This window comes from Dioscorea cayenensis, chromosome 19 (assembly GCF_009730915.1).
Source record: "Dioscorea cayenensis subsp. rotundata cultivar TDr96_F1 chromosome 19, TDr96_F1_v2_PseudoChromosome.rev07_lg8_w22 25.fasta, whole genome shotgun sequence".
NCBI lineage: Eukaryota > Viridiplantae > Streptophyta > Magnoliopsida > Dioscoreales > Dioscoreaceae > Dioscorea > Dioscorea cayenensis.
In genome coordinates, this window is record NC_052489.1 from 20671961 (window position 1) to 20789315 (window position 117355).

Here is a 117355-nt window from a genome sequence, read left to right on the forward strand (position 1 = left end):
AGCCACATTCATATCGTGAGGCCGCCCAACATCCCCATTGGCTGCAGGCTATGGTAGAGGAACTTGGGGCTCTTGAGCGTATGCATACCTGGGATCTCGTTCCTCTTCCTTCCGATGTTACTCCCATCAGTTGTTGGTGGATCTATAGGGTTAAGACCCGCGCTAATGGCACTATTGAGCGCTATAAGGCTCGTCTTGTTGCTCGTGGCTTTATTCAAGAGTATGGCATTGATTATAAACAGACCTTTGCTCCTGTAGCCAAGTTGACTACTGTTCATTTTCTTCTTGATGTTGTTGCAGCACGTCAGTGGCCGCTCTATCAATTAGATGTGACCAATGCTTTCTTACATGGAGATCTTTCTGAGGAGGTTTATATGACTCCTCCTCCTGGTTTCTCTCATCCTCCTCAGCATGTGTGTCATCTTCGTCGAGCTATTTATGGGCTCAAACAGGGCTCCTCGTGCTTGGTTTTGGCGTTTTTCACGATGTGATTCTTGCTCTTGGTTTCCTGAGAGAGCTCTCATGATTACGCTCTCTTCACTCGTCAGACTCCTCGTGGTCTCACTATTCTTCTTTTATATGTTGACGATATGGTTATTTCTGGTGATGATGCTGAGACTATTATTCTAAAACAGTAGTTACACACCGAGTTTCAGATAAAAGATCTTGGTAGCCTTCGTTACTTTCTAGGTCTTGAGATTGCATATTCTCATCGTGGTTATTTGGTATCTCAGTGAAATACATTTTACGTCATTTTTTTCGACGAGTGACATCACCCGATATTCGCACTGCTTCCACTCCCATTGAATTACATCACCGTCTCTCCTCATCTGATGGTGAGCTTTTGACTGATGATAAGTGTCTAAATGTACGTATTTCTATATATGTATTGCTCGCTTCTAGCATGTAGTTTATTATAATTAATGCCCGTTATGCGCTTAATCGTGTATTATTTGCTTTGCGAGGACGCGGAGGCGCCATGGAGGACACGAAGATACAATTTGGGTGAAAAAGAGAAGAAAACCGAGTCTGTGTAATCTGTAGCATATTCCTTGTAGCAAAATCATGAGTCGGAGTACTCGATAGCTGATGGTGTTTTTAGCACCGACATCGTATATATATCATCGTAGTCGAAGATACAATCTTGTTATTTTATTATATAAACATATTTATTACATCACTTATATGTATATATATATATATATATTTTATCATCGCCGCTGCCTATGCCTTGTCACTGCGTTACCTGCCGCTGCCTGTGCCTTGTTGCCATTTTGACATATATATCTCATTATTGCTTTAAAATTCTCCACTGCCTGTGCTTTTATCATCGCACTGTATGTCATTTTGAAATATATCTCATTTTCATCTTCCATATATTTTCTAAAATCTGCCATTTCCTTGATCATTCTTGTCATTGCTTCAAGTAATCTTGTCATTGCTATCTTTTTTATTTGTTGCATACCCCTTTGTGCTCTTTATAATTCGTATTATTGTAGTCAGCATCACTATCCTCCTCATCGTTGCTAAAACTTATGCCAGTTGATACGCTGAAGCTCTAACAAGGATTATTTTGAGTTTTTATACCTCAACACGTCTTTTGTTGATCCCTCCCTGTTGTCCATAAACCTCATCAACAAACTCTGGTAGGATGTTCCCGATGCATATCTCGCTATATGTAACTCCATTAACTTTGATGGTGTCTAAGACTTGTCTCACAGATTGGACATCTCGATGAATTCGGCTTCCGTATTTGAATGTTGTAGTGCTTTTATTGAATGATCGGGGCATTTTTATCTCGGGATCCTTGGATGATGCAAGAAGGTGATTTTGGGCTCCTTCCAAAATCTCCATTGCTTCACAATCCATTAACACCTTAGCTTATTTTAAGAAGCTAAATCATTTATAGGTTTCTAAAAAAAAATTGCATGTATGCCTCTCATTCAACGTGCATGATAAGTTATCATTTATTTATTTTTATTTATTCTTTTGCCTTGAGATAACTCCATGTTTATCATCATCATTCTCGTCCCATGCACAAAGGTGGGTCCCTGCTTGAGTATATACATGTATATCATAAGTCCATAGGATGGATGTTTCTTTTTTTTTGATCATGGGCTTCTAAATGTGTGAGCCTGCATGCATCCATGCAATTTTTAAAAGCTCCATGTGCAATCTTTACTATGCTCATACCATTACATGTTTTTAACAACATCACATTCTTAGTTATATGTGCATGCATGAGTCACGTGTTTTTTTTAATTTATTTTTATTATTTATTTATTTATTTCCATTTCAAACTGAAACCCATATTCATGTTGATGGTAGGCCCTTTTTAAAATAACAAAATGATGAATGCTTTTGTTCTTTTATATATATATATTTTTTCATGATGCTTCTGCGTGCATGTCTGCATGCATTTTTTTTATGCACGTGAACTTGCATACATCATCCATTCATTTGTCTAACTGTGGGCCCATTTTTTTATTATTTTATTATATATATATATATTTTTTTATATGAGACCATAGCATGCCCTCCATTTTTCTTATATTTCTTCCCTTTTTATTTCATGCATGTATACATGCATGCTTCTTATTATTTTTTTTAAATTTTATTTATTTATTTATTTTTTATATTTTTATTATTATTATTACTATTTTTTTGCATGCTTCTCATTCATCATCATTTGTGATTCCAATTCCAGCTAAAAAGCATCTCTCCCCACACCATGGCTAAAGGTAAATTCACCTTGGATTCTTCAAGTAATCTTTTAAGGACTTCCTATGTATTTTTTTACTGATAGTGTTAGCAAATGATATAACGCCAAACCATGTTGTTCTACATATATATATGGACTAACGACTCATGTATTAAGGTTCGAGACATTCATATAAGTATGGTACTCTTTGATTTTTCTTACAAGTATTGTCTCCAATTTGCATCTCATCAAGAATCTCACCAGCTTTGTCAATTTGCCTAATGAAAGCTCACAGATGCATCAACATTTGAAATAAATCCCATCTTTATATCAAAAAGCAAGTAGCTGTTTGCCATGACTCAAGGTCGTGAATTCTGCATTCATGCCTTCTTTTTGAACCATCACCAACTTCATATCAAGCAAGAAAAACTCAGAATAGATTTCTTTATTTGAGCCATGCACTTATAAGAGTACTTGTCTAATTTATAAACATTTGCAAATTAATATCACTCCATCACAGTGCAGCGTCCTACAAAACTTGGTTCCATGGTTACATTCTCTTTCTTCAATGCCCAATTCACCATCCCCTATCTTCTATCTCTCAGCTACACAGTGAGCACCTGGAAACTGGGATCAGGATCGTAGAGACTCTGACGAGGCACAAGGTAATGAGATTCTCTGAACACCACCGCAGCAGCCACAACTGGACAGCGACGCTAGTGCTATTAATACTCAGGCATTCAGTGGATCCATGAACAGATCAAAGCTCACATCGTCAGCACGCGGTCAGAACTTCTCTAGAGCCCAAACAGTCTCATCTGCACCGCAGAGACCAACATACTGCGGAGCTCCAACATCACACCAGAGAGTACCTCCTTTATGCCAAGAAAGCGGAGGTCTTCTCCGACGAGCGCCGGCGAACAGCAATGGCGTCATTGAAGTTGAGAAGCTGCATGATGCATCCTTTGCAGCTTAGCTGAAGCGCTTATCATGAAAAGTAGAAGACTCGGTGAAGATCACCGGTATAGTGCCTTGTCTAGGCTTGTATTACCGAGCCATTGACATCCCTCAGATCGTCCACTTTCTCTTCATAATGATATGTGATCGCCGAGCCAAGCATGTAAACATACACCAGGATGAGACATTGCCCTTCAATATCTCATTTCAATGTTCCACACTTCGAGCAGTCCATAATTGTCATTTGTAGTGTATAACCAACATGAACTCCATTGCTTCATTCACCATGGTAACAGTTGTGAATGAAAGGGAGGAAGAAGATGACCACTTGGAACCTGGACAATCATCACAGCAACAGCAACCGCAGTGATGATAATGACAGTGGGGATCGTGAGCCACCGGTGCCGATGTTGAAAGGATTTGAGAGGGGTTTGGCGGAGAGAGAGACAGCACGAACTCTCGAAAATGGGGTAGAGAGAGAGCTTAAGGGACAAGGAATACATGCATCTGCATGCATGCATGTTTTTTTTTTATATTCTTCTTATGATTTTTTTTTAAAATTCTTTTTTTTCCTCTACTTGTTTTTTTTGGCCGCCACCGCCCATGTCCATCATCTTCTTCTCTGAGGCTTTCAGCTTTTTCCCTCTATGTCCTCTCCTTCTTTTTTCAGTTGGCGGAGATTATGGTGACGGCGACTGACTGGCAGTGATGGCAACAACAGCGGTGAGCAACACCGATGAGCAGCAACAATAGTAACGAGCGGCAACAGTGGCATGCTTGGCGGCATTATCTCAGCCATCAAGCATGCCGCGGCGATGAACGACGGCAACGGGCGACGAGCGGCGGCAGCGAGCGGCAACAGTAGCAGGCAGTCGAGGTATCGTATGCCGGTCATGGTTGGCGGCATTATCTCAGCCACTCAACCATGACGGCGACTCCTTTGGCAGGCAACAGCGGCAACAGATCGGCGGGCAATCTCCTTTTTATATATATATATATTTTTTGCATGAATAAGCAAGAGAGAAATTGAAGAACCTTTTTTTTCTTGACTTTTTTTTTCTCTGATTGTTTTTTTTTTAATCCTCCCTTCCAACAAAAATTTCTTTTTTTTTTGGCCAGTCCTTCTCCTCTTTTTAAAAAGGAAGCCTTCATCTTATCTCTTCAACTCACCCATCCCATCAAATCCCAACGAAGTGATAGAATTTTAAAATTTTTAGTCAAATCAATCGGATCAAATATATTTAAATTTGAAATTTTTTTTTATTATTATTTTTTTATTATTATTATTTTTATATATTTTTTTTATTCTTATCTTTTTTTACTTCTCTTAAATTTTTTTTTTATTTTTTTTAATTAATTTTTATTATTATTATTATTATTATTATTTTAACCCAAAACCCCCTCGTACCTATCTAATCCTAACTCTCCGTGAGATAAAGGTAAGATCGGGTTCTTATCCCCTTTTTTAAAATTTAATTATTATTATTATTATTATTATTATTTTAATATATATATATATTTTTTTAAATAATTTCAAATTTAAAAATTTAAATTTTCGAATTTTTTTTATTTTTTTATTTTTTTCAAATTTAAAAATTTAAATTTTTGAAATTTTTTTATTTTTTATTTTTTTACTTATTATTTTTATATATATATTTTTTTATTTTTATTATTCGCGATTTTTATTTATAATTTTGTTATTATTTTTATTATTATTTTATTATTATTATTTTTTTCATTATTTATTACTTATTATTATTTTTTTCATTATATATTCATTATTTATTTTTATTATTATTTTTTTAAAAAAATTCACTCTACCTCGGGATGCGTACTCAAGTGCTTTCAGATTTGCATTTCTCCCATTGCCTCGAGATCTTCCCTCGAGCTACATGAAACTTAAGATCGTCTTTGGGATGTGTGTTTGGCTATCCTAAGATTTGAGATTGCCTCGAGATCACGTGTTCTCAAAGATAATCTTGTAATAATAATAATTTTTCTTATGCCTTGAGATATGTTCTCAAGGGGCAATTTTTGTAATTTGCATTTTGTGCCTCGAGATATGTTCTCAAGGGCAATTTTTGTATTTACCTTGAATTTGCATCCTAGTCCAAGACAATCAAATAGTCAATTAAGATTAAGATTAGGACATTTAAATTTTAATTCTAAATATATCTCACGATTAGGATATATTAGAATTCAAATTAAATTGAATTTGGTTTTCCATTAGAACATCGAATTTTTATTAGGACATGCGTTATATTATTTATATATAAACAAATGCCCCCTTCCCTACTTATCTCACGAAATTCTTTTTGGTGAGTGTGAGTGAGAGAAGTAGGAATCCCCAATCTTTTTCTTCTTCATGGCTAATATATCTCAACCTTTTTGGGATATGAACCAAAAATTTTTAATGAAGTTCCCCAAGGTCAAACCTTCATGCGCCACACTCCTATGTTTGATTCGAAGCCGAACCCGCAATCATATATGAAGGAGGAGAACAATCGAGTGAGTGAAGCGCTATCCAAATCGCATGGTTATCGCCAATTGTCCACAAACCGTTGGTTTGAAGACGGCCTAACCGATGCTAATTTGCTTGAAACCCCGAAGGAGAAGTGAAAGATTTGAAGACATTCGAAACCCTTGGATCAAGAATCATCAATCACCGCCCGAGATGGAAGGGTAGGGAGCCTATCCAAAATAATTTAATCGATCTTCCATATTATTCAGAGTAGGCCAAATTCATAGTCAATAACTACTCCAACGAGTTATCTGAAGTAGAATTGATGGGCGGGATTGTGGCTTCAGTTGGCCGTTATGATTTTGATATAAACTTTTATAAAGCATTAGTGGAACTATGGTGTCCCGATACTAACACTTTCCACTTCTTGCATGGAGAAGTTGGGATTTCATTATGGGATATCAAGGAATTGGGAGGACTTCCAATTACCGGAGACATCTATGATGAAGTCATACCTCCTAATGACACAATCTGCCGAAGATATGACTTTGAACTTTCTATTTTAAGAAATCTTTTTGACATCTTTCAATGGCTCTCAAGGCAAAGCGTCGACTAAGATGTATTTTTTTGAGGATTGGGTGGAGTTCTTCAGGAAATCAAGACATAGCTCCCGTCATAGATCGGCGTCTAATCCCCCTCCAATGCTTGTTTTCAAGGGCGATTTAGTTGCTTTCATAGCATTGTGGATTTTTTTTTTTATCATGCCGGGTGATCGCAAAGTAATTAGACCAGGAGTTTTTATGATGGCATGCGACATCGCACACGGGAGTAGAGTAGCTTTTGCCCCTGCAGTGCTAACACGCTTATATTTAGGCTTAAATGCCATGGCTAAACACAGAAGAGGACCAGGATACTCCACCACAGTGTTCCCTGCTCATTTCTTGTATGCTTGGGTGGTTATTATTTTTCGGAGCATATATCTCAAAAGGAGGATGAGCGATAATACCCTCAAGTATCCCCAGGGTTCCTGAGAATATCGAAGATGCTGCAATTTATGAATTCCACCGCGACTCCGTTTACCAATCCTATATATGTGAGGAACTTTATCCGACATGAAAGCAACTTCATATCTTGCCCTTTCTCATTCATGCATCATAATGACGAGGTGGTACGAGATTCCAGATACCCGACTGGACCATATGTATTGGATTCATATACCATGGAATATGTGATAAATCTTCGTTGTGGAATTCTTCCAGCTACATGTGCGATGAGATTTTTTGCAGAACCTTATAATCCACATCGATTTGGGGGCCAATTTGGATACGATCAGCATACTCCGGCGTTCATTAATATTCCCAGGAGGGCTCCTTCTCTCGGAATTCTTGCGGGGTACTGGCTCCATCTTTCTCGCCAAAGGACATCTAGCTCATTCTACATCCCGATGCATGATAGAAGGGAGACTTATACTTGTTTATGCACGTAAAATGGTTGAGAAGCTGCTGAAGCTTTTTTCAAACAGAGGCATTCATTGTTAATTCAAGATGACTTCAGAGACAAGAGAAACATTAATAGGGAGCGAGGGCAATCTTCGAAGGGCCACAGATTTATCAACGAAAATATATTCATTGATGACACTGATCTTACTATTGACCCAGTTGTCTCATCAAAGCGACAAAGAACTGAAGGTATGTCAATTTTATTTATTCAATTATTTGTTTATTTATTTCTCCAAAAAAAGAAAAATCAATTGTTCCTTCACCACTTTTCTTTCACAAAGGAAAATTTTTCCAAAAACCCTCAGGAATTTTTTCTTTTCTTTTCACGCCCTTTTCTTTTTTCTTTTGATGTTTTTTTATTTATTATTTTTTCCAATGATTTTTCCTTCTTTTCCTTCAAATCTGATTTTATTTATTTTATTTATTTTATTTATTTTTTTATTATTATTATTTTTTTTAATTCCGAATTTTTTTATTCTTCTTCTTTTTTTTAATTAATTAATTTTTTTATCTTCAAAAATTCGGAATTTTTTTTATTTTTTATTTTTTATATTTTCACTTTTTCACTTTTTCTTCTTCTCTTTTTTTGAAAATTTTTCCTTTCCGAAAAATTTTTTTGACTCAAAAATTAAACTTTGTGTTTTTATTTGACTCAAAGTCAAACTTTGTAATTTCACACTTTTTACTTGACTCAAAAGTCCAAATTTTTGACTCAAAAATCCAACTGTATAATTCCACAAATTTATATTTGACTCAAAGTCTATCTCCAACATAGGCATACAAATTCGTGACACCCCACTAGACAATGTTAAGGCTATTCAAAGTCCTCCAAGAATTGATGATGTTCCCCCATTAGATCTAGAGATGCACATGAGCTCCCATGGTAAGAAATATCTTTCTCCTTCATTTTTTTTTTTCATCTATGCATCTTTAATGAATCTTGATGACGTCTTATATCTAGATCAAATGAACGAACAAGATTTAAGTATCGGCGCCGGAGAAAACATTGGAGTTGGCAACGATGTTGGGATGGAAGACAATATTGGAGTAGAGAAAAATATTGAGATTGAAGAGACTCTTCCGAATCCACTACAAGGTATATTTTCATTTCTCCGTAAATTTTTGCAACAAAAGCCCCTTAGTTATTATTATTTTTTTGTTAGGGGATGCCCGTTGCCTTGGAAAATGAGCTCCCGCAAAACCCGCCAATAATCCAAGAAGGTTATATATATATATATATATATATATTATTTATTTATATAAATTTTTTTTTTCTTTTTCTTTTCATCGCATAACGATTTTTTTATTATTATATATTTATATATATTTTTAATTTAATTTTTATAATTATTATTATTATTATTTTATTTTATTTTATTTTTATTATTTTTTTTTTTAGCGATTCAAGAGGATGAAAGTATTTCATCTCTTGGTCAAACTCCTTTGGCAAGTTTTATAAAAGATGCCCCCTCTTCAATGGAGAGTGATGGCGGGAATACTCATGTTGAGAGTGTACCTTGCGATAGCAAAAACGCTAACATTGAAAACACGCCTCAGAATAGTGGTAACGTCAATGTTGATACCACACCTCTAGGAATGCAGAACAAAGGTATTATTTATTTATTTACTTTCTGGCGAACCTCCATGATATATGTATATATATATATAATTTTCTTCTTCTTTTTTTTCTTTTGGTTTTTTTTAGACGTCCAAGAAATTGCCAAGGACGTTCATACTCCCACCGAAGAATTGGAAAGTGATGGTTCTAATGCCGACGTAGGGATTACCATTTTGCCAGAACAAGCCCAAGGTTTTTTTTTAATCTTTATTATTATTATTATTTATTGAAGGTCAAAATTTATTTGTATATTCTCTTTGTAATTTCAAAGAATATACCAAATGTAGTTTTACGCCTGCGAGATGAGATGATCAACAACATTAAGTCCCTCAACTATTACAACTACCAAGACATTATCAACAAAGTGAAGGAGTCAAAATTACTCTTTCAACCTTTCAACGTTGATTTGAACAATCTAGAACCTTTCATAGAGAAGATCGCTCGATGTGCATCCTATACTAAAAGAAGCCCTCGGAGGATCCTAATGTTCAAGCTTGCATCCGTAGTCAACAAGCCAAGGCATGCGATACCGAAAGAACTTTGGCACTAAGCATCTCAACAATCTCAAGAGCAGTGGACCAATGACATAAGTGTGAACAAGGAGAAGTATCGTAAAACTTGCTCGAAAGAGAACATCAACTTCAGTCGAACTTTGTGTGGTTCAAGACACAATGAAGACTACGAGCAAAAAGATGGCGGATTCAGCGGATTTGCTTGAAGCCTCCCGAGCCTACACAAGCGAGTCTTCAAGTTGCGTTGGATGAGGCCAAGAAGCGACTTCTGTCGAGAATCAAGGAGAGAACTTGGATACTCCTCTTATGGTTATTTTCAATAAATGGCTCGACGAGTTGGAGGAAGCAAAAGAATCATTGTTGAAATTTACTAGCCATTAAAAGAGCCCTTTTCTCTTTTGCTTTCCAAGTTTGTTTTTCTTAGTTTTCTTTTTCTAGTTTGCTTATGCTTTTAGCATTTGATTTTTAAAACATTGATCATGGACATTTGATTTGAACAAGATTTAGCTTTTTTTTTTTCATGCGTCTTTGTTTTTTTTAATAGAATACTTGGAGAATTGAAATCATGATTGATTTTTCTTCTTGTTTTGTTTTGTTTTCTTCTTTCTTTTTTTTTATTCATTTTGAATGAGGGCCTTGTATTTGTCAATATTTTCAGCCACATTTGGAATGATTTCATAAGCTATTCATCCACTTGATAGCACCATAGGCGAACAGGGAATTAGACTGACATGGTCTTTGGACTCAAAATATTTATGATGATCAAATGAGCTTAAAATCCAATCTCTACCGTTCATCTTAGAGATAAGGACCTTACAAATAACTATAAAAATTTTCACTAAAATTGAATATGATTTGATATGGTGATGCCTGACTTGATGATGAGGTATCTGGGCAGGAATTTAGACAGATTCTGCCTCTAAATTGCCAAATTTTTTATGATAGTCATATGAACTTAGAATTTAATCGTCACCATTCATATTGAATATCAGAACACCTTGATCATATAGAAAAAATTTCAAAAGGATTGAAGCTCTTTTGACCGTCTGATCTTGAGGTAGAACTTGAATATGGTGTGATGACAATCATCAATGAATTTCATGTTTGATTCGTGATTTTATTTTGATAATTGATGAATTTGAGGCTCAATCATAACCGTTCAAATTGAGAATTATCAAGGCTGAAGTTTTCATAAAAAATTTCAGACCGATCCGAATTTGTGGCATTGTCTGATGAACACATTGATCAACATTGAACATAGAGAAGTGGTGTCCTGCAACATGGCCCACAGTCCTACTCTCTTCAATAAATCATGTAATCTTCAAATCAAATTTCAACCGTTTAGATTGAAGACTAAACATGTATTTATAATTTGAAAGAAATTTTAAGGCAATCAAAGGTAATTTGGTCACCCGATGAAGACCTTGATTGGAGCAATAATATCAAAGAAGCTTTAATTTTCATGCATAAGGAATTTTTTTGTTTTTTTTTGTTTTGTTTTTGTTTTTGTTTTTTTGTTTTTTGTTTTTAAATCATGAGGACCAATGTATTTGCCTCGGGAAAGCACGCTTAGCGTGCATGACCCGGTCTACATGGAGCCGGGACGTTCCTTCATAGACAAACACATGTCTCTTTATTTTTATTGAGCGAATTTTTAGTACAAAAGTGAGTTTAATACCGAAATGACATAAAAATAAACATTTTGCCTCGAGAAGTACATTTAATTATACATGACTAGTCAACCCTTATGAGGGACCAGACATTCCGTCATAGGCAAAACATTTTTACATTAGACATAATACTTCTTTAAGAAACGACCATTGATGGGTGGCATCGGTCTTTCTCTATTGGCATCGATAAGTTGATATGCGCCTCCTTCGAGAGCGATCTCCACAACATAAGGGCCTTCCCAATTTGCTTTTGAATTTCCCCGGCCTTTTTGTTGGTGATGATGGGTCTTCGAGGACAAGGACCATCTCTCCTTTGGTAAAAAGTCCCGAAAACGAGCCATCTTGTTATATGCTTGAGACATTTGTGCTTTGTAGACTTCGAGATTTTGTTGCACCCCTAATCTTTTTTCATCAAGAGAGTCCAACTCATCCAAGTGGAGCCGAACATTATCTTCATTAGAAATTTCATTTTGCAATGCCATTCTCAGGGAGGGTATATGGATTTCGAGCGGTAAGACCGCTTCAGTTCCAAATACCAAAGAATATGGCGTGCACTGTGTTGGAGTCCTATAGGTAGTACGATATGCCCATAGCATCTCTGGGAGTCTTTCATGCCAATCTCTCTTATTTTTGGACACTGCTTTCTTCAACAGCTTCGAGAGGGTTTTGTTGAATGCTTCTGCCAATCCATTTGCTCTAGCGTTATAGATAGAGGTATATCTCCAATCTATTTTATGATGTTGTGCAAATCTCTCGACCTTGAAGCTTCTGAAAGCGGGGCCGTTATCTGAAATAATTCTTCTTGGAGTCCCAAATCTATATAAGATGTTTTCCCTGAAGAATTTGAGGATATTCTCAGTCTTGATTTCTCTAAGTGGGATTGCTTCTGCCCATCTAGAGAAGTAATCTGTTGTAGCCAATATGAACCGATGTCCTAAAGATGATGGTGGTTCAATAGGACCGATTATATCCATTCCCCATATCTCAAAGGGCCATAAAGAGGCTGTGGGGTGTAAAAGATTTGGATGTTGATGAATAGAATCTCCATGTATCTGACATAGATGACATTTTCTAGCATAATTAATGCAATCTCCGACCATGGTTGGCCAGTAATACCCCAAGCGTTTGATCTTGAGTCGCATCTTGGGTACGTATTGGTGCGCACCACATATCCCAGAATGCACATCATGCATAACTTCTTGGGCTTCTTCATATGAGAGGCACCGCAGGAGTAGTTGATCATAGGGCCTGCGGTATAATATATCATTTATGAGGGTGAGTCTTAGGGCTCTTCGCTTTATCTGAAGACCTTTTGATTTATCCTCAGGGAGTTTATCATATTTCAAATGTTCCATGAACGGTTGTCTCCAATCTTCCTTTGGCATTTCGAGAGTGAAGGCTTCCCAGATTGCCCCCAAAGACTTTCCTCTTCGACTTCGCTCGTGGATCGTACTAATGGGTCTTCTATTTTTTTATGGTTATATGGATTTCTTCATAATTTGATTCGCCGGTTCCTTTGCTACTTTCGGCAAAGAATCGGCTTTCTCCATTTTCCCGATCTTGAAACCCTCCCTCAATTGCACTTGGGGGATTTTCTTCATCAGATTTTTGACCTTCTTATAATATTTAAGAAGTTCAGGTTTGTATATCTTGTAGTCTCCTTCGACTTGCTTGATAATGAGTTGTGAGTCTCCAAATATGTGTATGTCTTGGATTCCCATTTTGATTACCAGTTCCAAACCAGCTATGAGGGCTTCATGTTCTGCCTCATTGTTAGTACATGGTTCTGTGAGGGAGAGAGCATATCTGAGGATCCCCCCTTCCGGTGTAACAAATACGAGTCCTATTCTAGCTTTGATTTGTGGCACTTGGAACATGAGTGCCGGTTTTATAGATGATGCTCCATCAAAGTATAGTCGCCACCTTGCTTCTTCCACCATTAATGTCTCTTCATCAGGGAGTTCAAGATTAAGTGGTGAATCATCAGGGAGAGGATGTGCTGCTAGAAAGTCTGCAAGCGCCTGCCCTTTAATTGCCTTCGTGGAGTATACGTTATATCAAATTCCATCGAATTAATGGCCATTTTTGCTAGTCTTCCCGTAAGCAACGGCCTCGTCATAAGGTATTTGAGTGGGTCTATTTTTTTGATATGAGTATTACTTTATGCGCTAGCAAGTAGTGTCATAACTTCTGATCGCAAAACACCAAAGCTAGGCAATGCTTTTTCAATTGGCGTATATTTACTCTCGCCTCCTACCAACATCCTGCTAAGGTAATATAACGCATTTTCTTTACCTTCTTCATTATTCTGAGCCAACATAGCCCCTAAAGACCCTTCCAATGCGGCCGTATGCAAGATCAGAGGCTTTCCATGAATCGGGGCTGCCAGACTGGTGGATTCAACAGCATCTGTTTAATGTCATCGAAAGCTCACCGACATTCATCATCCCATTTGAAAGGAGCATTTTTTTCTTGACCAATTTAGATAAGGGCTTGCATCTTCCAGTAGAGGTTGGAGATAAATCTCCCGATATATGCTAAACGACCTTGGAAGGAGCGCACTGCTTCAATGTCCGAAGAGGTGGCATTTCCGTGATGGCCTTTTATCTTGGAGGGATCTATCTCTAGTCCCCTGTGCCTCACGATAAAGCCTAGGAATTTTTCCGGAGAGGACTCCAAAAGCACACTTCATGGGATTCATTTTTCAACTTGTATTGTCTCGAGGCGTGTAAAGACCGTCCCTCAAATCATCAAGATGCTTGTCTTTGGAATTTGTTTTTAACCACAAGATCATCTACATAGCATTCGACAACTTTATGAATTAAATCATCAAATATTCGGTCATAGCTCTTTTGATATGTCGCTCCCCGCATTCTTCAATCCGAACGGCATTACCCCTATAGCAATAGATTCCCATGGGTGTTCGTAGCGAGATTCTTTTGATCCTCCTGGATGCATTTTTAATTTGATTATATCCAGAATATCCATCCATAATGGAGAACATCTCATACCCTGAGGTGTTGTCGATCATGAGCTCCATAACTGGGAGGGGAAAATCATCCTTAGGACACGCCTTATTCATGTCCCTCAAGTCTACACATATCCGTATTTGCCCATTTTTTTCTTTTTCACGGGGACTATACTAGCTATCCAATCGTGGTATGTTTCTTCTCCGATAAAAATTTGCTTCAATCGACTTCTTGGTCTCTTCTATCACCTTTTCTTCTAGGTCAAACTTCATCTTTCTTGGTGCCCTGCTTTGATCGGAGTAACATTAGGATCAATGGCCGATCCCGTGACGACCACCTCCATCGCTCTCATCTTCCCGATGACTCGGTGTCACTACCAAAGTGAAGTGGCGCTGGTTCTCTTTTTTGGAGCACAGGAGTAGTTTTGGCTGTCTTGACCAAAGACACTTCTTCTGGGCACGGCAATTTGCCCCCTTTGGTTGACTTGGATGGGTTGAGATAATACCTCGCATCCTCATAGTGTATTTCATGGATGCCAAAGGGTTGGATCTCTCCATCAATTCTAAACTCTTCCCCATCCACCAAATACTTTGCATGACATGCGAGTGTTGAAGGAACCAACTGGTTTTCATGAATCCATGGCCTTCCTAAGAGGGCTTTTATAGGGACTTGATCGGCGTCAATTACATGAAATTTCACATCGCTTGATATTTTTTTCCAAATTTAAGGGGAGAGTGATGGATCCCAATGCCTTTTGGGTCATGTCTGATTGAAGCCCACGGATAATAATCCTCTCCCGAAGATAAGTGGCATACTTCAAGAGCCAATGCTCGAAAGAGTATTGAGGGTCATTAAATTCAAAGAAGACCCTCGGATCAATCAAAACCCGGTTGATCTTTACTCCATCACAAAAATCCCGTCACATATAGTGGTCTGTTGTGTGCCGTAGTCCCAAGTAATAGGTCCTCATTTGTGAAGGGCATTGAAGATGTATGAGATGCATATAGGTCTTCTTTTATGTTGACTTCGGCGAAGTATGCTTGATACTCCTCAGGATTTTGTAGGGCATGTATTAAAGACTCCCGACCTCGGTGACATCATCAATGCATCGTACATACTGTTGAGTGCTGGGACTTTCTTCAAATGTGCCAAAATATTGTAGTTTGGCTTTTTCGAGTGTTTCTTGGGGGAGACATTCTCTTCTTCAATCATCTTCCCTTTATCTCGGTTATTTGAACTGGGAACCTGTCTTGGCTGAAGTGTTTTCCCAGTTCTAAGCTGCATCTGATGTACATGTTGTGGTGCTTCATCTTCCTCATCAGGGAAGTTTAGCTCATCTTCCGAATCATCATGAGCATTTATAGCATAACATTCACCTTTTTTTCTTCAAAGTAATCTTCAGTGAGTGTCAAATTTCCCCGAGAAACCCTGTCCTTGCAACCATTTTTGGAAAGCGTGACATTCTTCTATGGTGTGTCCTGTAGCCGGTGATATTGGCGTGAGCTTGAATGTCTACCAAAGATGCATCAGCGCCGCCTTTTTGGGTTTAGGCAAATCCAATCCATTTTTCTATAGCTTGATCAAAAAGCTCTTTCCTTTTTATCTTTCCCGATAGATCTTTCTTTGATATTTGTTGCTTTAGAAGGGTGGAGAATCCACGACTTCGAAACAAAAATTTTGTCCCTGATGATTCGGAGGATATGTCCCAGATTCATCCCACTCAAAGCATCTTCAATATGTAGCTGCATGTAGCCTATTAGCTGACTCCTCTGTTACCCTTTGAATAAAAGCAGGGATGTCTTCAGCAGGCATGACTTTCTTCAAGACCTTATATTTTGGGGTCTTCGGGGTATAGTATGGTTCTTTAGACTTTACTTGTGGGTAGGGCTCCAAGAGCTTGGCGTTCGCCTTCTTTACTCTTTCCCTGAATGCTATCTTCTTTCTTTGCTTTTTACTGACATAGGGTCGACCGTAACAGTCATATGACTCTTCTGGCTCAGAGAAACTATCATATTCATTACTATCATCATCTTCTGAGTTATATAGAGGTTTCCCTCCCGAAATAACCCTGCAAGTCTCCACTTGCACATCTTCTTCATTTTCAATTTTCTTAGTTAATTCCCTGAGTAACTCCTCGACTTCTTCAGGAAAATAATCTCTGAGGGTAATCAAAACCCTTTCTTTCTGCTCATATTCTTCAAGGGTCTCAATATACTCCCTCAATAATAGATTTCTTGCGCTTTGATTGTTCGCGCTTTTGCTTTCTTTTTCTTGTTCTTTTTCTTTGACTGCTTTGTCCAGGTGACCTTTATGAGGTTCTCTGAGGCGCTTCAAATGATCCCTGGCAATTCACCCAACCTTTTTAACATCTTCATTGATCTTTTTGGATACAAATACTTCCCATAACTCTTCGGGACCGCACAAGGTTTGTCATCTTCGTTGATGTAAATATCACCTTGTTACCAACCACTGTGACTTCCCCTTGAGATGACCCTTCTGGGTTTAGGGTAGTCACGTAACGTATATGTTCAGCTGGTTGATCGGACAGAACATTCTTTGAGAGTGTGATTTTGCCATCTTGGTATTGACGCTCGACCCAGTCCTTGAAAACATAACAATCTTCTATTGTATGTCCCAACACCCTATGATATGGACAATAATTGGGATGATCTGTCTTGCTTTGCTCTTCAGGTCTTTTGCATTCAGGGAGCTGCAGACACTCTCTCACAATATCTTTGAAGATTTTATGTACTTTATCTCTTCTGAAGGAATACTTCTTATTCATCCTATCCTTTAAGGAAGGAAGAGGTTTTGACTCATTGTCAGTAGCACCTAAGCTAGGTACCTTAGATTGCTCCGGCTTATGGGACTCTGCTACGCCTTTCTCCTTCTCAATATTGAAGGTAGTAGCAGTGTACTTGACGGCTTCTGTTTTCTTGGATTTGTCTTTGTCACTCCTTGAAGTGGTTTGGAAATTGGACAACACCTTCGGGTTGGTCCTCTCCAATTTTTTAGCTTGTGAGATTAAGCCTTGGAATGTAGTGATGCTAAATGTACTCAAGAAAGGTGACATCCAACTATCAATGTTCCCCAGCAATAAACCCACTGCCTGCTGCTGGTCGAGTTGTTGTTCACATTTGATGCTCAAGTTCCTCTATCTCATAATGTAATCGACCACTTTTTCATCTTTGTTTTGGCGAGTGGCTACTAGGTCAGTAATTATAATTTTGTCACTTATGCCCCTAAACCGTACTCGAAATGCATCTTTTAACTGCTGCCATGTTTGAATCGACTCGGGTTGCAGATTTGCATACCATTCAAATGCTACTCCTGCAAGACTTGCAGAGAACTGTTTGAGGAGGAGTGATGGCTTCGCACTTGTATCTCCACAAGCCGTGACAAAATGAGCCAAGTGTTGATCATGATTGCTAATCCCAGTAAATTGCTTAAATTTAGGAACATTATATCCCTTAGGGTAGGGCACCAGGTCATGGTAGCTGGGATAGGGCTTGTCTCCATCTGTCCTTGTCTTAATTCCTTTGGCTTGATTTAATTCGACAGACTACCATTCACTGTATCTCTTCCCGAGTCATTACGAGTGATTGTTCTGAACAGAGCATAAGAGGTTCCCCATGTTCTGCTGGCCTGAAGGTTTCCTTTGGATGTGGTGTTGGACTTCTCGACCTCTGCACATTCTCCATAGGAAACCGTGGGGTTACCCTGCTCAATCGGCCTCGGGGCTTCTCTCATTGTCGGGTTGGACTCCTCGATCTTTCTGGTTGTTCAGGTTGATTTTCCATGAGGATTTTAATTTGTTTTTGCATTTGTAACATTGACCCCATCAACATTGCCATGTTGTCATTGAGTCTTTGATATTCAGTATCACGGTGTCCCTTTTGAGGAATAAAGACAGGTTCATCCTCTTCATCTTTATTTAGTTGCTGCACTTCTTTGTGTTTCCTTGGTACATGGAGCGGTGGAAGGCTAGTCCCTATCCCTTGCTCCTCATGTAGTGGCACATGACTGGAACCTTCTTCTCCATTCAGAGAGTCTGCTGCTCTTTTACGGGATCTTGTAACAGGTCCCGGTTGTTCTTATTCGGGTGCAGGATCTCCTCTTGCTTCAGTAACCATACGAAAAGTGTGTACTTCCACATCTGCATCAGACATTTCTTCATCTTTCATTTCCCTCCTCCATTGAAATTTAGACCTGTCAACCTTGGGTTGATTTCTTATAGGAGCTAAGCGATCAAACACTGTCTTCTGCGCTATTGACATCAATTGCTTCTTCTTTTGATAGAATTCTTTTGGTCTTATCTTCTCTGACTGCAATTTCCTTGATGCTGTGTAAGTCTTGTAGAGATTCTGACCAAATGAATTCCTGTGATAGGACTTTGGGGGTCTACCAACTTTGTTTTCACTCAATTGGGAACACAGGTCTACAGTGGTTGCGTTCTTCTTCACCAGGTTAAGAGGTTCAAATGAGTTGTTGAAAGTACTCATCTGATTATTTTTGTGCCCTTGGAACGACACAAAATCCAGCCTTTGTTTTGGAATCTTAACTCTCCTTTTTGTGAGCCTCGAAAACACACTTTTCTTCTTTGGTGTGTCTTCATCAGATGAGTGGAAAATTCCACTTTCCCGCCCCTTTGTTGTAATGGTAAAGGTGGGTTCATCATCATCATCATCATCATCATCATTCATGTGAACTACCCTCTTAGGGTGGGATAGCCTATCAAATACAGATAGTCTTATTGAGTCCTTGACATCAGCATCCTCGTCAGTTGCAGGAATAATCACATTGGGGCGACGACCTTTAGATGGAAGCCGCGGGACTGTCAGGGTCTCCTTCGAAGGTGCGGGTCTCCTTACGAACTGCACCGACTCAGATATGGTGCCAAAGGTCAGCTCAGCTCCTGCAGCTCCAGTGTTGAATGTGCAGTTGGCCAGTTGCACCTCAGTTCCTTCGCCAAGGAAAATTGTGAGTTTTGGACTTCCAGAGGTGGTTGAGTTTTTGAGTGCCATTTGTTCTTCGTTTCCTGCAAAACAAAAAGAAACATGATTAGATTTCTTTCATAGGATGTAGGAACAATGCCTTCACTTGTACTTTTGCCTCAAAGATGGGAGGAGGAATGCTGTCCCACCGGGCGTGCCAGAATTTGTGGGATCGAAAATATGCATCCGGCATCATGAAAAGACACCAGACGATATATCGAAGCACAAATGTCATATTTGTTTTGTGGGTTCTTTCATTCCTAATAGAGGCAAGCCTCTATTAATAATTACCCTAGATTAGAAATCTTAGGAACCTCCGATTAAGGGCAAAAAGTACAAGTAAGAGCAAGAAGATTTGCGAATTATAAATCTTGTTATTTTATTATATAAACATATTTATTACATCACTTATATGTATATATATATATATATTTTATCATCGCCGCTGCCTATGCCTTGTCACTGCGTTACCTGCCGCTGCCTGTGCCTTGTTGCCATTTTGACATATATATCTCATTATTGCTTTAAAATTCTCCACTGCCTGTGCTTTTATCATCGCATTGTATGTCATTTTGAAATATATCTCGTTTTCATCTTCCATATATTTTCTAAAATCTACCATTTCCTTGATCATTCTTGTCATTGCTTCAAGTAATCTTGTCATTGCTATCTTTTTTATTTGTTGCATACCCCTTTGTGCTCTTTATAATTCGTATTATTGTAGTCAGCATCACTATCCTCCTCATCGTTGCTATAACTTATGCCAGTTGATACGCTGAAGCTCTAACAAGGATTATTTTGAGTTTTTATACCTCAACACGTCTTTTGTTGATCCCTCCCTGTTGTCCATAAACCTCATCAACAAACTCTGGTAGGATGTTCCCGATGCATATCTCACTATATGTAACTCCATTAACTTTGATGGTGTCTAAGACTTGTCTCACGAGTTGGACATCTCGATAGCTGGCTTCCGTATTTTCGAATGTTGTAGTGCTTTATTGAATGATCGGGGCATTTTTATCTCAGGATCCTTGGATGATGCAAGAAGGTGATTTTGGGCTCCTTCCAAAATCTCCATTGCTTCACAATCCATTAACACCTTAGCTTATTTAAGAAGCTAAATCATTTACAGGTTTCTAAAAAAAAATTGCATGTATGCCTCTCATTCAACGTGCATGATAAGTTATCATTTATTTATTTTTTTATTTATTCTGCCTTGAGATAACTCCATGTTTATCATCATCATTCTCGTCCCATGCACAAAGGTGGCTCCCGCTTGAGTATATACATGTATATCATAAGTCCATAGGATGGATGTTTCTTTTTTTTTTAAGATCATGGGCTTCTAAATGTGTGAGCCTCCATGCATCCATGCAATTTTTTAAAGCTCCATGTGCAATTTTTTTCTTTACTATGCTCATACCATTACATGTTTTTTTAACAACATCACATTCTTAGTTATATGTGCATGCATGAGTCACGTGTTTTTTTTTAATTTATTTTTATTATTTATTTATTTATTTCCTTTTCAAGCTGAAACCCATATTCATGTTGATGGTGGGCCCGTTTTTTTTTAAAATTTATTTTTTTAACAAAATGATGAATGCTTTTGTTCTTTTATATATATATATATTTTCATGATGCTTCTGCGTGCATGTCTGCATGCATTTTTTTTATGCACGTGAACTTGCATACATCATCCATTCATTTGTTTAACTGTGGGCCCATTTTTATTATTTTATTATTTTTTTTATATATATTTTTTTTTATATGAGACCATAGCATGCCCTCCATTTTCTTATATTTCTTCTTTTTTTTTATTTCATGCATGTATACATGCATGCTTCTTATTATTTTTATTTTATTTTATTTATTTATTTATTTTTTATATTTTATTATTATTATTACTATTTTTGCATGCTTCTCATTCATCATCATTTGTGATTCCAATTCCAGCTAAAAGCATCTCTCCGCACACCATGGCTAAAGGTAAATTCACCTTGGATTCTTCAAGTAATCTTTAAGGACTTCCTATGTATTTTTACTGATAGTGTTAGCAAATGATATAACGCCAAACCATGTTGTTCTACATATATATATATTTTTTTTTGGACTAACGACTCATGTATTAAGGTTCGAGACATTCATATAAGTATGGCACTCTTGATTTTTTTCTTACAAGTATTGTCTCCAATTTGCATATCATCAAGAATCTCATCAGCTTTGTCAATTTGCCTAATGAAAGCTCACAGATGCATCAACATTTGAAATAAATCCCATCTTTATATCAAAAGCAAGTAGCTGTTTGCCATGACTCAAGGTCGTGAATTCTGCATTCATGCCTTCTTTTGAACCATCACCAACTTCATTTTTTTTTATCAAGCAAGAAAACTCAGAATAGATTTCTTTATTTGAGCCATGCACTTATAAGAGTACTTGTCTAATTTATAAACATTTGCAAATTAATATCACTCCATCACAGTGCAGCGTCCTACAAAACTTGGTTCCATGGTTACATTCTCTTTCTTCAATGCCCAATTCACCATCCCCTATCTTCTATCTCTCAGCTACACAGTGAGCACCTGGAAACTGGGATCAGGATCGTAGAGACTCCGACGAGGCACAAGGTAATGAGATTCTCTGAACACCACCGCAGCAGCCACAACTGGACAGCGACGCTGGTGCTATTAATACTCAGGCATTTAGTGGCTCCATGAACAGATCAAAGCTCACATCGTCAGCACGAGGTCAGAACTTCTCTAGAGCCCAAACAGTCTCATCTGCACCGCAGAGACCAACATACTGCGGAGCTCCAACATCACACCAGAGAGTACCTCCTTTATGCCAAGAAGGCGGAGGTCTTCTCCGACGAGCGCCGGCGAACAGCAATGGCGTCATTGAAGTTGAGAAGCTACATGATACATCCTTTGCAGCTTAGCTGAAGCGCTTATCATGAAAAGTAGAAGACTCGGTGAAGATCACTGGTATAGTACCTTGTCTAGGCTTGTATTACCCAGCCATTGACATCCCTCAGATCGCCCACTTTCTCTTCATAATGATATGTGATCGCCGAGCCAAGCATGTAAACATACACTAGGATGAGACATTGCCCTTCAATATCTCATTTCAATGTTCCACACTTCGAGCAGTCCATAATTGTCATTTGTAGTATATAACCAACATGAACTCCATTGCTTCATTCACCATGGTAACAGTTGTGAATGAAAGGGAGGAAGAAGATGACCACTTGGAACCTGGACAATCATCGCAGCAACAGCAACCGCAGTGATGATAATGACAGTGGGGATCGTCAGCCACCGGTGCCGATGTTGAAAGGATTTGAGAGGGGATTCATGGCAGAGGGTTTGGCGGAGAGAGAGACAGCATGAACTCTCGAAAATGGGGTAGAGAGAGAGCTTAAGGGACAAGGAATACATGCATCTGCATGCATGCATGTTTTTTTTTTATATTCTTCTTATGATTTTTTTTTAAAATTCTTTTTTTTCCTCTACTTGTTTTTTTTTGGCCGCCACCACCCATGTCCATCATCTTCTTCTCTGAGGCTTTCAGCTTTTTCCCTCTATGTCCTCTCCTTCTTTTTTCAGTTGGCGGAGATTATGGTGACGGCGACTGACCTGCAGTGGTGGCAACAGCAGCGGTGAGCAACACCGATGAGCAGCAGCAATAGTAACGAGCGGCAACAGTGGCATGCTTGGCGGCATTATCTCAGCCATCAAGCATGCCGCGGCGATGAACGACGGCAACGGCGACGAGCGACGGCAGCGAGCGGCAACAGGTAGCAGGCAGTCGAGGTATCGTATGCCGGTCATGGTTGGCGGCATTATCTCAGCCACTCAACCATGACGGCGACTCCTTTGGCAGGCAGCAGCAGCAACGGACCGGCGGGCTATCTCCTTTTTATATATATATATATATTTTGCATGAATAAGCAAGAGAGAAATTGAAGAACCTTTTTTTCTTGACTTTTTTTTTTCTCTGATTGTTTTTTTTTAATCCTCCCTTCCAACAAAAATTTCTTTTTTTTGCCAGTCCTTCTCCTCTTTTTAAAAAGGAAGCCTTCATCTTATCTCTTCAACTCACCCATCCCGTCAAATCCCAACGAGAATTTTAAAATTTTTCTTATCCTTTTAACTAATCTCAGCAAATCGATCGGATCAAATATATTTAAATTTGAAATTTATTATTATTATTATTATTTTTTTATTATTATTATTTTTATATATTTTTTTTATTCTTATCTTTTTTTACTTCTATTAAATTTTTTTTATTTTTTTTTAATTAATTTTTTTATTATTATTATTTATTTTTTTTTAAACCCAAAACCCCCTCGTACCTATCTAATCCTAACTGTAAGATCGGGTTCTTATCCCCTTTTTTAAAATTTAATTATTATTATTATTATTATTTTTTTAATATATATATATTTTTTTAAATAATTTCAAATTTAAAAAAATTTAAATTTTTCGAATTTTTATTTATTTTTTTCAAATTTAAAAAAATTTAAATTTCGAATTTTTATTTTTTTATTTTTTTACTTATTATTTATATTTTTTTATTTTTTTTATTTTTTTTATTTTATTATTCGCATTTTATTTATAATTTTGTTATTATTTTATTATTATTTTATTATTATTATTTTTCATTATTTATTACTTATTATTATTTTTCATTATATATTCATTATTTATTTTATTATTATTTTTTTTAAAAAAATTCACTCTACCTCGGGATGCGTACTCAAGTGCTTCAGGATTTGCATTTCTCCCATTGCCTCGAGATCTTCCCTCAGGCTACATGAAACTTAAGATCGTCTTGGAATGTGTGTTTGGCTATCCTAAGATTTGAGATTGCCTCGAGATACGTGTTCTCAAGGATAATCTTGTAATAATAATTTTCTTATGCCTTGAGATATGTTCTCAAGGGGCAATTTTGTAATTTGCATTTTGTGCCTCGAGATATGTTCTCAAGGGCAATTTTGTATTTACCTTGGAATTTGCATCCTAGTCCAAGACAATCAAATAATCAATTAAGATTAAGATTAGGACATTTAAATTTTAATTCTAAATATATCTACGATTAGGATATATTAGAATTCAAATTAAATTGGAATTTGGTTTCCATTAGAACATCAAATTTTATTAGGACATGCGTTATATTATTTATATATAAACAAATGCCCCCTTCCTACTTATAAAGAGCATCTTGTGGAAAAGAAAGGGGGACTTTTTGGGAGGATTTCGGGGAGACATTTTTTTGAGGGTTCTTGGCGACCACCACTTGGGAAGAAGGAGAAAAGCGAAGATATTATATTCTTGAGGATATTTTTGGCTTGAAGCTTGGGAAGATCAAGGGTTTGAACTTCAAGGGAAGCTTCATCATCAAGGGAGGAGAAGCATTCGGCACCTTTTTGGGCTAGAAGAAGCGTCATTCGGCCGGCATTCTTCCTCCTCTTCATCATTCGGACTAGGGAGTGCCATTTATGCATTTACTTCTTTCTTTTGTTGTGTTTGAGACATTTATTTGTGTGATGGCACACTAGACCCCCAAGGCCACCGGATGTAGGTGAACCTTGGGGGGTTCATCATGTATTTTGGATGCTTCACTTTTATTTGGAATGCATTGGTGTGATTTGTGGTTTAGCTCATGTTGCTTCATGCCTAGAACTATAATACGGAGAAATCCTTAGTTCTTACTTGAGTTGTACACGTAGACGTGACCTACTCACGTGTACTATATCACTTTTGAGCTAAAAGGGGAGATCCTTGACCAACATGCCGAGAAATTGGATGTTGGTTGCCCCTCCGAACCATGAGGATGAACTTAGGTTAAGTGCATCCTTGTTGCGAGATCTCCATGTTCTTAACACAATCGTAGGAATTTGACTAAGGAGAAATCCTTGTCATCATTTGTATGGGATTAGGGTTTGACTCCCGAGAAATTGGGGTTGAACTATTGTTGAGATCCGTCGGTCTAAATCACCCATGCCATCTATTCTTTTGCATCCATGCATCATGGTGAACCCCTCTTGGGAATCCTCATCCCGAGGCCTATTCTGATCATTATTGCTCTTGCGATTTACTTGCTTATTGTGGGACTGCTACACTTGTATTCTTATTTATATTATTGCACATATTAGAGTAACACCATGTTTCAATTGTAAGGTTAGAAAGTAAGTGTTGGAGGAGTAATAGGAGCTCCTTAGCCCCGTGGAATACTACGACCCCTGTGTCACTCACAGGGTATTACTTGACGATCCCGTACACTTGCGGGTAATCAATCAAGTTTTTGGCGCCGTTACCGGGGACATTAAGGAATTCTAGGAAACTTCTAGCTTATTGCTCTAACCATTTTTCTTTTCTTGCATTTCTTTTTTTTATTATATGTTTTATTTCTTTTGAGCTTAACTTCCTTTATCTTTATTGACTTTGCAAGGTACTGTGCATGACACGAGCAAATCCGTCAAATCTAGTTGCACAAGACAGTGAAATCGAGAGAACCTTGCATCGACGGCTTAGAGAAGTGAGTGAAAGCACTAGTGAAAGAAACATCAAAATCGAGGATAGAGAATCTGTAGTTATGGCCGAAGAAAGACGTACTTTATCCGAGTATGAGAGGCCACAATTTACGGGTGAAGAATTTAGTGTGCAAGCTCCATCCATCGCCACAAATAATTTTGAGATCAAGGCAAGCACCATCGGCATGATCCAGAATTCAGTTCAATTTAATGGTCTTGCAAATGAAGATGCCCATGATCATCTCGCCCGTTTTCTTCAAATTTGTTCTACCTTCAAGATAAACGGGGTGACTGACAACGCGATCCGGCTACGATTATTCCCTTTCAGTTTGAGAGATGGAGCATACCGTTGGCTCACATCCTTACCGCCGGGATCGATCAAAACATGGAAGGATATGGTGGAAAAATTCTTGGGAAGGTATTTTCCTCCTAGCAAAGCGGCGAAGCTAAGGCAAGAAATTTCGGCATTCAAACAAGGAGAGTCGGAGACACTATTTGAAGCTTATGAGAGATTTAAGGACCTTCTTCGAAGATGGCCCCATCATGGCTTTGCTTCTTGGATGCGGATTCAGATCATCTACAACGGGTTGAACTATGCAACTCGTCAACTAATTGATGCCGCAGCGGGCGGATCTCTTAGCAACAAGTACCCCGACGATGCCGAGCAACTACTTGAATCAATGGCAAGCAATGAGTCTCATTGGGCCTCAAGAGGTGCACCACAAAAAGGGGCCAGAATTTATGAAGTCAATGCTAATGATGCTCTTGCCGCAAAGGTTGATGTGTTGTCTCGAAGGCTAGACATGCTCATGGGTAGTAACTCGAAGTCAGAATCGGTGATGAGTTGTAGCACTTATGGTGGAGGGCATGGAGTTGCTCATTGTCCAATTGCTAGTTCCTCCTTCGCCCCAATGGAGAATGTTGATTATATTGGGGGACAAAGGCCACAAGGGAATCCATACAGCTCGACTTATAATCCGGGGTGGAAATATCACCCAAACTTTTCATGGAATCAAGGTCAACAACAAAAAGCCGCACCGCCTCCACAAGGTTCCCAAATGCAACAGCCAGTTTTGGAGAAAAGGTTCACTACTGAAGATGTGCTCGCCAAATTCATGATTAACACTGAATCCAGATTCAACAGTATAACTAGCAGTATGGATACTCAGTTCAGTAAGGTAAATGCTCAGCTTGCTCAACATGCCGGACAGTTTAATGAAATTGGCTCCATTTTGCGGAACCTACAAGCTTCTGTGCAATCTCTTGAGCACCAAGTGGGACAGCTTGCTAAAGCTAAGTCTGAGCGACCTTCAGGCAGTCTTCCTAGCAACACTGAGGAGAATCCAAGAGAGCAATTGAAGGCCATCGCCCTTAGAAGTGGGAAACAAGTTGAGACAAGGGTCGGAGTTGACCCAAGTGTCAAGGAAACTAGGGTAGCCAAGTGGAAGACCCTAACAATCGCGGGAGGTACTAACGAAAATATACAAGAATACAAAATGCATATGGACGACTTATTAAAGCTAGGAGTAATTAGAAGAAGTATTAGTAGACATAGCTGCACTTTTTATTGTCAATAAACATAGTGAGCAAAATTAGAGGAAAAAGGTAATGATAATAGACTACGTAAGATTAAATGATAATACTATAGAAGATGCTTACGATATCCCGTATAAGACTTAATTAATTAACTCCATCGCAAATAAGCACAATATTTAGTAAATTCGATTAGTAAAGTCCGATTTTGCAAGTTAAAAATGTAACTCTTCTAGCATAGAATGGATTGCTTTTACTTGTCCTTTAAGACATTTTGAATGGTTAGTAATGCCATTCGAATTAAAAAATGCACCAAGTATATTTCAAAGAAAAATGGACTATATTTCGGAAAAATACAAAAATTTTTGTATGTATTTATATAGATGATATTTTAGTACATAGTAAAACAAAACAAGAACATATAGGTCACCTAAAACTTGTTCTTAGTGAATTCTCAAAAATGAAATTATCATATGGTAAAAAGCTGCGCTTTTAGAAGTAATATTGAATTTCTTTAGGAGTAGAAATAGAAATGGAAAAATTAAATTACAACCACATATAGCTAAAAAGATATTAACACACCACCTTTAGAAACGTAAAAAGCACTACAACAGTTTCTAAGATTAGTAAATTATGCTGATCCTTTATTACTTAGGGTAAAACTAATAGACCTTTATATAGCTAAAAAGTTCTTTAACAGAGTAAAATGTATTTAATATAGAAGATGATAAACATGATTGATAAGATTAAAGACTTAGTAAAAACACTACCCCGATCTCAGATTACCATTAGACTTCGATTATATGATAGTAGAATCGATGGTCTGGAATTAGACGGGCGTCAGACTACAGAAACAAAACCCCATAAATATAGTCCAAAAAATGAAGAATTAATATGTAGATATAGTAGCGGAAAATATAAAGAAAAAGGCCCAACTCATAGCATAAACCAAGAAGTATTGCCAGTTTGTTACGCACTAGACAGCTTTAGGTTATTTCTTATAAATAAAAAAGAAATTTTAGTTCAAACAGATTGTGAAGCCATAGTAAAGTTTTTTGAAAATAAAAATAGTAAAAGAATTGGTCAGCGGAGATGGCTCGCCTTTAAAGATAGGATTTTAAATGGAAATTATAAAATTATTTTCGAACACATAAAAGGAAAAAACAATGATCTTGCAGATAGATTATCCAGATTAATGTTTCTCGAGCAAATATTGGAAAAACCACCCTAAAAATGTTTCTCTGTAAGTATAAACCCTTTATTTGACCATATGCTTAGTAACAGGTGGAGATTACAAAGCCAGTAAGTTCCTCCGTACCTTTACTAATGTGGAAGTAAAACCACCTTACCAAACCTTAGCTAGTTCATATGCTTAGCTGTAACGGGGATTATAAAACCAATAAGTTCCTCTGAGTTACATGCTAATGTGATAGCTAAGCTTACTTTCCTTATATATAAAAAAAAAAATTTTACTTAAGATTACTAACTAATTTTTTTACTTTCATAGGAAATGGAGTCCTCCCTCAGCAAAAGTACCACTTTCCCACTCTCAAAGCAACATTTTTCCAAAAATCCTTATACAGGTCTCAATAACTATCCTTTAGACTCTCCATTTTCTTTTCATATCCCTCTCCACTTATCATTAGATCCACAAGAGAGAAACTATATTGATAACATTTGGGCAAATAATCGAAATCCTCATTTTCCAAAAATTCTCACTTCCTTTAGTGATTACCTCCACCATAAAAATCTTAAAATGCAGCTTCATGAACCTTCTCTTAAACCCAAATCTTCAGATGCTTTCTTAGAACTCCAACAAACAAATCTTATCCTTTCCGGAGAAATATTAGATCTTAAACAGCAACTAGAGCAGATAACAAAAAAGTATGAACAAGAAAAAACTGAGAAGAACTTATTAAAGGAAGAATGGGAAAAAGAAAAGAAAAATAAAGAGCAAGGTTTTGTGAAATTTCCTCCTCAAATCAGTCTTCTCCAGAATGAAATCATGAAGATAGTATACCAAGACAAACACCAACAATTGGTTCAGATGGTGAAATTCTTAAAAAAAATGGCGACTTCTCCTTTACAAGTTGACGGACTTAGTTTCTACATGCTAAAATTCAGAGGACAGCATCATCCAGGAATTCAGACATGCATATGCCAGGAAGGATTTTCTATAATCCAAGCCACAATTAGTCTTTTTGAATGGGACGGAACTTTCACTGATTTTACTATTGAACAACTCTTTGAACTTGGACTGTTGAAGAAACTAATTATTACTAAAGAAGAACAAATGAAGATCTTACCCCAATTTCCTACAAGACTTAAAAAGATTATATCCTCTATGATGAGCTACTACCCAAGACATTTTGTTGTGTTAGAAATTTTCAGTATTCCTCCTTCATATCAAGGATATCCAGTCTACACTCAACACTATGTCCGAATTGATATGGTCCGCCATGGAAGTCCTACTACTTATCAATGGGATTATCATTCTTTCTCATCTAATCATATTGAGCTCCCTACAGAAGAAAGACTTAAAAGGTGGAGAGCTTATGCTCTTGGAACAGTTGACAAGAAATACAGGACGGATTTTCTTCTTGGAGAACAACACAACTTAAAAATCTTTTCTTCAATAAATTCTCAGTACTGCCGTTCTCCGATGATTGGGACTCTTGTTACTGCCCCAGAACCCACAGATCACTTTAAGACATCAAACGCAAATTGGTTTGAAACCACTTATGGAGATGATAAAATCTTTGTCAGCATGCTAGATGAAAATATATTCAACTATTCAGTAGGAGTATATGAAGCAACACAGACTGTTCCAGCGGCCCTTGAAGATATTAAGCCATATTTGACTCCATATTTCAATAATAGTAGTCCATTTTTTAGGGTCATTTTTTAGGGTCATGAGCTGTTAAGTTCAATAATCTTCCATCATTTATGAGTAATTTTCTATCTATGGTTTCTAACTCTAATCTTCGGCCTCTAGGTCTATTTCTATCTGAGATATCATTTTCAGGATTATAAGTATTATAAGGGATCCTACTAAGTTGTCCACTTGGAGCTGACACAGATGTTCCATAAAGGGGTGTATTACTACTGCTTTTGGTAGGGGTATGATGTGGAAGGGTTATGGGAGGGACTATGGTTGCCTACTCCTGATTCCATAAGATTAAGAAGTGGTTTTACGTCTTTGTCTTGGGCATTTATGCTATTGTAATGAGCAATTAAGTTATGATTTTTATCCTACTCTAATGTATCATAGACATCTAAATGTCCCTTTTCTATCATTTCTATTTCTAGTCTTAATATTTCTTCATCTGTTAGTAAAATTCCTTTTTGGATTATTATAGTTTTATCGGGAATTCTATTCATTATCTTGTTCTTCAGATTGATTATCTTCAATATGGATTGGTTTATAATTACCAAACCGTATACTATAATTATTGTTTAGTTCCTTATAAATTACAGAAGTTTCAAAATTTGTGGTATTTCTTGGTGAGTTTTTAAATAAATTCCATTCTAAGCCATCAAATTTACTAGGATTACTAGTCATAGTTTTATCATTTTAACCCCTTAACTGCTTATAGCACTTATAATTCCATTTATATCTAACTTATATCTAGTAGTACTATTATCTGTTAGTTTTCCTAATAATCCTATATTTATTAAAAAATTGCTATTTTTTACTAGGTCATCATATCCCTTTGCCTGTATTCCAATTTCTATTAAGTTTGTCTTTAATACTTACTGAAAAATCTGGGCTACAATAAAAGAAGCCATAGTTATTACTCATATCTATCTCAATGGATGTTATCAAAGCGTTTCTAGCATCAGATTGTCATCCTTTATCTGCTAAAGTAATTAATACTTTACCAGAGATTTCTTTTCTTATTAATCCTTTAATTTCTATTACAATTAATCCTAAGTGAACTAGTCTTTTTCCGGAGCCTTTTATTTTTCTAGTACTTTCATTGCTTACTAGGGGGATATTTACTTCTTCTGTTGATACAAATTAGAGTTTAAATATCTATCTTTACAAGTATTCCCAATACATCCTAGAAGTAAACCCACAGAATAGTTTAAATTTATACCAACAATTAGAATTATTATATTTTATTCTAAGATAAATTAGAGATCAATATGAAGATGATGGCCCGTACACTAGTACGGAACCATTAACTTATAATTTAAATTGATCCTAGGCTCCCTTCTTAGGGCATTTCATAGGTTTTAGGAACGGTAGATTGTTATATTAGTATCAGAGCTTGGTTTTCTTTATGAACTATCTCATTGATTTTCCCGTAGATAATATTGAAGAATTAGAAATAGCTTTAAAAAGAGTAGATAATATATTAAAACCATTAGAAGTTTATATCTCTAAAAATAAATAAAAAAAGAAAGATATAATAAAAAATATAAAGCTTTATTTTTAATAAAGCTTCGAAGATATTTAAAAAATAAAAGTTATCACATTAGAAAATGGAATACTTATACTAAAATAGAACATGAACAAACAACATAATTTAGCTTTAGTTAGTTAGATAAACTGCATTTGAAATAAAATATTTATTCCAACATTTTAGAACTTATATAGTATATTATTTATTTGTGCAATTCTTCTTAAAAGGAATTGACAGGCAAAATCGTTGGTGCCCAGTTTCAGTATGTGACATGACAATTAGAAATGTTATTGTGGGCTTGCCATTTGATTATTTTTAACCATTTCAAATAAAGTCCAAGAAGAGGTAATACAACAAAATGATTCTTCCATTTGATATTTAGTAGTTCATGCAGTTTACCTGTTCGATATGGTGATATATAAATCCTGTGTAGATTGAACTTGTTTGTACATAGCTGAGAAGAGCAATAGAAAAATTACTCAATGTATGTTTGATTGAACATAGATTTTGCCATTTGATTAATATGTATGTTAGATTTTTTTATGAGTGTTAATATTGCTCAATGTATGCTAGTATTAAATATTAATATGGCACAAATTCAATGCTAGAATTTTCCATTAGTTGACCATTTCAAATGAAATGGCTGGCATAAGGCATCTATTTTTTTTTGTGCAATGATTTTTCTGTGCAATTATTTATCTATACTTATTGCCGTTTTGAAATGAGTTTAAACAAGCTCAAGTCGAGCTCATATTTACGAACTTTGATTCGAGCCGAGTAGAGCTAATAGGATGTTATTAGTGGTAGTTTGTACTTCACGAACCGAGCTCAAGCAGCTCGAGTAATACACAAGCCAAGCTTGAGCAAAGCAAACTAAGGCTCGAACAAGCTTGAGCTAAGCTTTGAGCTTCAAGCTTTACTTACAAGCCGAGCTTGAGCATGTCATGCTTGGCTCAACTTGTAAGTAAAGCTTGAAGCTCAAAGTATACCAACAGAACTTCATCAGTATACTACAATCAATAATATTAAAAATTATTCCCATCAAAATATTATCACCATAGATATGTCCATATTTCTAAGAAATTTATACCAACACAATTATGTTAGTAATAACATTACCATAATAATCAGTAAAACTTTAACTCTAAAGATTTAAAATGACCCCTAAAATACCAATGGAATTCCTTTGGTAATTATACATCAATAGTATTATTAAATTAAACCAACAAAATTCCATCACTATTAACATGGCGGTAATCCTCCGGCGCCAAGAAATTAATATGGTGCGTAATATATCGACAAAAATCTGTCAAATTAGTTGTCAGTAATATGACCATTAATATAAATTTCACCCTACAAAACTCCATCGATATTTTATCGATAATCTATTTGTACTCTATCGGTAAAAAAAAAATATTACCGATGAAAATTAAACCATCAAAAAAACTCCGTTAATATTGAACTATTTTCTTGTAATGATATCAACAATGAGAAAAGAAGACGGTGCATTAAAACTCTTCTCCCCTCATTGTTAATATGGTTCTACAAACACGATTTTTAATATAATGCATTTACAATTTTAATCAAAGACTCAAGGATTGTCTTGTGGCTTTTCTTGAAAGATAAAATTTGGTTTAAATTTTTAAATTTTTCAATAAATCAATAAATATATTGTTGAATCTTTATCAAATGAGTTATAGAATTTTGTATGGCCATTGTTAATTACAATGCAAAGTACAGTGATAAAGGGGAACTTGATGTAGCACTAAAACCACCGCCTTCCCCAACCTCATCAACTATTATGGTACTAACAGACAATGTTGTTGTCTCCTCAATCTAAGATGCTACATAATCCTTCCAATTTCCCTAAACTTTAATCCAGTTAAGATCCCCTTCTGATCTTGCTTTATTATTCTTCAATTCTCTAAAAGATTTTGTTTTTTAGGTAAAAAAGTGTGAAACCCTTAATAGTTTTAGGTTCTCACAGTTCATGGGACAAAAAAAAAAAAAAGTTCTCAATTTTTACTATCTTAGGATATTGATTCATTCTCTATCCAATAAAAAAAAATTGCATATGATTTAGGATATATATTTACTTAACTTTGCAATGTTCCAATCTACAAGTGACTTGCCTAACATTTTCTAATTACTAAATCCCAGTTATAATAGAAAGCTTGTTTTTTACCAGAGTTAATAAAATAGATGCTACAAATAACAGAAACAAGGATGATAATTTTATATTCTAGAAGAGCCCCAACTTAAAGAAAAATGTAAAATTTTTCAGTAGATGTATAAATACCAAAACAATACAATGAAGGGTAACATTCACCTAATCCTTACCATTTTTTTATTTAACCTGTATCAAAACTATTCATTATATCTATCTACTTTCTAATAATATTTATTGCATTATGAGTCACCTGTTAAAATTGAGAACTTTTTTTTTTTTGTCCCATGAACTGTGAGAATGAATCAATTTTTACAGGTTAAATAAAAAAAAAGTTCTCAATTTTTACTGTCTTAGGATATTGATAAATAACACCTAACACAATTTGGCTAAATATGAGTTCTTGCAAGAAAAAGCCACAACATTTTCCATTCATTTCACAGCCTCATAATCACACAAATCCATATGTTCAAAAATAAGATCCAAAACAAAAAAAACTAAAAAAAAAAAAAATGCTAGAGATGGATTGAATGGAAACCTGTGACATGCTTTGGATATATCTGAAATCCTTGCAAAGAAGAGTTCCACTCATTTCACATCTCACACTGACAAATCTACATCTTCAGAATATGATTGAAACCACAAGAACCAAAACATAATTAAGATTTAAAAAAAATAAATAAAATAAACTGACAAAGATTTAAGAAAGGATAGGATTGGAATAAAAAGCCTCAGAGATCTTGGTGGTTCAAATTCATCAAATGGATACTCCATCAAGAGTAGCAAATATTTTTCTCACATCATTGGCTCATACAATAGAAAACCCCAAAACCAAAAATAATCATAAAAAAAATCCAAAAATGCAACCCAAAAAAAAAAGAAAAAAAATCTGAAACTTTAGATGAGTTTCTGGCATGATGTGTCAGAAGTAGCTGGTTGTGTTATCATATTTAAAGAATAAATCATTGGGAATCCGTCTGATTTTTTTCATCATCCAACATCATACCAATCCACAAAAAGCTACCAACTTTCTCAAGAAATCAAACAAAAAAACTTCCTTTTTGAATCAGAACATCAACATTAATCCATACAGATCAACCAAAACAGATATATCTACCTTGTCACCAAGAAATCCTATTCTTTAAAAAGAGGATTCTTAGAGCTAAAGGCAGAACATGCTTCTAGCCTAACGATAGATTCTCCACTGCATCGGAGCATAAAAAGCAGCAAAAAATTGCAAAATTAGGCTATAAAAGACAGATCAAAACCGATAGAAATCAAAGAAAACAAAGAGAGTAGGAAATTGGACCATGAAATTGTTGATTAGGGTTCCAGTCGCAAACCCTAACAGGAAGCAGCCGCCGATCCAAACGCAAGAACTTAACTTATTTTCAGATATTTATAGGCAGAGAATGGTTTCTGTTGTCTCGAGGAGTACTGTAAGATATACTGCTCCGTCTTTTGTGCTAGCAATTTAACCTGTTCTTATTGGTTCGGTTCAATTTCACCAAAACCGAAAATTATTCGGATTTTTTTTATTGGGAAAATTTCAGAAAAAAATTGTGGTTCACAGTTTAAAAAAAAAAGAGATTTTTTTTGTTTTTAAATTATGTGTTTCTCTAGCTAGAAAAAAAAACGTTAATAAGCTGTTAACAATGATAACTCAAAAAGATAAAATTATTATTTTATTTAAAAGCAGTGTTATTTGGTATAAAAACAAATAATTTTTAAATCTATTAATCTCTCAAAGTTCCAATAAACCAAAAAAAAAAAAACTTAAATTTTATAAACTAAACAAAATCATGTTAAAAATTATGTTTTGTATCACATGGCTGTTTTTTTAATAAATTGACTATTTTACTCTTATGAGTTGACATTGTTATGGATTTATTAACGATTTTTTTATTTTTTGCTAGCTGAATAAACCACATAGTTAAAAAAACAAAACAAAACTCTATCTCTATTTTATAAAATTGGAAAACTACCAAGTCTTTTTTATTAATTTTCTCTTTTAATTTTAATGAAATGAAAAAGGGTTTAATTTGTATGATTATTAGAATAAAACCACATCTACTAAAAGGGTTTGTATGTCATTCATGGTCAAGAGACCGAATCCCTTTCCAGTCAAGAGTTAACAGTTACTTCTTGGCATATTTATTAACAAAATTATCACAATAGTTTACCATTGTTTGGTAAGTGTGGTTTTCACAAAATAAATTTAAATATTAAGTTGGAAAGAAATTTCTAATTAGAGTTGAATAAAATTTAACTTAATTAATATTTATAAAAATTAAAATTTTCAATACTAAAAATTAAATTTAGTACATAGTAATAATTTATTATTGATATTAATAAATTTTATAATTTTAATTATTAAATATATTATTTGGATGAGAAAAAATACTATTTCTTTACTGTAGAAGATGTAATTCATTTTTTTTTTATATTTTTGATGAACATACAAATCATTTTAACCAATTTTATGAGAAAAAGTTGACTCCTTAACCTCTCACTTCAGAAGAAAAGAGTTATCATTCATGATGAAAGTGTTAACCATTAGATAGCTCAATGGTATGACACTAAAGTATAAAAGAGAGGTCATGGGTTCAAATCCTTCCCCCGACAGCACTGTTCACCATACTGTTCATGCACTATTTACCCGGGATTTTTATACTATTCTCATATTGTATATATATTGTACATCCGGGTTTCAGTACAGTTAGGTACTGTTTATATTCATATAAAAAGGATGATTGTCGTCTATTATTCATTTTTTTGATGAATGTGAAAGTGCATAATATTTTTTTTTATAATTTTTTATTTAATAAATCTCATATTTTATAGTTAAATCATTTTACTAATTTATTATAATATAATATATTCAATTAAAGAAGTTGGTGCAATAAGATTGAGACATTTATATAGCATTTCCAATGAAGTTCGTATAGATTTAACTATTTGGAAATATTATATTAGTTTTCATAATATAAATTTTCTTGAGTGATAATAATTCTAAAATATACAACTGTCAAATATGTTTAACTAACAAATATATTTCAACCAAAACAACTCCAAACTTCTTCTCCTTCAAAACTTGGTATCATTTACCAATGCAAGAGCTGGATCAGACACAGGTTCTTACATAACCAATGTCACGCCCAAAATCCAGTCTACCGAGCCCGACATGCTGACAAAAGGCCACATATCCACAAGGCCGAGACCAAGTGAAAATGTAAGGCCTCAGAACCTATCTCAAAATAGCATACACATCTAACAAAAATACCAATTTAAAGCAAAACTATAACATCTCCATATAAGATAAAATCAAACTAACAAGGTTCACAAAAAACAACAAAAGTGTAATGCTAGTTTTTAGGTCTACTAGAAGAAAAAAACATTATTAACTAAAAAAAAGCTAGATGGTGCTTTGCTCAACGACCCCCGCTAAATTACCCACTAGTAGACCCTTGCCTCATCTGAAAAATTGTGAAAACACATTTATGAGCTCAAAAGCTCAGTAAGCAACCACTAAAATATTAAGATCACGACAATTCTCAAAAACTCATAATAGTAAGTACAAATACTATAACATAGCACACTGCTTGCTAAATACAGTTCAAAACAAAATAATTCAGCAAAAATACAAGCTTTGTCAAATAATATAGGATATATGTCTCCCAATTCACTATTGCCAAAACAAAATATCAGAAATCAGAGTTACATGTCAACACGGTCAATGTTCAACCCCCAGTGACAGGGTTAGGGGCGTTCATTTTGACGTAAGTGTGGAGAAGTGGGGGGAAGTGGACTGACTTCCCCCACTTTCGGTGTTATTTTGCTCTAAAGTAGGAAAGTAACACTCCCCTACTTCAGCCTGAAATGGATTTTAGTTTAAAACCCACTTCAGGATTTTTGAAGCTGAACTGGTGGAAATGAGCCACATATAAAAGGTTACTTCACCCCATTTCCATACCCCTTTGAAAGTCACGGAAATCCTAAAAAATTTCGCAGCCTTCTCTCGCATCATTCACCCTGAACTGCTCCAATCCCATCGCCTCCTCCCGCCGCCTTGTCCTCTCCCGTTGCCTTCTCCTTCGGCCACCTCCTCCAACTATGCTGCTTCTCTTACATCGGCGGGAACTACCATGCCCTGATTGCTGCCTGATCGAGTTCGTACGTTGCTGGGATGAAGACCTCTTCTATTATCTAGGGGTTTTCAAGTCTTTTGTTCATGGTTTCAATGTGTGTGTGCATTTTTGGATGTTATTTATAGATTTTGCAATTAATTTAGTGCATTTGTGATTTTTTTTTTCTTCATTTTGAATTGAGTAATTGAGTATACAAAGTTCAGGTCACCGTTCTATTCAATGAATCAAGTCTATTTAACAACAACATGATTGATAGGCCAGAATGGGTGAGAATAATCTGTTGATCCATTACATTCAATCCTAGCAGTGGGTCTCTATGTTTTGGAGTATCTTTATTTTTTTCTCTCGTTTTGTTCTTGTTCTCAAAGCTTCCAAGTTTTTTAATGTTGGTACAAAATGTGTCCCATCATCATGTGATGTTGTTTGCTCCTGCATCTCTGGACCATTTCATTCATTCATAGTTGGTTTTTAGCTCAAAAAACAACAATCTTTATCTCTATTCATGTCACAATTCTCAGAAAACATGATTTGTTTTTAAATTTATTGATGCAATGAAAAACCTTGGAGGAAAAAAAAAGATGAATCATAGAATTCCCTTTCATTAATCTTATTTATTCAGATACCTAGTTTAAGCAAATTGAGCTTTATTGGCTATTCATGGTAATGAATACTATTTGATTTCTTTAGTTTCATGTTCATGGTTATCTAATTTCTTTTTAACCAACCATATAACTTGCCAAGATCATCAACAAAGTTGCACAAATTCTTATATTAGTTCCTTGTGATCTAATAAAACATTCAGTGTAGCAATTCAACAAGAAACTCCTACTGATAGGGGAGTAAAAGTTTGCTTTTTGTTGTTGACCTAGAAATTTCCAACTCAAAAAAGAAACATTCAGCTATCCACATGTAACTTACCTCCAATTCAAGACACATTCTATATCTGCATCAATGCTTGAGAATCTCATTATATATCTGGTTGGCATACCTTTAGAATAATACTAGCAGTTTTATAAATATTCTCTATGTTAATTATATATTTATCAGCTGTGTGGTTGTTGTCCCACTTTTTATCTCTTAATAATAATTAGACATGCTCATAATGATAAAAAAAACTATTGAAATTCCTCATATACACTTGCTTTATATGTGTTACTAATTTTTGTATATTCCTTAAATGTGTATCTATATATGTGAAGAATATTACAAAATTTTATGTAATGAATTAATAGTTATGCTTACATGTCCCACTTCAATATAGGTTTATAATGGCTAATGACAGTATATCCAAACTAATCTACATCCACACACCTTTCTTGGTAGCTATGGCGGTCATTTTAGCAATGATGTCAAGGGAACAAAGACGAAATGCTTTACCCTATGAACCTGCTTCGATTAGGGATATTCATCAAAGTGCACATATGACTTGGATATTAGATGGTGGTGTCCACAACTGTGTTGAATACATACGTATGTCTAAGGACACCTTCCTCAAACTTTGCACTATTCTAAGGGAACGTGGTCATTTGAAAGATACCATCCATGTCACCATAGAGGAACAAGTTGCATTGTTCTTGCACATTGTATGACACCATGCAAAGAACAAGGCAATGAAAATTGATTTTGTTAGATTAGGGGCAACGGTGTGTATATATTTTAATGATGTACTTCAAGCAATTTGTAGCATTAGAGATTTAATTGTCAAACAACTGGGCACATCAATACATCCTGATATAGAATTCAACTCAAATTTCTATCCTTTTTTTAAGATACGATGTACTTATTTCCATTTTCATTTGGCTAAAAATTTCACGTAGACAATATAATTGACTTTTAGTTCACAGGATTACATTGGGTTTGTTGATGGGACTCATATAGATGCGAGGGTCAATGCAAATCTAGTTAGCAAATTTTGGGGCCGCATACGCAATACACAGAATGTCCTCATCGCATGTGACTTGAATTTAAAATTTACATATGTTCTTCCAGGTTGGGAAGGTTCGGCGAATGATTATCTCGTATTGAATGATGCATTAGCATGACCACCACCATTTTGGGTTGAATATGCAAATCTAGTTAGCAAGTTTTAGGGCCGCATAAGCAATACACAGAATGTCCTCGTCGCATGTGACTTGAATTTAAAATTTACGTACATTCTTGATGGTTGGGAAGGTTCAGTGAATGATTTTCTCATATTGAATGATGCATTATCATGACCACCACCATATAGGTTGAATATTCCTTTAGGTCCATTAATACAACAAACTTCACAATTTGTTATAATTCTTATATTTCAATAGAAAATATATTTAAATTCTTTTTTATTTAATGCTAGGAAAATACTACCTTGTTGATGCCGGATACACAACAACACAAGGTTTCATATTTTTTTATCGAAAAGTTAGATATCATTTAAGAGAATAAGTAGGCCGAAGACCCCAAAATGCAAAGGAGCTTTTCAATCTCTGTCATTCTCAACTTAGATCAAGAATAGAAGAGCTTTTGGCATTTTCAAGAGTCGGTTTCGGATTTTGGACTCAAGGCCATTTTATCTTTTCACTACTCAAGTGGATCTTGTTCTTGGATGCTATGTGTTACATAATTTCATGAGGAAAATTGATCCAAATGACATAGTGATGCATGAAGATGTAGGTAATGAAGATGAAATACCTACAAATGATAGGCCTAACACGTAAGGTGAACGACGTGAGGCTCAAAGTCGGTGGAGAGAACTACGTGAGAACATCAAAGATGAAATGTGACATGCCTATATTTCATGCGGATGCACTTCACAAGTGCCATTGTAATGTTGCAAATGAGTTTGGTTTTGTATTTGATGTTTAATGTCTTGTACTATTAATTTTGAGCAAAGATCTATCTTATGTAAAATATGTTCTTTATGTATATGCCATATTTTGAAGTTCATATTGCTATTGCTATGAATAGCATGATTTCTGATTTGATGATTTATCTTGTTGATTATGGTTTATGCTGGGCGTGAGTTGGAGTGGTTAAGATATAAAATGATGTGTGAATGGAGAGATATAAAATGAGTTGCATGAATTGTGAGTATAGAAATTTGATATACTTTTTGTTCATTATTATTACTTCATCACTATATATTTGAAGTTCATTATTATAGCAATATGAAGTTCAACTCTTCATCACCAGGCTCGTGTCTTTCATTATTAATGTTACAAATGTTTGTTCATTATTATTACATATGCACTACTGAATGTTTTGCTTTGTTTCATGTTCTAATTTTTTTTTTGTTTTGAATTGCCAATGTATTTTAAAGATGTGTATCTCACGTGCTACTGCCAAAGGAGTACAAAATAATAAGTGTAAAGGAACGCCAAATAAAAGATGGACAAAAAAAAAGGATAATGTCTTGATACCATTGCTTGCAGACATGGCAAGAAGTGGTTTTAAGGTGGATAAATCTTTCAAACGTCAGGCATTCGTAGAAGCAGCAAATGTTGTCAATACCAGATTTCTGCCGCTTGCATGGATGCGGAAAATGTGGAGAATCACATCCGCACTTTGAAGCAGAAATATTAAGATATCATGAAACTTTATGAATCTCAGTGGTGTTGGTTGGAACGATGAGTCAAAAATGTTAGTGCTTGAAGATGAGGCTTATCGGACATTCATGGAGGTATATGACTTTTATTTATTTTTGTTATTTACTTCAATATGTCTCATGGCTTCTGCTTGGCCGGGGGACAATAAGGTGAAGAAAATCTAACACTATAATTTAATGAATGCATAAAAGTTTTATGTGATATTTTCCACAGGGACAACCAAAAGCTAAAGAATATTTAAATAATCATATACCTTTTTTTTATGAGTCTCCGTTAGTTGTTGGAGCTGATCATGCCACTGGTGATCATGCACGGACCATTTACCACCAATTTGGTTGTACGATGTTAGAGGATTGAGAGTGCACCCCCACCTAATACGTTAGTGGATTGTAAATCCATGGATACAGGTAACCTAAGACATGAAGCACCAAGATCATGCACAAGCAAGAGCACTGATAGGGCTAGCTATGGACCAAGAAACAATGGGGACAATGTTGCATCAAAAAACATTGGAGAAAAACTAGGTGAACTGGCTGCATCAATTAATGTTAAGGATATAGTTGATATGCCCTAGACCCAATCTCTTATGTAATAATTTGAATACATTTCAAACAATGCAGTTTGTTTAATATATATGGCTTTATTTTATCATGTTAAGTGTTTAATATGATAATGTCCTTGATTAAATTTAGAGACTTTTCATTATAATGGAGATCATAATAATGAGAGTTAAGTCTTAAACTATTTAATCTAAACAAGGTTCTTGGTCACGGGATCATTAAGAATAGGACATTAGTGATCCGTTTTGATCAATATATGTGTAATAGTCTCTATAAGATAAAGATTAGTTGATCTCATTAACTAAATCACATATATAGATGATGCATATGAAGATATGATCATTGAACTGACTCAATTGAGGATTCCTAATGGTTAATTTTACCATAAACTGTCAATAGGATATTCTCTTGAAGAATGAGATATAATAGTTCTTTTGACCTGAGATCATCATAGTAATTAACAAATTATTTATCATACTTTGATTCTGGACATCTATTGTCCTAGGGCAATAGTTGAAAAGATATTAGGTATGATTAAATACTTGTAGAATTAATTATTGATCAAGATGGAATCTGTTAACTCTTGGTAATGAGTTTGAGCTCTATGTTGTCATTATTTATAATGACTATATTAAGTCCTTGGCCAAGGCAATTGAATGAAGAAGAAAAGAGTTTCTTAAGTCATTCGTTGGTCGGTTATAATTGATATGAAACATAGTTGGTAACCTATTGGGATTTGACAGTCCAACCATATCCTAGGGTTGACCCGGGGCTTTATAGACAGAAGGAAAATATTACATTATTCTTCAACGAGTTCTTGAAAATATTTATATATTTCATGCTATCCGGTCGTTAAGGAGTGTTGTTGGACACCAACCTTAATTAGTAAATTAGTATGACTAATTTGCTACCGGCTTAGCATTGAACCTATGGGGTCACACACTAACGAGTGTTCTAACCTTTGCTAAAGGATTAATTATTTTATTATTTGATAATTAAATAAGATTATTTGATTAATCAAATAAATAAATTAATTAGTCCAAATGGAATATTATTATTTTCTTTACTAGCATAGAGAATATAATTAATATTAAAGGACAAATTGAATGATGATTGCATGTGATGGTTATGATTTTGGGAAAACCAAAAACCACATGAATGCTTGATGGTTATGGTTTTGGGAAAACCAAAAGATGGTTAAAAAATAATAAAAATGAAAAAACCAAAGGTTTGGAGAATATACACAAGGCCTCATACATTGGCTTAAAAAGATAGAGATGAAAAGTTAGGAAGAGATTTTTTTCTATTCAAGTGAGAGTAAAAAAGCTACATTCCATCAAGAGAGTTTTGACTCTCAATCAAGTGAGTTTTGAGAGTCAAAACCTATAATTCAAGTTGTTCGTTGATTCCATTTTGTCAAAGGGTTGATAGCAAAGGTTGGTCTCGGTGTGGATACGCATAGAGTCTTCGCATTATCGAAGAGGTTTTGAGCGAAAAGAAAAAGGGAATCTGCTTCAAAAGGTATGTTTTAGATTCGATCTATTACTAGTTAAATGAATTTTAAATACAAATAGATCCGCCATTGGATTATTTCGCCTTCCGCTGCGTGTTTTAAACACCGAATAATCCTTCAATTAAGGCATCTAGAAAGAAGACGTGGAAAGAAAAACTCTTCGATGCTCTATGGGAAATGGAGAGTTATGATGACAATGATATGGAAATGGTTTTTGAGAAGTTAATCCAAGACAAAAAGCAAGCTGAAAATTTTTACTTGAGAAAGCCATCCCTTCGGAAAAGATGGCTAGATAATTTACTGCTTCTGTGAGAGATGCTTGTCCATGAGGGGGTCATCACATTAGGTATGTGATTTTAATTTGTATCAAAATATTTAATGTTCATTTGTTAGTGTCTTTGGCTTGTCCTTATTGTAATGTTTTTTTTTTCATGAATTAGGTTGTTCTTTGGTTAAATGGTGGACGTCAATCTTTTATGTTAGTGGATGTTTATATTATTAGAGACCATTGCTATTTTCTTATGTCATGATTATGTATTTGCATGAATTTTTATGGATGTTGTTTTGTTGTGTGGATAGTTATAGTGTTATGAACCAAGAGATGTTGTTTGCTTAAATGGATTTGCTTATGTGATTTTTTTCCTCAAGTAATTTAATTATATTGTCATGAAGTAGGATGCATCATTTATTGTCTTTATAAAATCTTTATGTCTAACAATTTAGTTTTCTTGTCATAGAATTTCATGTTGTATTTAAACCACATGGAATTCCTACTACATATTAGGAATTTGACAAATTTAATTTTCTTGTCATACAATGGATTTGCTTAGGTGAATTTGATGCCATATTTGAAAAAAATCAATAATAATGAATTTAATTCACTAATTAATTAAAAGTTAATGTAAAAAATCCATATCATATTTAGGGATTAAAATTTAAATTTGTGGATTAAAAAATAAAAATAAATAATCAAATGACTTTTAAAAAATAATTATGAATTTTTAAAATTATTAAGATAATGAAGTTTTTGTAAAAATATTAAGATAAGTAATTTTTTTTAATTGTTTTTCCACTTTCCTCCCTTTCGTAGAAAGAAACATCTTTTGGAAGTCCATACTGAAGTGACATCACTTCATGCTAAATGAACACAAGAAGTGGAAAAATGAGCACTTCATGTAAGTGACACTTCTTTCAAAATGAACATCAGAAATGACACTTCCTCCCACTTCCCCACTTCCCCTCACTTACGTTAAAGTTAATGCCATTGCATAGTTAATTTGAGACTATAATTATTATGACAAAATACATCATGTCCATAAAACAATAATTAACAAAGTCTAGACTAAGCAAATACTAAATAAATCGCCAAGTAAAAATCCTAGCAATCATATGATCTTATTTTGTATAATATCAAAATAATCAATTATTTACACTTGAACCGATAATTTATAAAAATTATCAAATAATTGAATAATCCAGATAATTCAAAAATATAATTAATTAGAAAGCAATATCATTAATTAGAAAGCAATCAGAGAAATATAATAATCAGAAATCAAATAAAATATCTAATAATTCAAAAAATAAATAATCAGCTAATTTAGAAAAATATCATTAATTCAAAATTTTAAATAATTAAAAGATAATTCTGAAAATAATAATAATTAAAGAAACACTAATTGACTAATCAATAGTAATCTAATTATCCAAAATAATTAAATTCACAACTTTAGTTAGTGTCAAAAGACGTATATACATCGTATAATTTTTATGTGGAAGTACCTAATACTCGTTAAATTTCCAAAATCCAAATCAGAGCCCAACCCAACTCTCCACAAAAGATCCTATAGACATAAAATCAATTCAATAATCCTAATATATATTACAAGTCACAAGCTCAAACATATCTGGCCGAAATGACAAATAAGTTGGAGACAGAACTTTCTCATTACCAAACTTGTGGCTCCACATAAAAAGATAACTAAGAATAATGAAAAAGAAAGCCATACAGACTTCCAACCTGACACTAATTAACATGCTAAACCTACTCATACCACGAGTAATATAAATTATAAGTGGGTAAGAAAACTCTCCACTTCCACAACATTGAAAGTTAACTTATAAACAGATCATAGATTCATAACACAAAAAGCTTATCCCAAACATCTACGCACGAGTTTTGAGGACTATTAGAAACACTTTTCTTTAAAAATAATTTGTCAATAATAGCATCTCTAATCTAAAGCAACCAAACTTCACAACAAAACAACAACTAAAGTTGCTATGTTTAACATCTAATCATGATCAGCGGGCCAATAAGGGTTCCAGATTCCCTTGATGCAAGATTTCAACAAGAAGATTACATACTTTACTAACTTATGATCATAAACATCCATGATCACCTAATTTCAAGAACTTTTCCTGGTGTCAGCAGGTTTGCATATAGTTCTGAATTTTTCTATATTTTTAGTTTTGTAACCCACACAAATATATGCACTCAAATAAAAATCACCTCATAAAGTGAAAGTAAACCAGATATTCTTAGAACTCAGATAATCCTTATAATCTTACATTTATGTAGATCTAAGAAAGCAAGAAATCCCCTACCATCAAGAGCCTAACCAACCATGCATTAAACACAACATATGCCTATCAAGGCCATAGATCAACGACTGCCTAGACTAACATGAAACAAATCCCTAAACACATTCCTACAAGATAATTAGAAGCCACCTATCTTCTTCCCTTTGCAGCTAAGCTTATGATCACAATGACCTTGAACCTCGCCGCCAAGCCCCACTCACCACAAAAATTTGGGTAAAGAACTCTTGAATCCCTGGATCTCTTAATGCTACAATAAAAAATTCTAACTGGACACGTTGGCGCACAATAAAAAATTCACTACACACACGAAACAATTGGAAAGGGCAGTTACTTAAGGGATAAGTAAAGATCTCATCCAAATTTAAATTAAATAAAAAATCAAACTAACTTAAATAAATTGCCTAATTAAAAAAAAGGTGGGGCCCACAACCAAAATTCAAGTCTAGCAAGAGATGGCAATTTCTATGGGTTTGATGGGTACTTGCTCTATCCAAATCGTAATAGAACTTGGCTAGAAAACACTTTTAAGACCTTTGAATGATTTGAAAATTCAAAATTAAAACATGAGCAAATTTGAAATAGGCATGGAATTTGACCCCAAAAGTATCCAAAACCAGAGAACAAAAGTATTCAAAACCAGAACCCATATTATATATCAGCCTACGTCCTCTAAAACCATTCATAAATCTTGTATCTACTAACCTTGGTGCTGAATTGTTGGATTTCAAAATTTACTGTGTAGATAAATAATGTTACTGTGCTTATAAATAGTAGCACAATAAAAAATAAGATATCGATGATTTTTAATTTAAATCATGGATCGTGATTGTAATAATAACTTCAATCAATCTCTATCGATCCCAACCCAATTTCTATTAACACTATAAATTATAAAAACAACAAAAGCACCCGCTCTACTCATTTCTTAACCTAGTAAAAAGTTTTGTAGATCGCTTTACGATGACTGCAGTGACAAAACATATTTATCCCTATGTCTTTTTTATCTCTTCCTTTTATCAATCGCAGTACGTTCTATGTTAGTAATTGACGTATACTCATAATATATATATATATATAACTTAATTAATTACTATTACTATTTAAAAGTCTTTTGCTATATTATCTTATAAAGCTTAATTTGGATTTCAAAATTTACTGTGTAGATAAATAATGTTACTGTGCTTATAAATAGTAGCACAATAAAAATAAGATATACAGTATTTTAATTTAAATCATCAGATCGTGATTGTAACAATAACTCAATCAATCTCATCAGTCCAACCCAATTTCTATTAACACCATAAATTATAAAAAACAACAAAACACCCGCCTACTCATTTCTTAACCTAGTAAAAGTTTTGGCACTGTTCACAGCACTGTTGACAAACATATTTATCCCTATGTCTTTTTTATCTCTTCCTTTTTATCAACTGCAGACGTTCTATGTTAGTAATTGACGTATACTCATAATATATATATATAACTTAATTAATTACTATTACTATTTAAAAGTCTTTTGCTATATTATCTTATAAAGCTTAATTTTATATATTTTCAAAATTAAAACCTTATAAAGCTTTTTTTTTTTTCCATATTCAACTCAAACATAAAAAAAGCATTATCTTCTCTTCTCTTCTTTTCTAGAGGGGGAAGGGGTTTTAAGTTTTGAAGTTTTGAATATTTGAGGTATTTTTAGTTTATAATTTTTTTATCATGTTATAGAAATCAGCTTATCATTTTGTAAGATTTGTTTGGATATCCTACTTTGTACTAATTGGTTGATAAAATTTATTAGCTTCTAAATGTGATTTTGTAACTTGTAAATGACTTGCTTTTGTAATCATGCCCAATTTTAAATGTATATGTTTATTTCAAATTTGAATTATATAAATAGATTTTATGTTGTAATTTTTAATATTATATGAAAATTTTTATTTAGTTATTTTATTAAAATATTGAATATCAATATATTGAAATTCTCTAAGGTTATAATTTGTTAAGGTTATGAGTATAATTATTTGAAATAAATCAGTATTAATTTTATAGAACCATATAATTATTTTTTCTAATTTAAATATTAAACAATGCAGTTTTGTGATGGACGGGTTTGGAAATTTAGGTAAAAAGTATGAACTGTTTTGGTCTGATTTAGGTTTAAAAATTTTAAATAAGTTTGAGCTTAGATTTTTTTTTTTATTATTATTATTTATTTTTTTTTTGACAAAGGCGAAAAGCACCAAATCAAAGAACATATAGATGTAGAGGTACATCAGTTATAGTGAGAGCTTAGGAATTGTATTTTCCATTGTTATAGCACCATTGTCATTCATAAGTCTACCATCTTTTTCACTTGCAACCATAGTCATTCATTGGGTAACAAAGGTTGCGTTCATGCTTTTATTTTTATTATCATAGTCTTAATCCCATGAACATCTTGTTGAGCTAGATTTTTCTCTCTCACACATGCATTTCATCACCAGGGAATGTATTTTTCTTTTATTTTACATTTTAATTTTAGCTTCTTCAATTTTACTTATCTCCTAGCTAATTTTATAGCTTTTAGATATCTTCACTTCAATGGATGTATTTTGGACAATTGATTGGATTTCCCTTTATATGTATCTTTAGGATTTCACTAATTCATAATTATCTTAATGTCAACAATTTCTTTTATTGAAAATCCAAACAACCACAGTGTTTTATTGCTCATCTCTTATTTTTTCTCTCCTTTACTTGGGTCAATACTAATGTATGTTTATTGTTGAGACATGCTAGGTGAGGGCGTTCTACACCTGAGTTAACTAGATGCTAGAAATTTTTACATGGAGGAAGTGACATCTGTCTTAGAGTAGTATTTATTAGGCGTGGACCCAAGCTTAGAAGTTCTAACTCATATAAATTGTTTTAGTTAAATTGAATTGCATGCTATAATCTGTTGGGGTGTGACCCCATGAATAAGTGGGCATGTGTCCACAATTAATAAAAAAAAAAACATAATGGAAAATATGTTAACATTTGAAGTTACCTGTGCAAGAGAGAGAAACTATCATAAGAAAAGAGCAAAATTGAGAATAAGTAAAAATAAAAATAAAAGGAGCTAAGGCAAGATGATGTCATATGGATCTCACTCAAACTTTGGATATAGGATCCTACAAAAAACTATCTTTATATATCCGGTTTGATCCTTCATTTAATCTCTTTTTGATGTTTTTGTTATCCACCTCCTATATTGATGATCCATGTGTTGTTTGAGAGTCTTTCTTGTGATTGTCAATGCAATTGTGGTGTATACCTCTAATTGAATATAGAGATGACCTTATTATCTCTTGACATAGTGGAAAATGATTTTAAGTGGCTTTAGGGTCTCATGATCTTTTACTCCTAGATTAAAGGGGTTTTCCATGCTAAATCATGTGTCTCACTTGTAATTGTTTGATCCTTGATATTTATTGCATCTGATTCAGCTTTTGTACTCAAAGAGGGAAATAATTGAGATCTTGGAATTCTCATAATTTAGCACAACTGCTACAGTAATCAAGCACAAGCGGTGCAGATTACAAGTTCTTGACCAATCCTAAGAGTTACACAGGAAAGATGCGCGCCTGTGTACAAGTTGGGTTCCTATAATTATAAATAGAAGTTTTCAAGGGTTTTAGGACATCCGATTTTAGGCCGAGTTTTTGGGAAAAAAAAAAGCAAAGAATGATTGGTTGGGGTTTGAAGGAGCTTCCACGGTATCAAGGAGGAGGTTGAAGGAGTCACCGGAGTGATGATCTATTGGCGACGATAACGGCTCACATCAACTCCAACATCATGGCATTGAGAGGGGGTTTTCTTCATACGTCTAGGGTTTTGGAGATTGATTTACTTTTTGTATTGATGAACCTAAGCCCCATGGAAGGCTAACTTCCTTGGGTGCCCAGATTGATGTAGCTTGGGAATACTTTTAATTTGTTATTTCTTTTTAATATAGATTACCTTCGGCTTTCGGAGTATCAAGAGAGACTTTACCATTATGATTTCATATAGGAATCGGAGATCTATGGGAGGAGATCACACATAAATGAATAGGTATCAATGATGCTCGCTAGTGATAGTTATGATGCCATATACCTTTCAATTAGATACTTGGTAGTTTATCTCCAATTCTTAACATGGAAATCATATAACTCATTGCAATTGTGCAAAGATAGGGGTAGAAGAGATCCACCTCTACCATAGCATAGGATTAGCCACTAAGGAGTCTTGAGAGAGCACTTAGTATATTTTCAATTTCCTTCGATCCGTTAAGCTTAGGGGTTTATCTTTATTGAATTGCAGTACTTTATCCTCTAATTTCCCAAGTAAAGTCAATCCGGGTATTATTTCATCCATTGCTTCTAGTTCACATTCCCTTTTATTTGGTTCTTTATTTCTTTTATTGTTTTTGTCTTTGGAAATCAACTACACCTTTGATTAGTAGTTAGCTAACGAAGATAGAGATAGTACCAGTAAGATTTAGTCCTTGTGGATTCGATCTTGCTCTTTTGCATATATTACTTCGATTGACACATACACTTGTGTGTGCACTCACGATTAGTCGATCAATCATAAACACTTTTTTAGAAAAAAAAAAACAACATAAAAAAATCGAGTGAAAGTCACTTAAATAGAATTGTGGGCTTATTATCCTCAATACATATATAGTAATCCTCAACACACTTTTGTCCTCACTTTAGATGAACTAAGGTTCGAACCCGTCCTTTTGGTATGATACACTCTATGTAAGGAACTCGGTGCTAATAGACTCAAAGGTTATTAGTATTTGTTTTTCTTTTATAAAAGAAGGAAAATACACACACGTATGTATGTATATATATATATATATATATATATTCAAAGATTAGGATTGCACAAGTATTGAGCTCCTCCCCACGCAGCCCCAGGCCTCACATTTACAGGCTTCAAAGTTGCAGAGGGGCCAATGCACACATAAGAATACTTCCCATACATCTCATGTTCTGATCCTGGACTGTAAACATATAGTTCATCAAACCCAGTCCTCTGCATGATAACTGAGTTCCTCCTTCCCTGTTTCATCACACAAATTCATCAAATTTCAACTTTAAAATACTCTTAAATCTGCAGAAAATTTAAAATTTTATTGAATCACCCTGTCCATTACTGAGAATTGCCTTGGAGCAGTTGTGTAAATCCTGCTGAAGTCCCCTGCCATTGATGCACAGTCATCATCTTCTTCATTCTCAGTATCTGGGAAAACATTTTCCTCATTTTGTGGTGGAGGAATGATGCTGAAATTTGAGATTAATGGTTGTTTGCAGAAATAACTTGACCCTTGTAATCCAACAGCAAAAGTTGCTTCTGGTGAGCTCACTGTGAGATGGCTCATGAGAGAACCTATCATTTGGATAGATGATGAACTTGAGTTTGTGATTGTGAGCTCTGAGCCAAGAAGAGCTTCTTCGAGAGTCACAAGGTATATGAAATCTACCATTTCTTTTGAATCACTAGATTTCAGCTCCACCTGCAGTTAATTTTGCAGATATATCAATTCAATTGTTAGTCAGGGATTGTGCTTTTTTACTGCTGAATTAAGAAATGGAATTAATTTGCTGCAGAATTCTCAGAATAAAAAAGAAAATATACTGAAGTGTACATAGGAAAACACCTGAATGTACTTATCAGAGCTGCCTCTGACATCGTGAAGAGACCAAATGCTTGGAGACCACCGAAATCCTGCATCACCGGCACAATTAAAGTTCATAGACACTCCTCCTTGGATAACAATTTCACCAGCATCCTTCTGAGACACCTTTGTGTGCAGCACTTCAACAGTGCCACCATGCCACATTAATGGTTTGTAGGATGTGATGAGACCACTTGGTAGCATCAAACTGGCCTTGCTTCCATTCTCCAATTCCATCTTGATGACACAACTGTTGTTAATGCTCTCAAAGCTGACTCCATGGCCACTGAATTCCTTCTCATAGTAATCCACGTCAAAAGATACTGTATTGGCTGTGCTTGAGGCTATCGATGATCGATTACTCATACTAATTTTGTTTCTGCAACTTTGAGATTTGTAGACAAGATGTGTCTGTGAAACATTGAGATTCTTTGATTGAGTTGAAAGTGGGGGAAGTGTGAAGTTTGAGAGGAAATGACCAGTGCTGGCCATGGACAAGGCCTAATCTGAAAACACACACTTGAATGGGTTATGAATGAATTGAAGTTTGTGGTTGAATTAAACATTCCCTTATCTTTTTAGATAAGAAGACATGGCCAAAATATCTTGAATGATCTTTTTCCATAAAGGTTTTTGCTGTAATTTTTTTATACTGAAGTAAATATTCAACTCCATTGGAATTGGTTGCAGATATTTGAAAGACATATAAATTTGAATTGTATGAACGAGAGAAGAATTGGAAATAAGAAAAGAAACCAATTTCATATATTTGTAAGGCATATACATATTGATTTCTGAAAATTAACTTCATAAATTATCGTGCTCAATAACTTGAGCTCCTCTCCATTCCTCACCAGGATCCAAGTCCACAGGAACAAGCATTGAAGCCGCCCCAGTGCAAATGAAGTAATCCTTGCCGTATTTTTCTGACAAAGCACCAGGACTGCAAATATAGAAATCTTCATATCCAATCCTAATCACTCTAAATCCAAGTCCACTTCTCTGTGAATTTGATCACAAGCTTTAATCAGTAACTAAATTCTTTGATGATAAACACAAATTAAATTTCAAGCAAATACCTGATCAATTGTCTCAAACTTTGAAGGTGGAGTGTTGTAAACTCTCTTCAGTCTTTCCATTGGAGGTGCAGCGTAGACTCTACTGTGTTTTTCTCCCAAAACAGTGTACAAATTATCTTCAACAAGCCAAGATCCTTCTTTATTTCCATTATCATTGTTGGTATTAAACAATGACCAATTTGGAGGTTCTTTTCTCATAGCTTCGGCTGGAGATAAGATACCAAATACCGATGAAAGTGGAGGATGGCTGCAATAGGAGCAGCCTCGAAGACCTTGAATTGCTGCACCTCGTCGGCTTTTGAACCTGAGATGGCTTAACATTGCACTTTTTAGCTTTACAGTATTAGTTCCCTGGTTTTTCACAATCACTGCTGTTGCCATGCAAAGAAGAGACAGGGTGATGACATATCTTATGTCAAGTGATCCATTTGCATTGCTGCTGCTTAATTCAACCTGAAAATAGATTTAAAACTGAAGACTAATAACAAAATCAAAGAAAACTTGACTTGTAACATTAAAACTGAATATTGGGACAGAATTGGCATCCGAATGCAGAGTATATAGAGAAACAATTAAAGCTGATCAAGATTGAAAACTAAATGATAGAGAAGTAATACCAAATTAGAACCAAAGATTGAAAGAAAGGATACCTGAACTGCATCAACTGAATCAGAATCTGAATCTTTGACAGTCCACTGAGAAGGTTGCCAAGGAGAGCCATCTTTGGAAACATCATGGAGGACCACACTGAGACCACCTTTGAGAGGACAACCAGAATCCAAACCAGTGGGAATGGTGTAAAGCAACTCCTCGAAGCCATCTTCTTTCCAGTAAACCTTTGGCTTGTATGACGTGATAAGGCCATCTGGTATTCTGAGAGAAATAAAGCTGCCATTCCTCACGGTCAGCTCAACTGTAGGCACACCGCCAATGTCCCTAAACTTTACGCCTTTCCTGCCAAACTTCTCTTCAAGGGACTGAGGAGAAGCTTGAGTTGTAGTGCTGGTGGTGGTGGTGGTGGTTGTGGTGGGAGATGATGATGATGATGATGATGATGATGATGATGATGAAGCAGAAGCTCTGATGAGGTGGTGAGGACTGGGTCTAGGGAGATGGAGAGAGAGGAGAGAAGCCATGGAGGAGAAGACTTCTTGTCCTTGTTCCACAGCATATGAGAGGTTGTTCATTATCCATCTCTCTTTGTTTCAGGCATTGATAATGTTTTGTTGGCTTCTTTTGATCCTCTTTTCCTCTTCTTCCATTTGAGACAAAGATATATACTTTGTCTGTTTCACCATTCACAGCTTTTACTACAGGAGGGGGGAAAACCAAGTGATTGCCACCTGAATTAGCTGCCATACTAATGTTTTTTTCTTCCATGCATATATCTCCTCCAACATTTACTATCATGTCAACAGTAAGTTATGGATACAATACAAGGTTAACTTTCACAGACAATCTAGTGTTAATTTTTTTTTTAAATCACTCAATTTTTATCGAATAGCATTTTTTTTAAGTAAATCACTCAATTTTGGTAAAATATCATTTTAATCACTAAATTTTGATTTGTTTTCAAATGCTCACTAAAGTTACTAATCATTTCAATGCCAGGTCACCGATGGATTAGTAATTTCATTTACTGACGTGGAGGCAAAAAAAAAAACCTAGTCAGTGTACCATCAAAATAGTCTTCATGTCAGCTAATGAAGATGCTAATCTATTGGGTGACTTGCTGCTGAAATGATTAGTAATTTTAGTGGGCATTTTAAAACAAATCAAAATTTAGTGATTAAAATAATATTTGACCAAAGTTCAGTTATTTACCAAAAAAAAAATTATAATTTAATGCTTATTCGCAGAGTTTTATAAAAAAATGACACTCTAAGTCACAATTTATAAGAAAAGATAGCAAAAATAGAATTTGAATATGAAATTTTTTTTTTTTTGAGTTTTGCCAAAATGGATAAACTTTATTTATTAAAAATGTTGCTGCTGTGTAAAATAAATTTATCACTTTTTAATATATATATATATATATATATAATTTTGGGGTTGTAATGCATGTTATAATTAATCTTGCGTTTTTAATGAACATGAATATGACTTTTTTTAATACCTAGGTTTTTCTTTTAATTTTAATTTCACTTTGGTTTAATATTTACCGTAGCTTCATGCTGGTCTATTACTTCATATTATATTATAGTCATGTAGATACATGTTGTTGCACAGGTATTGTAACTTTGAGAAGAGTTCCTTATTTTCTCAAAAAACATTCACTCTTATCCTTTAACCAAAAGAAACTTGGGGAAGTTCCTTAGCTTCGGGCCTTTCACGAGGTTTTTTTTTAATTATTAAATTTGGAGAGGAATTAGAGAAGGTTTGAGGGAGAATGTTTGACGAGATTGATTAGATTGAAGAAGGAAGATTAGCAAGTGGCCGTATTTTGCTGTATTTTTTCATATTTTGGTTTAATTTGTATTAAATGCAGTTGAAGTTGCTTTTGGATTCTTTAAACTTAGCGTTTGAATTTAGTTTGTGTAAACTAGTAAAAACTCTTCACCTCCTCAACAGTTGTAGTTGGAAGTTACTATAGCTAAGGAAGCCATATATATATATATATATATATGATAAGGGTTAACACAAGCATATGTGCCAATCAAATAGTAAAGTGTGCATTGGGGCATGTATCAATCCACAAGAAAGATTGAGAGCACTAGTACTAGTCCTAATTCCAAAAACTAACTTAATCAAAACTTGTGATGTGTGCAAACAAAATACGAAGAAAGATAATGAAAAGCATGAATATGAAAAGTGAATCCATTGAGACTCAATAAGATGGAATGCTTGGGAGTAGAGTCCCTTTAGGGTTTTATAAGTCCAGAACAAAAGTTGTATAAGTATAGTAATCCTATTTGAACCGACATAAATCTTAGAATATACTAAACCCCTCTTGCAAGTGTGAATAGTAATTAGTTCAGTACAGTGCTGATACAGACACCCCACAACCGCATTGCACTCTATGAAGTCTCAATGTGAATTTAATAAGAATTCATAAGTAGACAATTCTTCTTGCAAAGCAATTGTCCCAAATCCCATACATAATAGAAAATGCGACTTCTCCTAAAATTTATTCCCTATGATTGCAAAGAGCATGAAATTACTTGTTAAATCACTTAGAAGGTTGAGGGAGGAGAACTCTCGACTCCAAAGTACCCTATACATAATAGAAAATGCGACTTCTCCTAAAATTTATTCCCTATGATTGTAAAGAGCATGGAATTACTTGTTAAATCACTTAGAAGGTTGAGGGAGGAGAACTCTCGACCCCAAAGTACCCTATTATTAGGTTTACTTACAATATCCTCCAATCTTGGTTAGTCTACGCTAGGTGAGTATTTCTACTCATCACAAAACACATTATACAATAAAACTAAGGTTTTCGCCTTGATAGCATTCAAGACATTAAAAACACTTAATTGAATTCAAATAGAAATGGATTTCAATTAAAAAACAATTAAAGCATAAAGATCTACAACCAATGTCAAAATAGAATAAACCCTAAAGAAATTCATGCAATAGGGCAATTAAAAAAGAATACTTTCATATGAATAAAAGATTGTTATCAGATTGAGTTTCAGAATGACTTGTAAATAAGTGACAAGCCTTTTATATAAAACGAAGAAACAGAGACCCAAATGGATTATTTATTATGCATTATTTATGTGTTTTGACAACCTATCAATGTGCTAAACAAACTTATGTGATTTATTAACTAAACATCAAAAGCAAATAAGATACCCAAATGTGCAAAAATGTGTACGAGAAATAACTGCAAAAATGTGCAAACACACATGTTAGCTATCAGCTAATATCTTTAGGAGATTAAGTTAACATGATTCATGTTAGCTATCAGCCAATATCTTTAGAGAATATCTACACTTTTTGATGGCCCTAAAAAGCAAAGCATAAATGTCAAGATACATTTTTGACGGGTTATCTGAAGATTAAAATGAAAACCTATCCCTAATGCTCTCACTGAAGCTTATAAATCCGATGTTGAACTTGCAATGCCAATTATCAACCAGAACAAGGTATTGGCACATATTAACTAAATAAACTCGATGTATACAACGCTAACTCCTAAAAAATAAGCATCATCATCGTCAAAAGAACATCCAAAACCCTAGAATTTCAGCAAACACCGGATCACAGCAACTAATAACATCAATTGTTAAGGAAAAAAGTGTTAAAAAAAAAAACCAGAAGGACTGTTCTCCAGAACCAAAGGGCACCACATATGCAAGCATCAAAGGAAATAGGGATATCAAACTAGGGTACCTCGGCAGAGTGGTCGATGGGCACAGAGTTGCCGATGATGGGGATTCTACCAGCGCCGGTGCAATACCACCAGATCTTGTAGATCGACTCAAGGAGGAAGCAAGGGGCGATGAAGAGGGAGAGGAGAGGAGACGAAATGATCGGTTGAGCTGGGTTGTGTAGCCGAGACAGATACGATTGCTCTCGATGTGGACTTTGTCGAGGGCTAGGAAGCAGTGGAGGCCATAACGGCGGATGAAATAGGAGAGGATGAGGTAGGAGAGGGTGGAGGTGGCGGTGAGAGGTGAGAGAGAGCTTGACGATGGTGTCGAAGGAGTGACGGGTTAGGGAGTAGGAGAGGAGGAAGTGGGAGATCGCGGGGATGACGATGGAGAGGATAAAAAATAGAACCCAGGATGTTAGGGTTCCCTAGATGCCGAAGCCCCCACCGCTACCAGAGTTTTGGTAGAGGTAGAGGAAGCAAAGGTAGAGACGAAAGCTACAGAGGTCGTCGTAGGTGGATTGAGAGTGGGATTGGGATCGGCCTGGCTTTCTTCCCGGCAGAAGCGGTGCCGATTGAAGATGGTCCGCCATTGTTAGGGTTTCTAGGGTTTGGAGTGGGAGAGCGGTTTGATGGGCGGTGGGAATAAAATATAAATTTTATTCATATTTATATTTAAATAAAATATGAATTTTTTAAATCCGTTTCTAGTTCCTTTCTATTTGAAACGAACTAAAAACGGATATTTTTATAATATTTTACAATATTAAAATAAAATATAAATTTTTAAATCTGTTTCTAGTCCGTTTCTATTGGGACTAGAAACAGATATTTTATAATATTTAATAATATTTAAATAAAATATGAATTTTGAAATCGTTTCTAGTCCCTTTTGATTTGAAACATATTAGAAACGGATATTTTATTATATTTAATAATATTTAAATAAAATATGAATTTTTAAATCTGTTTCAAATCCCTTTGTATTGGAAACGAACTAGGAATGGATATTTTATAGCATTTAATAATATTTAAATAAAATATGAACTTTTAAATTCGTTTCTAGTCCGTTTCTAATAGAAAGGGACTAGAAACGGATATTTTATAATATTTAATAATATTTAAATAAAATATGAATTTTTAAATCTGTTTCAAATCCCTTTGTATTGGAAACGAACTAGGAATGGATATTTTATAGCATTTAATAATATTTAAATAAAATATGAACTTTTAAATCCGTTTCTAGTCCGTTTCTAATAGAAAGGGACTAGAAAGGATATTTTATAATATTTAAATAAAATATGAATTTTTAAATACGTTTCAAACCCCTTTGTATTTGAAACGAACTAGAAAAGGATATTTTATAATATTAAAATAAAATATAAATTTTTAAATCCGTTTCTAGTCCGTTTATAATAGAAAGGGACTAGAAACGGATATTTTATAATATTTAATAATATTTAAATAAAATATAAACTTTGAAATCCGTTTCTAATCCCTTTGTATTTGAAACAGACTAAAAACGGATATTTTATAATATTTAATAATATTTAAATAAAATATGAATCTTTAAATCCATTTCTAGTCCGTTTGTAATAGAAAAGGACTAGAAACGGATATTTTATTATATTTAATAATATTTAAATAAAATATAAATTTTTGAATCCGTTTCTAGTCTCTTTCTATTAGCAACGGATTAGAAACGGATAATTAGTAATATTTTAATAAATTATATTTTGAAATTGTTGTTTCTAATATGTTGTTATTAGTAACACATTAAAAACAACTTTGTGTTACGTTTTTAAATTAGAAAGGGAGATTTATTCCGTTTCTAATCAATTGTAATTAAAAACGGAAGAAATTCCGTTTCTAATGTTGTGTTTCCAAATATGCATATTCTTGTAGTGAAAGTACCCCGGCTCCGATAGAACTTGGAAAGCCTTATTGGATGCTAAAGTTATTGTAATTACTTAAGGAAGCACAATAATTTGGTTGCTATGGTTTCGATGGTTCGAGTATTGCAGTGTGGTTAAAGACTAGTTGAATAGAGATGTGGCGACATTTGAAGATATAGGACTTAAAGATTAATGTACATATATGTGTGGTGCTATGGTTTCTAATTTAATGTACATATGTAAAAAGTTTCACGAGAAAAGAAAAAGAAATGGTAACAAATTGTTAAGTCTTTCAAAATTCAATATTTGGTTACATATGATTTTTTCCCAAGAGTATGCTTTGCTGTTAAACATTACTAATCTATGTTTTCTTGATTTAGGAGCTTAGAAGTGGAAAGAAAATGGGATGTTTTGAGTTTTTCAAAACGACCCATACTAGAAAAGATGGATCATATTTGAATAAAGAGACAGAAGACATTATGGAATTAAGTCTTTACCATTATTCTTCTTTTTATTACTTTCTTCACAGATGGCATTTGTTAAAAACCTTTTACCTAGATTATTTTTTTTTTCTCGTGAAACTTTTTAATATATTATCTTCTTGGTGGTAGAACTTGAAGTCCCATGCATTTGCTCAAGTCAGTTGCATTAACACGTGGGTCTTCAAGTTCTTCTACCAAGACTCAGGCCTTCAAGTTCCCCCACAAAGACTCATTTTGCTTATCGAGTAACAAAGTAGCTATATTTAATGTCATCTCATCTTTAAGTCCCATACCATTAAATGTTGCCATAATTTTTTTTAGGGTGAACAACCTAAATAGTCCCTTACCTTTTCATGTGTTTCTGTTTCGGTCATCCAGTTTTAAAAAATTACGATTTGGTCCCCTACTTTTAGTTTTTTTATTACAATTTGGTCACTCGAGCATACACCATTAACAGCGATCACATGTGGCATATTACGTGACACACCTTTTCTTTGAGCTGGCATATGCCACGTGTGATCACTATTAACGGCGTATATTTGGGTGATCAAATTGTAACAAAAATTAAAAGTAGGGGACCAAATTGTAATTTTTAAAAACTGGGTGACCGAAATAGAAACACACGAAAAGATACGGGACCAATTAGGTTGTTTACCTTTTTTTTTTAAAAAAAAACCATATTGACACCACTTGAATCGTTGAAATTATAGAAACCAAGTTATCATGTTTCCTTAATTAACTTTAACAACTTCAATGTCTGGGAAGACTGCCCAAGTTTTGCTAGAGCTGGGGGTACTTTAGATGAAGATGGTAATGGATCTGAAATATATACTGGTTGCGTATGAGGTTACACCCAAAACATGCTCTAATAGCTTATAAAAGCTCAATACTTCTTATATATCAGTTGTCTTCCTTGAGAATCCCAATAGGTTCTAAAAGCTTGAATTCTTTTGATGAAGGCTATACAACTGCTGCAGAAGTAGTAGGTATATGTTCAAATTAGACAGATACGACCAAAGGGTTTTGCTAAGGCAACACATGGAAGGTTGAACTTATTTGTCCAAGAATACTCAACCTAAATGGTTCACTACCTTTTAGTGTGGTTCTATTTTGGTTAGTCAGCTTTAGAAAGTTATGTTTTGGTCTTTTACTTTTAATTTTTATTACAATCTGGTCATTCAAACATACACTATTAACAATAATCATATCTGGTAAATATGCTACATGTGATCACATAGTATGCCACATGTGATCACCGTTAACGGTTTATGCTCAGGTGATCAATTTGCTAAAAAAATCTAAATGTAGAGGATCAAATTGTAATTTTTTGAAACTGAGTGACCAAAATAAAAACGCATAAAAAATAAAAAAGTTATTTAGATTGCTTGATATAAATTTAATAATAATGCTGCATAGTGAATGTTTTAAATTCCTATGGTTGATGGTAATATAAAATCTATGGGAATTAAATTTATCCAAAATTTTGGACAAATTTTAATGAAATTGAAAAACTAAAATATGTGTACCCTAGCTATAAATCTTGGTTGAGAATCCTACATATAATATTTACTTTGTATCACCTTAATTTTAAAATAATTTTATTTTCACTTGAAAAGATGTATCAAGTTTCTTGATATTTTCTATCTAATTTAAAAATAAAATATTAAATTTAGTTGCAAAAGTTAAATAATCCTATTCAAGCACAAAGAACCTGAAAAAATTGATCTAAAGCAGACTCAAGTTAAATTTTTTTTATGCTTTAAATTTTATTTCAATACAAAAATTAACTTGCAAGATTATAACAAATTATGGCATTATACTCAAATATACTATTTCAACATATATTTTAAATGCATAATTAAATTATAAAGTCTTCTATTTTATTTTGTCGTTTGTGTGAGGGAGAAAGCATGAAGTTTTATTATACTAATTTATTGATCTAATTCTAATTCGAAAACTTCTTAAAATAATAATAATAATTTTTATAAATTTAAGTATTCAATGCCACATTTTTATCATATTCATAAAATTACTACTGGAAATATTTTCCCGAATTTATTTTTAATTACCTGCAAAACATTTATTTAAATGCATTGAGCAATTTTAATATTTATCATAATTGGAAGTTCAATCACACAGAACACTTATTACATGAACAAAAAATTATAAAAAAAAAATCATGTAGTCTGGTATTTATTATTTTATATCATTTTTTTTATATTCTTTCCTCGGTTGATTATCACTTACCAATATGAGCTATCATTTCTGAAAACACTTCAACAAGGTAAACTGATGGATAAATTGATAAAATATTTGATTAAAATAAATTAATACATTTGGAATTAAATCAAAATAAATAATTTTTTTTATGAATGTGGAAAAACGACATTAGAGCTTGCACATACGCAGAGTTAATGTATCAAGTTCTTTGTGATCCAAAAATAAGAAAATTTTTTTAAATTAAAATAAATAAAATATAAAATATAAAATATAAAATATAAAATAATTTATGTTATTTTCACTCTATTACATCCAACAGCCGGCACAACACTGCTTCCACTACAAGCAAAGCAAAGTAGTAAACCCCATCGGGTGGGAGCAGGCTCAAATCATTATCATCAACTCAACACGAATCTCCATCCTCTTTCAACGGCTGAGATTGCGAGAGTATCATCAGCGCACGTGTTTGTTATGGTGTTCTGGCGGTACAACGTAAACCATCTCGCTCCCTCAAATAATCTCTGAGAAAAAGAATAAAGAAAACAGATCGTGAGAGCGAAAGAAAGAGAAGGACGAGGTTGAGAGAGGGAGAGTGAAGCCCTAGTTTTTGGATCTTGGTTTGGTGGGAAGAGATCGAAGGATGGAGGAGGAGGAGGCGAGGAGTGAGAGCAGTAACTACACGTCGGAGGATGAGGGCACAGGGGATTATCGGCGAGGTGGGTATCACGCCGTTCGTGTTGGGGATTCGTTTAAGCAGGGGACGTATGTTGTCCAGTCCAAGCTTGGATGGGGTCACTTCTCCACCGTTTGGCTCGCTTGGGACACTGTTCATTCGGTTAGATCCTCTTTGAAATCTCAGGTTTTACTGGAAATCTTGAGGGAGTGGCGCTATATTTGATTTTATTTAGGTTTTGATTGATGAATTGAGTTTGACTTGTGATTTTGTTCGAGAAATTTGAGAGAAGTTTGGGGAATTTGATTTTGTTGTTGGGTGAGTGAAATCCTTAAACCCCTCTTTCTCTGTCGGTTTGTGTTTGCTATTTTTTTTTACCAGAAATTTAAAACCTGTCGAACTTCTTTAGTTATTTTTGCCGTGAAGGTTTGCGAAATGTGATCAAGATCCAGTCTTGCATATAAATTTGAGACAAAAAATGTTGGGAAATTTGGGTTTTGTTTGGATGATTGAATAGTGTTTTTATACGTTTGTGTTGCGCATAAATGTGTAAAATGCTGTCTTATATGATCTCTTTTCCTGGAAAAAAAAAATTGCTGGAGTCTTACTTGTGGTATTTTGATATAGAGATATGTAGCATTGAAAGTACAGAAGAGCGCGCAGCACTACACCGAAGCTGCAATGGATGAGATAACAATTTTGAAACAGATAGCTGAGAAGGACCCTGATGATACCCGCTGTGTTGTGAAGTTGCTGGATCACTTTAAGCACTCTGGGCCTAATGGGCACCATGTTTGTATGGTATTTGAGTACTTGGGTGATAATCTTCTCACACTTATCAAGTACACAGACTACAAAGGAATCCCTATCCCTATGGTGAAGGAAATATGCCGCCATATTCTTATTGGTCTTGATTATCTGCATCGTGACCTCTCTATCATCCACACTGACCTAAAACCTGAGAACATCCTGCTCTGTACCACAATTGATCCTTCCAAGGATCCACGGTCCTCCAGTACTCCACCCATCATCCCCACCATCATATCTGATGATCCACCACCCAAGATTCCAGCATTAACAAATGGGGACTTGACACGTAACCAGAAGAAAAAGATTAAGCGGAAGGCCAAGCGAGCTGCAGCTGCAACGGCGGAGAGCTCACAAGCTACAACAGCCGCAGATGCTGATGGGGTTGAAGATAATGGGGATTCAAATACAGGAAATGATGAAGGTGGTGTTAGTGGAGCAGCACATGATGGCACAGGACAAGTGCAGCGACGGGGCAGCAAGGCAACAAGGAGGAAGCTGGCATTAGCTGCTGATCTGCGGTGCAAGTTGGTGGACTTCGGAAATGCATGCTGGACATACAAGCAGTTCACTAGTGATATCCAAACAAGGCAATACCGGTGCCCAGAGGTGCTTCTGGGTTCCAAATATTCCACGCCTGCTGACCTGTGGTCTTTTGCTTGTATCTGCTTCGAGCTTGCCACTGGAGATGTTCTCTTTGATCCACATAGCGGGGACAACTTCGACCGTGATGAGGTAACACTCTAAATTTGTCGCTTGTAGACTTGTACATTCCATTTTCAGATAAGGGTTATCAGCGTGGATATGTGCTCTGAAGCTAATATCCACAAATAGGTATGGTGTACCGAGTAGTAATAATTACCTCAGTCACCTGCGCATTTTTAAGTTCAACCAAACATCGAGAAAGAAATTTATCAAGCCGTTTATGATAACCGCTATAGGAATAAGTAAGCTTTGTTACTCTGCAATAGTTAGCATGAGGTAATAATTGTTGTTGGTGTTACTATTAATAAATGTTGACGAGTTGACTGAAGTTTGCTTCCCATTTCTTTCTGTTAGCAGTAAATCATCTTGCTATAATTTATGTAAAGGTGTTCGTGATCCTGACTTGGGTGCAACTGCAATATAAGCTCACAGTGAAAACTTTATCTAGTCATACTTGAAACTGTTATTTGTTGACTAGTTTATACTATTACTATCAAATTGTAGCTACTTATCCTTTACCTAATTGTTACCCACAATTTCTTTTATGGTTATTTATTTGTGAGCCATCCTTGAAAGGTTGAAAAATGAGAAAATTAATCTTGAAGAAATGTGAAAGACATTAGGTTGAACATTTAATGTAGATGAAGAATTAGATTGTAAAGCAAGGGTATATGGGTGTGAGTTAACTTTTTCACCTACTTGTTTATTAGCTCTCAACAAGCATAGATATTTTTCCCTTGTTGTTAAGTCTCCTGCATAGCGTTTTATGTCATATGCTGGCAAGATCCAAGCAAGAGGATGTTGTCATGGCTAGCTCTTATTAAACAGGCCATAGGTCATTGGTCTGTCCTTGATAAGAAATAATAATAGTAAAGGATAAATTTGAGGGAAAACTATGTGTCAGTTACTTTTGTATTTATTTTCTTTCTTCTTTTGTATGGGTTACTCATTATCCGTTCATCTTATTTCTACATTCTACTCTAGCTCCATCTTTTGTATTCATTACAACACATTCTCCCTAATTTGTGACTTGTATTATAATTTTTTTTTTTAAATCTTATTTTCCCATGGCAGAATCTGTTTTGCTTTATTTGGAATAGAGGGTCAGTTGAATTAAAGTACATACTCGCCTTTTGGGCATCTACCACCTTGTCATGCTAATCATAGTTATAATATAGCCTTTCTCTTCCTTCAAGTTTATGGTGATTGGCATCCATTCATGTTGCATCTGTGTTAAGAGTCTGGTCTTTTGGAGTTGCTATGAGTTTGGAACAATTTTCCTACTATATCATGCCATAGGAACGTGAATTTTTGAAATAACATCGTTAGGACTCTAATAGTTTAGTGATGGAGTAAACTGGCTTCATAAATAATTATATTTGCAGCATTTTCTTTTGTTTTGAGCTATGCAAAGCTAGGATTATATTTCCCTATCCAGAGTATCTTCTAAGTTTTAAGTTTACTTCCTCTTTTACACGTATAGTTTTATCTATAGAACAAATATTGTAGTTTGCATACACCTGTATGTCTCTATGTGACTTGCACCTCATGGGAATTAGTTTTTTCCCCATTTCTTTGTTTTGTAAGATTTTTATTTGATTGCCAATAGTTTAACCACCTCGCCCTTGTCCAGCTGGACCCCTCCTCCAAATATTATCGTATATATCCTGTTCTGTTCTTCCAATTTTTGATCATGGATTTGATTGTTTGTCCAGATCCTGTTGTGAAATTTTATAGGTTTTTCTTCATCTTAAACTACTGCAAGTTAGAATTCCTTCCAAACTAGTGTCTACTGGTTTCTTTAGCATTTGAAGTTAAACCATGTAACCAGCATCACTAGAACCAGGATATGAGTATGACTGTATGAGTGTGAATATCCAAATATCCTAGAATATTTGTTATTTGGGTGAAAATGGAATATATGGACGCTACATATGTTTATGTATGCTAGAATCGTGAAAACTCAGAATATAAAAATAGCTAAGGATTAAAAATTAGAAAAAAAAGGAATAATTATGATTATAAGTTAAGAAGAAGATTAAAATTTATGGACTGTCCTCACATGCATCCTCATATGATCATATTTTTTATATGGCTTTTTCACAAGTTAGAAAGGCTTTGGTTTTGGCTTCTTTATGGTGGCCAAGGACTCCTGTCTAGGATCTCAAATATAATCTGAAAATCTTAAATTTCTTTGACTTATTCTATTTTTTCTTTTGTTTACTGTGCTCTTCCTTCTTTATTCCTCATCTTTTTAAAGTTTCATTACTCTTTTTTTAGTTTTTAAAACTTCATGATAAAGCTTCATGAATTGTGATTTTTTGAAAATTTCTGATTTAACTATAAGTTATATTCTAATATGATTTATATCCTTTTTTCTAAAAAATATTTTTTAGTAGTTTCATTTCTATATCAAGAAGATTTACTATATTTAATAGCTTTTTAATTTGAAAAATGTGATAAATGCTTTCTTGATAATTGAACAATATATAATTTATTTGAAACTACCTGGTTGTCATATTATTTCCAATTCATCAACAGGGAAAAGTTTCACTGAAACTTGAGACTTGGATACACAACACATATATCCATGTCTACAAAGAATTACAATGGGTGCAATCGCGCCAATGAATTTATGACAATATTTATCTAATGCTTATTATTTAAATAATTTTAATATTTGCCTCCATAACAAGATTAAAAAAAAACAATAGCTATTGATTGAGTCATCAAATAAACAAATTAAACTCAAATAATCAATAAGGAGTTACTCTTATCAATATTTTTAGTTTTAGAGAATACATAAGAAAATCTAAAATAATATCGTGCCATCTTATATTCTTTGTTATCTTGGCTTGTCACATCACCATTATGTTTAATGATTCTTACCTCTTGAATGTTAGATTTGGCCATGTTTTTGAATATCAATAAGTTTTTTAAATCTTGAATTTGTTTCTTTAAAAATGAAAAAGGATTTTTTTTAGATTTTAAGCTTATATTTGTCATTTTTGATATTATAGAATTGTTTTTGTTGTATATAATAAAACTACTATTTGAAAAAGGAAATTGAATAAATTCTTAAAGCGAACGAGATATCATGAACATGTTTTTAGGGAACTTTTAATTCTAGTCTACAAAATTGCACCTATTTAGATACTCCTAATTCTAACGTATAAAATTATTGGAAGCAAATTGTATTTAAGATTCAAGAATGTTTCTTGTATCATTTTATCTCTTAACTTATTTGCTTTTAATTGTCTTTAAATTTTTTTTAATTTTTACTTTTTTGCTCCCACTAGATTTAATTTTTAGCTGTTCTGGTTTAGTAACACCGACTCATGGCGGTGGTCATTATCTGCAAATCTAGTTGATTTTCTTCTACTTGCAGACAATTGATATGAAGTTTCTGGATGACTAATTGTTGTTTCTCTTGGATTTGTTCATTTTTTAATAAACAATGACAAGTTACTTATATTCGTTGCCTAATTCATCTTCAGAATGTTTTCTTCATCACATACAATATACCTTATTGATGCTATTAATAGGGATGTAACAAGAGGTTGATTAAACTGGCTTCAACTTGACTTTGGGTCTGAAATGTTCTTCTGTCAGCTCAACCTGGGCTTGAAAGTATCTTGTTGGAGCCTGTTGATCAATCTCTCAGCCCATTTGAATGCAATGTCAACCCAGCAATTACTGCCTGGTCCTTTAAACCACTTTAGTTGTGTTTAGGTGATGTTGTTGAGGTAGGATTGGTCACTTATTTATTAACCTGGAATAGGTTTAAATGGTTTTAGCAGATCACATATGGAAAACTTATGATAGGATGAAACATCTGACCAAAGATGTCAATGATCTTTTCTAGCAAGAACTGATTCTATGAACTGGAATAAGCACAATAATTTGCGCAAGAAATATATTATTTCAGTCATAGGTGATCAGTAAGAATTTTAATAATTATAATGATTTTTTTTATATTTTTATTCTTCATATTGAGCTATCTTACATCATACAACTTTAATCAGAGAGAAGACAGGGGAAATTGTTTGGATGAGGGTATACCATCATTGGTTTGGCAAGGAAAACATAAATTTAATCTGAGTAATTGCTAGGCACAGCATTAACAATTTAACCCAGGTTTGTGTTTTGTTGTTAGTTGCTTGCTTCAAGTATATCCTAGGGCAAGAAAAAGCAAAAAGGACTGAACTTGGAGTGACCGGGAGTTTCCAAGTTTGACCTTTATGAATTATGGTATTTTACTATGTTAAAGTTATTCACATGAACTGCATATGAACTCCAGTCTAACTAAGTGGAGCTTGAACGAATCATCCTTGATCTGTTTGTTTGAAATTGATTTATACCTTATGTTTGCAGCTGAACCATAGTTCATATACTATATAATTGTGTCAAATTCAGCCTTAAATTAAGCAGAACATGAACTGCATGGTTGTCTTCTTGTCTGAGAGAGTAGATCTTTTGATTCTCCTGCTGTTGAGAACAATGGAGGTTGTAAATTGGTTGTTTACATGCATTCTGCTTCAATTAAGGCTTGGTATAATAAAAAATCTCTATAGTGGACTCTAATTGAATCCTTTTTAGCTTACCCAAAATGATTTTGCAATTGCTGAACTGCTCACATAATAACCGGTTAACTATTATTTGGTACTCTGGTAGATTTTGTTGATTTTTTTTTTCTCTTGCTTCTCTTTGCAGGATCACTTGGCATTGATGATGGAACTTCTGGGGATGATGCCTCGAAAAGTAAGATATATTTACATTCTCTTCTATCTCCTAACCACCTAGTAATTGTAAAGTAAGATATAATAATATATATCTTTATATGCCTTCAGATTGCTTTAGGAGGCCGATATTCTCGCGAGTTTTTCAACCGATATGGGGACCTGAGGCACATCCGTCGTTTGAGGTTTTGGCCCCTCAATAAAGTACTAGTTGAGAAGTACGACTTCAGTGAGCAAGATGCAAATTACCTGGCTGACTTCCTCACCCCCATTCTTGATTTTGTTCCTGATAAACGGCCTTCAGCAGCACAATTATTGCAGCACCCATGGATAAATGCTGCTCCATCGGCTCACCCGTTACCTGTGCCACCATTGGCTCAGGACCAACCGCCAATCAGCAGTGTTTTGGAGAAGCAACAAAAAGAGAAAGACGATAAGGATGCAATGGCTGTAGGATTAGGGAATATTGCCATTGATGGAAATCCAAAGTCAGACAAAAGATCCTCGACCCAACTGAAACCTGAGTGAGGCAGTTGTTAAATCTTCTTTCAGATAGAGTTCTTGAATATGCAGTTTATGGATGAATTAGTTCTCTTTTTTTTCTCTGTTTTTTGAGAGGCCGTGACAGCACAATGTTGTGGCAGGGGGCTCAGCTCCTCCTTCCTTTTGAGAAGATGATAAATGAAGCCATGAAGAGGACGAAGGGCGTGTACAATGAAAAAAAGGTGTTCTGTGATTGCATTTCTCACTTTTAAGCATTGTATGGGAACAGTGAAGAAAGTTGGTGGTGATTTTGATTTGTTAAAATGACCCCGGAAGACTGTTCCCTTTATCTCTTGGTTGGATAATTCTTTACAATGGAAAAGATAAGCCCCATTTCTTCATAGTGTTTCTTGTTTTATATTTGCTTTATGCTGTGGATGTTAATGTTGATGATTATGGACAGGAGGACTGTGTCAATCCTCAAATTTTGTACACGAGTTTTTGCAGTTATTTTTTAGGTTTAATTGTCGTACATGTTTTTATGATTGTGTATTTTTTGTCTTTTTAGTCCTTTTAATATATTTAGGTATAATTAAGTTTTTATATTTAGTTGAATTGAGTTGTTCTAGTCTAGGTATAATTAAGTTTTTGTAATTTACATTTACTCATATACACAGTGGACTAAAATGATTTAATTCGATTAAATATAAAGATTTAATTGTACCAAAAAATATTGTGATGACTAAAAGAACAGAAAGTACATAATTTTAGGGACATGTACAACAATTAAATCTAAATCTATTTTTTATGATGATCTATTGACGTGTGTATTGGAAAAATATGTCAGACCACAACGTTTGTAGATTGGTTTATATATATATATGTATATATATATTTTTGGTAGATATATATTTTAGTTTTTGTTAAACCGTTGGCAAGCGTGCAACGTATAATTCACAAATTATCACAAATCATTTTTAAACTGGAAACGTTTAAAAAATTAGTTTTTAATTCCTTCAAGTGAATTAAAGATGGACAAAATAATTGACTAGGAGGCTGCTATTGGAGAAAATGATTATACAAACTTGACATCTTCTCAAGACAACACTAATAAATACATTTCTAAACACATCAGTCAGAGCAAACTTCTCATTAAAAAAAAAAATCATAGTTGCCTTTTAAGACCACTCAACTTTTTTCCAAATTTCAAGTTTCAGAATTATAAGCAAACTAATAAGAGCAGTCAATGTTTGCTGATTGGGAATTGGGAAGTTGGGATGGCAAAGCCTCCACATCCCATGCCAAATATTCAAACATTTAACCAAATTTCAAAACAAAGAGCTCACCCAAAGCAAGCTAAGATATTTTTGTAAATTTATGCCAACCTCATTCAACCTATACACAGTAATTCATCAAATCTAACAACACACCAACACAAAACAGGTCAGGCCCAACAAAAATATCAAATAATTAAAAGCTTCTACAATCACCATGATTTTCTCACGCACATGAATGAATATTCTCCAGTCAAAGATACGATCATCACCAGAAAAAAAAAGGGGGAGAAAAAGAAACAGCAACAACAGCAAACACAAAAAATGGCTAAGATATATTATAAACAAACAACCACCTTATTATATAAATTTTAATGTCAATGATCATTTACAAGATGGATACTAAACAATTACAGCATAAATTGGAATTTGGAAACAATGCAACACAATATGAGGCTCCTTTACTGTACTGATCTGCACAAGAATAAAGATAAAAGCACACCTTGGAACATGGAACATGCACAAATTAAAATTGATAGTTCAAAAATCAAGAGGGGAACGAAGAAAGTTGAGATTGTGAGGAATTTGGAGTGGTGTTGATTACAAGCAGTGACATCAAGGACGGAGAAGCCTCTTGACAACCAAAGCCATGTGCTTGCCCTGGTGCTCTGCAAGTGCAAGCTCAACTTCACTAGCTTCTCTAGTACCATCACCAGCAAAGACTCCAGCACCATAAGGAGAACCACCTCTAATGTCATCCATCTTGAACATGGCTGCTCCAAAGGTGTATCCGATGGGAACAAAGAGCATTCCATGGTGTGCTAGCTGGGTAATGGCTGTCCATCTACAAGAATAGGGTGGTCACAGTAAGTTCAATATGCTGGTCGGTTTCATTCCAAAGTATTCTTAAAAAAACATGATGATATAATAATCTGTCCTTTTAGGTATGAAATAGAGCCAGCAGTAATCGAGAGAGAAGGTGTCACTTACTAGTGTGGAAGTGGAACTCACTAAGAGCCAACAATGTATTTCAGTAATATATTGCTTAAACTATCACTTTGCCATGCCTGCTCTCAAATCCAGATAATATATGTCAGATGTATATATTCAGTATTGTTTCACCATATTTTCATCCTTCTAAATCCAAAACATGTAGAGGCAACAGTAATCGTGGGAGAAGGTGTTACTTACTAGTGTGGAAATCGTTAAGAGCCAACAATGTATTTCAGTAATATATTGCCTAAATTATCAAATTTGCATGCCCACACTCCAATTCAGATGATATAAGTCAGATGTATATATTCAATATTGTTTCACCATATTTTCATCCTTCTAAAACTAAAACATGTTAGTAAAACAATTTCCTATTCTTGAAACCTGTTGAGGTTGACAGCATTCTCGTTAAAAGAGTCACAGGGAAGAGATGAAATGTATAATTCACCATAAATTAAAGAAACTTACAAAATGTAGAATTGTTGAAAATTTGTGCAAAATATTTGCTTTCATGAGTTCAAGTAAATGAGCAGTAGTCTGTGATGACTGAATCTAGCACATACATACACAAATGATCAATCTTTTCTAGGTTCTTAATGACTACCCAGCATTTGGTGGAGTTTCTGGAATGAAGCCAATTACTTAGTTCAATTAAGAAATAGAAATTGCCACAGAGTTCTAGAAATTTCCAACACCAAACTGTCTATCATCACAATACTTTGATACGAAACATATATAGTAAGTATAAAAAAGAAGAGATGTGCACAAGCGCACTAGATAGTGTTCAGCCCTTTTTATTTGTGTGCAAACAATAAGAAATAAGAAACAACCAAAATTGGCAACCCTCATTTTAGACGTAACAATGTTATCTTAATTGTTACTGCATGCATCTTCTCTTAAACTGATAATAAGCCTTCAATCATCTAGCATAGAGCAGATATTGTTACATAGGAAGCAGAAAATAGCCAACAACAAAATCTATTTTCTTCATCTTGTAATACCATTGGACTCCATAAGTTTTCTCTCTAAATTTATTTCCTCCAAAAGAAAGAAGGAAAAAAAAAATCCTTTCAAGTTATAAAGCTCTTCTTCCAACACATTTTTAATATCTGGTCTCAAGCTCAAAAGTCAAAAGCACCAACCTCTTTGAAAATTGCAGCATTATTGACTTGAAGCCAAGTTAACAAATTGTAACTCTTTCTGACTTGCACAAACAGCTAAACGTGTTTTCATATAGTCCTCCAAGATTGCCAAGTTGGTCAAACAATAGAACCACCCTTTTTTTCCAACCATAATTTGAGTAAATAATAATAAAATAAAATAACAAACCAACCATTCTTTAGTTTATCATGCCCCATATTCTTAGTAAGGACAAATAATAATTAACCTATGACAAGGATCAACTACCAACTTGTCGAGCATTCTATGGAAAAAAAAACTTCATTTTGATAAATTTAGCACAAAAGCCACCTAAAGACCGGACGAGTTTACATAAAACATTGCATTAAAGATGCAAAGAGGCTATTTTGCCATCAACTTGTCAATGAAAAACTTTAATGGTGTGCTAATGTTTGTTTTCTTTTTCCATATCAATACCCATGTCCATAAACCAATTATCAAATTGCATTTTCCCCCAAAGCACCAAGGCAAAAAACACAAAGCTACAACCTAATTGCTTAACCAATGACACACACTATTGACCAACTTTCGATACACCTACATGTTTAATAATCCTAATCAATCCAAACACACATTAAAGCTATTCTAGCAAAGTACATTATATTTCCAAACTATAAACAAATTCACAACTAATAACAGCCAATCCAGCAAAACTCACTAGTTAATTCCCGCATAAGAAAGCACCAATTCACAATGCTCAAGCTAATCAAACAAAATATAGCAAAACAATATATACTCACGCTGTGGTCTCCTGCCCGCCACCCTGTGTCCCCGTGCTCACAAAGAACCCTGCCGGCTTCCCTGCAAGCTTCTGCTCCCTCCACAACTGCCCTGTTGAATCAAAGAAAGCCTTCATCTGTGCCGCCATGGCACCATACCTCGTCGGAAACCCAAACAACACCCCATCCGCCGCCACCAACTCCTCCGCTGATATCAAAGGAATCCCTTCATCCTTCTCCGGCGCTTTCATCTGCTCCAGCACCTCCGCCGGCAGCGTCTCCCTCACCCGGTAAAGCACCCCTTCAACCCCATCAATCCCATCCACCCCCTTCTTCATCCTCCTCGCCAAGCTCTCCACATGCCCATACATTGAGTAAAACACTATGAAAACCTTGAGCTTGATCTCCTCCATCGGCGCCACAGCCTGCGACGCCGCTGACGAGGGGCTCTTCTCTTCAACAGGCACCGGTGCCGCGGCGGCACGGGCGGCGCGAGAGGGGTTCTCCGGCGCACCAGCTGGCTGCCTCTTCTTGCTTGGCACGCATCCTCCTCCTTTCCCCATGCCTTGCTTTCTCTCTTTCTCCTCTCAAACCGTCAGATTAACATCCAAAAACCCTACTTTGCTTCAGATCCACGAAGGAGAAGGGCGATCAAATCAAGGAATGACTGAATTCCTCGAAAATCAACGAATTTGGAGGAAATTTAGGGATTGAGAGTTAGGGTATGAAATTTCGGAGGCTCAATTGTAATTAATTAATGAGAGAGAATCATAATAATAATAATAATAATAATAATAATAATAATAATAATAATAATAAAACAATGAATTGGGAGGGAATTTTTCCGGTAAACGGTCGCTGGTGGGCTGTGGAATTTTTGGAGAGCTTGCGGATTCTGAATGAGTACTCCATCCGCTGTTCTTTGTCAAACAGCGATTTCAAGACTGTGATGACGTGGCTTTGCTGACCATTTGAAAGCTGGGCTATACACTGATTTCAATAATTCCATTTTTTTTTTTTTTTTATGGCAAAATTAGATGGATCTCGCATTCATATGATAACCAAGAGTGTAAATAAGTTAAGCTATTTGTGAGCTACTTAAGATCAGTTTGATCAGTGCTTGAATTTGATTTAATTTTTCATGGTCGGCTCGCTAGCCTAAATGAGATTTTATATATAAAATATTAAATTACTTATATATAAATTACAAAAATACTTTAAGTATATAAATAATATTATTCTAATTTCTAACCACAAATAAACCCAATCTATTCAACCGAATCAAGCCTAATTGAAGTTCCTCCCACCGAGTCTCCGATCTCATATTTCTCTGTGCCTTTTCGAGGTATCTTCGACTTCGATCCTTACCAAGTCTGACTCAGCTCATGAGTTCCACCTCGCTGACCTCGCCTCCGCCGCCCTTGATCGCCGTGACATCCATCGCTGTGACACTCCTCTCCATCTCGTCGACCGTCTCAATCTTCCCGTCGTCATCTCCTTTCTTGCCGTTAGTGGCGCTAATCCGTTTCTTCAGAACGCTACTGGGTGGACTCCTCTTCAGGAAGCCATCTGTCTTCATCGTCGTCCTCTTGCCTTGATTCTTTTTCGTCACCACCGTCTCTTCGTTCTATCCAAGCTCTGGTTCCAGCTTCCCGCTCTCCATCGTCTTCCAGACTTCTATCTCAAGTCTCCCTTTGCCTTGACTCCCCTTTCCTTCCATTCCTCCCTTGCAACTCTTTTCCCCTCTGGAAATGCTCCTGTGATCTATGGGTCGACTTTGCCCTCCCTTCCTTTGCCTCCTCCCTATGCTTGTGCCGCCACCTTGGACTTCATCTCTTTTCTCACACCCCAAAAGTTACGCAGGCTTCGAGAAGCTCAAATCCAAGTCTGAGAACAAGGTAATGGTTTCCTCTCCTTCTCCTTCTCGATTTGTTTGCTGTGATTTTGAGGTTTCGATGGTTTTTTTTTTGGTTGCTTATGTGATTTGAATGTCATTGTTTTTTTTTTATTTTGATATGTATTTTAGGTTTGCTTCGATTGCAATGCGAAGATATATATATATATATATATATACATGCTAAGATATATTTTAGGTTAAATATCTTCATGTCATTTTCCTCCAAATAGCAGAACTGTCAAAAACACAAAATTCCAGCGATTCTATATATCATGTCATTTTCTTATTTTCATTATTAGAAACCATGTGTAGTGTATGTAATATGTGTGTGTGTGTGTGTGTGTGTGTGTGTGTGTGTGTAATATATATATATATGAAGTGAAATTGTTCTAATTATCCCTCTGATATGAAGCCATTCAATTTTCCCTTTTGCTGCTGCTACAAAGCAAGATGGACATATATATATATATATATATGTATATATGTATGTATATGTATATGTGTGTTTTTATATATTTCTAATTCATCATAACTATTGAATATTTGCAGGAACTTGCCTGAAGTTACCACTGCGCACAAAATCTTAGGTGTGCCAACTGTCAGTGCTCGATTTGGTACATCTCTTTTCTTCTGGAATTGGGGAATATAGGCTATAGTAAAATTTGTCCTTGTGGAAGGGACTTCAACTTATTCTGATTTTATACATTTTCCGTTGACATGATGTTTAAATTTGTAAAATTGGGTGGCTAACAATTTCTTGCTTTTGCTCGTTTGCCTGTCCATTGCATGTTATCTAGCTAAATTCGATATTAATATCAAATACAATACAACAACTTTTATTGAGTTTTGATTTTCGGATAAGAATAATAACCCAGTTTTATTTTAAAGGACATCCTGAGTGATAGGAGTAAAGTTAAAAAACTAGTTCAACTCTTTGAACCTCTGGTGAGAGCCTTAGATGGCATTGTAGGTAAGCTTGTATCGTTGAGGGTGAGGATACAATTTCTAATAAAACAGTTTGAGAAAACAATGTTGACCTAGTTGACATTTCTTGTTGCAAATATATTTGAGATGATGTAATACAAAGAATTCATGGTATCAAAACTTTTATTATTGCAGATGGACTTGGAGTGCTCAAATGGATGAAATACAGTTTCTTTGTTAAATGATACAGAACTCTTGATGTAGGCTTTAGTCATGAAACACTTTATCACAAACCTAAAATTTTCTTGACTCGTTAATGCTGTAAACACTTATGATGTGAATTTTTAATGCTGTAAATAGATCAGTGGTCACTTGACATTCTTGAAGGGAGTACTCAGTCGGGTGTTTGGTTCCCACAGGAGGTATTTATTCCACTCATTATTGAAGATTCACAAACACATTGAAAGATTCTCAAAGTTTTCTACAACATAATTTTTGCAGGAAGAGGGAATTGTTGTTGAGCAAAGAAAGTTTCTTATCAAATGAGCATCCGAGGGAATGATAAATTTCATACTAAACAAGTAATGGCACCTATTTACTATCTACTTCATGCAATAGAAACCAATCAGAGACACAATCTTGTTCTTGTATACGTTTTAATGCTTTTGTTCTGTAAGTGTGCTGATGAACTGTGCAAGCACACAACTAGCGGTATAAATTTATGTGTAATAGGTGATGTCGAAAGAGTATGCTTGTATGATTTCCTCTTTGTACAAGTCAAAGATTACATGTATGGTTTCGTTTTTGTATTGTATAGTTTCCTCTTTTTACACATTGCGTTGATGATACCTATGCTTTCTTTGATCATAGATTGCTCAATCAGCACTCTTAGTTTTGGTTGTAGTTGCAGCAAAAGCTGCTTTTGTTTGACAGGTTAATCAAGCTTAAACGAGCCGAGCTTGAACTACTCGAGCTTCTTCGCGAGCCGAGCTTAATCACAAAAAACATGACTCGAATAAGCTCGAGCTGAGCTCGATCCTGGTGATACTCAGCTCTATTTGGTTCATTTACACCCCTAGTGATAACACAATGTGGATTTATTAATTGTTCAAAACTTTAAAACTTGTAACAAATGATTTTTCCTTGAGTGATAAAACTCCACATCATCCTTTGACTAGAATAAACATTTCATATGGTGGGATTTTAGTTTTTTTTTTAATATGAGTTTATAAGCTGGTTTCCTCATTAGATTTCATTAATTAATATATTAGTTAATTAAGTAACAATTTTTAATGGATATAATAATTATTATTATTTTTAAAAAGAGTTTATTATAAAGTTCCCTTGTTTGATTTCACTAATTGATATATTAGTTAATTAAGTTAAAGTTTTTAATGATAGGATTTTTAGTTTTTTTTAAAATGAGTTTATTTTGTGGTGCCATTATTTGATTTCATTAATTAATATATTAGTTAATTAAGTAAAAGTTTATCGGATTTCAAATTAAGTAAAATATGTGAATTTATCTCTTTGATTAACATTTTAATTAATTAGACTAATTATTCAAAAATAACAAACAAATCTGCATAATTGAATGAGGTTTCTATCCCCATCTTAGTTACAATTTTAACTTGGACTATCATTCATGGAAGCATACCTTTGTTTTATTTATACAATGTCGAAAGTTACATTCTTTGAAACCGTTGTTTTTGCATATGGAATTGGTGCCCCTCTGAAATAGAACATTAAACATGCAGATTGCCAATTGATAATTGAACTAAACATGCAGATGGAACTGAATAAGGCTTCAGGATTTGTTAGATTCGGTAAATAAACTAGAATTGATAATTGGACTAAACATACTGAGAAATTCAGTTCTAAAAATAAACTAGAGTACAAAAAGTGGGAAATTTAATAAACTGTAAAAATTTAGTTCAGTATATAAAACTAGATTGTAAACCATGGGTAATTAAAAAAACCACAGAAATTAAAATTCTTAGATTACCAATAATAATATAGGAGAACTATATTGAACAGAGAAAAGAAAATTCATTGTATCACTAAATCACATTAAAATATTAACCCATATCCTTTTACACTTAAGGTATATATAATACATAACAAAATTGGGTGAACTAATACTGGTAGATAACTAGATGATACTTAAGAAGGGAAATGCTCCATTGAATGATCATGAGTTGTTTGATAAACAATTAAATCTTTACCAGTCAACTTACTTGCCAATGCTTTTGCTTTCTTCCGCTTACGCTCTAAACATTTTTTCATTTGACACCTTGATACGCTTTTCATATGGACTGATAAAGGATTTAATATTTTTCTTTAAGAGGCTAAAGAGCTATTGAGATGCTCCTTAATGACTTCATGCTCACTTCCAGAAAGTAAATACTCCAAATTGAGATCTGTTTTGGACTTGACTTTTAATATATCTTTAATATTTTTAAGAGCAGCATACAAGCAAGTATCAAAGAAGGATCAAGTTTCTTCAATCATCAAGGTTGTAGAAACTACGATTGTTGCCTTTCATCAGTTCACTTCTTTGCAAATCAAATGAATTCTTTACTTCTATAACATTGTCCACATCATTTGAATGCCATAAAATTCCAACCTTGGCATCTTTCATCCATTTTTTCAAGATATATTAAGATAGCATGTGAACTATAGTATTTAAATTTAGTATTTTTAGTGCATAATATGCCCACTGATTCAAACTTTTTATAGCTGTAACTAATAGTACCATTTAAATAATTGTAAATAATAGTGTTCTCTTTGTTTGTAGCTTCTCCTATTAACTTGTAATTGTGAGTCAAAAAATCATATCTAATATCCTATATCACAATTGAAATATTGCCCATAAGTTCTTCTTGGAACTTCTTGAAGATTTTTTGTGTACGTGTTTGCAGCTTGCTTTTCCATACTATTTTCCTTGAAAATTCTGATAGGTTGACTATGATTGTAATTAAAATCTTCAAATAATTCTTTCCTCATCTTCTTTGCACTATCTTCTCATATTGTTGAACAAACTTTATCAAAGTCATTGTCTTTTTTGTGAAATATTAAAAAAAAAGTATTTATACTTTCACTTCATTAAGAAGATAATATACTAGTTGGAAATATATTTTTGCTATAAAAAGGAGCCTTGATAAGTGCTTGTGCAATATGAATGCGAAGCGTTCATTCTTTATGTTGAGCATTACTTTTCTCGGATTTTTACACTAATATGTGTGTTTTTATGTTACTTTCGTGCAGGTAGGGTTGTGAGGCCAGGTATGAAGGAAAGAAGCCAATGTGGATCACAATGCACCGATTTTGGAGGAAATCTTGCTAAGGTTCAAACGCGAAGACATAGGTCGGATGTGAGATGCTAGAGTGTGTGCCAACCTCCTCGTATTCGAGTTTGGCACATCCATTTGGAGGGGCACAAAGACAGTCACACTCGAGCATTCCGATTTATGCACATAGAACAAGAGCTCCACCAACTTGCCTATCATTGAAGAAGCAAGTGATCCACGACGTGAACGTGTGCCCTTTTGCGTTACTTTGATGAAAGTATGGATTCGAGAAGCTATTCAGGCCGGATACTGTAGCAGAGCAATGCAGCAACATGGTAGCAAGTACTGTAGCAGCACTGTTCATAGCCGGCCGAGAAAACAGGAGTTCAAAGAATCCACACGGGCGTGTGGAAATTATCCAAGCCCATGTGGAAATTCCGCACGGGCGCGTGAAGCATCCACGCCCATATAGTCGCCCGATTCCAGCCCTATTTAAAGCCGAATCAGCCCCGATTTTACTATTCTTTTCTCTATCTTTTCCCCAACTTGAGAGAGGGCTTCGGCTAGGGTTTTGAGGATTATTGGCCAAGATTTTGGAGAGGTTCTATGGCTCCGACATCGTCATTCCTTAGGAAGAAGGTTGGTAGGGGAGCTTCCGTCGAGGCGTATCCTATACCGGACGAGGGAATCCTTGGATGACGAGTAGAGGACTTTCCACAAGACTATCGACACGACTATCGAGGGGGTTTCTTTATGGATTCATTGCTTTTACATTCTATTTCTTTGATTGTACTTAGCTCCATGGAGAGCTAAACCCCTAGTGGGTACTTGGGTATTTGTGAACCCTAGGATGTATTTGTTTCATTGAATCTCTTTATTATGCTTTCAATTAATTGATGTTTATTGTGAGTTCCAACCTTGAATGCTTGATTGTATGAACATTTCCCCTAGAGTGACACTAGGGTTGAGAGTTCTCGTTGGTAACCTTGTGAGTGAGTGACACACCACGAGTGTTAGATAAGGCTAGGTTGGAGAGGGTTGAGAGGGTGAGTCGAGAGGTACAGGAGCGTCCCCTTTTCCTTCCGACGTGATAGATTCTACCTCCGTTCCTCGAGTTCTTTGCGGCCATAATAGAGTGAATGGTCTAAGGGATGAACTTCCGCTGGGGCTTAGTTGCGCGTGCAACGGAGTGAAGCGTTGAGGTGATCTTAGTATCTAGGGCTTAATCATGGTTAGGGACCTTCCACCTGGACCAAAGGGTTAGGTCTATAATTAGGAAGAGATTTATCACTTGGAATCCCTAGAGCTCATTGCAACTCTATGCGAGTGCGAGGTTGAGAGGTTATCCAATCTCTCCTCCGGGACATGTATAGAGTTAAGCATAGTTGACCTTAGATTTGGGACTATGTAATTAAGGATTTCCACGACTCACCATTGCATTGATTAAGAAGCATAATAGAGGGTTCTTGCACTTGAAACAATTATCCTAGGCGGAGCATTATCCGGGTACCCCGTCTTTATCGATTGCCTTACCCCCTTCTTTACTTTTGCTCTCTTACTTGTTGTTTTTATTGTTGAGAATTAAATCATTGTCACACTTATCATCATTGATCTTTCACATAGCTAAGAATCGAATTAAGTATTTTTATTCCCTATTTCCTGTGGATTCGATACCCGCTCATCCGGGATTATTACTTCGACAAACCCGTGCACTTGCGGGATATACGCAAGGGGACCTTGTCAAGCCTATTTTTCTTTATATTTGTAAAGATTTTGGATCCATGAGTTCTCTTTAAGGTTGTATTTATTGAGTAAAGAACTCCACTTCATCTCAAATTGTTCTATTGTCTGCAAATCATAGATGCAAGAAATGAAGAGTTTCTTAAAATCAGGTTGACTATAGTATCTTGAAATTTTCTTAGCAGCATTATGATTAAAATAGTTTAAGGTTGTTTCGTGAGCATTGCATAACATTTTCTATAGCATTTACCATCGCAGTACACTGACCTGTTAAAATAGTTTAAGGTTGTTTCAATTCTATTGCTTCCATAAATGTTTTTAATAATTAAATAAAGGAGCTTGTAGTCTCATCAAGTAAGAATGCACATATGAATAGAACATTTTGCCAATGATGACTGATTTTGACAAAAGGCGCATAATCATATTATATTTGTAAGTCTATAAGTTATGTTAAAAATAAGTACATCTCCAAAATAACTATAATTAATTTTTGATCCATCTCTCCAAAAGAAGTTTGTCATGTGATTTTGAGCATCAACTTGTATCGAATAAACAAAAGAAGGATCACCAACTTATAATCTTTGAAGTAATCAATTAAATGTTGAGCATCACCTACTTCTAAAATATTATTTCTTTTGTTTCGCAATAAATTGCTATAATCAATAGGTAAAAAGCCTAAATATTGTTCACCTTCAACCTCCTTTGCCATGTATGAGATTCTATCAAATGGTCCTATCCCCACTTCATCCATTTTATCAATTGTAAAAGCAAGTACATCTGAAATTTTCTTATTAATTCTCAACATACATGTCTGATCTTCTTGAACTACTCACGGTTATGCTCAGGATTAAAATCAAACATAATTCATTAACCATCTTCAACATTAAATTGAACTCTTGCATTGCATCCTACCCTTGTCTCTCTTCTCATGTACTTGACATCTTTTTTTTTTTAGAAAGCCTTCTCTAGAACAAAAAATATATCATTTTCTTATGATTCCATCCTTTAATCTCTTTACGTTTCTTTTACTAATGCTGAACCAATTCCTTGAGCAAATGTTTGTAGTAATTATAGGCCTCATCAAATGAAGTAAATATTGTTCCAATTTTAAGTATTTGAGAATTAAGTTAAAAACTTTATTTTGGCACTATAATAGATTATCTTTTATTATGCAATTAATATCACTATCAAAAGAATCTTAAGAGCCATATGTAACCAAGATATCTATGCGATATTGGTTTTGAAATAAATTGAAAAACTAAGAATGTCATATCATCCTTACAAAACCTAATGAACATAATTTACATGTAGAGAGAAGCAAACATATATATTCAATGAGGTGTTTGATCCCACTAGTAATTTATTGATGGTTTTGAGTATTTTGTAATTCCTAATCAATCTTATGATCCTTACAACAAAGCCTTGGGTTGATTGTTCTTATCAAAATTAAAAAATAGAGCATATTTATAATTTTTCAATCCTCAATCAATTTAATGAAATGAACTTAAATTGCATATATTGCATGAGGATTATGGTCTCTAAGAACATTATCCATTTGTTTGATGAACAAAAATGAAGAAAAAAAGTATGATTTATAGTTCTACAATCCTAACTAAATTAACGAACTTAAAATTTATATAAAGCAACAAAAATCCAACTATCTTGTGAGAACAAGATTACACAAAAAAAAGTCTAGAACTTCACAGTATGTGAACTATGAGAGAGAAATCCAAAAAGCACTTAGAAAAAAGAATAAACCAATCCAAAAATCTCACAAAAATCAGTAAAAAAAATTGAAATTTTATATAAAAGAGAAGAATACATACCAGAGATTAACCATAACCTCTAAAATTTACTCTTACTCCAACCTCCAAAACTCCAACAAATCTGATGAGAATACCAAGAAACCAAAGAGCTTGTTGTTGTGATGAATCCAATGCTCAATCTAATTTTTGGGCACCGGAAGTGACCTTTGGAGGTGAGTTCCCACCATTTTGAATTGGTTGTTTTTTTCAATAACATTTCTAATTAGAGGATGTGGAGTTTTATTAAGATATCCCATTAGCTGAAGGAAGAACTATTTGTTACAAGTTACAAAGTTTTGTGCACTTAATGAATGCACATGTGTCATTACATGAATGGATGACTCATCCATTGTTGGGTGAAGTTGGCTCCATCAATTTTTTTTTCTCTTTTCAGATGGAGAAAAATGTACATTTTTTACTTTATAAAAAAGAGCTATAACATAGTTATGAGATGGTAGAATACCTTATTTAGTCCACCAATTATGCAATGTGACCGTTTGGTCCCTCTTGTGTAATTTAACCATGGGAAGTTCCTCTATTATTTGAATGAGTAAAATCAAGTCCAATGGGTGATGGCCGTTCAATTTTCTATCCATGAGGGTTGCGGCACTTTATAAAACTTAAAATATTATTAAAAAAACTATTTTTGAGAATAAAAAATACTTTAAATAAAAAAAAAGATTTGGGCCCAAATCAAACTAGGATCCCATACCTAAAATAATTGGGCTTCTTCCATCATTCTACTTCACTCCACCATCCATCGCCAGCTAGTCACCATCCCTACTTCCCACAGTAGCATCAACACCGCCACTAGCTGAACTACCATCACTATTGCCGCTAGAGAACAATATCTAGTCCATGTTTCTTGGCTGACAACCCATACCATCTTCTGAAACCCTACAAACTAGGGTAGTCTATCTCACCAATTGCAATCTTCAACCGCTGTTATGTAGTCTTCACATACCCGAGCAATCCCCATCATGAAGTGGACGGTAAGCATTGATTACTTAGCATTATGTTCCTGTACTATAGCCACAAATGCATTGTTGTGTTGTGGTTAGATTAATGCATTTGTTTTTAACAAATAGTTTACATGTGCTTAGATAATGGCAGTGGCAATCAATATGTGTGGTAATGAGAATGGATGAATGATTTGTGGCTGGATTAATGACTCTAGTATAGGCTATTAGTAGTTTATATGTGCTTGGTTAATGTTTTGTGGTTGGATGGAATGCTTTTACCATAGACTAGTGGTTTACATGGGCCTTCCATATTCTTGTTTCATGCTTGAATGTAATGTCATAAACTAGTACTTTATATGTGATATGTTCTGTAACTCGAATATTGTTCTGACCATACTCATATTATATGTCATGAACAAATTAATAATACATAATGAGTATGAACGACTAGTACTTTAAATGTGTTGCTTTTTTCTGTGTCATAGATTGTTATGTTTTAGCTTTAAATTATATGTTTGGACATGTTCATATAGATTCCATGACATAGAATAATGGAGGAGATGTAAACAATCTCTCAGTTGTGTTTGTCTTGACAAGCTTAATAATAGTAAGGGCCACAATCATCACTAATTATCAATTTTGTTATAGTGTAACTAGATTTGGGTTTAAGTTTAACAATAATACTAGTTACACTGATTTTTTATTTTTATCTTAGATTATATTTCTTTGATATACTTATACTATTGAGATTTGTTAGGAGATCTTAATGAGTTAGAATATATGGAAAGACTATGGAATCTTTGTTATATGGATGATGGGAGGGCATTGAAAATAATATGTGAGGATGAAGGAATTACATGCTTGTGTGATCAACTGAGTAAATCTTAAACAATTGATATTTTTGTGGAATCACCTGGTGCTAAGTCGGACAAGGTATTGCCAAAAGTGTTCCTAACTGAGTCTATTGATGCTATGGATATTGATATAAGATAGGAACATATTGTGGAGTTGAATGTGGAGCAAGCTAATGAGTATGGAAATTAAGTAGCCATTGAGGATGGCAGTGTAGTTGACAATGAGGGTGAAAATGATAGTGACTTAATGAAAGATGATGAAAAGAGGCTAGTAGATTTCCCATTTGTTGATTATAACTCAGATGTTGATGATGTAGTAAAAGAGGCAAGTGGTAAGGTCAGAAATAATGTTCACTTGAGAATTGAAGGGAAATACAAGAGAGTGATGGGGAAAATGATGCTGTGAATAGTGATGAGGATGCTTTGAATATTGATAAAGATCCTAAAGAAATTATTAATGGAAATGAGGTTGAAGTAGTAGATTAGGGAAGTAAGATAAACATAAACATGGCCATTATAGAAAAATTGTGATAGTTGGTTTTGATATTGTGAAATTTAGTGGAAATATAAGTGAGTACATTGAGTAATCAGATCCAGGGAGCTATTCCAATACTAGTGAGGATTCTACTACAAATGATGCTAGGAAGCACAAGTCGAACTTGATGATTTATGACCCTAAAACCCCTTTAGAAGATTTCTGCCTAGATCTTATGTTTAAAGGTCTTAATTATTCAAGAATGAGATTTTTAAGTTCTCAACTAGGAGGAGATTTGAATTCAAGTACGTAAAAAATGATTCAAACAGGGTTAGGCTTAAATGTGCAGGAAAAGAATACAAATGGGTGATTTCTTGGTGTAAAGGCAAGAAGACGTATATTGTGAAACACTATGTCTCAAATCATTCCTACCTATTTGGGACTACTAAAAATAGAAGGGTGATAGTTACTTCCATTGCCAAAAGATTTAGGGAAGTGATAAGTGATATGTCTTTTATTAGGGCTAGACAATTAAGGGCAATGTGTTATGCACTCGGACTTCTCACCAACATGTGTGCGGCACTTGATCACTCCTAGATCAATTCAGTCTTTCCTCACTTTCCTTGGCTTCTTTGCTCTAGCCAAGTGACGTTTATCACTCAAAATATGAATATGAGAATTGGAGAAGTGGGAACTTGAAGAGAGCTCTCTATTACGAAGAGCTCTATAACCTAGATGGATGGTGGGGATTGACTCAATCCCTTAATTAATGGATATTTATAGTCATCCACCTTCTAAATGGACAATGGCGATCGACTTAATCCGATGATCCTAATCTACTCACTAGATAACTCTACGACCTCCTACAAAGATATCTAAGTCTCCACCAAATCTTAGAGTTTTCCATCCCATTCTAGGCTTGTGGAGAAGACTCTAGAAATACCTACATAATTCCACATTCTTAGAAGTTTACAATGATAGCCTATTTTATAACATGTAGAATTTTGCAAAGTTTGGGAGGGATCTTCCCTTTCTCTCGGTTGTTGGGGATCTCTTGGTCCATGGCACGCCGTACATGACTCTTGTTGAGCCAGGAGTGATAATATCCCCCACCCATCATGGTGACATCCTCGTCACCTTTTGGAGTGAGGCTTCCTTGACTCCAACTACTTGCTTTGCTTGAAGCTCAATCCTTCATCCATCTTTCAAATTTCATGGTGGAGATCGTCTTCTCTTTGAGACTTGTTTCTATCTTCAAAGGTACTAACCTCATCATATTTTCTAAAATTCATATGGCGTTGGTAAATGAAACGAGCACAGCCTTGACCCGATTAAAGAAATCCATACAAAGCACCATTGGATAGTTATTCATAGCCACGATAGAGAAGTCTAAGGTATCACACCAATCTCATAAGCTCATCTTCACTCCTTGAGCTATGCCAAAGATTGGTGTTGGCTCTAAATTCACCACTTGGAGCCATCCTTGCTCCTTCTTGTAAGGGATGCCTAGCATCCTTGCTTTCTTCTCTTCAAGGAAGTTTTTTGTGGCATGGGGATCAACCAAGGCTTTCACTCTTTAGTTTCCCACAATAGCTTCCATAAACATTTGTCTCTTATTCTTGATTTTTGGCTTTTCCATCTTTGCCTTGAGAGCACTTATGATTTATATCATGCTAATCTTCATCTCATGGTGTGGCTCTTCTTCTTCTTCATCTTGCCACTCCATTTTTGGATCATAGCAGCCAGCCAAACTTTCTTTGGGCACTTTCTTGCCCTATGAGGACCTTCACAAAATGACCACTTAAGAGGTGGCTTCTTACCTCCCTCCTTGGGCTCGTTTGGTGCCTTGGAGTTTCACTTGCCTTTCTTAAACTTCTGCTCCTTGCTAGCATGATGATCTTCCCCCACCATTGCCATTGTTAATAGAACTATCAGCCCGCAACCCACCAAAACCCACCACTTGGCAAGGCGGGGCGGGCCGGCAAAATGTTAACCTAACCCAACCCGTTTTGGGCTGTGGGTTGGGTAGGCCAGCCCGCCAAAAATATTAAAAATTTATTATATTTTATTAGTTGTTTTAATGCATAAAAACATCAAAAAAACATCCATTACAATTTACAAAATCATCCAAAAACATAAAATAAAAACTTAAGACATAAAATAATTACAAAATAAAAGCATCCATTACATAAGGGTAACCATTATAATTTTTAATTAATTAATATAATAGGATCATGGATAATCACAATAATCTATTCTATCAGATAATATCAATATATCAAATATATTATCTTTAAATAGTATATATTTTTAATATAAATAACTTTTCAATTTAAAAAGATAAAAAATACTATTTAGGCTAAATAGTTGGTCAAAAATTGGGAATAAATGCTAACCCCGGAGCCGGGGTTGCTGCTGAATGCTAACCCCACGGTTGGGGTTGCTTACCCCGAAGCCGGGGTTAGCATCACTCTAAAAACAATGAACCACTTATTATAAAGCCTTTTCACTTATAAAACCAACTATCCACTTATTATATTAAGTTTTCATTTAATATTACGTGTATGTACTTTTTTTTATAGTAAACCACTTATTATAGAGTTTTTCCACTTATTATATTAAGTTTTCACTTAATATAACATGTTTCTACTTATTATTATTTTTTTATAATAAACCATTTATTATAGAGTTTTTCCACTTAATATATTAACTTTTCACTTAATATAACATGTTTCTACTTTTTTGCATAGTAAACCACTTATTATAGGGTTTTTTTTCATTTAATAAACCAACTATCCATGTATTATATTAAGTTTTCACTTAATATAATTTGTTTCTACTTATTTTTTAGTTTTTCTTAGACTTAAGTTTTTTATCTTGTTTATTTATTTAACTTTTTTCATTTAAATCCCTTTATATATATATATATATATATAAGCAAAGAGTGTCTCTTTGTTGGGGTAGTCCAGTATCTCCAAGAGTGTTAGTGTAAGCCCTAGCCCCAATACATTGTATGAACTCTTATTATTTGGATAATTATTATGAGTCATCGTTTTATCTATTATTATTTTTGTGCATAGTTAATAAGATAAAATATCCTTGAATATTGGTTTTGCTCAAGTTATCAAATGCGTGATTTAGATAGTAAAACCTTGAAGCATAAACTAGAACAATATTCTAAATGTCCCTAGTCGATTATTTTTATGGAAATGAAAATAGATTAAGACTAGTATGTCTTTCGTGAGATGGTCTTGTTTTACGGGTCATAGAATATGGGATATCAATCAAAGGACATAGATACATATTAGGGAACAGTGTACCTAGATCGATCCGCTCTTGAGAACACTACATGGTTGTAAAGTTATAACTGTTTTTCTCAAGCAATTCTTGTACTCGAATCCTTCGACCTAAAATCACTATAGATCTCGGATGAATCCTTACATGCTTTAACTTACGCCTAATGTCATTCATAACTGAGTGACAAGTAGGGGTATGTTTGGGCATGTCGCGGTTCATGTTGAGAGACATGAGTGAAGTGAAGGGATTGCCCCTCTCTTTAGAGTGAGTGAATATCACCGGCAACTTGATTAGTGAGACTGAGTAGTGTGTGGCCACGCCTAAGGGAAATGATAAGAGTTATCATTTACTTGACTTAGTCAGTTCACTAAGAGGTCAAGAAATTAATTAGCGTTAAAATAAGGGTGACTCGCTCAATGCCTTATGCTAATTAAGATATTCAGTGGCAAAGAATTGTATGAGGTTGCGATAGGTTCTGTTAATTCTCGAAATTGACCTTCATTTAATATTAGGTAATCGTATTATCTTGCTAGAGAATAATTATGATTTATGAGCGCTAAGATTGTTTTAAGCTCATTGCCAATGTTAAATGGACCTATAAGATCGTACACTAAGAATGCAGGAATCAACGTTCAGTATTTGTTACTTATCGGACCACCTATTTAGGGTTTTGGTGAAAAACCTAAATTAGGTGGAGCGAATAGCTTATTCGGGTTGGGTCTTATTAAGTGTTGATCCAATCTAATCGATGTGGTTAATTAAAATGGTTTAATTAATCAAGTAAAAAAGAGATTCCTAATTTGATAAGGAGTGAAGGTTTTTGTAAATTAGGGTTTTGGGTTTCCAATATAAATAGATGGTCTAACCCTAATATGAAGAGAGAGAAAAAAAAGATAGAGGGATTGAGAGATTGTCTCTTAAGAAACCCTAACAGCCACTCACTCTTCTCCCTTGGCCACCGCGCCTACACCCCTTTTCTCTTGAATCTCTGGTGCTTGCTATTCGAGCCAAGAAACAAGTGTTGTTTCTTGAGGTACTAGCATACCTGCTTGATTCCCAGAGGCATTGGGGTGTGCGTGATAGTAGAGGGGAGTCGTGATTTGCAGTCCTTTTCGATTTTGGGGAAACAAGGGTGCGTTCAGAATCATCATCAAAAGAAAGGTATAACCTTTAATTATCAATTTATTTAGAATTTAATCCTAGTTTTGGCATGTGCTAGGGTTTTATCATGTTTACTTGCCGTTAAAAATTTTGTTATCCGTTGTGTTTTGGCATGTATTTTTCACATGGTAATTCCTTTATTAGAGTGATAAGATCCCAACAAAGAGTACTTCGGTGAACTCTTCACATAGTCTTAGATGCTTCCTTTATATTGGAGACACTGAAATCTTCCTTACGTCTCATTTTAGCATTCATTAGATAAAATTGGCGCTTGAGTTCCCTTTTGAATTTGGCCCAAGTATTGATCTTACAAGTCCCCCCTCTCAATGTTCACACTTCGCAGTCTCCACCACACCATTGCAGTGTTGTGAAGGTAGAGTTTGGCCATCTCCACTTTCTTAACATCCTTAATAATTCCAAAAGCCTAAATATATTTCTCTAGGCTCCAAATGAAGTTGTCTACCTCTTTTGCATTCCTAGAACTATCATATGATCTAGGTTTAAGAACATCAAATTTTTGGGTAGTGGGACTTACCACATTACTTGTCCCTTGAGCAATGACCTTCTTGCAAAGTGCTAGCTCTTCCTTGGACTCCTTGAGCTCATCTAAGGCCTTTGTTAACCTTTATTTGAGACCGACAATCATGCCCATTAAGGTTTCCTCCAAAGTCTTGATATGGCCTCGACACTCCATAGCCACCACGTTAAGGGTGCCTTGCATCTCTCCATGAAGCTTCTTTCACCCACACTCAAATCCTTCATTCATTGAACTCACTCAATGGCCTTATTGAGCTTCTCTGCCATGGCAATCTCCACCTTGGTAAGCCTAACATTCATATTGCACAATGATAGGCTCCAACTTGGTTAAGAAAAAGGAGATCTACATGATGGCCCGACCTTCAAGGCGTAGGATCTAGGTTAAGGGATAACTAGCTGCGAATAGCCAGGGATGGATATGACCCCCTACATTGGGGAGAGACAATCCGAAGCTTCAAGAACTCTGACCTGCTATCCGAACAATCACAGAACCACAAACTGGAAACTAATCCACACAAAACTCCCGGAAGCATAAAACACGAATTAGGAGAATGCCAAAACTTTCCTCTCGTGAATCTGGAAGGACTCACAAGAACAATGGTAGTAAGACAACTCTTATTTTTTGAATAATAATCAAAGTTCGATCCTCCAAGAAAGAAGGTATAAGACTATTTATAGACGACTTAAACTTGGATACAAGAAAACTATCTCATTAAAATTGGCTAGGGAATCAATCTAAAAATAGCAAATTAAAATTTACTACGAAAATAATCTAAAAATAGGAAATTAAATTTGGTTAGAAAATCAATCTAAATATAGGAATAGTATCCCACAGTTACTATAGCATGTGAATATGGCAGGTGCAATCTCTCCATCCTTAAACTTGGAATACTTGATTTCCTGGTTGATTTTGATTTGATTTTGTTTCCTTCCAGAAATTGGGTTGGTTTAGGAAAGGGATATTTTGGGCTGATTTGTCATCAAAGAAAACCACATCTCCCTCTGTTTGCGTGGGGGCAGCAAGGATAGGCACAATTTCTTTCTTGGAAGTGCACGTGAGTGTGAGGCCCACATGTGGCAAAGCTCCAAATGCTTCTTTCTTGCTATCCTCTTGTTTGACTAAGTTTGGAATTATGTCCTCACTTCCGGTACACCTATGTATAATTAAGGTAGAAAAAATTGGAAACACCACCATATCAATATAATTTAAGAATAAGCTTAAGTTAGCGTTCACATGGTTTTGGATTTGTTTAGCATGACTTCGTGTAATTGGTCCTTGATATGCTTCCTCTTCTATACCAGCTGAAGTATTACCATCTGTAGGTGGTGAAGTTAGCATGGCCGTGATGTTCTCATCACACAAGGTTAACCACGGCTCTAATACCACTTGTCACGCACTCAAACTTGTCACCAATGTCACGTGTCGTACTTGATCACTCTTAGATCAAGTCAGTCTTTCCTCACTTGCCTTGGCTCCTTTGCTCTAGCCAAGTGGCCTTTATCACCCAAAATACGAATACGAGAATTGGAGAAGTGGAAACTTGAAGAAAGCTCTCTATTAAGAAGAACTCTTCTTACACACTCGGAGCTCATAACTCTCTTCTTTATGGCCCTCAAGACAATCCCTTAAGGGGTGCTCATAGTCCTCCAGCTCCTAAATAGACAGTGGGGATCGACTCAATCTGACGACCTAATTTACCGTCTAGAGAACTTTACAACCTCCCACAAAAATATCTAAGTCTCCTCCACCAAGTCTTAGAGTTTTCCTTCCCATTCTAGGCTTGTGGAGAAGACTCTAGAAAGACCCACATAATTCCACATTATTGGAAGTTTACATGATAGCTATTTTATAACACCTAAAATTTTTCTAAGTATGGAAGGGAACCTCCCTTTCTCTCAGTTGTTGCGAGATCTCCCGGTCCATAGCGTGACTTACATGACTCCTATTGCATCGGTGTAACAATTGGTCAGGGTAGAATTGGGTGTCTTCATAACCAACAAGGTTTGCATGAATACCAATAATTTGGTGTTTAAAAAAAATTGAGAACCAGTTCAGGGAGGTCTTCAAGATGCTAAATAATTATGCTCTTGAGTTGAAGGCAATAAATCCTGGGAGTAATGTGGTTGTTGTGGTCAAAAGGGATAATCTAACTGAGTTATCTATATTTCAAAAGATATACATTTTCCTAACTGATGTTAGAGAAGGGTTTTTAGTTGGTTGCAGAAAGCTAAATGGTCTAGATGGTTGTTTTCTAAAAAAGTTGCTTAAGGGCAATTGGTTGTGGTTGTGGAGAGGGATGAGAACAATCAAATGCTCCATGTAGTATGGGTAGTTGTCCAAAAGGAAACAAGTGAAACATGTTCATAATTTCTTGACCATCTACGGTATGATCTTTGCATTGGGGAAGGATTAGAATGTTCTCTAATCAGTAATATGCAAAAGGTATACAATGTACTTTAGTGAATATATATATATATATATTTAAATCAGTATTGTATTTAACTTGATCAATGTATTCCCTACAGGGCCTTATCTATGGTGTAACTTATCTTCTACCATTCATTAAGCATAGAATGTGTGCAAGGCTAATTTATGCAAGATGGGGCAAGAAATATCAGGGAAATGAATTGTAGATTCAATTTAGGAATATTGCTAGGTCAACAAGCCACCATGAGATGAAAAGACAATTAAACAAAATAAGTAGGCTAAAGGGAGGAGGAGACAACATTGTGGGTGAATTATTAGAAAAATGGCATATTCAAGCTTAGTGTCAAGCTTTCTTTTCTGATGCAGTTAAATTTGAGCTGATTGACAACAACACAGGCAAAGTTTTTAATGGAGCAATCCTAGATGCTAGGAGTAAACTTATGATTTCTATGCTTGAAGACATTAAGCAATATGTGAGCTTTTATCTCCCACTTGGAACAATTGTTGAGGGATGTTGTTGGTCCACATTTATTTTTTAAAAAAAAAAATCCAAAGCAAGGAGTACCAACCAATATTGTCAAATCTGGTTCAAGCATTAACCTAGTAAAGCCCAAGGATCAAGGATCAAGGGTTCAATCGGAGTCATCCAGAGATTGAACGGAGTTAAAAATAAAATATAACAAATATAGTACAATAACTAATAATAATAAAATATGATACAAAATATAATTACAATAATATAAAATATATAATTAATTAAATTTGATATTTAAATTGATGCCATGGTGAAATAAATACACACTAATTAAAATAAAATAGCTAAAGTACATAATCAAACTATTCCCATAATTATTTAAGCATTCAAACACAACAACCTAACATTGGGTCAAATTCACGAAATTGGAGCAATATTCAAATCAGTGTCATTATCACTAATTGCTGCTCCAAATTGAATCAATGCTTACATCGACAAGTGTCATAAAAAAAATTTAAAATCTTGATGTTCCATATATATACATTATCTAATATCTAAAATAAGCTTTTATTAATTTTGACCACAAGCAAGTTTCTATGCAAAACCTGAGGCTTTATGGAGTTTTGTGCAAATATTCAAGTATCTGCCTAAGACCTTCCCTAATTTCAAAGATAGTAAATGTAAATGGCTATTTTAAAAAAAATAATAATAACATCAAATTGAAATTTAAAAAAAGTCTAAGTAAAAGCCCAGGATATACAATGAAAACATATGTCTAGTTAAATTTTTGAATATGAAATGGGATAATATATATATATATATATATATAAGGAATTAGGATTTAATGAAATGATAACACCACATAGGATTTTACCACCCACATATTAGAAGTTGCCATATTAGATTGACCTTTTCTCTTTTTTTTTTTTTCAATCTAAACCCATAACAGAAAATCGGAAACCATTTCCTAAACATTAAATTGTAAATCGCAAATCCATGTAGTGCAGTTTAGTATTTATTGTTTAGGGCTTAGGATTTAGGATTAGAGTTTAGGCTTTTAGAATTTTGGGTATAAGGTTTTAAAATATGTGAGTTTAAAATTTTAGGGGCCGTTTGGTTCGTGTTAATGACATATTACCACGTAACGAGATTACCATGGTAATATGAGTGGGAATGTTATATGGGTGGGAATATAACCATGTTTGGTTGGAAACTTTTATTACTTTGGTTTTCATGGTAATCAATTTGTTAAAATATAAAAAGTTATAAGATTACCACGGTAATCCAAGATAGACACCAAATTTGGTGGTAATAGGATTACCACTTTCTTGGTAATATTTATAAGTTGGTAATGTGATATTACCATATATATTACCATTAATACAATGCCAAACGTGGTAATATTTTCAGATTACCACGTAACACATGGTAATCTTTCTACATTACCGTGAACCAAACGACTTAAGGTTTTAAGTAGGGTTATATAATGTCTTACAATTTTTAAAATTTAGAGATTTATACTGTTTGAATTTGAAGTTTATAGAAGAAAGAATAGTGTGGATGATGGCATTGATGCCAAGTTAGAATCCACGTCATTTGGAAAACCTATTTAGTATGACGTGGTGATCTCTAATTGGAAGAGAAAATAATTTGACATGGTGTCACCATTTCACAAGGACGGATGTAAAGTGGGGGCAGTTGCCCTCGCTCAACTTTGAGAAATCTATTAGATAATATTGATTTTTTTTAAATTTCCCCCCACTAAAACAAAAAAAACAAAATAAAATCTATATAAAAGCAATTAAAGAATTGTCTAACGACTTATATGAAAAACCTAATATAAAAAATTAATTCACTTTCCCATGTCTCAAGACTCAATTTTATAACCCTATCATGTTCTTCTCATTCGTTTGTAGTTTTGAAGCTTGGAGTCGGAGGTGCGAATCAAGGAATTAGAGAGCTTTAATTCTTGCTTTTTAAAATATTTGCATCAGAATTATTTTAAAATCATATTCTATCCAATTCTATTTAAATATTTGATGCTGAGCTCAGAATGATTTTAATATAATTCTCATGTTTTCATCTTCATTGGATCTCAAACATCAAATACCTATGCTTCAACTAGAATGTTAATCTCATAAAAATCATATTAAAATTTGATTGATAGAACACTAAGGCCCCCAAACCAAGAGGTAATGAATTTAATTAATAAATCATTAACTGCTACTCCATTGTACCCATATGACAAAACCTTAGAGCAATTGTAATATCTTACTTTCATTTGACAAAAACTTTTGATGCACTTATGTTTTATTATATATTTTTTATATTTAATATTGGTTTGCCCCCTCCGTCCCCCCTCAAAAATCCTGGATCCGTCCCTACTGTTTCATATAATCTGTCTTCTAGATTCAAATGTTCAAATGTAAACAAATAAAAAACATTTATTATCCATGTTTTTAATTCTAGATTTTAAAAATAATAAAAATAAAAAATAATCATTATCTAAATTATTTAAAATTTACATCTCCAAATTTTTGAACGACGAACTTTATGTCAGTTCCTATCTTTTCGGTCTAACGACTAGGCAATTCCGAGCCTGACAACATTGGTGATGAAAACACATTTTTGTTTGTCAAATGGCCCCATACATAGTTAACATTCCTATAAATTTTGACTTGAATTCTTTTATCTAGTGTTTTTAAAATTATATATATACTTTTATAAATTACATACTAAGCTTTATAAAATAAGAAATATTTTCAAAACTAATTTATCTCTATATAATCAATATATTTATTCCTAGAATTAGGATTCAATCAAAAGGTGGCAAGGATTTTATCCCCTCAATTTATAAGTTGCCACATCAGAACTTTTTCTCTGTTTTTTTTTTAAAAAAAGTTATAATTTTTTTTTTTATCATCTAAACCTGTAAACAGTAAATTGAAAACTCATGTGATTTGCAATTTCGAATTTAAGGTTTAGAGCTTAAAACTTAGGATTTAGGATTTAGGTTTTTAGAATGCTAGGTTGGGTTTTATAATATTTGGGTTTAAGATTTTAGGGTTTTATGTAGGATTTTATAGTAAATTGGAAACTCCCAGGGTTTGCAATTTACAATTTAGGGTTTATAGCTTGGAATTTAGGGTTTAGGATTTAGGTTTTTAGAATGTTAGGTTGGGTTTTATAATATTTGGGTTTAAAATTTTAGGGTTTTATGTAAGGTTTTATAATGTTTTATAATTTTAAAATTTAGGAATTAATTCCGTTTAAATTTTAAGTTTATTGAAGAAAGAATGACGTGGATAATGAAGTGAATGCCAAGTTGACATTTATGTCATTCAGAAAACTTATTTGGTGTGAAAACTTTTGATGTGGTGATCTTTAATTAGAGGGGGATAGAATCTAACGTTGTGCCACCATTTAATATAATCCTTCATCTATGCCCATAAGAAAATAAAAATTTGAGTTTACCTTATTGATCCAATTTTTTTTTTTTAAGTTAACTAAATTATTTTATATAATAAACCATGGTTAGTATGAGATGGGTATTCATTTATATAAAAATCTCAATTTTAAAAATTCACACAAACACACACATATATATAGTGTTAGGATCTAAAAGGATATATATATATATATATATAGGGTAAACTTAATCTGCCGACGTTCTAACGTCAACAGATTAGGAAAAGTAAGGGAGAAAAAAACAAGAAGAGAGAGAGAGAGAGAGAGAGAGAGAAACTGGTAGTGAATAGTATGCAGCACTATTCATCTACACAATAGCACTGTTTATGCGATGAGGAAAACTGTTGGATTTAAATCCAATAGTCAAGACGTATGTTAGTAAAAACGTTGGTAAAATATAACTCCTTAAGTAAAACTTAATTATATTAGAAAATTTTACACCAAAACTTCATACTTCAACAAGTACTACTAGCCAGTGCAATGGATTATTGCTTGAATGTTGAATAGACAGATCTAAGATCGAATCCTTGGGCCGGTAATACTATTGAAGCACTATGTAAAAACACTATAGCAGTATTGTTCTTGCACTGTTCATTGGGTTCCATATGAGAGGATGTCATTTCTCTTCTCTCCAGGGTTGCATGGCAGGGAAGATGTCATTTTTCTCCTTTCCAGGGTTACATAACATTGGGAATTTATTAGCTTAGTTTAATTTCTAAAAATTTTTCTAGGTGTGCATATTGTAGGATTCTAATTGCTCCATGTGACTATGACAGAGTTAATAAATTTGTAAGTGGTCAGTAAACTACCGTACTAGTTTACCACTTTACATATCTGTCACTTGATAATCTCTTGTGGTGCGGCGCTTCTCACCTCTTTAAAAAAAAAAAACTTTCAGATTTTATTTTAATTTGAACTTAATGTTGGATGGTATCACATTACTTTATTCCTATAAATTGTTGGTTTTTAAAAGATCATCAACCTCAACAACAAAAATTAGATTCATTGTCAGGAGCATCCAGTAATGGTAATGTAATAATTAAAACATTTGATTATATAATGTTTCTATTTGAAGAGTGAGATCTCTTGTAGTAGTTTGGTGGTATTTTTAGCCTTAAATAGAATGGTTTCTTTATCGATCATAGTTTAAGTGGTGATAAAAAAAAATTAGCAAACCATGAGCATATTAAAATATGTTAAAAGCAAAAGGGCTTAACAAGCAAAATATATATATATATATATATATGAATAAGTCAAGTGTCAATAATAGGCGCATGCATGGAGTGCAATCGTAAGCTTAACAACACATGTGCCTTCACTTTGCTCAAGCTGTGGACCCATCTCTTCAGCGAGGCATGAACATTTTACATAAGAGGAATGGATGCTTAGCATCAAGCAAGGTTTATATAAATAAATAATTTTTTAAAATTTTTTTTTTTTATTTCATGGGTTTTGGCATGGTTCAAGATGTCATTTGGGTTGTGATACTTATGGGCCGGCTAGGGGTGTCAGACGGGCCGTGCTGGCCCGGGCCCGGCATGAGTTGGGCCGTGCTTCGCCAAAGCACGGTGCTACAGTACCGTGCTTGGGCCAGGCACGGCCCAAACCCCGGGCCGTGCTTGGCTAGGGGTTTGCGGCCCGCTTCAGGCCAACATGACCCGACACGCTAAATGTAAGTTTTTTTTTTAAAATTTTTTTTTTTGGGTATATTTTTTTGGTTTTTTAGTCAATAAGGCTTTTAGTTCTATATTTTTGAATTTTAGGATATTTTTTTTATATTTTTTAGCAATTTTAGGGTATTTTTTTTTTATATTTTTGGGGTTTAAAAAAAATATAAATATAATATAACTGAGCTGGGCCCACGTGCTGGGCCGACCTTGGTGGTTGGCGGGCCGTGTCGGCCCGGCACGATTTCAATAGTGCATGGACAGTTGTGGGCCCGGGCGGCACAAATGAATGCTGCATGAGGCTGGCCTATTATGAACATGGTCATGGGCCATGTGACGTGCCACCACCATGCAGCAACCCACGAGCGGAGACAACCCATAACCTACAAGCTTTTTATGGCCAACCAGCCACATATATATAATATTAGATCGTAAAATTAGATAAATTAATGTTTTTTTAAACTGATTTTAATTAACATCATAAAAAAATAAATTTTATCAAATAAATTTTAAATAAAAATTGTAAAAATTTATAACTCATATTTTAAAATTTAAAATTTTATTGAATATAAGTGAAAAATGGATACGGTTAAACTAATTTTATTAAATAATTTTTTTCGGTGAGAGATCAGTAATAACTTTAATGCTGATTATAAAGAAGCTGTTTTGATGTTATATTATAAAAGTTTTAATAGTGGCCAATATTAACATTTTAAGCAAGGGATCAAATAATAATTGTAATTAATATAAACAAAACCCATCGCATGCATATATTTACTTATATCCTTATAGTTTTTTGAAAATTTATAATTTAAATAAGTTTCCACGAATATATAATTTAACTTAAAAAAAAAAAATCCCTCCTTTTAAAATTTAACTTAACCTTGTTAACAATTATCACATTATTAAAATGACAGAACTGCACCTTTGGAAAAAAAATATTTAACTACTTCAAATAAAATTTCATTAATGGTTCATATCGATTTTTATCATTCATATTTAACTCTATTATTATATGAAATTTATTTTCTGAAGAAGAGTTGTTTCTTTATTTTAATTTTGATAAAATTTTAATTATTTAACATTTTTAAGAAGGGGTATTTTTAATTAATTCACGTTTTTTATCCAGAAATTTTCTTAAATTTCGTCAGTTTATGTTGTACATCACCAACTTATATCTTTGAAGAAGTTTATGACGTGTCAAACATTGATTGGATCTGGGTGCTGGAACCAGATAGGTCCCTGTTCGTAGGAAAGCGAATACCGCGGATCTTTTTACCGCGTTGCCCTTCCTCTACCGTCCCCGCTTCCACTAGATTATCGCCATCTTTGTGTCTCTCTGCGTTGCCGGAGCTCCTCCGCGACGGTAAAAGTCCGACGATCTCTTCTTCTGAATCGAATGTGGTGTTAAGGTCTCTCCTTTTCTCTCCCTCTCTCTCTGTGTCGTGGTACTTTTGGATCGATTTGTGGTGGTAGTGATTTCGAGTTCTTTCTTGTTTTTTCTAATAGGGTGTTTGATTGAAAGGCTTATGGATTAGGGTTTCGAAATTAGTTTCTTTGGCATCATGTTACGGTTTTGATTTTTCAAATGTGTTTTCGGGGTGGAGCTTTTGATGGTAAGTAGGTTTCCAAACGATTTTAAGGCTTGGATTTGATCTCTTGTGCTTTCGATGTTGATATTGGAAGAATCGGTGCTTTTTTTGGGGTTCTTTTTGGGGTTTATGTTCTTGTGATTTAACAATTTTTAGTTGTAGTGTTTGATGTGTTCATCTCTCGTTCTTTTATGGCGATAGCGCGGAAGGATTTAGTTTTAGGGTTTTGAGATTTTTTTGAGTGGCAATTTGGGTTTCCATTTATGTTTCATTTATGTTTCGTAGTTTTATTATGAAAAATTTTAGTGCTTTGTTTTGAGGGTTTAGTTCAGGCGTGGCATTGGAATTTAAGCATGCTTTTGGGTTTAATATAAGGGTGTGTCATATTATATATTTAATGTTTACATTTTATATCCTGAGGGGTTCTGAGAATGCTTTGAGTTTTATTTAGTAATATTTTATTGAAAAATTAAAATGGGTCTGGGGTTAAAGGCTATGTCTTTCGTGCATCAAGAATCATAACAGAACCTTTAAATTTGCCCCATTTGTTAGGGTATTTTCTCCATTTATCTCTGATCTTATTATTTATTTATTTTTTTTAATTTTTTGAGATACTGCCTCTCGGTCTTTGATTATTAAAATGACAATTTTGCTTAGCTATCTGTTGTTTCTTAATATGTGGAGCTTGCGATGATTTTATGGTTGGATTCAATTGATTTTTGTAAGGATACCTCCTTAATATGGATGTTTATAAATATTTTGGTTTTTCAAATTGTATTTTAAATTAAATCTCATTGTCTCAAGATCATATTTATGCCTTTTATGTATTTGAGTTCATATTTTGGTCAAATGACTCGGGTGATTATTTTTAAGGTATAGTTCTTTTAAGAACAACTATGACATTTTTGCTTCACTGTTTGTTGTTGTGAAATTATGGGAACTGTACTGACTTTATAGTTTGCATTCAGTGGGTCCTTGTGAGGATATCTTGTCAATATGGACATTAGTAAATTAGTGTTAATTTTTCTTATTGTATTTTAAAGAAAATGTTATTGCTGTCTCAAGATGACACGTTGGGCTTGGATATATATCTATATTGAACAGCTGTGGATGTTGTCTTAAGAATTAGTTCTTTAAAGTGCAACCACTCACGAATGCTTGAATTTGATCATGTTATCAATTATTATTGATGTTATTTGTCAAATCAGGCTGTAACTTGGATCTTTAGGCCCATCTTGTTTTTGGAGCTATGAAGATTGCACCTGGGTCATCATCTTATGATGCAGATTTTACGGACTTTGAATCTAAAATTCATCTGCTAGAGACTGTAGCATATGATGCTGTTTTACGAGCCTTTAGGGTTCAAGCTGATGATCTGTCATGGGTACAACTGACTACCGGTTCCATTTTAGCTTTTATTGTTCAATCCGGCTTTTCATTTTTTACAAAGAATATTTTGTTGCATGTATCTCTTTTTTAGAGTAAGGAAAGCCTCCTAACAGACTTGAGGAAGGAACTGAGGATTTCTGACGCTAATCATAGAGAGATCCTTGGGCAAATTAATAACGATCAGTCAATCAAGTCATTAAGGTTTTTGCATCTCATTTTATTTTATTACTCCACCTTAAATGGAAACTAATGTCTTAATTTTCTTTGTTGTTTCTGTAATTTCAGTTCTTTTTTAGTTCTCCAGCTGAACTGTATAGTCTCTTGAAACAGGAATTGGCACAAAGCCAAATGTTTTCAGCAGCAAAAAACTGAGAACCACCCTTGCATTGACGTGAATTCTAAAGTTCGTGTATCTCGTAAAAAGCTGAAGCCATCCAACATTGCTTCACCCTCTCTGCAATATTTGCCTTCTCTTCAGCCTTCACAGGTGGTTGTTTCCTTTTCATTCGTGGTGATTGTAGACTTAATAGACTTATGATAACAATTATTTTCATGAATGTCTTATTTTTATAGCTCTATGGATATCTATAGTCACATAATGTCTTAATATTCTTTAGGAATATATCTCTACCGCTGCTTGTACCTGTGCCAAATTGAAAGAAAACCTGCTAAAGGTTTTTGTTTAGGTACCATGACTAAGCCTTTTTTTAGACATACATCAATTAGTCTCTTGCATTCTTATCTTTAATTTTCCCTATATTCCTTTCGTGATTTTCTGTGGCATGTTCTTGATGTTCAGAATGTCCAGACTCAATAGTATTAACAAATCTAGCTATTTTTTTTTTATTTAGTTTCATCCTTTGTTACTGGAATCCTATTTTGCAATTATCCAGGTCTCTTCAGTCTGCAGTTACTAGAATTTATGTCACCAAGCTTCAATAGGAACTGCAGTTCATTCTTTTGGTATTTCCTTGAGTGTGGGAACAAAACTTAGAAAGTTGTTGAAAGTATTCATGATCATAATTTTGATTTTGTTATCCTCGTAACATTATTGATTACCGCAAAAGATTCATTGCTCATGTTAATAGGATCTTCTGAATTAGCAGTCAAACAATCACACAAACTACTTTTCTTTGGTTGAGTTGCAAATTTGCTTGTTTTTTTGTTGCGCAAGGTGAATCAACACTCCACACTACTTTATGCATGACAGCCTAAGGATATGATTGGTTGTACTCTATTGTATTTCCTGCTTAATAGGGGCGAATGGCAAAAGGAAGCTCATGGAGCCTTTGCCATTTTGCTAATTAAGGATAATGGATTTTTAGCCTATGCTTGTATTATCTTGCTTGTGAAGGGTGCTTGAACTACTTTGTGCCATTGTTTGGAGAATACTTAATTTTTTTTTTTCCATCAAATTCACCTCTCCTTCAATCAGGGCTTCTAATGCTTTAGTTCTACTTTTTCTATTTAGTGGAACATCAATAAATTTACTGTTCTCTGACAAGTTATTTTGAAGAAGAATGACTTCTATTGGTTAGTATTAATTACATTGTTCAATGCCGGAGGGTTCAATACTCGACCTTGAAAAATGCTGAAATTCTTATGTTCTTTACTGAAAACATATATTATTAGTCACATTTTATGGATATGACCAGACGAATTGCAGAGATGGCATATTTTCCCCACAAGTGGGTATCGCACGTCCCATGGTTCATCTTGCTCGAAACAGGCAAGCATCTAACGCTAGCAGAGGGAAAGGATCAATGGTTGTTTCAGTTTCCAGAAATGGTTTAATGCAATCAGGGAATGAAAATATAAAGGCTGGTTCAGACATAATTCAGATTCGTTCAACAAATGAGCTTTTATTTGAGGTATGGGTTGTCTCCTATTAACAGGATCATATTCGGTTCAGAGATATATTCTTGTATCGCTTTTTTATTGCAGAAAAATCCCAAAATTTTTTTTCTAGTTAATAAAAATCTTATTTTTTTTTCCTGAATTTTTATTGGAAAATTTTGGATTTTTAGTGGGTGTGCTGGCAGAATAACGAATCTTGGTAAAGGCTGGAGTTAAACTTTGACTTTCTTATTAGTTATGTTTATAATTTATTTGGTAAGTTTACTATTATTTTTTTTTTCTTATTATCTTTTGTGATGTTGTGATGATATATGACAGGTGCAGAAGATATGTGGTAGTGACAACCCTGATCTGAAACGTCTACAACAAGCAAAACATATGCTCAGAGTAGGTGGTGCATGTTGATTGTCATTCCATTTTCATTGGCTGTTGCATGCTTTACAGTTTCCACTTCATATGATCTGAGTGTCATGTATGATTCTGCCATATAAACTGAACTAATAGTGGCCCTAGGATTTGAGGATTACAATATAATCATTAGTTTTCTATCCCCTGTGCAGGAACATGAGAAAGCCCTTATGGATGCAATTGAAAAAATTGCTTATGTGCCAGATAGGAGTGAGTCCACTGAAGAGCCTGATCATGATATTGGTCACTGGCAAGTTGAGAGGGTAACACAAAGTGCTTCAGGCAATGCAGCAGGACATGGCATTCCATGTATTGATCTCCAAGACAGTGAATATGATTAAGAGGTTGGTAGTCACATCTTATGCAAACCGATAACCGCTCCCTGACACTGCTAAATCATTGGCCAACAATGCATAGTTCTGTAAATGATGCAAGAATATCCTTGACATACACTGGGAATCTGACAACTGTTTCCTGCAGTTTGATAATAGATTTTTCAAGATATGCTAGTGTAGGTATTATACAACTCTGTGGTTACCTTGGCATTGTTTTGTTGCCAGTGCATATATGCTAACTGCTGTGTTCTGTGTGCATAGCACAGCAAAGATTTACAGTTCAGATTAAAGGCTGAATTTTAACATACAAGTAGTAGGATCATTTGCTCATTCATTAATCAGGAAAATTTCAGCTTTGAGCTTGTGCGTTTTGGGTATCTTGTTCATGCTGGCTAGTCAATTCTTATAAATTAATTATGTTGACTTGACTACCAATTGGTGAGTTTTTCTGCCACTCTGTTTGATAGGCCTGACCTTAAAATTGTTTTGGGTGGGCCCTTCCGTATCCATATTCTTATCCTAATGAACTTTGTGGTTTTTGAAGTCTCACAATTATTTCATATTTTTATTTATTTATTAAATTTGTTTGGTGAATTTCACAAATAACTTGTCTCCGCATGTGACGGAAATTAATGAAAATGGATACTGGCAAATTTTTATTTGTGGGATTTGAAATATCTGATTAAAAAAAAATATTATGTGTGTGTTTTTGAAATTAGGCCTTCTGGATTCATCGGTGGGTACTGGTTACTGTCATTGCTTCAAAATCAGTATTCTTTTTCTTTTTGTGGACTCATTTAGGCAGGCAGGCATGCAGGTAGGTAGGATGGGAGATATTGATGATTGTGCTCATTTTATTTATTTTTTTTAATATTTATTTTTATGGGAGCCATGAATTTCACAAGGAAGAAATTAGTCCACCCAACTTCTCAATTTGTTGCACCCAAAGACTGCAACATTGATGGTGTTGTAGAGATTCCATAATTGTGTGGTCTATAAATTATCAGGTGTGACAATTTGTTATTGCTTCTGATTGATTACACATCATATATGGTTTTATTTGAGCTTTGTTTTTGTGCCTGTTTTTTGAAAGCTTTTAAACCAGTGGGTTAAATTAATGGGTTCAAGTTAAAAGATGCTAAACAGGAATGGTTGTTATCTGTGGAGTTTGGAATTTGTTTAGTAACAATTATTACTATGTATATATAAATATTAAGACAAATCATTTTGAAGGTGAACTTAATTTTGTGGGTTTGAATAATTTCCTGGAGCAGTTTTTATTATATTTAAGATGTTCTATACACTTTGTTGGGCAAGCTAGTTGGTATTATATTTCTACGAGTATCTACACCTTAGCTATTTTTCTACAGTTTTTTTTTAATCTATTATTTTGGCATCATATAAAGATAAAATAATTTATAATTTAATACAAAATTTACCCCAACTTATCTTTGTAAATATTCCTTTGAGAGAGTTTGGATCTTGGATGTGGAAAGCTCTACCACGTGGTCTTGGTGTTAAATGTGATTAATTTTACACCATTATCGCTATTCATTATTTTTAAATTATTATATACAGAATTTAGTTGTAAAATAATAATTTTTAATTTATTTAAAAATGAAACATATTATGTAAAAACATAAATAAATTGAGTATAATTCATAACATTTAAAATTAAAATTGGAAGATGTGATAGCTTTTGTGATTTAAAACCTAAGTAAAATTTGACTTTAAATATAAACTGTAGGTCGAAAAAATAGATATGGAGCTTGGTAATGGAAGCCGATGATGAATCCGATAAGTTTCTGTTAGTGTTTCCCTTGCACCAAACTCATCTATAATTTATATATATATATATATATATATCTATCTATATTCACCCATCTGTTCCATCTCCCAAAAATATATTCCAAAAATCACTCACTTCCAATTGTATCGTATATAAACTTTTAGAGATAGAGACGTGACGGGACACTTGCTATAACATGAAAAGTTTTGGAAAAAATTTCTTGAATGTGAAAGAGATAATATGTTTGGTGTCCGTTGATGATTAACCCAATTTATATCGACCATATAATTCTTAGCAATAATTTATCGATAAATAATGAATTTTATAAGCTTAATTATTTGATTGATAATTACCGTCCAACATCCAACTTTTGTAGCCAAGACACCTATAATTTTATTTAATTTCTCAGGGGGGGGGGGGATTTCCTCATAAGTTCCATCTCCCAAAAATGTCGAAAATCACCCACTTCCAACATTATTATCATATCTAAATTTAACATCTCATCTTTTAACAACACATTTTGCTTATGTTATCCATATTATTTATAGAAAAATAATAATTATCATTTAAATTTATTTACAATTTATATTGTAGATTGGAGTGTGAGAGACATAATCAATCATGGTAGTGATTATGTTAAGAAGATATTTGAGATCATCAGTCATGGTGCTGATTATGTTAAGGAAATATTCATGGTGCTATTTACGGCAATAAGATAATGGTGCTATGGATTGAAGATTGTTATACGGTTAATTATGAAGATAATTGGGAGTAACTTGAGGAGAAAGTTAGGGTGATTTTTCATTCATAATCTCTATATAAAGGTTCAAACCTTTTTGTAATGAGACACATCTCTACACATATACAATTCAGTTTTCTTCTCATTGATTCAAATGCTTTCTCCATATTCAATTTGCTTTTCATGGTACCAGAGCTACTTTTCAGTTTTCTCCCGAATGTGCATCATCTTGGGAATATCTAATATTTTCCTTCTATTTTATTTTCTCATATACATCTACATTTACATAAATAATTCCCAATTTCATCTTCCTCATCTACATCCAAAGCATAAATTCCATCTCCATCAACTATTCCAATACCAACAACAAAATAAAAAACCACCTTTTGTTCAAGAACTTACCACTGCTATCATCAGCAACAGAAAAATCCCTGCTATGAGGACATTTGCAAATGCTGTGGTTGAAGTCATTCTAAATTGTCGCAATGGCTATACTCAGCATTGTCGTTGATGTGGGTGAATTAATCATTTTGTTGTCCAATGTAAGGCCAGCTTTCATGCAAATGGGACACGACTTTCGAGCTCTTAAGTACCACGGTGTCCTTCTACTTCAACATCTTTGACAACTACATGTTCCTGTTGTGGGAGAACAAATCATCCTCTTGCTCAATGTAAAGCTGTGTATCATACTAATAGAACTCATATTTCTAGTACTCGCACAACAATAATTGTTGCAACACCTAACGCAGAATCCACATCTAATTCTTCTAATAAATTTACACTTTCTTTGGATGACCTTTGATACGCCCTTTGCGTATTGACAATGCCCCTTGCGTGTGACCCGCAAGTGCACGGGTTTGTCGAAGTAATAAATCCCAAGTGAGTGGGGTATTGTATCCATAGGGAGTAAGGAATTAAAATACCAAAATTGCTACTTAACCAAGTGAAGATGAATAACGATTGTGTTGATAAGATGTGATGTAAACAGAAATAAAAGAAACAAGAATGAGAGGCACAAGTAAGTGAGAGGAAAGGTAATTGATAGAAGTGGGGTACTCGGACAATACTCCCTTAGGACTAATGTTTCAAGTGCAAGATCTACTATTATACTTCCTAACTAATGCTTAATGAGTCGTGGAAATCCTAAAGCACACGGTCCCAAACCTAAGGTCAACTGTGACTAACTCTACACTATGTCCCGGCGGAGAAATCGCTCAGTCTCAACACCTCACACTGTGTAAAGTTGCAAGGAGTTCTTGGGATTCCAAGTGATAAACTCTATTCTTATGTGTAGATCCAACCCTTTGGTCCAGGCGAAAGACCCCTAGTCATAATTAAGCCCTAGAAACTAAAGTCACTTCAACGCTTCACTCTGTTACTTGCGCAACTAAGCACCAGCGGAGTTCATCCTTTAATTCTTTACTCTATTGTAACCGAAAATAACTCTAGCAATTGGAGGTAGGATAAATCACACCGGAGGGGAAAAGGGACGCTCCGCTACCTCTCGACTCACTCTCTCAACCCTCTCCCATCCACAAAGGTTACTAAGATGAACTCTCAACCCTAGTGTCACTCTAAGGGAGAAATCATTCAACAAGCATTCAAGATTGAAACTCAATTAAAACATCAATTAAGGAAAGCATAATAAAAATGTCAAAGAAACAATAACATCCTAGGATTTATAAAATCCAAGTACCCACTAGAGGGTTTAGCTCTCCATAGAGCAAGATACAATCAATAATGAAATCGAAAGTAAAAACAAGTAATCCATAGAAAAACCCCCTCGGTATTCGTGTCGATGGTCTTGTGCAGTAGCCTTGTCTTCTCCAAAAGTTCCGTTGTCCGGCCTAGGGCACACCTCGCCGGATCAATGCCGACGAAAGCTCCCCCAATAACCTTCTTCCAAGCGGAGCGCGGTGCCAAAAACCTCTCAAAACCCTAACCGACAGCCTCCCAAAAGATAGAGAAAAGTTGGAGAGAAGGGTCAAAAGATTCTCCAAAAATCGGGCTGAATCGCGGTTTAAATAAGGCTGGATTCGGGCATCCACACACCCCTGTGGAATTTCCACACAGGCGTGGGGCATTTCCACACACCCGTGTGGATTCTTTGGAAACCTGATTTTCAGCCGGCTGTGAACAGTAACTGCTATATTGTATTGCTACAGTACTTGCTACCGTGCTCTACCAAAACACTCCCAATTCCACACTTTTCATCTAGGCAACATAAACGGGCACAAGTTTATGCCGTAGATCGCAACTCTTCTTCAATCAAAGTCCTCATTGGTGAAGATCTTACTATCAATGCAAAAGTCGGGATACACAAATGTGATTGCCTTCGTACCTCTCCAACTCATTGTAATTCCTTAACTACATGGAGGTTGGCACACATTCATGTATCTTAGAGCCCCACTTGTGTCTTCCAAGGTTGTCAGACCCAGACCGGCCCGACCGGTTCAACCGGAAAAACCGGGAATCGGCCATGTGGCAGGCTCGGATTTACCCCATTGAACCGGATATGAAAAAACCCGGTGTTAACCCGGTGATCCGGGCTGTTCAACCGGGAACCGGTTGACCTGGCCTGGTCAATCGGGTCACAATGTTTAAATTTTGTTTACAATATTTAATAATTTATTATTATTATTTCATTAAAAACCACAAAATCGTGTATATTTATTAATATTAATTTATAATTTATAATCAATAAATAGAATTACAATATATATATATATCATAAACATACCAACAAAAATTAACATTTAAAAATAAAATCTATTAATATGTTATGTACATACTTTCTAACATTTAAATTTATTAAGAAAATAAAACAATAAATGAGTGTAATTTTATTATAAAATATAAAAAAAGTATTCTAATTAAATAAAAAATATAAGAAAATTTAAAACAAAATAAAACCTCAATTGAGATATAAAAATTTAGTAAATTAAATTTCTTATTTATTTTAACAAAATCAACCAATACACAAACAAATAAATAAATATCGCCGAGAGAAGTTCGATAATTATATATTAATATATTAAATTTATAAATATTTAAAAAATATAAAACTAAATGACATAATTAGAAAACACTACTGTATATAAGGTCATTTATCAATTTAAATATCAAATTTGAGTAGTTTTTAATATTATAATTATAGTTTTAATATTATATTTGCTAATTATTAATTATTATAATATTTTTTATATTTTATTATTGACCCCGGTTCAACCTCGGTTCGATCCGGTCGAACCCATTGACCCCTAACCCTTGGGCTTAGCCGGGTCATTGCCCGGGCCGGGTCTGACAACCTTGGTATCTTCGCATTTGTTCCTTCCAAGATTGCACCAAATAGTGCGTTCACGATCTACTTTTGACTTCTTTTCTTAATACTCAGCTTCACAACTCTAAATGCCCAAAAGAACACAAATACACATGTATTAGCACTTAAACCTGATAAAAGTAATGCTCATCGTAATTAAAGAACACTTCGCGTTCTTAATACACAAGCACTTATCAAACCCCCGACACACACACACACACACACACACACACACACACACACACACACACACACACTTAAGCTTTTGCCCTCAAGCAAAAAATAAAACATTGAAGCATAGAAGAAGGAAAAAAAATTGAAAGTGCTTGGCCTTAGGTTCACCAAAGCATGCAAAAAGGGCATTCTACAAGAAAGGGAACTTTCAACACTAAATACGAAAAACTAATGCTCTAGCTAAAAACTTGAATAAAAAAGGACAACAAACCTGACATCGTGTAAGTGTGTATAAACTCACTCAAGTAAACCCAAAGTATACTCCTCAAAGTTCTAAGTACAAGGGACTTATTTATCTACAAGCATAACAAAACAAAAGGATGGTAGTAGCTTCACACATCCTCTAAGGTAGCCCTTTCCGAGGCGGCCGCTAAGGTGGGTTTCACACTTTCGAGGTGGTAGCTCTTTCTAGTAGGGTAGTAGCTTTCACTCATCCCATGAGATAGCTCTTTCTCTCATTAGGGCATAACTAGTATCCGACTTATGAGAGTAGCTTCATACTTCATAGGTGGTAGCTTTTTCCACACTCAATGCACAACTAAACAACTTGTTTTGTTTATAGCAAAATAGAACAAGAAACAAAACTAATTAGTCCCTTAAACATCGAACTTGAGTTTCCAAAAGAGTTTCATAAGTGAGTGGTGCACAAATATTAATCGGGTAAAAATTTCTAGAAATTCAAGTAAAAACTAGAGCATGAGAACATTCAATGTTAAAATTTATCCTAAACTCAAGAATACAAACATTGCAACCAAGGTGAACCGCCATTGGCTACGTGAACATGTATGTCAATCAAAACTTGTGTAAAAGACATGTGCAAAGTGAACTCCCCCCCCCCCACACTTAAGATGTACATTACCCTTAATGTACACATGCAAGCACAATAGAAAGTATAGCAATCAAGTAAATATGTGGGAGTGGGCAATTGAAACAATACTCCTCTGACTCCTAATATTGCGTTTGATGGAGCTAAATCCTTGGGAGTAAAGTTCCAACGGGTTGTGAAACACACATGGCCCACATTGGCCGTGTCCATGACTAGTTCTCAAGTCCCATACTCATAAGATCATCTGCACGCATACACAAGGGGGCTCATTGAAGCTCAATAAAAACAAAAACAGCTCGAGTATATAAAAGATAAGGCAATGAAATACAACTCGAGACGAAAATAAAAGATAAACTCAGAAGGAAAATCCTTTCTGAGTATACAAGTCCATACTAAAAGCTGAAGTAAAGTACGAAAAATAAAATGGAAGAAAAGCAAGATGCATCAGGCATCGGTGTCATCCTGTGTCGGCTTTGCTGCTGCTGCTGACGGTTGTGGACTGGATCGATCGGTGCATGAACCGGTGATGATGCCGCTGGAGGAGCCGGAGGGGTCCTAGGTCGCATCACAAATGGTGATCCCGTGTCTCGCTCTAGTAGCTGCTGTATAATGTCGAAACACACCATTAACTCTGTATGCTGCACCCTCTGTGTCTGCACCCTCTGTGTCGCACGAACCTCGGCAATCTCGGTCCGTAGCACCCCTACCGCACTCTCGAGCCTCTCGAATTGATCATAGGTTTGAGATGGTGAGAACATGCTCACCGGAGATGGCTCCTGTGCGGCAGGAGATGCCTCAGTCTCAGTCTGCTCAGGCCGAGGATCCTGTGCATGACGAGATCCCTCTGTCGCATCACCACCGCCCTCAGCTATATCTGGATCGGGTACAATCAATACATGCACTCCCAGCCCATACCTGCGCAGCATCCCCATTTGTCTGATCATCTCCACATCCAGGGGGCAGGGACGATTGTCTTCTCAATCCCTCTAACCACATCTCGTAGACCCATTTCGATGATGAGCCTGATGCTCCTCCTTTTGACAATGTTTGTCCATTAAACTCCCTTCTTACTTCACAATCACTTCACAATCACGTCAGAGAAGGCTTGACAATGTTTGTCACCGATGATCCTTCTTTTCCGCGCTTGTCTCCACTCCAGATCTGACCCTCAATAGTACTGACGGCTGCCCTAACCTGCACCTCCAAAAAGAGAGAAGAAGATCCCTTTAAAATCTTATTTTAGGGCTTAAGTATGCCTTTCCTGATGTAAGCATGCCTGTGCTGATGGGCGTGCTAATAATCGTGCTTGGCTCCAAATCATAGGGATTGATTTCGGTGAAAAACCAATAAATCTCATGAGGGTAAGCGTGCCCGTGCTTGGAGAGCATGCTCGTGCTAGGAGCATGGTGACCATGCTGATATTCTCGTGAGATTTCCAGTAAAATGTATGGAGGTAAGCACACCCTTGCTTACTGACTGTGCCCCCTTAGCACGATGGTGCTAGGATAGCAAAACTATGCTTCTCATTTTTGTATAGACTCTAGTAAAACACACGGGGGTTCAACACACTCATGCTTCTAACAGTGCTTCCGAGCATGGGTGTGCTTCAGACCCTGCTTGTCCTAAAACTTGTATTCCAACGATGTTTTGCTTTTAATAGTGTTTTGCTATAGTGCTCTTCATAAACAAGGTTGCAACACTCTTCTCTTTAAGCCACATGGACGGGCACACGTCCACATGATAGGTTATGATGCTTCTCATCGTCTAATTATCATTGGGATTGCTCTTGCATTCTTTACAAAAGTCGGGACATGGGAGTGTGACTGCCTTTGTGTGCTTCCAACTCACAATCTAGCTTGAATTCTTTTGGAAGTTGGTACAAATCCCCATGTTTTTGAGATCTTGTGTCTTCATCCTTATGTTGCACAAAACCTCCCAAAAGGTGTCTTCATAACCTATCTTTGCTCCTTTTTCTTCTCTTAAGGCCTTTACAACCTATTTGCACAAAGAAACACCAAATATAATTTATGAGACATAAAACATGATAAAAATGATGCTCAATGCACATAAAACATATAAACAAACATGTTTACTCAAGCACTTATCAGGAAGTAGCTTTATTCTCCCTAGAGGTAGCCCTTTCCCTCGGTAGGTCGTCAAGTGAACAATGGTAAACCCCAAGATCCGACTACTCAAGGGTGGCTTTAACACTTCAAAAGGAGATAGCTCTTTCTACCATATTTTGCACACATTATTTACAAATGTCAATAGGGCATTAATTTGAATCTGACTTTCTGACAACCAAAAAGAAAACGAGTTATCTCTTTCACGCTTATTCTCTCTCTCTATTTTTTTTAACTCAAGAAAGAAATGGAATATAAACTATAATATTTTCTAGGATACAAGTGAGACCACAACTAAGGTGAAAAGTGAAATAGAAAGGGTTTCTGAAGCATGGGTGAAACAACACTTAGCACAATAAAGTGCACTAGCTCTAATGTCACCCCTAGTATTGTGAATCCCTAACAATAAGTCACAGATCATCCTAAGTCATGCATCATCACAATAAATACAAAGATAACCCTCCCCCACACTTGAATATTTCATTGTCCTCAATGTAAAACATGGAAGCACACAAACAAATAAAAGAAGACAATTGAACAAATTGAGGAGAGTTATTAGGGCTTTCCTGGACACGGAGGGTAATGATGTAGCTCGCAATGTGAATAGCTCAAAATTCCAAAGATGACATACATCCTTTAAAGCAAGAAGGGCAAAACATGAAGCTCAAAAATGAAAGTAGATAAAATAAAATGAAATACTAAAATGAAATACAGAAAGTAGTAAGATAAACAATTTAGTATGGGGCTCTCCTTGCTAACTGTGACAAAACAGAGTACTAGTCTAAATAGAAAATGAAATACAAAGTCCAACTATTTAACATAAACACTAAAATAAAAGATAAACTATCAAATATTCTCAGTCAGACTTAGACTATGTGGCATTTGGGTCATCTGAGCTAGGCTCATTAGCAGCAGCAGCGTCAACAGGCTCATCTCTCTAAGCAGATGCTCCCTCGCTCCCTGAATCATCTCCCCCATTGGAATCAGAGGACTCAGATCCCTCATACTCCAAATCAGCAGAATCAACCCCCATGTGACGCTGTGCGAGGGTCAGAGAAGATGGTGGGGGGAGATAATTGAACACCCAAATGGGCAGCAATCCTCATCATGTTCCTGCCAAGCCAACGCCGGTAGAGTGGTGAACTCATCGATGGTGCGGCATGGCGGGTGGAGGGTTTGGTCAGTGGTGTTGAAGGAGAGTGAGGTGCTGGTGGAGATGGAGGTGACACAGGCTTAGTAGGGGAAGCAGCACCACCATAACACGGAATTGGGTCTTATGTGCAATACGAATGGGCTGAACCATTCTCATAGCTCGGAGAGTGTCAAGGGTGATCGGGGCGCTACCACCCTTGATTCTCATACCACTAACTCTCCCTCGAAGACCCATCCCCAGGATGAGCCAAGAAATGTTGGGGCTAGTAATTATGACTCTCACTCTGGGATCGATCGCTTGATAATGAAAAGGGGAGTGATCTCATGTCCCAGGTGCAGGTGGAACCCATCGATTATGCTGAGTAGGTAGTCAAAATCACACTTGATCACGACTCCGGTGCTATCTCCCTTCCCTGTCAAAGAATGGCTCAAAAGGTGATAAATGTACCTGAAGAATGGCTCAAAAGGTGATAAATGTACCGTACCTGATGTGCTGGTACACCAAAAGTAGGCACCATAGGGGAGGCCTGCGAGCTGCTCTTGCCTCTCGCTTTCTTGAGCGCAAGCCCAGATGAGGTTGTCTTCTTCCTCGGCATTATCATGTGTAAGAGTTTAGTAAACAAGTGAATGAGCGGGAAAATGTAGCAGCAGAACGCTCATGCTGCATAAACAGCATGAGTATGTTGACTAAAAAAAATCACGGGTGTGCTGAAGAATGAGTCAAGAATAATATGAAGCATGTCCATGCAGGTTAATGATCATGCTTAGCACCAACGTGCTTGCCTAGAAATGGCCTAGGGTATAGCCAAGCATGGTCGTGCTTCGTACGAAGTACACCCATGCTTAGCTATCTTCTCGAACAAGGAAAATGATCAATAGCGCATGGTTTCTAACCTTCTTCAAGTTTCAAGCATATCATAGCATATACAACATGAAAAGAATGGAATGAAAGAATTTATAGAAGCTAACCCCACACAAGAAGGCCTAGAAATGGTGAAGAGTTCGTACCTTAGATCGAAGAAGAGTAGAAGATGGGGGAGAGAGAAAACCCTCACAAAAAGGGCACAAAAACTCGATGAGAAGAACGAAATCCAACCAAAAAAAGAAATTAGAGGTTCGGGAGGAGAAAAATGAAGACGGTGAGTGCTCCAGCGGTGAAAATATAAAGAAAGAAATGAAGAGGAATGGTCGCACCTAAGCACACCCAAAAGCACGGTCGTGCTTAAGATCCTGCTACCCCTCTCTTATAAAACCGCTAGACCCCTAGAGGATCATGATCGTGCTTGAGACCTTATTTAGGGCCATGCTTTCTACCGGAAGAATTGAAGAGAACCAAAAACGTAAGCACGACCCTGCCAGGAGCTACCTAATCGTGCTTATGCAAGCACGCTCACTAGCACAGGTGAGAGCACACCCGTGCTTGCTCCTGCAACCCAAATTTTCACAACTCTTGTAAACTGCACGGCCACAAGCATAACTGTACTGACTTAGAAACACAGAGGAGTTGCAAAAGGGAACAAATACTCTTTTGAACACCCACTAGCATAGAATAGAGCTTTGAAACTTAAATTCAAGCACAATTGAGCTCATAATGACCCACAAAATAGAAGAAAATCTCAAGTCTGACAAAATCAAACACCCATCAATGGGAAAAAATGAAACACAAGTAAAAGAAGAAAATGTAAGAACAACCATGGGAACACTTAGGTTGCCTCCGAAGAAGCGCTTGTTTAAAGTCACTAGGCTGACGTACCTCGAAGCGCTCATGGGGGATCATAAATTGATTTTCCCTAAAATTTCTTGCATCCTGAACACATGAGTAGGAGGTTAAAGTATCAATTATGCAAACTTCCTCTTCACTTAAACCCAAAGGATACATGCAAGCCCTAGGGAAGGTCGGTGGGCTAATGCTCGTCTTGTTGGCAGCAAGGTGCTTCCACTGCTTCTTGCTCTGAGAGGTCCTATGATTGATTAGCTTGAGTTCTCCCTCAGACTCTCCACTGTGGCATTGAGAGTGGAGCTCCTCCATGACTCCATCAGGCGGTTTTTCATCATCTAGTAACTCTAATAAGTCATCCTTCATCCACGTGTCCTACACAAAATTCGAAACACAATCATCAATAATATCTAAAGCATAACACATGTAATCACTGTCCATAGAGTGGTGCATAGCATCTTTCAACTTGAACACCACTTCTTCATCATCCACTCTTAACACCATTCGACTATCCTTAACATCAATCAATGCTTGTAAAGTGCCAAAAATGGACACCCAAGTATCAAGGGAACCGCAGCCTTGTCATCCAAATCCAGAATAACAAAATCCACAGGAAAAATAAATTGGTCCTTCTTGACTAACACATCTTTAAAGATACCCATGGGGTGATAAACTGAACGATCGACAAACTATAGAGTCATCTTTGTCGGCGTAAGCTCACCAAGCCCTAACTTTTGAAAAAATTTATAGGGTATCAAGTTGATACTTGCCCCAAGATCGGCAAGTGCTTTTTCATCAAGCATCCCCTAATAGTACACGGGATGATAAATCCTCCTGGATCTTTCTCCTTCTTGGGAATCTTGTTGGAGATGATGGCGGAGTATTCCTCGCTCAAAATGACAGTGGGAACCTCTTCTAGCTTCCTCTGTTAGTTAACAATTCCTTGAGGAACTTAGCATAGCGAGGCGTTTGTGCGAGTGACTCAACAAATGGAACAATAATGTGCAAGGTCTTGAACATTTCAAGGAACTTCTTAAATTTCTCATCTAGTTGATTCTTCTTCTCCTTAGCTGTATAAAGTAGCTTAGGTTGGAAGCTAGGAATCTTGGTCTCCTCTTTGAATTGCTCCTCATTTTGCTCAACATTACCACCCGTGGATGTATCCTTCACAATCGCCACTTCAGGTTCAAGAGATTCTTCCTTACACAA

The 117355-nt window shown here is 35.0% G+C and overlaps 6 protein-coding genes, 1 long non-coding RNA gene and 3 other non-coding genes across 14 annotated transcripts; 2 read left to right on the forward strand and 8 right to left on the reverse strand.

Annotated features, from left to right (window-relative positions):
* Positions 1-1581: 1581 nt before the first annotated feature.
* On the reverse strand, positions 1582-1869 carry LOC120284133 (DNA-directed RNA polymerases IV and V subunit 4-like). Its single transcript, XM_039290932.1, has one exon. The coding sequence runs from the start codon at positions 1867-1869 to the stop codon at positions 1582-1584; it is 288 nt and encodes a 95-aa protein (XP_039146866.1).
* Positions 1870-26359: 24490 nt separating this feature from the next.
* LOC120250853 lies at positions 26360-26466 on the reverse strand. Its single transcript, XR_005533186.1, has one exon. It is a non-coding gene; the product is annotated as a small nucleolar RNA R71 (small nucleolar RNA).
* A 7959-nt stretch (positions 26467-34425) lies between these two features.
* Positions 34426-35416, reverse strand: LOC120283760. The gene is made up of 2 exons (XR_005543340.1): positions 35335-35416; positions 34426-35229 (listed from the first exon to the last, which is right to left on the reverse strand). It is a non-coding gene; the product is annotated as an uncharacterized LOC120283760 (long non-coding RNA).
* Positions 34753-34834, reverse strand: LOC120251013. The gene has a single exon (XR_005533338.1). It is a non-coding gene; the product is annotated as a small nucleolar RNA SNORD24 (small nucleolar RNA).
* LOC120250974 lies at positions 34943-35026 on the reverse strand. Its single transcript, XR_005533300.1, has one exon. It is a non-coding gene; the product is annotated as a small nucleolar RNA R12 (small nucleolar RNA).
* A 15782-nt stretch (positions 35417-51198) lies between the features above and the next one.
* LOC120283818 (protein NDH-DEPENDENT CYCLIC ELECTRON FLOW 5) lies at positions 51199-52655 on the reverse strand. Of its 2 annotated transcripts, none has more exons than XM_039290571.1 (3): positions 52103-52655; positions 51599-51958; positions 51199-51504 (listed from the first exon to the last, which is right to left on the reverse strand). In XM_039290571.1, the coding sequence occupies exons 1-3, from the start codon at positions 52610-52612 to the stop codon at positions 51310-51312; spliced, it is 1065 nt and encodes a 354-aa protein (XP_039146505.1). In that variant the 5' UTR covers positions 52613-52655; the 3' UTR covers positions 51199-51309. The 2 variants fall into 2 exon arrangements, with proteins under 2 accessions (XP_039146505.1, XP_039146504.1); XM_039290570.1 differs by having other exon boundaries at positions 51587-51958; positions 52103-52653.
* Positions 52656-52863: 208 nt separating this feature from the next.
* LOC120283727 (photosynthetic NDH subunit of subcomplex B 2, chloroplastic) lies at positions 52864-54430 on the reverse strand. The gene is made up of 3 exons (XM_039290449.1): positions 53850-54430; positions 53200-53652; positions 52864-53122 (listed from the first exon to the last, which is right to left on the reverse strand). The coding sequence occupies exons 1-3, from the start codon at positions 54384-54386 to the stop codon at positions 52928-52930; spliced, it is 1185 nt and encodes a 394-aa protein (XP_039146383.1). The 5' UTR covers positions 54387-54430; the 3' UTR covers positions 52864-52927.
* An 8231-nt stretch (positions 54431-62661) lies between these two features.
* On the forward strand, positions 62662-69922 carry LOC120249597 (SRSF protein kinase 1-like). The gene is made up of 5 exons (XM_039258161.1): positions 62662-62949; positions 63415-64329; positions 69013-69060; positions 69150-69562; positions 69683-69922. Exons 1-5 carry the CDS (start codon positions 62755-62757, stop codon positions 69714-69716), a joined length of 1605 nt encoding a protein of 534 aa, XP_039114095.1. The 5' UTR covers positions 62662-62754; the 3' UTR covers positions 69717-69922.
* A 1209-nt stretch (positions 69923-71131) lies between these two features.
* LOC120249988 (probable NAD(P)H dehydrogenase (quinone) FQR1-like 2) lies at positions 71132-74480 on the reverse strand. Its single transcript, XM_039258711.1, has 2 exons — positions 73708-74480; positions 71132-71639 (listed from the first exon to the last, which is right to left on the reverse strand). Exons 1-2 carry the CDS (start codon positions 74247-74249, stop codon positions 71411-71413), a joined length of 771 nt encoding a protein of 256 aa, XP_039114645.1. The 5' UTR covers positions 74250-74480; the 3' UTR covers positions 71132-71410.
* Positions 74481-99973: 25493 nt separating this feature from the next.
* LOC120250149 (protein EMSY-LIKE 3-like) lies at positions 99974-104602 on the forward strand. Of its 4 annotated transcripts, none has more exons than XM_039258932.1 (7): positions 99974-100032; positions 101467-101642; positions 101739-101848; positions 101978-102134; positions 103303-103518; positions 103823-103891; positions 104065-104602. In XM_039258932.1, exons 2-7 carry the CDS (start codon positions 101508-101510, stop codon positions 104251-104253), a joined length of 876 nt encoding a protein of 291 aa, XP_039114866.1. In that variant the 5' UTR covers positions 99974-100032; positions 101467-101507; the 3' UTR covers positions 104254-104602. The 4 variants fall into 4 exon arrangements, with proteins under 4 accessions (XP_039114866.1, XP_039114865.1, XP_039114868.1 ...); XM_039258931.1 differs by having other exon boundaries at positions 99985-100078; XM_039258934.1 differs by having other exon boundaries at positions 99992-100078; positions 101487-101642.
* The last annotated feature ends 12753 nt before the right edge of the window (positions 104603-117355 follow it).

Coding starts and splice junctions, on each gene's coding strand:
- LOC120284133 (XM_039290932.1), bottom strand. CDS start 1,869: ATGGATTGTGAAGCAATGGAGATTTTGGAAGGAGCCCAAAATCACCTT.
- LOC120249988 (XM_039258711.1), bottom strand. CDS start 74,249: ATGGGGAAAGGAGGAGGATGCGTGCCAAGCAAGAAGAGGCAGCCAGCT. Junction 71,640..73,707: donor GGCGGGCAGGAGACCACAGC/GTGAGTATATAT, acceptor CTATTCTTGTAG/ATGGACAGCCATTACCCAGC.
- LOC120249597 (XM_039258161.1), top strand. CDS start 62,755: ATGGAGGAGGAGGAGGCGAGGAGTGAGAGCAGTAACTACACGTCGGAG. Junction 62,950..63,414: donor CTTGGGACACTGTTCATTCG/GTTAGATCCTCT, acceptor ATTTTGATATAG/AGATATGTAGCATTGAAAGT. Junction 64,330..69,012: donor ACAACTTCGACCGTGATGAG/GTAACACTCTAA, acceptor TTCTCTTTGCAG/GATCACTTGGCATTGATGAT.
- LOC120283727 (XM_039290449.1), bottom strand. CDS start 54,386: ATGAACAACCTCTCATATGCTGTGGAACAAGGACAAGAAGTCTTCTCC. Junction 53,653..53,849: donor ATTCAGTTGATGCAGTTCAG/GTATCCTTTCTT, acceptor ATCTATTTTCAG/GTTGAATTAAGCAGCAGCAA. Junction 53,123..53,199: donor AGTTTGAGACAATTGATCAG/GTATTTGCTTGA, acceptor TCAAATTCACAG/AGAAGTGGACTTGGATTTAG.
- LOC120250149 (XM_039258932.1), top strand. CDS start 101,508: ATGAAGATTGCACCTGGGTCATCATCTTATGATGCAGATTTTACGGAC. Junction 101,849..101,977: donor CAGTCAATCAAGTCATTAAG/GTTTTTGCATCT, acceptor CTCTTGAAACAG/GAATTGGCACAAAGCCAAAT. Junction 102,135..103,302: donor CTTCTCTTCAGCCTTCACAG/GTGGTTGTTTCC, acceptor GGATATGACCAG/ACGAATTGCAGAGATGGCAT.
- LOC120283818 (XM_039290570.1), bottom strand. CDS start 52,612: ATGGCCAGCACTGGTCATTTCCTCTCAAACTTCACACTTCCCCCACTT. Junction 51,959..52,102: donor GCTCTGATAAGTACATTCAG/GTGTTTTCCTAT, acceptor AATTAACTGCAG/GTGGAGCTGAAATCTAGTGA. Junction 51,505..51,586: donor AATTCTCAGTAATGGACAGG/GTGATTCAATAA, acceptor GTGATGAAACAG/GGAAGGAGGAACTCAGTTAT.